This window comes from Megalobrama amblycephala, linkage group LG15, assembly GCF_018812025.1.
Source record: "Megalobrama amblycephala isolate DHTTF-2021 linkage group LG15, ASM1881202v1, whole genome shotgun sequence".
Classification (NCBI taxonomy): domain Eukaryota; kingdom Metazoa; phylum Chordata; class Actinopteri; order Cypriniformes; family Xenocyprididae; genus Megalobrama; species Megalobrama amblycephala.
Genome location: NC_063058.1, coordinates 24,941,416 through 25,081,644, shown reverse-complemented (window position 1 = coordinate 25,081,644; position 140,229 = coordinate 24,941,416). Strand labels below are relative to the sequence as shown.

The 140,229-nt window shown below is 35.9% G+C and overlaps 9 protein-coding genes across 16 annotated transcripts; 5 read left to right on the top strand and 4 right to left on the bottom strand.

The window, feature by feature from the left end:
• The first annotated feature begins 13,145 nt into the window (after window positions 1–13,145).
• On the top strand, window positions 13,146–14,466 carry si:ch211-107e6.5. Its single transcript, XM_048159006.1, has 3 exons — window positions 13,146–13,307; window positions 13,697–13,827; window positions 14,049–14,466. The coding sequence occupies exons 1-3, from the start codon at window positions 13,275–13,277 to the stop codon at window positions 14,413–14,415; spliced, it is 531 nt and encodes a 176-aa protein (XP_048014963.1). The 5' UTR covers window positions 13,146–13,274; the 3' UTR covers window positions 14,416–14,466.
• A 4,103-nt stretch (window positions 14,467–18,569) lies between these two features.
• gal (galanin/GMAP prepropeptide) lies at window positions 18,570–24,343 on the top strand. 2 transcript variants are annotated; one of them, XM_048158030.1, is made up of 7 exons: window positions 18,570–18,778; window positions 18,851–18,931; window positions 20,650–20,704; window positions 20,961–21,032; window positions 22,665–22,751; window positions 22,943–23,014; window positions 24,064–24,343. In XM_048158030.1, the coding sequence occupies exons 2-7, from the start codon at window positions 18,851–18,853 to the stop codon at window positions 24,123–24,125; spliced, it is 429 nt and encodes a 142-aa protein (XP_048013987.1). In that variant the 5' UTR covers window positions 18,570–18,778; the 3' UTR covers window positions 24,126–24,343. The 2 variants fall into 2 exon arrangements, with proteins under 2 accessions (XP_048013987.1, XP_048013988.1); XM_048158031.1 differs by lacking the exon at window positions 20,961–21,032 and having other exon boundaries at window positions 18,581–18,778.
• Window positions 24,330–28,354, bottom strand: zgc:110339 (uncharacterized protein LOC550490 homolog). Its single transcript, XM_048158032.1, has 3 exons — window positions 28,172–28,354; window positions 27,954–28,064; window positions 24,330–24,771 (listed from the first exon to the last, which is right to left on the bottom strand). The coding sequence occupies exons 1-3, from the start codon at window positions 28,280–28,282 to the stop codon at window positions 24,658–24,660; spliced, it is 336 nt and encodes a 111-aa protein (XP_048013989.1). The 5' UTR covers window positions 28,283–28,354; the 3' UTR covers window positions 24,330–24,657.
• Window positions 28,355–31,342: 2,988 nt separating this feature from the next.
• Window positions 31,343–41,989, top strand: tesmin (testis expressed metallothionein like protein). Of its 6 annotated transcripts, none has more exons than XM_048158027.1 (12): window positions 31,343–31,518; window positions 32,939–33,331; window positions 33,480–33,572; window positions 33,669–33,758; window positions 36,132–36,301; window positions 36,737–36,839; window positions 38,163–38,233; window positions 38,343–38,402; window positions 38,598–38,700; window positions 38,804–38,941; window positions 39,038–39,156; window positions 41,019–41,989. In XM_048158027.1, exons 1-12 carry the CDS (start codon window positions 31,393–31,395, stop codon window positions 41,212–41,214), a joined length of 1,662 nt encoding a protein of 553 aa, XP_048013984.1. In that variant the 5' UTR covers window positions 31,343–31,392; the 3' UTR covers window positions 41,215–41,989. The 6 variants fall into 6 exon arrangements, with proteins under 6 accessions (XP_048013984.1, XP_048013981.1, XP_048013982.1 ...); XM_048158024.1 differs by having other exon boundaries at window positions 31,344–31,518; window positions 36,123–36,301; XM_048158025.1 differs by having other exon boundaries at window positions 31,344–31,518; window positions 33,480–33,578.
• Window positions 41,990–42,317: 328 nt separating this feature from the next.
• On the top strand, window positions 42,318–43,204 carry LOC125246910 (spexin prohormone 2-like). The gene is made up of 5 exons (XM_048158033.1): window positions 42,318–42,452; window positions 42,538–42,615; window positions 42,692–42,746; window positions 42,882–42,959; window positions 43,050–43,204. The coding sequence occupies exons 1-5, from the start codon at window positions 42,450–42,452 to the stop codon at window positions 43,124–43,126; spliced, it is 291 nt and encodes a 96-aa protein (XP_048013990.1). The 5' UTR covers window positions 42,318–42,449; the 3' UTR covers window positions 43,127–43,204.
• A 6,936-nt stretch (window positions 43,205–50,140) lies between these two features.
• LOC125246911 (cytochrome c oxidase subunit 8B, mitochondrial) lies at window positions 50,141–51,449 on the top strand. The gene is made up of 2 exons (XM_048158034.1): window positions 50,141–50,420; window positions 51,208–51,449. The coding sequence occupies exons 1-2, from the start codon at window positions 50,310–50,312 to the stop codon at window positions 51,316–51,318; spliced, it is 222 nt and encodes a 73-aa protein (XP_048013991.1). The 5' UTR covers window positions 50,141–50,309; the 3' UTR covers window positions 51,319–51,449.
• Window positions 51,450–52,687: 1,238 nt separating this feature from the next.
• On the bottom strand, window positions 52,688–60,046 carry psmd13 (proteasome 26S subunit, non-ATPase 13). The gene is made up of 13 exons (XM_048158029.1): window positions 59,848–60,046; window positions 59,198–59,276; window positions 59,080–59,114; window positions 58,925–58,980; window positions 58,076–58,119; window positions 57,906–57,992; window positions 56,419–56,590; window positions 56,139–56,218; window positions 55,039–55,164; window positions 54,830–54,892; window positions 54,589–54,669; window positions 54,178–54,294; window positions 52,688–52,907 (listed from the first exon to the last, which is right to left on the bottom strand). The coding sequence occupies exons 1-13, from the start codon at window positions 59,946–59,948 to the stop codon at window positions 52,812–52,814; spliced, it is 1,137 nt and encodes a 378-aa protein (XP_048013986.1). The 5' UTR covers window positions 59,949–60,046; the 3' UTR covers window positions 52,688–52,811.
• A 1,123-nt stretch (window positions 60,047–61,169) lies between these two features.
• Window positions 61,170–77,925, bottom strand: ric8a (RIC8 guanine nucleotide exchange factor A). Of its 2 annotated transcripts, XM_048159013.1 has the most exons (11): window positions 77,656–77,925; window positions 74,042–74,089; window positions 73,754–73,771; window positions 69,761–70,387; window positions 67,872–67,966; window positions 67,243–67,393; window positions 65,139–65,234; window positions 64,910–65,054; window positions 64,467–64,611; window positions 62,858–62,977; window positions 61,170–61,982 (listed from the first exon to the last, which is right to left on the bottom strand). In XM_048159013.1, the coding sequence occupies exons 1-11, from the start codon at window positions 77,743–77,745 to the stop codon at window positions 61,847–61,849; spliced, it is 1,671 nt and encodes a 556-aa protein (XP_048014970.1). In that variant the 5' UTR covers window positions 77,746–77,925; the 3' UTR covers window positions 61,170–61,846. The 2 variants fall into 2 exon arrangements, with proteins under 2 accessions (XP_048014970.1, XP_048014971.1); XM_048159014.1 differs by lacking the exon at window positions 73,754–73,771 and having other exon boundaries at window positions 77,656–77,924.
• Window positions 77,926–89,258: 11,333 nt separating this feature from the next.
• ehf (ets homologous factor) lies at window positions 89,259–97,147 on the bottom strand. The gene is given in 10 exon segments (XM_048159072.1): window positions 89,259–89,916; window positions 90,009–90,178; window positions 90,180–90,205; window positions 90,397–90,426; window positions 92,075–92,143; window positions 92,291–92,350; window positions 92,529–92,585; window positions 93,638–93,895; window positions 95,512–95,620; window positions 97,029–97,147. Coding segments are annotated over 10 exon segments (888 nt in total). The 5' UTR covers window positions 97,038–97,147; the 3' UTR covers window positions 89,259–89,816.
• Between the last annotated feature and the right edge of the window lie 43,082 nt (window positions 97,148–140,229).

The following is a 140,229-nucleotide window of genomic DNA, read 5'->3' as shown; positions in this document are numbered from 1 at the left end:
TCTATCTATCTTCATTTGGTCTATTTATTGTTTGTTATATTGTCGATGCACAAAGTTGACTCTATAGACTATCCAATCAATCAATCAATATCAATCTATCTATCTATCTATCTATCTATCTATCTATCTATCTATCTATCTATCTATCTATCTATCTATCTATCTTCATTTGGTCTATTTATTGTTTGTTATATTGTCGATGCACAAAGTTGACTCTATAGACTATCCAATCAATCAATCAATCAATCAATCAATCATTCTATCTATCATTTGGGCTATTTATTGTTTGTTATATTGTCGATGCACAAAGTTGACTCTATAGACTATCCAATCAATCAATCAATCAATCAATCAATCAATCAATCAATCAACCAACCAACCATCCATCCATCCATCCATCATCTATCTATCTATCTATCTATCTATCTATCTATCTATCTATCTATCTATCTATCTATCTATCTATCTATCTATCTATCTATCTATCTATCTATCTATCATTTGGGCTATTTATTGTTTGTTATATTGTTATATGGCTTTCTTGTATACTTTTTATTATATTATTACCATTTATATTGGCAAATTTACAAATGTACTTTCTTTTTTTTCCAGACCCAAATTTTCAATCCTAAAATATGAAAAACTGCAATTAAAATACTAATTGTTAAATGTACAAAGCAATGTTGTAATTCAAATTAGTAATATATTATGTTGATTTAATTTTTATGATTAATTATTTACATTTACATATATACAGTATACATAAAACTATGATAATCTAATCAAACAATATTTTATTTTAATAATTATTGTGGGAAAATATTTTAATGAATTTATTTTAATTGTGCCACTATTTTTTTTTTTTTTTCCCAAAAATACGTGCGTTTGTTTACCAACAGTGTCAATGAAGAGCAAAGACATAATCTTTATTCCAAAAAAAAAAAAAAAAAAAAAAAAAAAAAACTTTTCCTTAACTATCATTTCTATCAGAGAACAGTCATTTGATGTTCAATGGAAATTATATATATTTTTTGGGACAACAACAAAAATGACTTTTCCTGTAATGCATTTATGCACTCTTAAATATAAAGGTTCTTTCTTGGCATTGATGGTTCCATGAAGAATCTTTAACATCCATGGAACCTTTTCATTCCACAAAAGGTTCTTTATACTGGACAAATGTTCTCTAGATTATTAAAATGTTAATTACACTACATGGAATAATGGATTTTCACTTAAAGGGTTAGTTCACCCAAAAATGAAAATTCTGTCATTAATTACTCACCCTCATGTCATTCCACACCCGTAAGACCTCCGTTCATCTTCAGAACACAAATTAAGATATTTTTGATTAAATCTGAGAGCTATCTGTCTCCTCAATAGACAGCAATATAACCACCAATAATAATTAAAATGACTAATAATCAAAATAATTAATGACTGAATTTCCATTTTTGGGTGAACTAACCCTTTAAAGGTTCTTTAGGGAACCCAAAATAGTTCTTCAATGGCATCACTGCAAAAACCTCTTTTTTTTTTTTTTGAGTGAATGTTGGATACTGTCAGCAGAAAAAAAACGAAATAAAACTAGCGAGAGTGTGAAGAATGTGTTTAATTTAGTTTAATCTCTTTAATTCAAGTTCTTTAAGTCCACAGAGGGAAGAGAAACAGCCACTTACTGTCTGTGAAAGGAAAAAAACATGATTTTTATCAGTGAGTGACATTAAAAAACAAAGCTGTAAAATAAATGGGACATCTTGAAAGCATCGTAGGAACAATGTTATGACATAAATCGTCATGGCATTGCTGCCACAGAAGTTTATGAGGTCGCGCAACATTTTCCCAGCGTATGTTGAACTAGCGCATCACAGTAAGATAAACGCGTTAGCAGAGTGTGTGAGCTATTATGCCCTATCTTTCCAAATAACCCATAATTGCAGTGTGACACTATAATGTTTTGAAATTGCTAATGTTATGCTCTATTATTACTAAGGTAGTAAAGAACTGATGAATTGAGTGTAATTTGCACATGTCAATGGTTTTTGCTAATATACTTCATGCCTTCTATCAGGGTTCTTTGGACAAACAGTTCTCTGAACAAAATTAGGTACACTCATTATTTTGTAAGAAAAAGGTAGAGTGGCTTAAGGTAGTTTTTATAAAATAGCCTATATTTTAATATATATTTTTAACATCTAAAATTTGATTAGTTAAAAAAAATACATAGTTTAAGAATTTTTTCACAGACTTTGTTTTTAGCATTATTATTTATTTGTCCATTTCTGTGGCTCATTTTTGTCCGTTTGGAACTGAAACTTTGACCTTTAACTCAATTCAAAACAGCACAGAAGTTTAAACTACATTTGTAAAGACTGTTATGTCGATAGTACTGACAGGAGGCAGAGACACTTTGGGTATTCGCTCAGAATTACTGTCTGACAAAACACAATAAAGCTTTCATTAAAGTCCAGAACAAGAGGTTAAGGACACAGGCCATGTGTCATCCTGATTTGATGACAATGTCTGAAAGTTCATATAAGCTATTTCCCTAGGCCATATGGTTTATTTCTGACTAATAGCCTATAAGCAGTTTAAGGCCGTTCACATCAAAAACAATAACTATAATGATAGCCTAACTAAAGCGTCCACACAATATCGTTCTGGGGTGTGTTTCCCAAAAGCATCGTTAGCCAACTAACATCGCAAGTTCCGTCATTACTTACATAGTTAAACTATTTGGTGCTTTCCCGAAACCACGGACATTTGCAAACTGCATCGCAAACTTGTGTGGTTGGAACGACAGCTCTTGAAATGTGGTTGTTTTTATGATGTGTGGACGTAATCGTTATTTTGAGCAAAATAAGTAAGCTAACATTAAGTACAATACATATCTTTTATTTCGAATATATACAAATGTCATTTACATATTTTAGTTTGTCAAGGGATTTGGATCACCGTTTTGAAGAGTGCGCATGTGCTGTAGTACATAAGAACGAGCCTATGATTGAATCTGGAAATAAAGCAAAATAACAAGAAAAATGAGAATTAGTCCTCAGATGCCATGTCCAGAAAAGTTATCATTAATTCGATCTCAAACAGATTCATTTAAATAAGTTATAATCATTCAACGTCGTTGAACGACAGGTTTGCGACAATACGGTTTCGGGAAACAGTCGTGACTAGCTAGTTGATTTGTTCAATGATGCATCGCAGTATGGTAGTGAAAAGCGAGTTACGTTATTGTACGAGAAACGCACCCCTGTTTATTCTAAAGCCGGGCACACATTTAACGACTGTGCTCAACATACAAGCGATTGTTTCCTGCGACTGAAGCCGATTTAAAGGTGCCCAAGAATGCTTTTTCAAAAGATGTAATATAAGTCTAAGGTGTCTCCTGAATGTGTCTGTGAAGTTTCAGCTCAAAATACCCCATAGATTTTTTTAAAACTGCCAATTTTGGGGCATCATTAACAATGCACTGATTTACACTCTGCGCCGCCCCCTTAAATCGCGTGCTCCCTGCCACACGAGCTGTCGACTATATTACAGCGCATTTACAAAGTTCACACAGCTAATATAACCCTCAAATGGATCTTTACAAGATGTTCGTCATGCATGCTGTATGCATGCTTCGAATTATGTGAGTAAAGTATTTATTTGGATGTTAAAGTTTTATTCTGAGTGAATTTGAGGCTGTCCTCCGTGGCTAACGGCTAATGCTACATTGTTGGAGAGATTTATAAAGAATGAAGTTGTGTTTATGAATTATACAGACTGAAAGTGTTTAAAAAATGAAAATAGCGACGGCTCTTGTCTCTGTGAATACAGTAAGAAACGATGGTAACTTTAACCACATTTAACAGTACATTAGCAACATGCTAACGAAACATTTAGAAAGACAATTTACAAATATCACTAAAAATATCATGCTATCATGGATCATGTCAGTTATTATTGCTCCATCTGCCATTTTTCGCTGTTGTTTTTGCTTACCTAGTCTGATGATTCAGCTGTGCAGCTCCAGACGTTAACTGGCTACGCTTGTGTAATCCCTTTCATAATGTTGGGAACATGGGCTGGCATATGCAAATATTGGGGGCGTACACCCCGACTGTTACGTAACAGTTGGTGTTATGTTGAGATTCGCCTGTTCTTCGGAGGTCGTTTAAACAAATGAGATTTATATAAGAAGGAGGAAACAATGGAGTTTGACACTCACTGTATGTCATTTCCATGTACTGAACTCTTGTTATTTAACTATGCCAAGGTAAATTCAATTTTTGAATCTAGGGCACCTTTAAATACTTACACATGGAATATGAACACCGACTGTAATCGCAGACTGAACGCAACTGGCTCTGACTGGACGCGTTTGAGCGCGATCAGTTATAAGTATCAATTTACATTCATAATCGGCTTTACAATCGTTATGTGTGTGCGCGGCTTAAGCGAGCGCTGTTTAAAATGTCGTCTGTCACTTTAAATGCTCGAGCTCTTTACAGCGGGATGGATTCTGATTGGTTGTCAATGTTTTTTATCGTTTATCAGCTGGGAAAAATCGTTCTGGGGTGCGTTTCCGTACAACGACGTAACTCGCTGCTTCACTACCGCATCGTTAAACAAATCAACTAACTAGACACGACTGTTTCCGGAAACCGTACTGTCGTTGGTGAATGATGTCACGCAGGTGGTGGAGTGTACTTCTTTAACTTAAATGAATCCGTTTGAGATCGAATTAATGCTAGAGTTTTTGCAATAAATTACAGACATGGCATGAGGACTAATTCTCATTTTCCTCACTTATTTTGCTTTATTTCCAGATTCAATCAGTCGAGCAAATACGCACATGCGCACTCTTCACAAACGATAACTTAATTAAAGGGTTAGTTCACCCAAATCTGAAAAGTTACCACATGATTTACTCACCCTCAAGCCATCCTAGGTGTATATGACTATCTTCTTTCAGACGAACACAATCGGAGATATATTTAAAAATATCCTTAGTCCTCCAAGGTTTATAAGAGTAGTGAATGGTGGGGCCGCATTTTGAACAAAAAAAACATGCATCCATCCATAATCAAAATAATCCATACGGCTCCAGCGGGTTAATAAATGCCTTTTGAAGCGAAGCAATGGGTTTTTGTAATAAAAATATCCATATTTAAAACTTTATAAATTCAAATAACTAGCTTCCGGCGTACAACCGCTGATTCGAAACAAAAGATTCGTAAATTTTCAAAGCTTCATGAAGCAGTGTTTTGAATCGGCCATCACTAGATATTTTTCAATATTTGTTAAGTATTCTCGTCACTTTATAACATTAAGGTTGAACCACTGTAGTCACATGAACTGTTTTAAATACATCTTTAGTAGCTTTCTGGGCATTTGGACTGGAAGTGTTAATTATCTTTCTGGCAATGCTGAATCATCGGATTTTATCACAAATATCTTAATTTGTGTTCCGAAGATGAACGAAGGGCTTACGGATGTGGAACGACATGAGGGTGAGTAATTAATGACATAATTTTCATTTTTGGGTGAACTAACCCTTTAAATCGTTCTTGGTATGAACAGGCCTTTACACTCAAAATTTTCTCGTAGATTTTTTTAAATCTTTATTTTCATCAGACCTGTTTATTTTGTAAGTTATTCTGCTTTTCTAAATTTAGCTTTTGTCTAGAGAGCAGTTGTATTTAAGTTAATGTGCAAAATAAACTAATGATTCAACTATCATTTATTTTACAGTAGTGTTGTAAACTGTTAAAAAGCATGATAAGCATCAAGCTTGATTTCATGCGCCGTTGCGTTCTGAAATGTGTCAGTCCAGTTCATTACACAACACAAGTAGATAGTGTTGGTGACACACAGTAACAGTAAAAACAGACGTCAGACGTTTAGTATTTCTTTCCACTTTCTTTTATATGTATATATATATATATATATATATATATATATATATATATATATATATATATATATATATAGTAGTCAACATTTGAAGTGGATCAAAAAAGTTAATCAAAGTTGTCCTAAGAAGAAGGTTTTAGGACAAGTTTGATGAAAGGTTTTGATCCACTTTAAATGTTGACTGTACATCATGCTGAAAATGGACCCGGATCTTAATGGACAGAAATCAAAACCCTGATCTTTCCTGTGCCTTTTAATTTTAATCTATTTAATCAGAAATATAGTAGGCTACACAACAAGTAAAGACCAAACAGATCAATTTTCAGCTTGCCATGCAAACCTTCAACACTTGGACTGTCTTTTAATAGTTCTATGACGTCTCTTTGTGCTTATTCTTAGGGAAACTTGTAATGTGCAAGAAATATTTTGCATGGAGTTCTCTTCCGGTAGTTTCATTCATCACACCAGAAATCATGACCATCCTCTGAGGTGAAATTCAGTTTTTTAATACATATTTCAAATCCCTAATCCCACTCCATTATTCAAATAGCTTCCATACGAGGATTGTCACCAATCTACCATTGAAATGCTAATTTGGTGTTATGTGGCTTTCGGAAAGATGCACACTTCTGGGAAGCAGAGTGAAATGGAGCTTCGAGTTAATGTCTCCCACCGTGTTCTTAGAGACGTCACCCGTGTCCCTGTGCTGTTTTTCTCCTCTGACAATGGGTTGGTACATTCACCCAGCCCTCCTGATCTTAAGCCTCATCCTGCCTTATAACAGACCTAATCATTTATATTTTGTGATGTGTCCCATTTCCTTTGATGGTAGCGTCAGAGGAGATTGCTCTAAAAGCACTAAAAGTCAGCAGGCTTTAGCTTGTTATTGCAGGAGTGTGTGAGAAGATATCTGACACTGTGTGCTAGTGTGACCTGACATGGTGGAGATTTTCTGCTCATCATGATGTATCTTAACAGAAGAACAGAAGAAATGTACGTCCATGCAAAAAATATGTACGATTTTTCATTTTTGGATAAACATAATTCTTTAAATGATTTTTCCCTGATGAGAGTATATGGGGAAAATGCATCATTATACTACTTTTTGACATAAAAATTAAATTAAAATTAAATATGTGTTTATGTTTTCACAGTTTCTGTAAAAATAATGATATTCAAACAGATATGCTAACATTGGACGGCAGAAAATGTAGCCCCGCCCCAAACGTACACTATTGGTAGCATAATGGTTTATGATCTACAACAAAATAGAGAGAGCTTTGATGATAACTTTAATTTCTCGCTAGAACTGACATCAAAAGTGGAAAACAGTGGTTGAAAATGTACATTTACACACAAACTGACCACCAAACGCAACTTTCAGAAGCCTTCTTTTTTTTTTAGCTCAACTGCCACAGAATGGAAAGCACAGGATTGTGGGATATCAAAGGCAGGGAAAGATACATCTATGCTGCCTTCAAAAATCAGATGAAGGTATCTCAGGAGACAGGAAGCTTTGGATGAACATTGGACGCCTTCATACCTTGGAATCCATACTCCGAAATCAGCTTCCGGATGTAGCCACAATATTTTCAGGGAAGTTAACCATACTTCACTTTCAACCCAGCAAGAAATTTTGAGTTTGTAAGACATCTATTAGCTGTCCAAACACAGCCTTGACATCTAGGCTTATAACAATGCAAAATTTGGGCTGTTTAGACCTCTAATAGACCTCTAACCATAGCTCAAGAATACACTAGTCATCAAAGAAATGAAACCTTGTAATTACTGATGACTTTGTTTACATGATGGAATATCATACATCTCGCAAGTTATTTTGGCAAAAACGGCATGTAACCAAATTCAGGGTTATTGTGGCTAGAAGTGGGTTATTCATAGCCAGACTATATTGGGTCTATAGTTATAGTTATAGTTATAGTTACGTGAAATGATGGCTATTGCATGCTGGGAAATACAAACCCGATTCCAAAAAAGTTAGGACACTGTACAAATTGTGAATAAAAACAGAATGCAATCATGTGGAAGTTTCAAATTTCAATATTTTATTCAGAATACAACATAGATGACATATCAAATGTTTAAACTAATTTTCCTAGGTTTTTCAATTTACAATGTTGGGGAAAGATACTTTTAAACTTTTAAAAATAACAATAACATTCTTGCTACAGCAATAAAAACAACAACAAATGAGACAGAAATGTGATATTTCAAGTAATTTTTGCTTATTCATGTAGTTAATGCGTTTTTAATGTAAATTAAATGTACAGACCTGATTCCAAAAAAGTTGGGACACTGTACAAATTGTGAATAAAAACAGAATGCAATAATGTGGAAGTTTCAAATTTCAATATTTTATTCAGAATACAACATAGATGACATATCAAATGTTTAAACTGAGATAATGTATCATTTTAAGGGAAAAATAAGTTGATTTTAAATTTCATGGCATCAACACATCTCAAAAAAGTTGGGACAAGGCCATGTTTACCACTGTGTGGCATCTCCATCTTCTTTTTATAACAGTCTGCAAACGTCTGGGGACTGAGGAGACAAGTTGCTCAAGTTTAGGAATAGGAATGTTGTCCCATTCTTGTCTAATACAGGCTTCTAGTTGCTCAACTGTCTTAGGTCTTCTTTGTTGCATCTTCCTCTTTATGATACGCCAAATGTTTTCTATGGGTGAAGGATCTGGACTGCAGGCTGGCCATTTCAGTACCCGGATCCTTCTTCTACGCAGCCATGATGTTGTAATTGATGCAGTATGTGGTCTGGCATTGTCATGTTGGAAAATGCAAGGTCTTCCCTGAAAGAGACGACGTCTGGATGGGAGCATATGTTGTTCTAGAACTTGGATATACCTTTCAGCATTGATGGTGCCTTTCCAGATGTGTAAGCTGCCCATGCCACACGCACTCATGCAACCCCATACCATCAGAGATGCAGGCTTCTGAACTGAGCGCTGATAACAACTTGGGTTGTCCTTGTCCTCTTTAGTCCGGAGGACATGGCATCCCAGTTTTCCAAAAAGAACTTCAAATTTTGATTCGTCTGACCACAGAACAGTTTTCCACTTTGCCACAGTCTATTTTAAATTAGTCTTGGCCCAGAGAAAACGCCTGTGCTTCTGGATCATGTTTAGATATGGCTTCTTTTTTGACCTATAGAGTTTTAGCCGGCAGTGCCGAATGGCACGGTGGATTGTGTTCACCGACAATGTTTTCTGGAAGTATTCCTGAGCCCATGTTGTGATTTCCATTACAGTAGCATTCCTGTATGTGATGCAGTGCCGTCTAAGGGCCCAAAGATCACGAATCTCTGAATCTTTGGATGATATTATGGAAATAATATCATCATCTGAAATAATTAAACTTGTCACCATCAAAATGACAAGTTTAATTATTTCAGCTGCTGTGAAAAAAGGCTATAAATGATCTGCTACAAGCAGTGTCCTCACATAGCTACTAGCTGGGACTCCTTCTTTTCTGTTTACAGATGTGACATAATGACACAAAGACGAACGGCTGCATGCTCGAATTTCCTGCGGAAATCCACCAGTATCGCTTATTATAAAACATTATTACAAGCTTACTGTTGTGAATCGGGCTAAGGTAAGAAGATTGAAGAACACTGGCTGGTTATGTACTTGCTCAAAAATTGATTTTGGATCATTTTTAACCAAAAAAAGTTACGGACTGCAGCTTTAAGAATCTTTTTGGCTACTTTGGAGTTTGAATGAGATATTAAAGATATAAGCAAATTTTACTCCCTACTTGACTACATTTTATGTACCAAATATATGTACCTTCTCTTTACTCCAATACATTTGTAATAAATAATGCAATACTCATTGCATTTTGCATGGCACCTAACTTTTTCTGCAGCAGATAAAAAGCAAATATCTCCATCTACAGGGCATTGAAGGTACTGTATCTTGTCAACTTGGCTACTTTACATGAATGGGAGCACATTAGTCCCCTTTGAGCACTTGAGCTTAACCAAGACTTGAGTGTTTGCAGTCATTTAAGAGGCTGTTGTGTCCACCTTGATTTACTGCAATATGGAGATGTTCAGATTTATTTGGATTTTAGAAAACAAACGTGATTGCACTTCTCACAAATCAATTGTTTCTTGTTTTTCACTGGCATGTCTCTTAGGTTTTGAGGACTTTGAGCCTACATTCAGTACGAGTGAGTACTGTTAAAACCACATACTCTAAGACTTTTACCCAAGTTGTATTGGAATTGGTGACTTGTAACTTGTAATGGAGTCATTTTTGCTGTTAGGTATCTTATTATTTATATTACATAAATATGAGTTATCCTGATGCAGTTCTTCTAACTGATCATACCTGAACTGTACTGTGAATCTGAAGTGACTATTTACTCAGAGATCATTCACTTAAACTGCCATATCTCACTGCTAACCAAATTGTACAGTTAATTATGTTACATTTCATACAAGAGTCTTTTTTTGAACCTGTTTACAGTATAACCTAATCACACCAGCCTAATCGAATTTGGAGTCAGACCAGTTTGGTACAAATTAACATCTAAATTATTTGTCTGTATGCTAAAGGGCGAGAGCAGCATAATAACCATCTAAAAGTGCATTTTTTCCCTTAACAAAAGTTATTGTTAATGCAATTAATTGCAGTTCTTTATAGTGGAGAAGGGTTCATTAAAATATTCTTCACACTAAGAAAAAAAGTGTTTCTTTTAAGAATTGTTCATTGAAAGGTTCTTTAGGGAACCAAAAATGGTTCTTATATGGCATCACTGCAAAAAGCCCCTTTTGGGCACCTTTATTTTTAAGTGTATAAAAAGCCTGAATTCTCCCCTGCTGACAACAGAGAGAGAGAAAAAAATACTCTCATTTGAATCATATTGCCTTGTCTTGCACTTCTATTTCATCCAGTCTCTATAGCTAAACACAGTGTGACATCCAAGCAGAGCATATCTTTGATTTCATCGGAAACACAGCAAGCATTTATGTGCAGTAGAGGTGAGAAACAGACAGCTGTGTGGAGCCACAATAGCCATCAAAAGTGACAATAATGTTAAATGGCGCAAAAGGAGGAAATGCTCTGCCAGTTGATAGACTCTAAAATAAACTTATTTTACTAAAATAAAAAGGTTTATGGTACCTGCCAGGTTGGTCTCCCTAGAGACACATCTGAACACACATAAAGAACAAATGTGTGGGCAAGAATAGTGAATTTGTTTGTTTTTGCTCATTTGCTACTAACCATGACTAACTAATGTTCATTGCATTCTGAAACAACTTGAAAAGATATATGAATCACTATACAGGGAGTCTTCTTCAGATAAGAAAAGAAAGTCCACCACAAATGTAGTAAGTATGAGTCAGTTGTGATCATCAGGACATCATGCGTCATAATGAGTCAAATCATGGTTTTCTTTGATGTGATCTCATAATACACCTGAGGGACAAAGAAACTGTAATTAATGGCTGTGAAATGCTAACATATTTAGGAGATAAAAAGCCAGCACTCAGTTCTTGTTGAATAAATGGGAAAATTAGTCTGAAATTGATATGCTGCTCACACAACCAGAGGCTAATCACGTGCTAATCGCTAGCAGCTGATCAGTTAAAGCAGAACTAGGTCACTTTTTTTACCTTCATAAATAGTTTTCTAAGTCCTTAGGATGGTTAATTGACTTGTAGTGGTGTGTTTGAGGCGAGCACTAACCCCCTCTGGCACGTCTACACCAAAAAACAGCACTTGCAAGTTGAGCTGCATCGACCCGACACACGTTCACGCCTCATGTTCACGTTCACGCGAGAGTGACAAAATGCTTTACGGTAATCCAAAAACAATGTATATATTATGACTTTATAAGACAATTTTGGAAATTACCCACCTCCATCGAGATTTCTTGTACTGTATTTGCAAAACTACTGCGCTGGTGAGCGTTGTAGTCATTGTAGTCCAGAGCTGCGCTTTGAGTATTTACGACAGTGTGATTCACTGAAGGAACCTGTAGGGGGAGCTTCGCAAAGATTTTTGCCCATCTTTTGAAAAATGCAGTTTTAAAAGTAAAAAAACTATCATTTTCACAAGTAGATGGCTGCAGAGCTCCACTATTTGCTATGTGCTATTTGAATGACTGAAAGACATCTTTTCACAAGTTTTTTTCAGTTGGATTCATATCTAAATGTTATGACATCACAATTATAACAATAAAAATTACTTTTTGTCAAAGTTTAGCATTTTTTGTACTGAAAAAAATCAGTTTTTCAATAATATCATCAATAATGTAATCTCCAGAGACCCCGCTTAGAAATTGGACAAAATCCACAACACACATATAGACAGAAATGAAGTGGCACACTTCTAAAAATGCAAAAAACATCCTCAATACAAAATGGACATGCTCACACACACACGCGCACACAAAAATAAAAATTATTTATTTTATTATTTTTATTATAAATTATTATTGAAAAACTGATTTTGCCCTGTACAAAAAATGCTAAACTTTTACAAAAAGTCATTTTTATTGTTATAATTGTGATTTCATAACATTTAGATATGAATCCAACTGAAAAAAACTTGTGAAAAGATGTCTTTCAGTCATTCAAATAGCACATAGCAAATAGTGGAGCTTTGCAGCCATCTACTGGTAAAAGTGATATTTTTTTTTACATTTAAAACTGCATTTTTCAAAAGATGGGCAAAAATCTTACACTAAACCATGTCAAATTATCCATGTTTTCCCCATGATTGAAAGTTAGAAATCTGGGCCTTTTATAAAGTGAAAAAGTAAAAATACTTTTTTTATAAAGTAAAAAGCTGTTTATACATAAAAACCTATTTTAAAAAAATATTTTTTAATTTATTTATATAAATTTAAAAGATATCACGAATCCTCCAAAAACTACACAAATGTTGAGTAAAAACATTAACAAACAGAGTAAAATTACAACGAAGACCGCATAAGGGTTAAAAATTTAATCTAAATAAAAATGTATGGAATATATATATTTTTTTGTGAATAAGTAAATAAATATTGTTTAATTGCTAATGTTTAATGAATAAATAAAGCTGTGATGCAATTATGCTATTGACCAATCAGAAACAAGTATTCCAGATAAATTTAGCAGATAAAAATAGCTGTCATTACATTTTAGGAATGAGTTCCTGACAAGGAAAGTGTTATTAAATCTTCTCAAAGGATGGATAACAAATTTATTTATTATGCCAATATGTTCAGTTGACTCAAATCGCGTTTGCCTGTTGTGGTAACCATGGCAACAGTACAGCGCTTTTGAGTTATGTTCCAGGATCAGTGATTTGTTTATTTGTCTCTTGGTTGAACACAGAAATGCAACAGAAGACGGACTTGAGAAAGCAAGAGGCTAGTTACTAAGTTAAACAATAACTAGGGCTAGCCTACATGTTTAGCAGCGTACAAAAACTCCAGTAACTTAGGTTTTAAACGTTTTCAAAGGTTCTGAATAGGTCGATTAAACATGACAATTACTGTAATTATGCACCAGCTTCTTATATTTACGTATCTCAAATATAAAATGTTTTTTAACCTTTTCATTACGCTGTACGTTTAGCTGCGTCAGTACTGACGATGAATTTCGCGAGACGAACCTCCACAGACCGCGCCTTCAGATTACGCGTTTAAAAGTCATTTAAAACAACCGTCGAACCCCCGAAAGTCATTCTATAATTCACAGAATATCTGAAAATATACTGAACGTCAAATGTAGTGATATTAACATGTTTGTCTCATAGGTCATTGAGATATCGTCGGCCATGAACAAAGTCAAGTCCTGCTGTCAGTGCCGTCCTCGAGCAGTTTTCAGATTACTCGTTAATCTGCATGGGACATCAAACCCATATTTAAACCAGGAACAGTTTGCAAGGTAGGCTTCTTTTTTCTGTTTATATGAATTAGATCTGTTTAATGTACATACAACAATATTGCAATGGAATTCATTTTGGGTTCAGCTCAAATGTCTGCAATTCATTCAGGTGTTTTTCTAAATTAAAAAACAAACAAACCATAGGCCTACACAGGTTGCATTAACTGATTTCTGTAGAAAAAAGAAGATGAATTGTGTGCACTGTTTTCTATTTCATCAAGGACCTCATCACCAACTTCCTCCGTCATCCATCCAATTGGCCAGGGACATCATCAGAAGAAATGGCACGCGGACACTCAAGAACGTTGCTCTCAAGAAACCGAGAAGCAGATGGATGAGAACATCACACAGACTCAAACCAAACACGTGGAGAGTCCTTTCCGTCAGAAGGAACAAAGCCTTTTGAAAAGAGCTATCAGAATCCTATTCATCTGGTTCATTATTTTGGGAGTAATTGTTATTTTCATGATTGCCGGGCAGTATGTTTACTTGGAGGCAGGACGTGTCTCAAGGTCATGGGATCTTGACAAATGCATGAATGGCTTTGTAAAACTGCGCTTTGTTGGAATGTACAATCCACCAATATGAACAAATGAACCCATATTGACGTCAGCTCTCAATAAAGCATTTCAAAATGGCCTCTTGTGGTTTGTGTTGAATGGGTGAACATGGAGAGTGACTTGAGCAGATGTGAAGATCCTTGCAATTATCAATACACATTAACCTCTGCACCTCTGCGAGGACAAAATTACTGAGACAAAGGACCTTTTTATAAAAAGGTGCGGTACATGTTACAAATCACGTAGCTAGCATCATGTATTAATTTTAGGCAGAAGCAATGAGAAACAATTACACGTCATGAACATAATGATTTGCAATATAGAAAAGCATATATTTAGCATAGGTGCAGGTTGATTCAGAGTTTGCGTCATCTGAAATCCCTGCAGGATTTGGAGTCGTCTCTTGGTGTTGGTGTCTGAAGTCTTCGTAAGAGGCTGGGTCCAAACTGGAGCTGGTGTAGGATGGGCATGCTGAGATAAAACAGCTGCTGTTCATAACATTTCAAGCAAAGATAATCATGTGCATTTGATCTGATATGAGTAGAAGATTATGAGATGTATGTTAATGCTTTGCTAAAGAGATGTATCTTTAATCTGGGAGAGTGTCTCTGAGTCCCTCCTTTAGTGGACTAAAGGATATCCTACTACCAAAAGTCCAGAGGTTTGTGACCTTAAAGAGCGTGATGGATCGTAGGGTGATAGAGGATCGATTAAACACACAGGAAGTAAACCATTTAGGGCCTTATAGGTCAGTAGCTGATCATATTTTCTTGACCTGGTAAGAACTCTAGCTGCATTTAGTAGTAATTGTAGCTTGTTTATTAATTTAATAATGATGAAGTTGTATAAAGTGCTATGTGTTTCTTTAAAAATAAAAAAAAATGAACACTCTAAAATGCTGGGTTAAAAACAACCCAAGTTGGGTTGAAAATGAACAAACAAACAGCGGTTGGGTGAAATTTTTGCTCAATGTGCTGGGCAGTTTTATTTAACCCAACTATTGTAATAAAAATTACAATAGTTGGGTTAAAAAAAACATAAAAATTACTATATGACTGGCTTAAAATGAAACCAAAATAGGTTGGAAATTAAAAATCAGACACATAATTACTAGAGGCAACAATGATAATCTAAAGGTGAACATTTATTAATAAACATTTTAATGAATGTTTATTGTTTAATTATTATTCATTAAACCTATTAATAAATGTTCATTTATTGATTATATAATTATAAATGTTAAAGGGTTAGTTCACCCAAAAATGAAAATTCTGTCATTAATTACTCACGTTCCACACCCGTAAGACCTTCATTCATCTTCAGAACACAAATTAAGATATTTTTGTTGAAATCCGATGGCTCAGTGAGTCCTCCATAGCGAGCAATTACATTTCCTCTCTCAAGATCCGTTAATGTACTAAAAAGATATTTAAATCAGTTCATGTGAGTACAGCGACGAGAATATTTTTGGTGTGGCAAAAAAAAAAAAAAAATCTTATATAGTGATGGCCGATTTCAAAACACTGCTTCAGGAAGCTTCGGAGCATAATGAATCAGCATGTCGAATCATGATTCGGATCACGTGTGTCAAACCGCCAAACTGCTGAAATCACGTGACTTTGGCTCTCCGAATCATGATTCGACACGCTGATTCATTATGCTCTGAAGCTTCCTGAAGCAGTGTTTTGAAATCGGCCATCACTAAATAAGTCGTTATTTTGTTTTTCTGGCGCACCAAAAATATTCTTGTCGCTTTATAATATTAATATTGAACCACTGTACTCACATGAACTGATTTAAATATGTTTTTAGTACCTTAATGGATCTTGAGAGAGGAAATGTCATTGCTCCCTATGGAGGCCTCACGGAGCCATCGGATTTCAACAAAAATATCTTAATTTGTGTTCCGAAGATTAATGAAGGTCTTACGGGTGTGGAACGGCATGAGGGTGAGTAATAAATGACATTATTTTCATTTTTGGGTGAACTAACCCTTTAATTTCAACATATTTTGGGTTTATTTTAAGCAAGCAATACAGTCATTTTTAAACAATATTGAGTTCAATAAAACTACCCAGTCGGTTGGGCAAACATTTAACCCAACCGCTGGGTTAAAACAACCAAATCGCTGGGTTTGTCCATTTTCAACCCAACTCGGTTGTTTTTAACCCAGCATTTTTTAGAGTGAATGAACTAATATAAAGGGTTAGTTCACACAAAAATGAAAATTACTCACCCTCATGCCGTTCCACACCCTTAAGACTTTCGTTCATCTTCTGAACACAAATGAAGATATTTTTGATGAAATCCGATAGCTGTTTGACTCCTCCATAGACAGCAATTTAGAAAACACAATTAAAATGGTCTGTGACTACAGTACAACCTTAATTTTATGAAGCGATGAGAATACTTTTTGTGCGCAAAAACAATGACTTTATTCAACAATATATCTTCTGTTCTGTGTCATTCTCCTATGCTGCTTAAATTCAGCATCCAGGTTCTTCATCAGAATGTCGGCTCAGTATTGGCCGAAGTTGATCACATGAGCAGCACGACGCATGCGTGTGATGCTGACGCAGGAGCCGGCCAATAATGTGTCGGCAGAACAGAAGATATTGTTGAATAAAATCATTATTTTAGTTTTGTTTTTGCACACAAAAAGTATTCTCGTCGCTTCTTAAAATAAAGGTTGAACCACTGCAGTCACATGGACTCATTTAACCCTTAAATGCATGACTGTTTCGCCAATCATTCTTACATATTGGGGTCTTTATTGACCTCAATCTATATCTAACACGGAAGGATCTCTACCTGTCGCGATAATATAAAACTCCTCTGATATTAGAGTAACAATTACAGAAGAATAAAATAAATCGTATTTTGTTACCTTTTGGAGCTTGAAAGGGTTCAGTTTGAGCAGATGTTTTATGCCATCATCACGGTCCTCATCAGAGCTCATTTCCCAGTAAATTCAGCAAATAATGGGCTAGTTTTATGTTTGAGGTCACGAATATGAGCCTATTCGCGATCTCAAACATATTCTCAGAACTATATAATTTTCAACATCTTCAAAATCAATATTTCGATCGCTAACAGCTTCACCAGATTCATCCAGTAACAGTTACAGTCATATTTGATTGCGTTCAGTACTTGCTCTGCAGTTAATCGCTGAGCCATTTCATGTTTTTCTTATTATTTCATTTTCTGTCTAAAGAGTCGTCACATCAGCATTGTGTATCAGATATTGCCACCTTGTGGAATAAAGGTGAATTGCACTTATTCCGTCATCTAAGATTCAATTATTGTTGTGCAGAAAAAATATACGTACACTCATACACACCTCGGGTCGTTAGCGACCCTATACAATTTTTACAAAAAAATGAATTCAAAAATAGGCATTCTTTTATAATTTTATGATTTTTTTTCATGTTATATTGTTTATAATTAATCGATTGAGGAATACCAAGAAGGTTGAAGTCTAACTTTAAAAAAATGAATGAGGAGGAGGGTAGTGAATGACGTCCCGGGTCACTAAAGACCCGAGGTATGCATTTAAGGGTTAATGATGTGTTTAGTACCTTTCTGGACCTTGAAACTGGTTGTTAAATTGCTGTCTATTGAGGAGTCACACAGCTAACGGATTTTATCAAAAATATCTTAATTTGTGTTCCGAAGATGAACAAAAGTGTTACCGGTGTGGAACGACATGAGGGTGAGTAATTAACGACAGATTTTTCACTTTTGGGTGAACTAGCCCTTTAATTACTGATGATCTTTACAACAGAACTGAATCAACACTGAACAACAGCCGAAATGCGTAATTTTCCTGTTATCACTGTAAAGCTGTACTGTATAAAACGCCATAAAGGTGACGACTTGAATACAAAGGTTGCATTTCTAAAACCTTAACGCTTTAGATTTTAAAAAGACTTCTCTATTTTATCATCTCTGAGATCCTTTTGTTATTGACTCAAATATAAAATTTACTACAAAACAAAAACAAAACATAATGTGGTACATTTCAAGAATATGTGAAGCAAAATAATATTTCTGTTATTGTAAAATGTGTGACTAGCTTTTATGCTGACCTGGGCATGTCAAACTGGATAATTGTAAAATCCATAATATCGTTTCCTTACATGGTGACAAGTGTTCGAAACGTCTAAACCCTCGACTTTTATGATTATACAATTATAAATAAGACGTTAATCAAATGAACTCATGGACATCGATTGGTAACTCGCTCTGTCGTCAGAGATGAAGAGACTGTCTGTCACCTTTTGACGTAAAGAGGTGAGACATTCCCTTTCAATAAAAGGAGGATCAGAGGACCAGAAGCAAGGAAGAAGCAGGAATTTTACTACTCTCCAAAGACTCAACTGATACTCAGGGTAAGTTCTCGGTCTGTTTTCTTTTTGCATGTTTGTGCATGTCCTGTATGTTTTATAATGTTTGTGTTTCAGATGAACAGAAGTGTCGCAGGAGTTTGTGTGTCTCTTATTGTGTGCGCGTTTCTTACGGAAACACTCGGCATGGTGATTGCGGTAAGAGCGACTTTGATTTAAAATCATTTCATTATTTAATATTCAATTTTTTTTTAATGCAAATTAAATTAAAATTCGCGGAAAAGTTAAAAACTGCAGTGATTTCTAAAAGATCTTGGGGCAAATACTGGGCAGACCGGGGCAAGTTGTCACTTTTTTTTCCTCTTCTTTTTTTTTTACTCTAGTGAATTATTCTCAGGGTGTTTTATTCTTCTCAAGTCAGTTCTGTTTAAACACATGCCTTAAAGTATTAAATGTTGTTGCGTATGAAAAAAGAAGCTGTAATAACGGGACATGGCATTATAAATACACATGGTTTTCTGCAAAATTATTAAAGAGCATAAACGTAAAATGGCAAACAATCGTTTTGGAGAAAAAAAAATACATTTTTTTAAATCAGTTAAAAATCAGGTTTTTTTTTTTTCTAGCTAAAATATATGATTTTAGTTTGGATGACAGATTAAAGGGATAGTTCACCCAAAAATGAAAATTCTGTCATCATTTACTCACCCTCAAGTTGTTCCAAACCTATATATTTTTTTGTTCTGCTGTACACAAAGGAAGATATTTGGAAGAATGTTTGTAACCAAGCAGATCTCTGCCCCCATTGACTACCATAGTATTTTTTCCTCGCCTGGGCGGGTGAGATCTGCATAATTTCAAACATTCTTCCAAATATATTCCTTTGTGTTCAGCAAAACAATTTTACAGAAATGTAAACAGGTTTGGAACTTCTTGAGGGGGAATGATGACAGAATGTTATTTTTTGGGTGGACTATCCCTTTAAAAAAAATTATATTAAGATTATTAAAGGATTAGTCCACTTTTAAATACACTTTTCCTGATAAATTTACTCACCCCCATGTCATCCAAGATGTTCATGTCTTTCTTTCGTCAGTCGAAAAGAAATTAAGGTTTTTGATGAAAACATTCCAGGATTTTTCTCCTTATAGTGTATTTCAATGGCTACCAACAGATTGAAGGTCAAAATTACAGTTTCAGTGCCGCTTCAAGGGCTTTAAACGATACCAGATGAGTAATAAGGGTCTTATCTAGCGAATCGATCGGTCATTTTCGAAAAAAATACAACCGTTTATGCTTTATAAACAAAATATCGCCTTGAACGTACTTTCCGCTTCCGCATTCTTCATAACGCTTACGCTGAATGTTCTACGCCTTCCCTATTCTACTTACGGAACGAACGCGGCGCCAGTTTCGTTTTTTTTCCGTAATTTGAATAGGGAAGGCGTAGAACATTCAGCGTAAGCGTTATGAAGAATGCGGAAGCGGAAAGTACGTTCAAGGCGATATTTTGTTTATAATGCATAAACGGTTGTATTTTTTTCGAAAATGACCGATCGATTCGCTAGATAAGACCCTTATTCCTCATCTGGTATCGTTTAAAGCCCTTGAAGCTGCACTGAAACTGTAATTTTGACCTTCAATCTGTTGGTAGCCATTGAAATCCACTGTAAGGAGAAAAATCCTGGAATGTTTTCCTCAGAAACCTTAATTTCTTTTCGACTGACGAAAGAAAGACATGAACATCTTGGATGACATGGGGGTGAGTAAATTTATCAGGAAAAGTGTATTTAAAAGTGGACTAATCCTTTAAGGACTTTGAACCAACAAACTATTGCTAATTATTTGTGTAATTGGAGTTTTATACTTAAATGTATTTATATGGCCTATATATGTTTATATATTCTATAAAACAGGCAAAAGAAAAGAGAGGATGGACCCTCAACAGTGCTGGGTATCTCCTCGGTCCTCGTGAGTTCTCCAATACATCTTGACTGTCTTCTCTCTTTATCTTTCCCCAAACATGATTTATGTAGCTGTACTTTCTTTTTCTTCACTTGTTTTACTTTTCTTTGAGCGTGCAGGTCTAAACCTTGAAAAAAAAAACCCCTGTTTAGATTCACCATGCAAGCCTGTTTGCTGTCTTTGATGAAATGTTTTTGGGGTGCAGTGATGTTGGGCGTATTACACCTGTGTAGGTCAGTTACAGAAGCTCCCTGTGTTTCAGGTCGTATTGATCATCTTATACAGATTAAGGATTCTCCCAGTACAAGGGGGAGAGAAGATCTTCTTGGTCAATGTAAGATGGCTCCTGCAGGTTATTGAAGTCAGATGAGGAATTGCTCTGTGATGTTTTGCTCTTTGTGCTTTTTGCTGGTGGTGATGCTTCCATTCATGAATCAAAAAAAGATCTTTTCACCTAAACTGGAAAGATGGATTCATCGTGCTTGGAAATGATTTCTGTGATGCTGTTTGGTATACATAATTTAGATACATACGCGGGGTATGTGTGCAAATGCATGAAGTATTCTTTTTCATGAACTTTCTAAATACAGTCAAACTGCTAGTCTTATAAGTGAAATGAATTAGTACTAACCCATTTATTTGAATACGTACTTCTCTATTTTTCTTGCATTAAATGGTGAGATTTAGACTATTAAGGGAGATTTCACTCTTGTTACATCGTCTATCTTTTGCTTTACCCTCTGCTTTTCCACTTGCGGTGAGCTTTTGCTGTCATTTTTGCAATCTAAGTGCTCTTTTTTGCATTTGCTGGCATTGTGAAAAAGAAGTACACTTTAGCATACTAATATATACTGAATTGAATGTTTTCAGAAAATTAAATGAAAATTTATAATAGTTTAAATTTATATTAAATGCAAATAGTTGATCTTAAAAAGACTGTCATTATTTACTCACTCTCATGTTGTTCTAAACACAATATTAGATATTTAACCAAACAGTTTATGGCCCCCATTTACTTCCATAGTATAGAAAAAAAATCAATGGAAATCAATGGGGACCATCAACTCATTCTTCAAAATATCATCTTTTGTAAATAATGAAGATAAAGGAGTGGGAGAGTAAATAATGACAGAATTTTCATGAGACTTTAAGAGTGTTTTATACTTCAAAAGAATATACTTAAGTGCAAACTGAATTTAATGTTTTCAGACACTTGATTGCATGTTATTTGCAATTACATGAATATGTATTATAGTTTACATTTTTATTAAATACTTAAGAGCGAACTTAAGAGTGCTTTTAGTGCTTCAGTACATCTTTATATGTATTTAAACTTCTATTGAAAATTGCATATGCATTTAAATATTTTTATAATTACCTTTACTTTTAAAATATATTAACTTTAAACGTTACATTGAACACACCATCAAGTACTTTATACATGTGCTTAGTCAACACATCAAAATAAGTGTACTTCTTTAAAGTACAACAAAAATGATTAAAAAACAATGCATTTAAGTGTACTTTAAGGTTTTATTACAAAGTGCACTTTATAAAAATGAAAATGATCTCTATTTAAGTACACTTAAGAGGCCTTTTATTTAGGTAATATTATATTACATGCAAGTACAGTAAAGTATACGTCTAAGATTTGAAGTACACTACAAGTTTCAACACAGTTAAGTGCACTTCTTTTTCACAAGGGTGTGAGTGTGTGCTTCGCATTGCAACAAAAAGCAATTCCATGACTCAATCCCTGCAGGTTGCACCTCAATCTGTCCCAAAAAACAACAAAAACCAAACAAAAAAGATATTCCTCAGATAATGACTTGTCGCATTAGGAACATATGTGTGCCACAGGCAGGTCTATGAATATCAGCCGGGGAGTCGGGGTCCGGTGGCTCGGGTTCTCAGCGGGTTGCTTAAATGATCAATGTGATTATGTGTGGTTATGCTTTGTGATCAGATGCCATAGACAGCCACAGGAGTCTTAGTGACAAGCACGGGCTGGCAGGGAAGAGAGAAATGCCCATAGAGGAAGATTTCAAGACAGGTAAGAATCACGCACCGCCGGCGTCAAACTGTTAAGATCAGTTTCTATATGGTTTGTTAAAGGCTGGGAAGTGGATTCAGCTATCCATTTGAATGTTCATTAACTTTTAATGTGCTTTCACAGATGTTGTAGGTTTTGTAATTAAAAGAATAAATGATAATGACCTTGTAATTACTGTTTTTGCTCTTCAGGAGCTCTGAGGATATCAGATGAGGATGTTGTCCATACTATCATAGACTTTCTTTCTTATCTTAAATTAAAAGGTAAGTGCAATTGTTATTTTTTTTTTTTAGACATTTACATTTTGGGGGAAAGGGTTTTGCACAATAAACAGCACTGATACACTAAAAAAATCGGTAAAAATAGGGTAAATGTACTATATTTAACAGATTTTCATTTTTTAATATGGTGTTTTACTTTAATTTTGCACTTCATTGTGTTGTTTTACGGATTTATTTTTTACAGTGTAGTATAGATAAATTATTCCAATTTGAATCGATTTACCGATATTTTTTGAAATTCAAATAGCAGGAAGTATAGTTTTAAATCATAAAATATGGTAACAGTTTACAATAAGGTTCATAAGTTAAACATTAGCTAACATGAACTAATACATTTGTTACTGTATTTACTAATCTTCGTTAACGTTAGTTAATGAAAATACAGTTGTTCATTGTTTCTTCATGTTAGTGCATTAACTAATGTTAACAAGATTTTAATAATGTATTAGTAAATATTGATATTAACATTAACAGAGATTAATAAATGCTGTATAAGTGCAGTTCATTATTAGTTCATGTTAACTAATGAACCTTATTGTAAAGTGTTACCTAATATATATATATATATATATATATATACCATTTGAAAGTTTAGGGTTAGTACAATTTTAAAAGAAATTAATACTTTTATTCAGCAAGGATGCATTAAATTGATCAAAAGTGTCAGTAAAGACAAATAAATGCTGTTGTTTTTAACTTTCTATCAAAGAATCCTAAAAAATGTATAACGTTTTCCACCCCAAAAAAGCTTTCAACCTTGATAATAACAACTGAGCACCAAATCAGCATATTAGAATGATTTCTGAAAGATCATGTGACTGATAACTGTAGCTGAAAGCATCAAATTAGCCACAGTATTAATAAACAGACACACAAAGGACAAGAAATGTGTATATCTTTCAAGTTAAGCAGAAATCTGAGCAGTCTGAATAACATCTCTGTCGGTTTAGGCAAATAAGAGTAAAAAAAAAAAACCCTAATACTGTACGTATTGTTCTAATTTTCCCATTTTTCCTTATTTTATCTTGCAGAAATTGGGGCTCTTGACAGTCTGCCTTCCTCTTTCACATCAGAGGAGATAAGCCAACCCTAATTTTGACTGAATTCATCATTTCATCATCACACCCTGACCTCCACCGCGCCTGTCTGAACTCTCTCTCAGAGGCTGTATTAATGTTTGATGTCTTCTCCACCGCACTGTTCTCCACATGCTATTATGTCAATTTTACCATGTTACTGTAATCTGTCAGAAACACTTGACTGCTGATGTGGAGATGGATTGAAAAAATAAAACTTATAAATGGCATTCGATTTATTGTCTGTCTTATATTTTATTTTATATTCATAGAAAAGGCAATAACCATGAAAGACTATTACTGGCAGGTAGCAAAAATTTTCTTTCTATATCAATTTTTTTTTTTCTATTTTAAAAGTATAAACATACCCTTGTAACCTTTTATAACATTTCATTTCTCCTAAGACCTAAGTTTTTTTACTTTGGGACACACAGGTGGTGCATGAACAAGCATGAATAATTGATCCCGCAGGCTGTTTTTGTGGTCTTAGCTCCGCAGTGGTCATCTGGCACTCGGACAATGTGACACACAGTTAACGCAATATGTAGATCACCAGGGTAAGCTTTTTCCATTGTAGTCCACATATCCACCGTGATGTTCCTCCATTAATCCAGAAATGACGGACAGCACGGATGATATGCTCTCCTCTGGACTCAAAGGTGCCTGTAAATGGCAAGTAAATGGAAAGATGGGTTCAAATTAAAGGATTAGTTCACTTCAGAACTCAAATTTCCTGATAATTTACTCACCCCCCATGTCATCCAAGATGTTTATGTATTTCTTTCTTCAGTCGAGAAGAAATTAAAAAATTAAAATTTTTCCATATATTGGACTTCAACAGCTACTCAACGTGTTGAAGGTCCAAACCTCAGCTTTGGCATGATCCCAGCCAAGGAAAAAAATAAAAATTATATACTTTTTAACCACAAATGCTCATCTTGCACTGCTCTGCGATGCACCACGCATTAAGTTGAAAGGTCACGTGTGATGTAGGCAGAAGTACCGCGGTAGGCCGAAAAATCTAATTTTCTCCTCCAACTTTAAAATCATCCGAAATCATTGTTTTACCTTTTTTCGTAAAAAGTGTTTGACTTAATCTTTGCACATTTGCTTTGTAGACTCTTGGATAGGTACTTCCACCTACATCACTCATGACCTTCCCGACATGATTATGTAACGCGTGGCGCATCGCAGAGCTAGTACAAAACAAGCATTTGTCGTTAAAAAGTATATAATTTTATCTTTTTAGAAAATGCCCGATCATTTCGCTAGATAAGACCCTTATTCCTCATCTGGGATCGTTTAAAGCCCTTTGAAGCTGCACTGAAACTGCAATTTGGACCTTCAAACGTTGAAGTCCACTATATGGAGAAAAATCCTGGAATGTTTTCCTCAAAAACCAAGAAAGACATGAACATCTTGGATGACATGGGGGTGAGTAAATTATCAGGAGTGTTCATTTTTCCTATAACTATTAACTATATAACACTGGTTCCCTTGAGATTATATTGGGTTTTTATAATAATGTTTTTCGCTTCATGAGTAAAATAAGGTCACTCACAGCCCAAAGATTCTTATCTAGTTCTTATCTAAGTAATATAAGTCACGTAATCAGATTACTTTTTTCAAGTAACTAGTAAAGTAACTCATTACTTTTAAATTTACAAACCCGATTCCAAAAAAGTTGGGACACTGTACAAATTGTGAATAAAAAAGGAATGCAATAATTTACAAATCTCATAAACTTATATTTTATTCACAATAGAATATAGATAACATATCAAATGTTGAAAGTGACACTTTTTGAAATGTCATGCCAAATATTGGCTCATTCTGGATTTCATGAGAGCTACACGTTCCAAAAAAGTTGGGACAGGTAGCAATAAGAGGCCGGAAAAGTTAAATGTACATATAAGAACAGCTGGAGGACCAATCTGCAACTTATTAGGTCAACTGGCAACATGATTGGGTATAAAAAGAGCCTCTCAGAGTGGCAGTGTCTCTCAGAAGTCAAGATGGGCAGAGGATCACCAATTCCCCCAATGCTGCGGCGAAAAATAGTGGAGCAATATCAGAAAGGAGTTTCTCAGAGAAAAATTGCAAAGAGTTTGAAGTTATCATCATCTACAGTGCATAATATCATCCAAAGATTCAGAGAATCTGGAACAATCTCTGTGCGTAAGGGTCAAGGCCGGGAAAACCATACTGGATGCCTGTGATCTTCGGGCCCTTAGACGGCACTGTAGGGCTGGGCGATATATTGCATGCAATTGTCACGCGCATTTTGTCAGTAAAGCCGGTTCCCTGATTACCGCTAAATCGACATCACCTGCTTTCAAATGGAGCGGCATTTAATAAACAGAGCCGTAGATCACTGATAAGCTACGCAATATCGCGTTCATTATCGCAGATGAATCGCCTCCGATAATGAACGAGATATTGCGTAGCTTATCAGTGATCTACGGCTCTGTTTATTAAATGCCGCTCCATTTGAAAGCAGGTGATGGCGATTTAGCGGTAATCAGGGAACCGGCTTTACTGACGAAACGCGCGTGACAATCGCATGCGATATATCGCCCAGCCCTACGGCACTGCATCAAAGTTTTGCACAAAGTGGAAAACTGTTCTGTGGTCAGACGAATCAAAATTTGAAGTTCTTTTTGGAAAACTGGGACGCCATGTCATCCGGACTAAAGAGGACAAGGACAACCCAAGTTGTTATCAGCGCTCAGTTCAGAAGCCCGCATCTCTGATGGTATGGGGTTGCATGAGTGCGTGTGGCATGGGCAGCTTACACATCTGGAAAGGCACCATCAATGCTGAAAGGTATATCCAAGTTCTTGAACAACATATGCTCCCATCCAGACGTCGTCTCTTTCAGGGAAGACCTTGCATTTTTTTTCCAACGTGACAATGCCAGACCACATACTGCATCAATTACAACATCATGGCTGCGTAGAAGAAGGATCCGGGTCCTGAAATGGCCAGTCTGCAGTCCAGATCTTTCACCCATAGAAAACATTTGGCGCATCATAAAGAGGAAGATGCAACAAAGAAGACCCAAGACAGTTGAGCAACTAGAAGCCTGTATTAGACAAGAATGGGACAACATTCCTATTCCTAAACTTGAGCAGCTTGTCTCCTCAGTCCCCAGACGTTTGCAGACTGTTATAAAAAGAAGAGGGGATGCCACACAGTGGTAAACATGGCCTTGTCCCAACTTTTTTGAGATGTGTTGATGCCACGAAATTTAAAATAAACTTTTTTTCCCTTAAAATGATACATTTTCTCAGTTTAAACATTTGATTTGTCATTATGGTATATTCTGAATAAAATATTGAAATTTGAAACTTCCACATCATTGCATTCTGTTTTTATTCACAATTTGTACAGTGTCCCAACTTTTTTAGAATCGGGTCTGTACATTTAATTTACATTGATCCATGATTCAACTACATGAATAAGCAAAAATTACTTGAAATATCACATTTGTGTCTCATTTTGTTGTTGTTTTTATTGCTGTAGCAAGAATGTTATTGTTATTTTTAAAAGTTTAAAAGTATCTTTCCCCAACATTGTAAATTGAAAAACCTAGGAAAATCTCAAGGGAATTAGTCTTCCAGGATTTGACGTCATCCCTACATGAGAGGGATGCTACAAATAATGTATATTGAAGTTTTGTTCAACCAAGTGAAAACAGGGTAAAAGGTTGATTATTGTGATTTGAGAATCGAGGTCAATCACAATGAGAATTGATTAAAATTGCCAAAATCATATTTTAAATACACAGCCCTAAAAGTTAATTAATTTGAATGTGTATAACTGAAAAACACATTAATACTCACCATTGGCCCACCCATATCAGTGCGCACCCAACCAGGGTGAAGGGCAACGCACAAGATCCCCTCAGCTTCCAGATCGGTAGCCAAACACCTTGTAACCATATTCAAGGCGCTCTTTATTAAAAAAACAAACAAAAACACATTCAAAAAGCACAATTAAGTACTTAATTTGAACTACAACAGAATAATTTTCCCCACAAAGCAACTAGCAGGTGTTTCACCTTAGATGCCCTGTAAGCGTAACTCTTGAAGCTCGCTCCCTCGCCCCAGTTGAGCTGCACAGATCCCAGGACAGACGACACATTGATCACTGCGGCTCTGTGGATTCCCATGTCACTGCCTTCAGCCGCCGCCCTTCTCAACAACGGCAGGAGAGCCTGAAATGGAAATCAATAGAAGAGTTTCTACGAAAAACTTTTATTTAAATTAATAAATACTGAAAATAAAATTCAGTTAAGAACATTTATTAGAGCATTAGATTAAAGGGTTAGTTCACCCAAAAATTAAAATTCTGTCATTAATTACTCACTCTCATGTCGTTACACACCCATAAGACCTTTGTTCATCTTTGGAACACAAATTAAGATATTTTTGATGTAACCTGAGCGCTTTCTAACCTCTGATAGACAACGTAATTACTTTCAAGGCCCAGTAAGGCAGTAAAGACGTTGTTAAAATAGCCCATGGTTTGACTTTAATTTTATGAAGCGATGAGAATTCTTTTTGTGCACAAAAAAACTAAAAATAACGACAACAATTTCTTCTCTTCGTTCTGACGTAGAACCCGGAAGTGCTGCACTGTGTTTATTACATCAACTGCCAAGGAGACTGACAGAAAAAAGAAGCGATTGTTCAATAAAGTGTTTTTGTTTAGTTTTTTTGCATTCAAAAGTTATTCTCGTTGCTTCATAACATTAAGGTTGAACCACTGTAGTCACATGAACCGTTTTAAATATGTCTTTAGTAGCTTTCTGGGCCTTTGAAAGTGGTAGTTGTGATGCAGTCAATGAAGGAGTCAGACAACTTTCGGATTTCATCAAAAATATCTTAATTTGTGTTCTGAAGATGAACGAAGGTCTTTCGGTGTGGAACGACATGAGGGTGAGTAAATGATAAGGAGTCAGACAGCTTTTGGATTTCATCAAAAATATCTTAATTTGTGTTCTGAAGATGAACGAAGGTCTTTCGGGTGTGGAACGACATGAGGGTGAGTAAATGATAAGGAGTCAGACAGCTTTTGGATTTCATCAAAAATATCTTAATTTGTGTTCTGAAGATGAACGAAGGTCTTTCGGTGTGGAACGACATGAGGGTGAGTAAATGATAAGGAGTCAGACAGCTTTTGGATTTCATCAAAAATATCTTAATTTGTGTTCTGAAGATGAACGAAGGTCTTTCGGTGTGGAACAACATGAGGGTGAGTAAATGATAAGGAGTCAGACAGCTTTTGGATTTCATCAAAAATATCTTAATTTGTGTTCTGAAGATGAACGAAGGTCTTTCGGTGTGGAACGACATGAGGGTGAGTAAATGATAAGGAGTCAGACAGCTTTTGGATTTCATCAAAAATATCTTAATTTGTGTTCTGAAGATGAACGAAGGTCTTTCGGGTGTGGAACGACATGAGGGTGAGTAAATGATAAGGAGTCAGACAGCTTTTGGATTTCATCAAAAATATCTTAATTTGTGTTCTGAAGATGAACGAAGGTCTTTCGGGTGTGGAACGACATGAGGGTGAGTAAATGATAAGGAGTCAGACAGCTTTTGGATTTCATCAAAAATATCTTAATTTGTGTTCTGAAGATGAACGAAGGTCTTTCGGTGTGGAACGACATGAGGGTGAGTAAATGATAAGGAGTCAGACAGCTTTTGGATTTCATCAAAAATATCTTAATTTGTGTTCTGAAGATGAACGAAGGTCTTTCGGTGTGGAACGACATGAGGGTAGTAAATGATAAGGAGTCAGACAGCTTGGTCACAAAAATATCTTAATTTGAGGAGCCACTGTGTTACTCTCATAGGTTTTCATCTTTCGGTGTGGAACGACATGGGGTGAGTAAATGATAAGGAGTCATCTCGAGTGACTGTGTTCAGTTCATCAAAAATATCTTAATTTGGTTCGGAGGGGACATTAATCGCCGCATTATTAATTAAGCAGTTCAACCCGTCAGCACCCACAATGGATTCCACTGCCTGCACCGCTGCATCCACACTGCTGTCACTGGTGACATCTGAAATAAAAAACACAGACCGATTTGTGAACTGCTTTGGCTATATAATGTCTTTTTAATGAGTTATATCAATTAAATAGTTTGCAAAATGATGAAAGCACATAAAAAAATGACTAAATCTGAAAATATAAAAATAAAATCCAGTTATAAATATTAATAAATAATATGACAGTAGGTCAATAATAGAAAAATAGCACTGTTTAGGATTGAAAAATGGATTTAAAAAACAACAAACATTTATTTTCAAGATTTCCAGAACTGTATGAATCATGCTAATTAAATGTAATTTGGACTTTATATATAGATTTACAGTGAATATAGAGTTTTATCAGAGAAATTATACAGTATGTTTGTCAATGTCAATCATATAATCACATTTCCTTGTCCTTTGTCTTCACCTACTGGACATACATAGGAATTGCACTCCACAAGTAATATTTTGGGTGAAGTAAAATAATCGGAAGTGAGCAACCCTATGCTCTACTTTTTTTTTTTTTTTTATGTTTTATGTGTGTTTCCTCTTTACTTCTTTGCTCTTAAAGGGATAGTTCACCCAAAAATTAAAATTATTTCATCATTTACTCACCCTCAAGATGTTCCAAACCTGCATACATTTCTTTCTTCTGCTGAACACAAAAGAAGATATTCTGAAAATTTTTGGTAACCAAACAGTTGATGGACCCCATTGAGTTCTGTAGTATTTTTTACTATGGAAGTCAATGTTTGGTCCCCCATATTCTTCAAAATATCTTCTTTTGTGTTCAGCAGAAGAAAGAAATGTATGCAGGTTTGGAACATCTTGGGGGTGAGTAAATTATGAAATAATTTTCATTTTTGGGTGAACTATGACTTTAACTTTGCCGTCTCTTATTTTGACACTGCAGGTAATGTACCTAACATATCTACTACACATTTCTTGCTTATGCAACTTAATATATAATGCATGACGTGCGTAATCAAAAAACAAAACAAAACCACTTGAATTATTATGTTTACATTAACTCCAGCTGTAAAATGCTTAGTCACGTGACAGAGTAACTCACCGAGAGGCACAACATGAACGCCTGGATTAGATTTGGCGAGTTCTTGCAGTTCCTGACAATGACAGCAAAGCTCGTTAAGCAACATGTCCACAGAGTTGTATTGAGCACAGGCGCTGTCGTGCACTGTGATGGCCTACCTCTGCAGCGGCTGGATTCCGAGCGGTGGCAATGATCTTTTGGGGTCTCTCCGGGGTAGCGAGCAGCTGTCTGACCATCTGCAGTCCGAGGCCCCTGCTGGCCCCCGTGATCAGCACCGAGCGACACTTGGCGAAGTTCATCTTCATATTCAAAACGGTGCGAGCACTCATCACGCGCACTCTCTCTCTTAAAGGGTTTCACAATTTAAGTCAGCTGGAGGCGTGGTTAGTTTCATAAGCGTCCAAACTCCAAACTTTACCATATTTAGTGCAATATGCATTAGAAATATTTATAAGAAAGGAAAAAAAAAAAGAAGAAGAAGAAAAAAATATATATAACGCGCTTCACTAATGCTTGTATTATTAATTTATTTAAAAGTTTACTAGAATAAAAATATCATTAAATAAATTACATGAATTGTTTACCAAGCCGATTTACAAAATAAAAAAGATAAATGTGAAATACAGATTCACGCGATTTCTCGCGATTTTTACTGTTAATGCGCGTGAGCTCAATAAGCTAAGTCGAGCGTATCAATAACGTCAAAACATATTCAAAACTTTTATATACTCTTATATAAGTCACTTTTGTTATTTTAAACATAAAAAAAATCCAGTACGTACTTATTTATCTGGTAAGTGTCTCATAATGGTTGTACATTTTATACTTTTATCAATATCTTGAGGTAAATGAAATGATTAGCTAAGTCGCTAGCTTAACGAGTTTACGTTACTTCAAAGTAAATAAACTAAACTTACAAACAAATAATATTAAAAATACGTGGTTATCTGTGTATATTTTATATTCGAGCCGAACATTTTTATGCCTGGTTACACAGATGAAATGTTGCCAATTAAATAGTTTACAGAAGAACTAAAAAAAAAAAATTAAATTTACTTTCCATTATATATTCAGGACCATGTTGTTGTTGACTAAAACTCGTTATCAGTATAATTGAAATAAAAAAATAGTTGAAAAACTTTAAATCTTTTTTTTTTATTAGGAGTGCAAAACACAACATACAGTGAAAACAAAACACAAAACCAACAATAAAATAGCAATGAAAAATAAGCAGATATGACAAACGGGTAATAGTAGAAGTATTTAAGTAGTAATAGCATGTATAATAATAATGATAATAATAATATTTTGTGATGACGGCAACAGTAATATCAATAATAATATTAGTAATAAGAGTAATAATAATAACAATAGTAATACTAAAGATGGTGATGATGATAATAATTTGTTTTGAATGGTAATATCAATAATAATAACAACATTAATAACAATAATAATAATAATAATAATAACAATAGTGTGATACTAATACTAAAGATGGTGATGATAATATTTTGTGATGAAACTTTAAATCTGAAGTAAAATAGAAAAGAAATGTTTTGACAACTAACTGAAATATGTTTGTTGAAATAAAAATAGAAATATTTAAAAATATCAAAAACGAATAAAATGACAAAATTATTAAATAATAATAATAATAATATATATATATATATTTTTTTTTAAATATCTGTAGATTAATATGTTTTTCTCATTTATGGCCGTGTGACTACAGCGCCATCTACAGCAGCATTATAATATCAGGAGAATGAATGAATCGGAGGGGCAAGAGTACAGCTACAGAAGAGAATTATCCGAAGGGTCTCTGGTCCCCTTACAACACAGCCATGAAAGTCCTAGAAATGAAAATCTATTCAGTCATGGGATGCATTCAGGACTGGGATACTCCAGGACGGAAGAAGCCCTGCAGGAGGATGACTACACTTACAGGATTCTTCATCCACTAACATGTGATCCTGTGCCTCAAGTAGCCCACTTTAGCTCAGCGCCCTATTCTGAATACTTGCTGCCACCATCAAGCCATTATCAGCATGCATTAGGCCAACCGTACAGCTCCATTAGAAGCCCATGGCCGTCCCAGGAGGCTTTTCATTACGGCATTTCATCAGTGAGTGTGCACAAATTGAAAGCATTTACTATGGGAAATCTGAAATCTCATTTAATGGTCAGAACTGAATGCCTTAAGCATTTCCAGTAAGTAGGTTACATCTCTTAAAACACATTAAATTAGCAAAATTTCTTTGTTTATCTCACAGGGAGAGATCTGTCGAGCTGTCGCCACTATCAGCTCTGATGGTGCAGATGATTACAGTATGGAGGGTTATTCTGCAAACCAAGGATTCATACATGTAAATGTAATGTGCAGTTTGTTTGTATGTATGTGTATGTGAAGCTTACGCTTGGTTCAAATGGATTTAATGGATTCTTCATATGTACGTTTTCAGAGAAATCAGTCACATACTCTTCTTGTGTCACCACATGACCAGCACAAGCTGGATGAGAAGCTTCCAGCTCAGACGTCCAGTATTTGTCAGGTATCATTCTCTCTCAAATGCCCTGTTTTTAATTGCTGTAATTGGCAGGATTTAGGGGCTTATGAACATTAAGTGTGTGTTTAAAAAAAAATCAAATAATTTCTCAAATCCCAGTTAGCCATTTGTAATTCGAATTCCTAAAGTGTGTAAACACAAGGTTTTCAACCTTAATGTTTCTTAAGCAGCAAATCATCATATTAGAAAGATTTCTAAAGGATCATGTGACACTGAAGACTGGAGTAATGATGCTGAGAATTCAGCTTTGCCATCACAGGAATAAATATAAAAATATGTGTGTGTGTATATATATAAAAAAAAAAAAAAGAAAATATTACTGTTTTTACTGTATTAACCCTTAAATGCATGACTGTTTTGCCAATCATTCTTACATATTCGTGTCTTTATCGACCCAGATCTATATCTAACACGGATGGATCTCTACCTGTCGCGATAATATAAAACTCCTCTGATATTAGGTAACAATTACAGAAGAATAAAATAAATCATATTTTGTTACCTTTTGGAGCTTGAAAGGGTTCCGTTTGAGCAGATGTTTATTGCCATCATCACTGTCCTCATCAGAGCTCATTTCCCAGTAAATTCAGCAAATAATAGGCTAGTTTTATGTTTGAGGTCAGGAATATGAGCCTATTCGCGATCTCAAATGTATTCTCAAAACTATATAATTTTCAAAATCTTCAAAATCAATATTTCGATCGCTAACAGCTTCACCAGATCCATTCAGTAAGAGTTACAGTCATATTTGATTGCGTTCAGTACTTGCTCTGCAGTAAATCGCTGAGCCATTTCATGTTTTTCTTATTATTTCGTTTTCTGTCTGAATGAAACATCACTTCAGCATTGTGTATCAGATATTGCCACCTTGTGGAATAAAGGTGAATTGCACTTTTTCCGTCATCTAAGATTCAATTATTGTTGTGCAGAAAAAATATACGTACACTCATACACACCTCGGGTCGTTAGCGACCCTATACAATTTTTACACAAAATGAACGCAAAAATAGGCATTCTTTTATAATTTTATGATTTTTTTTTCTTGTTATATTCTGTATAATGAATTGATTGAGGAATACCAAGAAGGTTGATGTCTAACTTTAAAAAATGAACGAGGAGGAGGATAGTGAATGACGTCCCGGGTCACTAAAGACCCAAGGTATGCATTTAAGGGTTAAATAAATAAAGCCTTGGTAAGCATAAGAGACTTCTTCCAAAAACATTGAGAAATTAAAAGACAATCACAAACTTTTGAATGCCAGTATATATGTATTTGCTTGGGGGAAATTTTTTTTTATTAAATATATATATATATACACTACCCTCCAAAAGTTTGGAAATGCCCTGGAAGAGTGGGGTTTTGGACAATATTGGCATGAATCCTTTTTAATTTGTGATAATTTTGCACTTATAAGGGACAACACAAACTACGAAAACATATTTTATTATATAAACAGTTTATAAATAGAAAAAAAATTAAATTTTTGATTCATCAAAATATCCACCATTAGCAGCTATCTGACCTAAACTGGGTTCTAATTGGTTCATTGTATCTAAACTTAATTGGCAATCAATTGTTGAAGCTATTAAGGTGTGCTGACCCAAAAATCTTTTACAAACCTGGGCCAAGTTTAAACCAGTAACCAGGTATCACAGCTGGCAAAGGGACATGTCTGACTTTGACATGATTATATTGCCATTATTATGTAATCAAAATGAAAATTATTATTGCTGGTCTTCAATGATAATGTCAAGTTACTTTAATGTATTTGCACCAAAAAAATAATAAGGATTAATGCTGATATTGTCCAAAACCACACTTTGCCAGGGGTGTTTCCAAACGTTTGGAGGAGCAGTGTATATATTAAAGAATAATTTTTAGAGACACAAGACCAGCCCTGCCTGAATTCCAAAGCAGGGGGGTCCAAATTATTTGTTATATAAACATTATAATAATAATGTCACTATAAACACTATTGTTATTCTCTAAAATAGATTTTTACAAAATACATAAAAAGAAGACAAATCAAAGACTGTTCATACATCTACTGTACAAATAATAAAATACTTGCCATTTATGTGTTTTTTTTTTAAATACATAGACTCCAGTTAATAGACAAAGATCACTGAATCCCTGGTTTATCCAAACAGTTAGAGAGCTTAAAAAGAGATTTAGACATCTGTTTGGAAATCATTATTCCTGCAGTTTCATTTGGTGCCACTAGTTGTGCCGAAATTACACACTTCATTTGTTGTTCTGAGTGTCTGATTGTGCCAATAAACTGAAGGTCTTTGATAAATAAAATTGAAGCCATTTCAAAAGTGATGAAACAGGCCGTCTTCTCTGAGATGTTACAGCCCGTGCAGGTTGTGTGTGACGTGAGCGGTGGAGGGCAGGTCATCGTGTTGAACCATTGCGGTCCTGATCAGATTCCCCACTCTGTGATGACTGATCTTGACACACAGTCTCTGCCTAAGCTGTCAGTCCAGAGCTGCTCTACTGAGGACCAGTTACCTCATGGAAAAGGTGAACTTTTAATTGATTTAAAGGAGTCATATCATGCATTTTTTTTATCATTTATTTTTTCCCTTTGAGGTCTGTTTGCAAAAACAGCCATAATTTAGTTTCATGCCCATTTTCCACACTCTCCATGCTCCTTAGAGTCAAACAGGCCTTATTTGTTGCTGTGCCTATCAGTCTTCTATTTAAAGAATCCCTATGCATATAAAATGAATAACAGTATTTATTTTTGTTAAAAATAAATGTCAGCTGTTCCTTTCTAATGCTGACATCCTTCTGACATCGAGCATTGTTAAAGCTAAAGGAAATTTTTATTTCTTATGACCTGACTCCTTTCAGACGTTTATGGGGTTCACAGTTATGGACACACTTTTATTTTAAAATAGACTACAAGTTTAGTAGTTGTATGTACTGATTGAAGTATTTGAATGTCCTGTCCATCATCAGATACCGGACATTCAGAGACATTCACTGGGCAGCCTCAGACCCACAAGACATCTGCAGGTGTGACGTTCAACCTCACGCCCGGACCTTATGCTTCACAGGTAGTGTTGAAGGTTAACATCATTTTCAGTGTCATTTGAAGTAAATGTGTCATATAGCATATAAATATATACAGGCCTATACACACATAATGAGTAAATCGCATAAATAATTGTTTGTCCTTACCTAAAAATTACAAGAAAATATTTTGCCTGAACAAAATTAAAACAATAGTAAAACAATAAATTTTTGCATTTGTTGGGAAAGTTGGGGGAGAGACGCACACTTCGATTAGACTGGATAAACACATGCAGCATCTTAATTGTTAAGAAAATGAAATGAAATAAATGAATAAATCAAGCCTTTATTACATAACACTAAGCTATATCATACAACATTCAGAAAAAGAACAGTTTGCGCTCCTAAGGGCTTTCACACTTTTCTAAATGTGGGCCTTCTCTCAGTGGACCTGCTGATTAATTCTTCAAGCAGGGTCGAAACATAAACATCGCATTCATCAATAATATGCATCTAGACAGCTGAAATGGAAAATGATGGGCCGCCACAAGAACTGCCTGCTCTCGCCGCTGCACCTCTGAGCGCACCACGTCAGGTCCTGAAACATTTGTCTCCTACACAGGCTGGATTAATGGATATTATTGGCCAGGGAGGCTGATGGGGGGCATATGGGAGGGGGGCGGCCACACACCCCCGCACCCCTAGTTCTTACGTCTATGGCCCAATGACGCTACAATGAGCATTTACTACTTTTAAAAAAATGCAGATCAGGAAGCGGGTCGGGTACAATATTTTCCTTTTTTTTTGCGAGTTGCGGGCGGTTTAGTTGAAAACGTCGGTCGGGTGCGGGTTGTTTATACATTGACCCGCGCATCACTGTTCTGCACCGACACACACACACGCACACACACACACACAAAAAGCAGCTTAAATTAAATTTTTTATCACGCTTCCATGATGAATACCTCAACTGCACATTACAATTCACTTAATGTAACTTTATTTGTTTATCTCATTAAATTAATAATTTTTTGGTGTTATAGAAATGGGAATTTGCTGAATTTTCATGAAAATAATGTCTCGATTCAAGAAAATCTTAATGGTCCTAAAAAAATTATTTTGATTTTGGGGTAAAATATGACCAGGACATTTTTTTTTTAGTATTGCATGTATGTATGTGCGTACTGCATGTTTGTATTCATCTAAATACTATACTATACTAAAGTGCTTGAAGGATTGCTTCCATTTTCAAATGTAAATATATATATATATATATATATATATATATATATATATATATATAGTTTGCAACAAAATACATATAGTTAAAATTTGTTTAAAAAAATAATTTTTATCTTTTTTTTTAGCTTCATCAGACACTTTGCCCCACTCAGACTGTAGTACAGGAAGAGGAGGGTCAGACTAAAAGATGTGGACGGTAAATGTCATTACTGTAAAACCTCACATCTCATGCTTATTCCTGACAACTGCCCTATCATTTTTATAAAACAGTTTCAACTATGGCATAACTGTTCTTTTTTTATTAGTGTGAAGTGGGAAAAATCAAAGCGGCCCTGCAACTGCACAAAATCTCAGTGTCTGAAACTGTAAGTATTTTCATGCTTTTTTTTTTTTTTTTTTTTAGCTTTTTATTTGGCCTTGGTTGTATTACCCAACAGCATGTTTATTATTTACACAATGATCTCTTTTATACTTGCTTGGTCATGATGACTAATGCTTCTGTACAAAAATAACCTACTATGTAAAATCAGCTCCAAACTACCAAATCATTTCTCTGACAGTTACTGTGAATGTTTTGCGAACGGAGAGGTCTGCAACAACTGCAAATGCGTAAACTGCTACAATAATACTGAGCATGACTCAGAGAGATCCCAGGCTATAAAGGTGAACCACATAACATCTTAAAACATACCAACTAGTCAATGTGTCTCTTTGACTAAATGCGACTGATAACTTCATAATATTCTGCATTTTTATTACTCCTAAGGCCTGTCTGGAGAGGAATCCAGGGGCTTTTCGGCCTAAGATTGGCAGTAAGAAACAGGGGAATGTGAAGGGACGTCACACAAAAGGCTGCAACTGCAAGCGTTCAGGCTGCCTGAAGAACTACTGCGAGTGTTATGAGGTAAGCTGAGATGTTTTGGCTGACCTTATATGTAGTATACACTCTGTAGTGTGATTTTTTTTTTCTTTTTTTGTCCTACACTGCAATTCATTGCAGGCTAAAATCATGTGCACATCCACCTGTAAGTGTGTGGGCTGCCGAAACTATGAGGAAAGCCCTTCGAAGAAGAGATCAGAGCGGGACAGGCCTGACTCCAGCATCTACTACCCGACCAGGTACATATGAGATCACTATAATACTGTAATCATGAACAGTAAAAAATCATTTTTCTATTTTTAAAAAAATATCTTTTCTCACGGGAGAAGAAAAAAGACAACAACAACTAGGAATTGTAGGCTTGTCTTGTCAAAAATTAAGCAGACACTATATACATATACACCGATCAGGCATAACATTATGACCACCTCCCTAATATTGCGTTGGTCACCCTTTTGCTACCAAAACAGCCCTGACCCGTCGAGGCATGGACTCCTCTAGACCCCTGAAGGTGTGCTGTGGTATCTGGCACCAAGATGTTAGCAGCAGATCCTTTAAGTCCTGTAAGTGTCGAGGTGGATCCTCCATGGATCGGACTTGTTTGTTCAGAACATCCCACAGATGATCGATTGCATTGAGATCTGGAGAATTTGGAGGCCAAGTCAACACCTCAAACTCGTTGTTGTGCTCCTCAAACCATTCCTGAACCATTTTTGCTTTGTGGCAGGTGCATTATCCTGCTGAAAGAGGCCACAGCCCTCAGGGAATAGCGTTTCTATGAAAGAGTGTACATGGTCTGCAACAATGCTTAGGTAGTGGTACGTGTCAAAGTAACATCCACATGGATGGCAGGACCCAAGGTTTCCCAGCAGAACATTGCCCAAAGCATCACACTGCCTCCCTCAGCTTGCCGTCTTCCCATAGTGCATCCTGGTGCCATGTGTTCCCCAGATAAGTGACGCACACACACCCAGCCATCCACATGATGTAAAAGAAAACGTGATTCATCAGACCAGGCCACCTTCTCCCATTGCTCCATGGTCCAGTTCTGATGCTCACGTGCCCACTGTTGCCACTTTCAGTGGTTTTCGGCACCCTGACTGATCTGCTGCTATGCAGCCCCATACGCAACAAACTGCGATGAACTGTGTATTCTGACACCTTTCTATCAGAACCAGCATTAACTTCTTGAGCAATTTGAGCTACAGCAGCTTGTCTGTTGGATTGAACTACATGGGCCAGCCTTCACTCCTCACGTGCATCATTGAGCCTTGGCCACCCATGACCCTGTAATCGTTTCACCGCTGTTCCTTCCTTGGACCACTTTTGATAGATACTGACCACTGCAGACTGTGAACACCCCACAAGAGCTGCAGTTTTGAAGATGTTCTGACCCAGCCATCACAATTTGGCCCATGTCAAACTCGCTCAAATCCTTACGCTTGCCCATTCTTCCCGCTTCTAACACATCAACTTTGAGGACAAAATGTTCACTTGCTGCCTAATATATCCCACCCACTAACAGGTGCCGTGATGAAGAGATAATCAGTGTTATTCACTTCACCTGTCAGTGCTCATAATGTTATGCCTGATTGGTGTGTCTTATATAATATATATATATATATATATATATACATACATATACAAACAATAAATATAAGTTCTTCTGTATTGTCCTCTATGTCGTCTTTTAGTAGGCATTTCTCTCCCACCTCCACTCCATCTGCACTGGCCGTGTGACACCGCAAGCACATTTGCAATTAGAGTCACTCACAACAATGAGTGGACCCATCAGCAATATGCCAACTAATGTCATACCGATTATATTTTACGCTTAAAAATAAGGGCTCAAGTCTTTTGAGCTGGTTGCTGAGTAGATCATGTGAATCAAAAGGCCTTCAATGTCACTTTCAAGAATGATTGGCCATAGATTTCTATGAACTGTTAGCTTACATTTATGGAATCAATGTAAAGTCCATCGAGTTTGAGGTTAAAGGCTGCTGCTTCTGTCGTGCTTTGTTGGTTGTTTTTCAAATGGTAGTAAATGAGAGCAGTAGGATTTTGTTATTCCTTTGGTCACTGAGGGTGTCTCTGTTGATAGGTGTCCTCTGGCGTGCATCACGCCCGATGTAGTGGAAGCCACATGCGGCTGTCTTCTCGCCCAGGCTGAAGAGGCAGAGAAGGAAGGGTACATTTCAGCTCACGCTGAGAGAATGATTTTGGAGGAGTTCGGCCAGTGCCTGACGCAGATCGTCCGATCGATATTCAAATCCACCAACGTGCAATTTAATGTGTAGCTCGGGAACAAATCCTCAGTGTTGTGATTGATCCAGATGGGATGGTTACCAACAAGTGTTTCTGTTTTTGTTTTCTTTAAATGTTTTAAAAATTCACATCCTCATGACTTTAATAGCACATTTTATTTATTTATTTATATTTATTTATTTATTTAAATATAAATGCTGTTATTTAAATATAATACAAAATGTCAATTATTTATATGTATATTTTTTTCTTTTCTTTTTTATTTCCATTCATTCCCACCATATCACATCCACATTTTAATTGAACATTTTATTTATATTTATGTATTTAAATATAATTTTTTTTTACTATTGTTTATATATTTCAGTATATGTGTTTCTATTAATTCCCACCACTTTACATTTTTATTATTTTAATTGATCATTTTATTTATATTTAAATATATTATTTAAACGGGATTTAAATGTTATTAAAAAACCCCACCATTTTTTATTTGTAGTTTGTTGAGAATATCTTAAATCATCTAAAGCCGAAGAATCTGAGACAACCTTGCTTTTAAAGCATTTAACGTTTCCATGTTTTTTTCCATGTTACTTGTTCTGGAATGTTTTTTGCTGTTCTGAAATTTTATCTCAGTTCTCATGTCAGGGAATTTCTGTCAGGTTGTGCAGTCATTTCCATGCGTTACAAATTTAGTGGCATTTTCATTTTGTCATTTGCAGTTGTGTTTATGTAATGGAGCTGTCACCGTGTTTATGCATCAGTAACTTTTTTTCTGTCTGTTACATAAACTGATTGACATCTTGATCTTTTTTTTAAAATCTTGTTTCATTTTCTCATTTTTAATCATAACGTACCCAAATGCACCAGGCTTATACTCACTTTAAATTAATAAAAGGTAAACGTTTACGTCACATTTCACGCAAGCAACTCATTCAAGCCATTTTGGATTCGAGGTTGAAACACTCTTAAGAAAAACATGAGTGTTTTTCTCATGTGTAGAATTTTAGAGACACAGCTGTAGGGAAAACCTCACCGTATTGATTTTCATTATAGCAGATGCTCTTGACGTCAAGCTTTTCTGCAGGTTAATGTAGAGAGCGTTTCCATGATAGGACAAGGTGCAAGCAAGCGATGTCTCTCGCAGGGGGTTGTATCGAACCTTGGGTCCTGTTGTTAAAGAAGGACATAAATAGAGGAGTAGGGAACTGGACCGTTCAGATTTGTTTAGATCTTCTCATCAAAAACAATTCTTGATCCAACAAAAATGGTAAATATGCATTATTATAGCCGTTTTTATGTGCATACATTAGCATTGAATAACAGATAATGTTTCATTTGTTTTCTCTTTGTAGATATCAAGAATGTGGATTTTATGGACATGCACAGTTGTGATATTTTTACTGGTGAGAGAGTGTCATTGCATTCAAAAGGTATGTTTTTTGAGTTTTATTATAATTATTTATGCTGTTTCTTTTACTCATTTACTGTAAATAATGTCTTTTATAGACCACGTTATCTAAGAACTGGGGACCACAGTCAATGCTTTATCTAAAGGGAAAACGTGAGTGTTGTCTGGCCTCTTTAATTCACTTTGAGTAGTCAGATCGATTGGCTGTTATCATGAGTGTTTGTTTTAGCTGATGATGAAGTATGAATAGATGTGGCCAGATTTTGATTTTTCCCTTTTTTCCCCCAGATGGAAGACGGTTTGTCCCTGACATTGATGACATTATTTCAAATTCAGGGTTGAAGAGCTGGTACGCAGTTCTCAAAGGTGTGAATCAATAGTTCCTGATTGTTGCAGATACTACAGTTCTTGAGTTGTTTTATCTTTCATTATCTTGACTGTTGTGTTTTCTTCAAGGGTTTCTGAAACTGAAGTCACTGAATGCAAGAAAACAGTCAGGATTGTTCACAACGCAGAACTTTGTTATCCGTTAATTGGAGTGAAGGGTTTGTGTACAGTGTGCCATATTTTGTAATGTTTAAGATTCAAAATAAATCTATTTATGTCAAATATGTGGGGGAAAAGATTTGTTTTTGGTGTTTTTTTTGGTCTGCTGCATTGTTCTGGCAAACTTTAGATAGGGCTATAGTTGCTTTTTAATGTTCTGAAAATGGTGAGAGTCATGTTTTATAAATAAAAGAAATAAATCATACTTAACATTCACACTAAAGTTGAATTATATCCCTATTTGTGGTCATATGTGGTTATTTTATGCTTCCGCATTTGTTTCAGTTGCTTTACACTTTTAGTTGCACTTTTCTTAATAAACAGGAGTCATTGTATGTACATATAGAGATAAATCCAAGGCAGCTGAGGTACTTCAGATGACCTTAAATACCTCGGACTCGCAGCCAATTCCAGCAGCTGCAAAAGGAGAGATCAGATCATGTGAGCCAGACGTGTCGCCTGCTCAGAGAGCAATGGCTCCTTTCACTGCCCTCACACACTTCAGTCTTTAATGACTATGTTATGAGAGATATTCTCTTACAATATGTGGTCTGTTTAACAGTGTAGAATACATTTCATTATCAGAAGCACTGCAAAGCAAACGAAGTGAATATTTCCAAGTCTTTAGCCAGTTTCACTTTCTCAAGGTCACATAACTTTGTGAATATGCTTTAAGGAAATATTGCATTAAACAGTATAGACTTTTAAATATATGCTCTGGTAAAGTTTAGGCAATTTAACATCAATAATAGCTTGATTATTTACACAGTGGCAGGAAAACTTGCAGGAAGCACATTAACAGCTAAAGTTGCAGTCAAATGCATCAAAACATTACAGAAATTATCAAATGCTTGTGTTTGTGCTATTTTCCCACCAAAAATGATGTCACTTCCTGAAGGATGATGTCATTTAAGAACTGATATTAGGTAAAGGGATATTACAATAAAAATTCACACTTTTGTGCACATTATTTTCATTTAAAACTGATTTTTGTCTTTAAAATTGTGCGTTTAATATTTTATCCACTATATGTGTTCAAGTCATGTCGGAAAGATTGTATTTATGAGTTGAAAGCACAAAAGGAAGTTTGAATCCGCCACTGAATAAAAAATAAAAAAGGTTATTGCGTCTTTTTCTCAGACTTGCATGATATAAACTTGCAGTTGCTAGTTATAAAGTCAGAATTGCGAGATATAAACTCGCAATTCAGAGAAATAGAACTGCAAGATATTTTTTTCTCTCGCAATTCTTGACTTTCAGAACTGTGAGATATAAACTTGCAATTGTAAAAATGGTAAAAATGTCAGTCTTTTTTTCTTTAGACTTTATAACTTACAATTGCAAGTTTATATGTCACAATTCAAGTCAGAATTGCCAGGTATAAACTCAAATTGCGAGAAAATAGAATTGCGAGATATAAATTCACAATTGCGAGGAAAAAAGTCAGAATTGCGAGATTATATCACACAATTCTTTTACATTTTTTATTCCTGAAACAAGCTTACATATGTGAACGCCACAACAAAGTCGTAAATAAAGGGAGGGGGAGCTCGGGATTTTCTTTAAGCCCTGATTGTTACTAGTTGGGGGCGTGTCAGTGAGAAACATGGTGGAATGCCACAATACTTAGCAATGACATTGTCAGGCCTTTTAATTAACAACAAAATAAGCTAATTGCCTGCACAAAACATAATAGCATTATAACTTTATATGTATCGATAAAGATTGTGGCTTTCATAAATTAAAACATAAAAAAAGCAAAACACACCTGATGCATATTCTTTTTTTCTAAATGTGCCATAGAATGTCTTTTCAAAAGATATAATATAAGTTTAAGGTGTCCCCTGAATGTGTCTATGAAGTTTCAGCTCAAAATACCCCATAGATTTTTTTTAATTAAGTTTTTTAACTGCCTATTTTGGGGGCATCATTAACTATGCGCAGATTCAGGCTGCGCGGCCCCTTTAAATCTCTCGTTCCCTGCCCCCCCGAGCTCTTGACTATAAGTGCAGTTATACAATGTATAAACAAAGTTCACACAGCTAATATAACCCTCAAATGGATCTTTACAAGATGTTCGTCATTCATGCTGCATGCATGGATCGGATCATGTGAGTATAGTATTTATTTGGATGTTTACATTTGATTCTGAATGAGTTTGATGGTGCTCCGTGGCTAACGGCTAATGCTACACTGTTGGAGAGATTTATAAAGAATGAAGTTGTGTTTATGAATTATACAGACTGCAAGTGTTTAAAAAATGAAAATAGCGACGGCTCTTGTCTCTGTGAATACAGTAATAAACGATGGTAACTTTAACCACATTTAACAGTACATTAGCAACATGCTAACGAAACATTTAGAAAGACAATTTACAAATATCACTAAAAATATCATGTTATCATGGATCATGTCAGTTATTATTGCTCCATCTGCCATTTTTTGCTATTGTTCTTGCTTGCTTACCTAGTCTGATGATTCAGCTGTGCACAGATCCAGACGATAATACTGGCTGCCCATCTGGCATATGCAAATATTGGGGGCGTACATATTAATGATCCCGACTGTTACGTAACAGTCGGTGTTATGTTGAGATTCACCTGTTTTCCGGAGGTCTTTTAAACAAATGAGATTTATATAAGAAGGAGGAAGCAATGGAGTTTGAAACTCAATGTATGTCTTTTCCATGTACTGAACTCTTGTTATTTAACTATGCCAAAGTAAATTAAATTTTTGATTCTAGGGCACCTTTAATTTTCTATAAGTCGAGTTTAAAAACCTAGCTGTATTTAGTTAGTTAAAGGCACACTATGTAGTTTTCGCCTCTAGAGGTCGCTTGTTCAAAACAAAGGCGTAACTTAATGACGTCTTGATTTTGCGGAATCATGGGAGGTGTTGTCTTCACGTCTACAGCCGGTGGAAAAGAATCAGTCGAGACTTGGACAGAAATCATTTTCATGGATGAGCTAATGTATTAAAGATTTATTAACTGCTGTATGAAGCAGCGTGTGGCTGTAAACCGTTGGAGCGATTGCTAATGAGAGACGAGCGCAACACACGACACGGCTCGAGAGCAGTGGAGCTTTTATTATGCCGCAGTCGCCGCTTACGCTTCTTTGGGTCATGAGTATGTGTTCATCCATGTGTCCTGGTTAAAATTATTTATTTCTCTGGATTTAAACATTCTTGGAAACATCTGGGATAATGTAAGTACACAAGTCAACAAAATATATAACACTGTTCTAGTGGTTTTCAGATATTTTAATCCAAATCTATGGAGTCAAATTAATGCCTTAAAGTTTTGCACAAAAATAAAGTTTTGCAAAACAAAAAAAAGAATTGAGCAATAAAAAAATGTTTTGCAAACAAAAATAAAGAATTGCAAAATAAAATAACGTAGTGCAAAAATAAAAATATAATCAATTACAAAAATCATTGACAGCTGTAATCCTATTTTATCTTTGCCACATATTTTTCATGCTCAAACCTACTAAATCATTTGCAACGCTCATTTTATCCTGCGCTTCAGTCAAGCGTGCGCTCACGATACCGGTTTTCCTTTGCGCTGCACTTTTCTGTGCGGTTCTCTTTATAGCACTTGTTTGACGTGGGGGTGGAGTCAAGAAACGGGGGCACGTCCCCGCGAAACGCGTCATCAGCAGGAGACGCAGATCGGAACAGAACAGATCAAGCAGCGGCTGTGTCCGAAAACAAAGGCTGCGTTCCAGTTCAGTTTTTAAATGCCCTTCCCTCGCTAACTTCACTCGGTCTCGTTGACTCGGATGTACGTCATTGCTTACGTTGCACGAGTGCCCACTTCTGGCGGAACCTTTGTATGGGCTGAACTGGAACGTCCTAAACCCTTGATCACTTGGAATCCGCAATGGAGCTGATTTATTATTTATTTTTTCCCCTTACAAAATTGTTTAATACAGCATTCTATATGTATATATGTGTGTTTTAAATGTTTAAAAAAAATAATTAATATATCATAGAGTTGTTTGTGGTGGGGTAAATTAAACGCGATATGCGGTGACGTCACAATCGTGTTGCATTGTGGGTTATGGAGCTGCCTGAAGTGTACATATGAAGTAGACTCGCTCCCTCGGTCAAAATCGAGGGAGCGAGGGTCTGTCCATATAAACTTCCCTCGTCCACTTCACAAAGTGGAACGCACTTCAAAATGGCGGCAGGGATTCCCCCGAGGGGAAGTGTTTAGGGAAGTTTGCGAGTGCGTGTCTAAAACCGAACTGGAACGCAGCCCTAGGTAGCTGTCTTGTTGCCTCGCTGTCTTATAAGAGAATGACTTGTACAGCAGCGTTTGTGCATGAAGTCACCTCACGAAACTGATTTCGGACAGACTTCTGAGACAGCGTAAGAGTTTAATGATCTACAGCAATATAGCGCGAGCTTTGGTGAATATTTAATTACTACAGTAGTTATTTCTCGATAGAAATGATATCAAAATTGAAATATGTTGATCAAAATCGTACATTTATACACAAAATGAGCAGCAAATGCAATTTTCGGATGCCATCTTTATTTTTCAACTGTCACAGAATGGAAAGCACAGAATTGTGGGATATCAAAGGCAGCTAAGGATACATGTATGCTTCCTTCAAAAATCGATCTGAGGAAGGTATCTCATGAGACAGGAAGTGAAGCTAACATTGGATTCGGACGTGCCTTGATACCTTACTACCTTGAAATGTGTCCTCAGAAGGCAGCATTTTCCAGTTTTCGGACGCAGCCATAGAGACAGAGCGCATTTATTATAATCTGAAAACCACGCCCACCGGGGGAAAAACAATCCAACCGTCTCCAGGCTGCCTTCTTGTCTTTTCTGACTCATTACAAAAAACAGAACAATGCCTAAAAGCTGCTCGGTGACAAGGTGTACAGCTAACAAGCTAAAAAACCCAGAAATAAGTTTTTATAAGCTGTCAACCCCAAAAAACGAATGTTTAAGGACACAAAAGTGGATACAGGCAGTGAGACAGAGCGCAACGGGTCATATTACTATAAGAAATGCATTGGAGGGGGTCGTAATCGGCGACAACATATGCTAAACAAACCAACAAAACAAACCATTCATTATTTTTAACCATGTCAAAGAATTATTTCACCTGTCGCCGATTACGTTCCCTTCCAATGCATTTCGCGGAGGTGTGCCCCCGTTTCTTGACTCCACCCCCACGTCAAACCAGTGCCATAAAGAGATCCGCACAGAAAAGTGCAGCGCAAAGGAAAACCGGTATCGTGAGCGCACGCTTGACTGAAACGCAGAATAAAATGAGCGTTGCAAATGATTTAGTAGGTTTGAGCATGAAAAATATGTGGCAAAGATAAAATAGGATTACAGCTGTCATTGATTTTTGTAATTGATTATATTTTTATTTTTGCACTACTTTATTTTATTTTGCAATTTATTATTTTTGTTTGCAAAACTTATTTTTTTCCGCTCAATACTTTATTTTTCCTTTGCAATTCTTTATTTTTGTTTGCAAAACATATTTTTATTGCTCAATTCTTTTTTGTGTTTTGCAAAACGTTATTTTTGTGCAAAAATTTTAAGGCATTAATTTGACTCCATACAAATCCAATCCATTTTACATATTGTGCCTTTAAGAGAAGTTGTAGGCCTACACTGTCATCTTGCTTTGACGAAAGTGACTTGATTGCACCTGCCCAGCAAACAGTTATGTTCAGAGAATGTTTTCCTAACGTTCTGTTTTGGTTGTGGGAACGTTATTTGAAATGTTCTAAAAACGTGGAAATGTCCAGTTTGCTTAACGTTGCTGGAACGTTATCATAAGGTTAGCATAACATTCCTGCAACGTTCTTTCCACCTAAATTTTACCATAAATACAATGTTCCAAGAACGTTGATTTGTAACGTTCCAAGAACTTTAAAATGTCCAGTTTTTTAAATGTTAGCAAAACGTTATTTTAAGGTTAGCATAGCCTAACGTTCCTTCAACTTTCTTTAAACCTAAATTTTATTAACGTCGTAAACACGACTTTTTTTTTTTTTTATTTAATTAGTCTCTTATGCTCACCAAGGCCAAAGACTACTTTGCCAAAGCTGCATTTAATTGATCAAAAAATGTATTAGCAATATTGTGAAATATTAATTTAATTTCTACCTCAACAGGCCTATTTTAATTTCCTGTAATTCCTGTGATGTCAAAGCTGAATTTTCAGCATCATTACTCCAGACTTCAGCGTCACATGATCCTTCAGAAATCATTCTAGTGCTGATTTGGTGTTTAAGAAACACGTGTCAATGTTGAAATAGCGCTGTGCATCTTATTATTATTATTATTATTATTATTTTTTTTAAATAATATCATTTTTTAAATTATTCTTCGGTGAATAGAAAGTTCAGAAGGACGGCATTTCTTTTAAATAGTTTTAAAGCGTCATTCCTTGCTGAATAAAATCATATAGCTCCATCTTCTGGTGCATTATTGGTGAGGCAGAAAGAGTGGTTAACTGAGGTTAACAGTTCATTGTTGAACATGTTCAAAAGTGCACTTTCACTTTTAACACTGCAAGTGTTTAATAAGTTGAAATTTTCCGTAGCGTACATTTTGAAATGCAGGTTTGAGATGCATCCATTTAATCACCCATTAAATAGTGTTTAATTATTTATTTTTTGCTGTTGTCGCAATACAATAAATACAATTAACACTTAAATGTAAGAAAACAGTATGGGGAAAGAATAAAAGTATGGCTAAAATGGAAAATAATAGAAAACAAGAAGCGTAAAAATACGTACGAAATAGACTGCGTTTTTTGCCTTCTAACTTCTGTAGTCCAGTCTTTCCGTTTTAGAGCACCGTAGAGAAGCCCTTAAATTTTAAGACATCTTGCAGGTTGTATCCATCTGACTGCAGGCACGAAAACACTCTCCATCTTGCTGCGTCTTCACGCAGCCTGCCGCGGGACAGCCAATTAAATATAGCGAGCTTATCACACGCGCAGCGGATTGGCAAACACAGACATTTCTTTTTGTTTTTTCCTTACCCTGACCTCAAATCGGACTTGGCAGGTGGACAATAAATTGCTGCTCTCACTTTCCCTGTAGGGCGTATTACCACTCAAGTCGCGCGCAAGTGGCGCATATACTTCAGCGTTTGGATATATCCAATAATCCAGCAACAGGACAATGTCAGCCTTAAATGGCTCTTTCAACTTGCTGAGGGCTGCGATGAGACATCAAATCATCCCTAAAGCCAACATTTCATCCAAACCAGCCAAACATGTGCTGTCCACTGGGGTGAGTATGAGTTGACTTTTACTGCGCACTTTGAGCAGAATAACTGCGCGCGCGAGAGTGTTAAGTTATGGATTCTATCCATTAACTAATTAAATGCATGAATATGTGAAGCTATAAAACTTTTTAGTTCTGTTATGAATACTTGTAAATAATATTTAAGGCAGTATAATTAAGGGTGAGACGGACAAATGTCGATAACGCCATTGATCGTTTTTGCGCGCTCACGTACAGTGTGGAAATGGCGCGCGGCCAGCTTTCTGTCAGGTATACATTTTCATAGTCATAAAATGAAGAAATTAATTTTTTAAAGTCTGTAATGAAATTATTGTTTTTAAAGTGCTTCGTGCCCTTATACGTTTGTGGAAAACTGCCAATTTTATGACCTCGTCGGACAAATAAAGTCATCCCTGTTGGGAAAGGCAGGTTAATATGGTCGCAAAGTTTTGGAGCAGTTGTTTTTTTGCAGGTCATTCGCTAGTCAGCCAACTAGACTGTTTCAAACACTGGCTTATTGCTGGTCTACTTGCCTAAAAACCATTTTAGACCAGCTATAAACCAGCTACCATGTCCCAAAACACAAATACCTCAGATGTATCTCATTTCCCAGCTTTTGCACTGCCACTTTTTGCCCAAATATAAGTCACATTATAGTCTCTAAGGAAATACAGCAAGCTTGAGTTTATGGGAAAATAGTTTGGTTAGTCTATTAATAAAAAAACAAACAACCAGCCCATTATAGACTAATATAGCTCTGCATCTCACAACTATCACTGCATTCTCAATGCAGGAGCAAGTCTTTGTAATGGCGACCATGTTCGTGACCATCCTGGGCCCGTCTGGATGGATCCTGGCACATTTGGAGGACTACAAGAGCCGTCCTGGTGCAGCCCAAGAATAACTGTCTATCCGTTTTTGAGCATTCCTCCTTACAAAGCCTATTTAACCTTTGAATGTTTTAATAAATGAATGTACTTGAACGCCTCAACTGGTGGCAAACGGTCTGTATTGATTAAAATATATTCAAATGTACATGGCTATTTTGCTTTACTGTTGCTGCTAGACGATCACAAGTCAACTAACAGATGGATAATCAATTCTGAAACTAAGATAACTGGAGATTAAGAAAGCTTCCAATATTATTATACCATAAATCAGTGAATCTCAACCTTTTTGGAGTAATGGACCCCTGTCATATTTGGAACCATCCTCAAGGACCCCAGAATAAAACTGGCTCATTGGTATCATTAATGTCTTTGCGATGACCAAATGCAATCAAGTATAATTTACTACTACGTTAATTGACTTGTCCTATAATTAGTCATATCGTCAGTTATATTATCTTCTTTTATGGGAACATATCAAAATTTACAAAAATTCATATTCAGATATTTTATAAGGACCCCCTGGCATTATGTCAAGGTCCACTAGGGGTCCATGGACCCCTGGTTGAGAAACACTGCCATAAATGACCATTTCAAAGTAAAGCTGACATTTTAAATTTAAGTTTGTTGCAAAACCAAGTTACAAAAAAAAAGCAATTTGAAAGGACACTAATTTCATGCACTTAAGTTGTAGTGTCCATTTTTCGTACCGAGATTAATCATGTAAAGTCTAAGATTTTTGTTTGAATCTATTTACATACACGTCAGAATAAACAAAGTGTATGCATGCATGCTGGGTAAACCAGTTGTATGCATAAGTCATGTTACACTACATGATAAACAAACCTGGGAAGGAACCCTCCAAAAAATAAAAAGATTACCTAAAAGTTATAGAGCGCAGATGAATGATACCGATTCTATATTTGTAACAGATGCATAGAAACCGAAACACAAATGTACCTCACATCTGATAGTGAGAGTGTTGCTTGGATACAAAATGAATTAAAATGTGCATCTCGTCATCTATTCTCAGTAGTGTAAGATGATTTAGACTGCTTTTTTTCCAGCATGGGTCCATTGTTTCAGTGCAGGATGTGGGTGTAACTGCATTTCAAATTAGATTTTAGAGTTCAGCGAGGTCACATTTCCAAAAGCTCTGAAGCAATTTAGGGCTTTAGTTAAACAGTGCTGTTCTAAACAGCCAAAATATCTCTAAAATGAACAGGCCACTTATTGATCATGATGAGTAGAAAAACCTATTCAAGTAGTTTACGCAAAAATTCCAAACTTGTCTGCTGCAGAACATAAAAGATATTTTGAAGATTGTTAGGACAATTTTAAATACTTTAAATTCTGTATTGCATATAAAACTCAAAAGAAGAGTGATTGTGAAAACAAGTTACTTTAATGACAATGAAGATACTGACACGTATCGCACAAAGAACCGAGGCTTGGGGAGAATGCAATGTAAGGGAACATTTGGATGGGCCAGACAGCGTGAAGAACATTTCTAAGTCAGGATGTCCTGAGCCTGGTGTTCCACCAACATAGCCATGTTCTTGACATCCCCACACCATGAGTCCAAACGATCCTTCATGCCCTTAATCTGTGGAGATTGGGAAAAAAACAAAAACTTAGTGTTGGGCATAGACATAAACATACAGACAAAAATAAAACAGAAACATAAAGACGCTATATTTAAATGTGTTTAATGGCATCTTTTCACTAAGTACTATGAAAGCCAGAATCACCGGTCTGATACCAGTACTGGTTTTGATTCTCAATTTTAGCCATTCAACACTGCAGTATAACTAAAAACATAATTTTTACCCTTCAATAGGCTTTTTTTTGTGTGCCAACCCAAAGCTTTACGAATCTTTTGTTTCGAATCAGTGGTTCGGCGCATGTATCAAACTGCCAAAGTTGACTGAAATCACATCACTTTCACGCTCCTTACCACTGATTTGAAACAAAAGATTCGTAAAGCTTCATGAAGCAGTGTTTTGAAATCGCCCATCACTAGATATTGTTGAATAAAGTCATTATTTTGTTTTTTTGGCACACAAAAAGTATTCTTGTTGCTTCATAACATTAAAGTTGAACCACTGTACTCGCATGAAATATGTCTTTAGTAGCTTTCTGGGCATTGAAAGTGTTAATTATCTTGCTGGAAATGCAGGCCTCACTGAGACATCAGATTTTATCAAAAATATCTTAATTTGTGTTCCGAAGATGATTGAAGGTCTTACAGGTGTGGAGCGATATGAGTAATTAATGACAGAATTTTCATTTTTGGGTGAACTAACCCTTTAACATCAGACAGGTTAATTAGGCTGCTGTCACTTTAAGACCAGACGTGGATCTGACACACATCCGATTTTCTCACAACTCTTTGTGTTCACTTAAAACTTTAACTCATTTAAGACTTTGCTCATGAGGATACTTGCCCAAAAAATCTGTTAAAGTGCGAAAGAGAACTCTGCGCGGTACTAGAGCGCTGTCTGAGAAGTTGCTTTTAGTGCGCACTGCCATGCGTGTTGAGTATGTGTTCACAGAGAGCCGCTTCTCAGACAGCACAACAGTACAGATTTTTGCGTCTTATCACAGTCGATTGGTTTAAAAGCAATTGAATGAACAATAGAGTGATCATATACTGAACACTAGTCAAAAGATACCAAGAAAAAAAAAAAGAGGGGGACAGGATCGGGAAAGGACCACATGGCGCTACATGACATAATTTTAAATATTTTTAATGCGTTAAACTGAAAAGCTACTGCATTAATTTTGACAGCACTATATGTGTGTGTGTGTATAAATATTATTATTTATTTCCAAACTTTTACACATTTTGGAGTCTTTAGTTGAGGTGGACATACCTGCTGCAAGTCCAGCACTCTGGGCTGAACCCAGGTCATGTGAACTTTCTTTTCCACCTCATCAATGCTTCCCTTGATCAGTCCGACGGACAGAGCCTTCATCACCAACAGCTCCACCTGTGGGAAAGGATAATGATAAGAATCTCCCAGACACAGATTAAGTCTAGTCCTGGATTAAATACACTTTTATAGTGACTGGCCAATGAAAACAATTCATTAACACTAGCTTTAATCTGTGCCTGATAATCTGGTTGTCTGAGGAATAAACAACTTAGCCAAAAGACAAAGTATTAAAAAGTTTATTAAATATTAATACTAACAATTCAAAATAAATTATATAATTATAAGTACTACATATAAATAATAAATTTGTTCATATTTTATATATAAATACACACAGAAAAGACAAACCTCATTCACTTGGATTTTGGCACTCTGTGCAATTTCCTGGAACGTCAGCTGCCTGTGATTTGCTGGCCGTGTGAAAGTCATCTATAAAGACAATTAACCATTAACTGTTTTAACATCGTGTTGCTCACAGTAATATCTTCCTGTGCGACTTAATAATTAATTAGCAAATAATGATGTACTGTTTAACTAAACCATAATATGATTTGGAGTCATTCACATTTGTAATAAACAGCATTCATACCTCCATGACACAGAGCAGCTGGATCTTCTGCATGAGTTTGACCTCGTGAGCTGCGAGATCAGGCTTTGGAGAGGAAAACAAAAATTCATACAGGTTCACATACTAACAATATAAATGAATTTGTACTGGAAATCCTCTTTAATACATCTTTAGTGAAGGAAGAAAAACTTGATGGCTTTTCATTTGCATTTAATAACTCATCTGCTCACCTGTTGGCCCCAGGCAGTCTTCAGGGCTTGGAATTTCTCCACGTTGCCTGCATTAAACGCGTAGAGCGTGTCTATCAGCCACTGTTTATCCGTGTTCCTCAGAGACTCCAGGACTGGGTGCATCAGCTTTAAACATCAAATTCATGTTGTTAGAACAAACAAATCCATCAAGCAGCTGCCAATGAAGGAGACGTATAACAGTACAAAGCAGTGTTATTTTTACCTCAAAACTAAAGTTTTAAAAATAATTTGTTAATTGAAAAAGCTAAAATAAAATATAAATTTTACATAATTTATTATTATTATTATTATAAGAACAAAAAAAAACAAAAACGTGTTAACTGAAATAGTTAAAATAAAATATAAATTCTACATAATTTATTAATTAACAAAAAGTACAAAAAAAAAAAACATTTGTTAATTGAAATAAAGCTGAAATAAAAATAAATGTTACATAATTTATTATCATTAACAAAAAACATTTAATTGAAATAAAGCTGAAATAAAAATAAAGTTTACATAATTTATCATCATTAACTAAAAGTACAAAAACGTTTAATTTAATTTTAATTTAAATAAATCTGAAATAAAATATAAATGTTACAATTTATTATCATTAACTAAAAGTGCAAAAACTAAAAACATTTCTGTTAATTGAATTAAAGCTGAAATAAAATAAAAAAAACTAACTAAACAAAAATTAAAAGTGTTAACTTGGCAATAAACTGAAGTTTAGGCACTAAAATGATTAACTGGAAATAAATAAACACTAAAACAAACTAAAACAGAGATAAAAAAAAAATATAAAATTAACCTAAATAGCAATATTTGCTATTAAAAAAAATAAAATGACAAAATGTACATAATGAAATTACTAAACATTAAAGTACAAAAAAATAAAAGCTCATTCAAAATATTAATAAAACTAAAAAAAAAAAATTAAAATAAATTAAAGCTAAAAAGAATTGTAAAAAAAAAAAAAAAAAAAAAATCACCAAATCACAATATAAAATAACTAAAAACTAAAATTAATAAATACTATAATATTAAATAAATATAAAAAATACTAAATTAACACTGGTACAATGACAGGCACTAACCAGTTCTCCAAAGTTGTACACCCCCTCTCCGAGGAGGCCGGCCAGACCTAATGTGAAAGCTCTTTCTTGCTGCTCTGCTTCTGTTGAGAGAAAAAGCACAAAGCTGGAGTGAGCATTAAACCACAATCCCAACTGTATTAGCATCTTCTCATATTTTCATCTGTAATTATGCAGACACAATTCTACGTTCTGATGATTTCTGTAGAGCCAACACTAGAGGGCGCTGCTTCTCTGAGCATCTTGTCAAGTGTAAACATCATGCAGCAGTCAGAATATTTACCAGGTAGGTCTTTTGCTTCCACACATCCCAAGTACCGCAGGGCATCCTTGTAGTACAAGGCGTGGTTCCCAATGATGCGGTAATATTTGCTCGACAGATCGTAAAATCGCCCGTGCACTGATGTCACACCCGGGAGATTGTTCAGCATCTCTTCCACTTCCTCTATTAATTTCTGCAAAATTATTAGTCATAAGTAAGACTATATGAATGAATAACAGTGGGGATCTATTAAAGGCGCAGTCACATTAGCAAAATTTTGCGGGTGAAATAGATAGCATGGGGCAATATACTCCATCGTCATATCGTCAGCCTGTGAGATTGCGATACACGTTACTATCGCGTGCGATGGGGGTGCAATAGTTTACTTATTTGATCATTCATTTACTTATTTAATTGTTTACTTTGTTTTATTATCGCAGGAAATGAGAATCTTTTTTGCAAGCAAAGATGAAGTTGGTGATGAAGGAAAAAAAAAAAGTCACGACGCATAGAAATATTACCCAAAAGTCACGGATATCACACATGCAATTTGTAAACTTTGCCAGTGTTGTGTTGGTGAGGAATCTCAAACCACAGTCAATTATTTTCTGAAAGTGAAAACTGTCAGAGTATGGAAGCTTGTTTCCGCCACTAAATAAAAAAAAATTAAAAAGGTAATTGCGACTTTTTATCTCACAATTCTGATTTTTTTATCCTCTCAATTGCGAGTTTGCATCTTGCAATTCTGACTTTTTTCCCCTCAGAATTGTGAGTTTATATCTCGCAATTCTGACTTTATGACATGCAAATGCGTGTTATAAAGAGATATAAACTCACAATTCTGAGAAATGGACATTAAAACATGCTATTGCGAGTTTATATTTCACAATTCTGACTTAATCACGCAATTCTGACTTTATGTCACTCAATTCAGACTCTATAACTCGCAATTGTGAGTTTATACCTTGCAATTGTGAGATAAAAGTCGCAATTACCTTTTTTATTTGTTTTATTTCATGGAGGAAACAAGCTTTCATAGTGAGAGCTTTTGGCATCTGATGGCGCATTATTCCCTCAGACACAACGAGAGACAAATCTACATCAGTGCTGATAACAGTAAATTTACTGGCTTAATATTTACTGGCTTAATATTTTTCTTGTAGACCATACATTAATGAGAAGAATCAATATTCTTGATTCTTTTGTTAAATGGGAAAACCAGCAAATTATCGTCTTGATAAGGCATCGGCGAGATACACGATACTATCGTCAATCGGCACACCCCCAAAAAGGTCCATTGTCAATAGTGTATTAATGTCACTTTTAGACCAAGCAGTTGAATCTGCGTAACCAACTTGAACCCGTTGTGAAATCTGCATGGGGAAATCTTTCACCTCACGCAAAATTCCCGATCACATGTACTCCTATTGAAAAGGCTGGATTCACCCACAAAAAGAACTGCAAACGTGGCTGCACCTTAAGAAAAGAAATATGCTAATATGAATGACCTTTGTCGCTGGGAGATCGCTGATGTCGAGCTTGAGGCTGCCAATTGAGGTTTTGCAGAGGATGACGGCCTCGTCACTGGATTTGACCTGATAGAGTAAAAAGACAATGATTTCAATATGTCACCAATCACCTTGTAAACTCAGAGCTCAAACACAGAACCACTCGCTACCTTCTCCTTTGTTTTCTCAAGGAAGGTGATGGCTGTATTTGGATCTGTTTAAAAAACAACATATGTTATTAATATTACATTTTACAACAAAGTAGCATTTTTGTTCACTCTCTCTAGAGTGCCTCAGGGATGATGTGTTTTTGTAGGCAAAACCCGGAAGCGAGTTAGCATTTTAGGACTTCCCGTTCCATCACACTAAAGTCTATGGGTTTTTGCTAAATCGCCTGAAATAAGGTCTGTGGTTAACAAAGCCTCTAAATACTTTCACGTTTTGATTGATGACATAAAACACACCAGTCATAACCCACTTGTGATATTTTAAACCTTTATTGTGTCTTAAAAACGGCAGTTGCTAACAAGTTGCTAACTTCCTTTGGCAGGGACTTTAGACGTCATCATGACAAACAGGACATTTGGACAGCATTTCTCATGAAAAAGTGGATAAGTATTCATACACAGCGCAGATCATAATCAGCAAGCATGTTTTTTAAATAAAGTTTGAAGAAGCTTGGTGGTGGTGACGTTGATCCGTGACCATGTAGTCCGTTTATCGCCTACTGTTAGCTTTTTATATCTGACGACTTTATTTAGGCTTCAAAATGTATAAATGTTGTGTTAACTTGTAAAGATTATCTTGATAGGCAAAACGTGTAAGTGTCATAACCCTTTGTTAAACACAGAGCTTATTTTCTGCGATTTTCCAACAGTCTATGGGAAAAATGCATAGGCTTTCAACCGAGGGAACCCGTGCGCCGCTAACTTCCGGGTTGGCCTACAGAAACGCGTCATCTCTATAGGCTTTGTGAAGGAAATCACTGAACAACACTAATGGGAAACATAAAGATGTACCTGGCATTTGTTTTGCAACATGAAGGATGATTTCTACTAAGGACAATGGGTTGATTCTGTCAAGAAAAAAAGATGAATTCATTTATCATCAAATCAGTTTTCCAGAAGCAACAAGAGCATCACAATGGGGAAATCTCGCTAGAAATGCTTCTTACCTGTGTTCAAAATCACTAAGGAAGTTTTCATAGAGCTGTGGAAAGCAAATGAGACTTATGAAAGGTTTCACGTCACATTTCTGAAGTGTGCAAATGCAGCTGAATTCTGATCGGATACCTGAATGAGACCGTCCCCTTTGGAGAAACAAGGGTCCTGCACAAAGTCTGTCAGCTTCAGAGTCAACTGATGCCACAATCTGTCAAAAAAAGGCAGAAAACAAATGTAAATTAATCTGCTATGCAAATAAACAGAGCCAAGATGCTCCAAAAACTCTCAACATGTTCTGTAACTGCTCTTATGCATTTCATCCATCCATTAATTGTCTATCTATCCATCCATCAATAAACTGAAGGGCTGCTATTTTAAGAGGCTCACTCAGTTCAGCCACGGATCTGATAAATTTACACCCTTTAAATTAATAAAGCAGTTTTATTAGCAGTGAATTACATTAAGAAACGGTCTACATTATAATTTTGTAAACCCTCAATAATTCTGACCTCAGATAAAACACTTGAAAACAACAACATCATCAGTATATAACAAATATCTCACTTCAGCAATGACTAGCCACTATAAATTAACTCGTTTTACAATAACAGCATCAACAAATATTAAAACATTACGCAAATAAAGAGCCAACACGGTCTTTAAACACAACCCAAACTGGACAAAGTAGATTATATCCATTTGTGTAAGTAATATAAGTTGCCATTAGCTTAGCATGCTAAATGACTCAGCTAGCCCACATTCACACACATAATTCATACTTTCTGTTGTACAGATCCTCCAGCGAGTGCCACTCCGAGGCCATCTCGGGCGTCGGGCTCTTGCTCTGCTGTTGTTTGAGGTATCCGAGGACATCTTTCATTTTGAACGTGGATGTTTGGGTGTTTTAGTGAGAAAAATGAAGCTCTCGCTGCTGTCACGAATCAATCTGCTCTAATAAAATGAATGGACGCTGAGGAGAGCAGAGCGCTACCGCCACCTAGAGCAGAGGAGGATACACAGAAGTACCAAAGACCTCTCTTAAAAGGGTTAGTTCACAACAAAATGAAAATTCTGTCATTATTACTCACCCTCATGCCGTTCCACACCCGTAAGACCTTCCTTCATCTTCGGAACACAAATTAAGATATTTTTGTTGAAATCCGATGGCTCAGTGAGGCCTGCATAGGGAGCAATGACATTTCCTCTCTCAAGATTCATTAATGTACTAAAAACATATTTAAATCAGTTCATGTGAGTACAGTGGTTCAATATTAATATTATAAAGCGACGAGAATATTTTTGGTGCGCCAAAAAACCCAAAATAACGACTTATTTAGTGATGGCCGATTTCAAAACACTGCTTCAGGAAGAATCGAAGCATAATGAATCAGTGTATCGAATCATAATTCGGATCGCGTGTCAAACCGCCAAACTGCTGATATCACGTGACCTTGGCGCTCCGAACCGCTGATTCGATACACTGATTCATTTGTGGTCCGAATCTTCATGTAGCAGTGTTTTGAAATCGGCCATCACTAAATAAGTCATTATTATTTTATTTTTTTTGGCGCTCCAAAAATATTCTCGTCGCTTTATAATATTAATATTGAACCACTGTACTCACATGAACTGATTTAAATATGTTTTTAGTACCTTTATGGATCTTGAGAGAGGAAGTGTCATTGCTCCCTATGCAGGCCTCACTGAGCCATCGGAATTCAACAAAAATATCTTAATTTGTGTTCCGAAGAATAACGAAGGTCTTACGGGTGTGAATGGCATGATGGTGAGTAATAAATGACAGAATTTTCATTTTTGGGTGAACTAACCCTTTAAAATAAATAAATAAATTACTATATGTATTATAATTATATACATATATTTATATAATTATATACATATATGTATATTTATATAGAATATAATAAGCTATTTTTATGCATATTTATAATATATAATTATATTTATTGTATATTAAGGTCAATTTTAATTTATATTTATAAATAATTTCATATAAATAATAATACTAACATTATAAAAATATCAATATAAATTTGAATCATTAATAGTGGGTGTATAAAACATTTCAAATGAGACAATGACAAATTCAGCTCTTTTATTATCATCTCACAATAAATTTCTTTTAACACAACGTGATACAAATCATACAACATTCTCTTCAGTCTTTCATACGTAACTACACAGGCCACCATTAACAATATACAGCAATTCCACCCTTTACCACAAAGAACAAAAGAAAAGTTGATCATGGGAGGCTTTATATGCGCCTGCGTACAACCAAAAACTGTTTTTCCTCATAAAATATCAACTTTAAAAATTTCCCTGCTCAGTTCATCCTAAAACCAAATAAATAAATAAATAAATAAATATCAGTGCTCCCTCACTGTCATCATCCAGTGTAACATTTTTTTTTTGTTCTCAGACCACATAATATCTGTGCTCCCGTGATGTATAATAACTTGGAGTTCCATTAAATTAATTCTGTTATATTAATAAACTAGCGCTGTGCAAACAAACCACGTTTTCACTGTCGTTGTCCGGAAAATATTACCTAAAAACAGGCCAACACAATAAACCTCAAATGAAATGAAATCACCAGATGTTTTCCTTGGGAGTAAAAACCAAGCATTTAAATCCTAATGTGTCAAAAGACTCAATTCTTTAATATAATTCATCATAAACTTTTGTATTAAAATTAAATAAGCAATCCTATCCGTCCTGTTAAAAGACTCGAGACTCATTCTCATTGAATTCGGATTAGTTTGTGTCGCTGTCACTGTCAGAATTATTGGACTCTCCGAACTGTTGGCGGGCTAAATAATGAAGCTCCTGTGGTTCCAATGAAGTCATTTTACCATCAGCTCCAATTTTCATTGGCTGGATCACCTGCTCCCTGAAAGAAAAGCATATTTACAATTACTTACAGTCAGAGCTGGGGAGTAACGGATTACATGTAACCTGGATTACGTAATCAGATTCCAAAAATCAAGTACTTGTAATTAGAGTAAACTACTTTTTAAAATACTCGTAATCAGACTACAGTTACTTTTTTATGGATTACATGATTACATATTATTTACACAATGGCAGTAAGTTATTCACAGTTCATTGATTCTCCTATTTTTCATTTTTTTCATAATAAACCTGCTGCTTATATACGTTCATGATTCTTTGAGTTTTCCTGCAGTGAGGGGGAAATATATATGAACTATAGATGAAATATATATATATATGAAATAACAGTAATATAATAATAATAAAATAAATATTTGATGTAGCAGTGATATTGCTGTGAATTTCATGTTTTTCAATATTTGTTTTTGTAATGTTGCTGTTTTCAAAATTTACTTAATTTTAAGTAGATATGTTTTTAAAATCATAAGATGTGATTTTGTTTTATTCAGTGTTACTATCACAAACACTAACAGGTACATTAGTGTTAGTATTTTGAAGTATTATCTGTCCATACATTGCACTTTAAAAAGGATCTGTTGAGGCACTTGTTGGTGAATAGAATATATATTTTTCTTGTATCTGTCAAAATAGTACAAGATTATTCTACAATATATGTGACATCAAATAAGGGTTAGCGCAAAAGTAATCTAAATGTAATCCAAAAGTAGTCAGATTACATTACCAAAAATGTGTAATCTAAGAGATTATATTACTGTTTACAAATTTTGTTAATCAGTAACTGGTGAAAAATTACAGTTATCATCATTCTATTTTGAAAACAAGTTTTGGGTTTTCTGACATCGCATTTTTTACCTAGAGAGTTTGTCGAACATGTTGACCAGTTTCATGGCTTCATATTCTTTCTGTTCTTCGGTCATTCCCTCCATCGGGTTGGGCTGCTCCTCCTCCACACGGCCAGTCACTGGATTGATACTGTACAACATAAAGAAACACAAATATATATATTTTTTTAACTTACAGGTGGCCATTATGGTATCCGATAGGGGTGTAACGGTACAGGTTAATGTTCGGTAGAGGTTTGGCACAGCAGGGGGGAGAAAACTAAACATAAAATTTTTATTAAACAGTGGTTTATTGAACAAATTGTGTCTCTGACTTTAAATAAATTCAATTATAATTAACATTTTCTATCTCAGCTAATGCTGTAATCTAATTCTAAATTATTTTCAATTATTTTTCTATTCCAGTTCATTTTTTAAATATAATCATTAACACAGTTACTCTCATAACTTGTTTTCATGACAAATTTATTTAAACATATGTTAGAAAATTAAGAAATTACTAATAGGTAAAGTAAATATAATGAATATATAAGCTAATATAGTGCATATATTTAGTGAAATGCTCCCCTCTAGAGTTTATTTCTCTAGTGAACTAACATGCTGTGGACACTGAATGACTTGCCTGAGGTTAATGTAATGCTACATGAGATATTATTCTCAAGCTGTCTTTCCGTGGTTAAAACAGTGGTTGAGAGACATAAACATATCTATACATAGGCTGCGTTCCACTCCAATTTTAGACATGCACTCGCAAACTTTCCTAAGCACTTCCCCTCGGGGGAATCCCTGCGGCCATTTTTAAGTGAGTTCCGCTACGTGAAGTGGACGATGGAAGTTTATATGGATAGACCCTCGTACCCTTCGATTTTGACTGAGAGAGCGAGTCTACTTTGATGTACACTTCAAGCAGCTTTCTATTCCACAATTCAACTTGATTGTGACGTCACAGCAGATCGTGTTAATTATTTTGAGAATTAATCGCATAATAGTCTATAATATATGAATTATGTTGAGATTCAATTGCATAATACTTGTAGCTACCTTATGTTCACAGTCAAAGTTTATACTATTGATATTTTGTTTCATTTGTGCAATTTTATTTTTCTCCAACAGCTCATATACCTATAGGATTTTATATACCTATATATATATACATTTTCTACAACTTATAAGCATATACAATGTTGCATAAAACAAATTCATAAGTACAAAAGGGGTTTAAATAATAAATCAGCTCCATAGTGAATTCCAAGTGATCAAATGCGTTTCATTTAAATCTTATGCACGAGTTCCGGCAATAGAGGGCACTCATGCAACGTAAGCAATGACGCACATCCGAGTCCATGAGACGGAGGGAAGTTAGCGAGTGAAGGGCATAAAAATTTGTAGTGGAACGCAGCCATAGATCATCTGTATTTCTTCTTCTGCACTGGCAGTTAACAAACAGTGTTGCATTACCAAGCGCGCCCCCTTCTGGATTGGAGTGTTGATCGCCTGTGACTGACTGTATTCGTTGTCTGACTGTATACACCGAACCGTGACGTCCTTAGCATAATGGTTCGGGATGAATACATGTACCATTACACCCCTAGTATCCGACAATTGTGTTAATGACATACTGAGGTTTTGCCTCTCTGTACTCCTCAGTATCGCTGTCCTCATCTTCAGAGTAATGTCCAGGGTCTCGGCCGCCTCTCATTAGTCCCCGAGCGGCCAGCAGCCCGGCCGCGTTACCGTAACCCGTGTACTTGATAAACCTGGAAACTGATACACAGTGGATCTAATGACTATTATTTCTCTTCAACTTCTAAATAAATCCACATATTCACTACCATTCAAATGTTTGGTGTCAGAATTTCAGATTTTTAAAGAAATAAATATTTTTATTTACCAAGGATGCATAAAATTGATCAAAATTGACAGTGAAGACATTTATAATATTACAAAACAAAAAAAAAGATCTTCTTTTGAACTTTCTCTTTATCAAAAAATCTTGTAAAAATATGTATCAGGACCAAAAAAAACAAGAGAACCGAACTACAAGTGTGATAATGTAACGTACCACTCTCCTTGCACAGCACAAACAGGAACTCAGCTGCACAGTGCTTCACGTCCGTGTCTATGTGTGTCATTAGACGCACTAGCTTGTTCCGTAAAGCGTTACCGACCTCAGGTCTGTTTTTGACATCTCGTAATGGGGGAAGCACCTGCGTAGACACACAAACACACACCTCCATGACTAAAATGAAAATATCTCAATATTTCACAATCAAGTCTTCATCCAATCTCACCTTCATTCGTAAAAACTTCCTGGTCTCTCTGTGGATGCGAGCGCTCTCTGTTAGTAGATTTAATGAGGGCAGCAAGGTTTCCTTCAGCTTGTTTCCCTGGAAATACAACACCAACAGGTTGAGACGGTGAGGAGTTAAATTGGAGCTCCAGCTGTGTCCTGGTCTAGAAATCCCTCAAAGATTTCCCATCGCACCCAGCACAAAAACAATAACAATAACAAACCAGCCAGCACAAACAGGTGTAGAGCAGCTCTCAGAAAAAAAAAAGAACAAAAATAACTTAATCGCAGGTGTTTCACCTCAACCTAAGCAGGTACGACACAGCAAAACGCTAGTCAAGTCAGGATAAATTTATTTGTAAAGTGCTATTCACAATACACACCGTTTCAAAGCAGCTTTACAGAATATCATGATGTTAATATTTATAATATTTATCAGATTAGAACTGGGTGATAATATAGTTTACATTTTGTGACAATAATCTAATCAATCAAGCAGTTGAGATTTTCCAAATAACACATATTACTTCATGTGCGTATACTGTATGTGTCCAGGTAAAGTTGGATTATGGGTGTGTGATATATGATATGATATGAATAATTTTATTTCACAATAATGATATATATCACAATAATGAATTAAAATGTCATAAATCTCATTACCAATTTCAAAATCACATACAATCTAATACTAGCCTAACATAATAGTAAAAATAAAATAAACTTGAGCTCACTGAAGCCATGTAAACAGCCAAAAGAAAATAATTACAAGCAATAGGACAAAAACTACAATAGAACAAAGACACGAATGACCTACCTGAAAACTTTAAGCACTAGAGATAAAAAACTACAATAGAACAAAGATGAAAATGAAATTGACCTACCTGAAAAACTTCAAGCACTAGATAGGCCTATAGAAATAGGCTACTACATATTGTATAAAGTAATCAAATGCACAAAAAAAAACACTGCATAGTCTTCACTGTGTAAATTAAATATACATTTATACTTATTAAAGTTACAAAAGTGATTCAGTCAAGAGCAGTGAGATTGTTTGATTAACATTAATGGCACAAACGGCAGCAGTTTATTAGGCTGCCGTCACTTTAAGACAGAATGCACTGATCTAATATACTGATACTCATGAGCTTTCTTTCTCAACTGTTTACATTCACTTAAGACATAAATGACTGTGTTTACAAAGATACTCGCAAAGACAGGCATTTTGACCCAATAAGGTGCTAAAAAGAACTCAGTCCAGTACTCATGCGCTGTATGAGCAGCGGTTTCATGTGCACACATTTCAGAAGTGTGCACTCTCTTAGACAGCACTCGCATATACCGAAATGAGTTTTCTTGAGCTGATTATTGCACTTGAACGGTTTAAAATGACTTGCTTTTAAACCGCAAGGCTGAAAAATGCATTCAAACGATAATCTTTTTGAGACGTCATGTGAGCGTAACTGCGATATAGAGACAAAAGTCCAAAATCTCCACCAGCTGACAAATTTCTACTGGTTAATCGTGTCTACTGGTATATCGCCCACCCCTAGGTTATATACTTAGTAGTTATATAGTAGTTGTATAATATGTTATTAATTAAAATTACATTTATTTTATTATTTAATAATCAATTTATTAATATCATTATTTATTTTATAACAAATATTATTATTTCAAAATGTTTTGTTTATGTTGGAAAATACTAACTAACTAAATAAAAATCAGAAACATGAAAGGGAAAAAAGGAAAAAGCAGAGTAAAATAATTAGTTTAATTAATTTGTTTATTCATTAAAATAATATACAAAAATATGTAATTACCATATAACTCCTAAGATTTATATTTATATGTTTATAATTTATATATTTACAAGGACAGCCAGATAAAAACATGATGTTTAATATGTAATTAAGTGGGATTTTGGACCAATGAGATTCCACTGTGGGCGGGGCTACCCACCAAATGACCAAGAAAATATCTTTATGTGAGACAACAAGTGCTCAGATGAACTTATTTTGTCTCATCTGCTGATGAAAGTTAAACTGCTTTTAATGCGTTTTAACCTTTTTAAAGATAAGTAATAAACTTGTTCAGCTGCTCACCCGGTCGAGTCTTTTCTCCATAAACTCCAGCAGCACCTTCACGGCGTCCATGTTGACGCCCATGTACTCGATAGAGCCCTGCTGGACTTTAGGCATCAGTAAGACGTCAAGACACGGAAGCGGCAGGTTCCCCAGCAGGTTCACCGTGTGGCTGTAATACAAATTCACATCAGATTTAGTTTCCTTTTACAAATTGACTAATTAGTTGAAATTGATATCCCCCTGGATCTGCTCTAATTTGTTACCAATCTTTACTAATCAGAGCAAGACACACGGTCGAGAATCTGTGCCAGTGTGTCACTGTGTCAAACAACTTTACTTGATTCAGTTGTATTTTAATGCATTATTCAGAACTTGTATCCGTGCAACCTTTCTGCATTCTGGTAAATCCTATGTTATGCTGATAAAATGTCAATTTTTTTTGGACATTTTTTGGTCACCATGAGGAAAACAGCTTATAAATCATACAGAATTTTTTTTTTTAAATGTAAAAATGCAAAAAGTTTTCTGTGAGGATTGTGTTTAGGCGTAGGGTATAGAATATACAGTTTGTACAGTATAAAAATCATTGTCTATGGAAATTCCCCATAAACCATGGACACTCAACAAGTGTGTGTGTGCAGGCGCACCTGTGCATCTCCTCCGTGCGCTCCTCTCCCTCTGAGGTGCTCATGATGCAGTGTCTCAGTATGGCACCCAGGTGTCTGTAAGTGGCTGCTTCTTCCTGCATCACACACACACACACACACACCAGCACAACACAAGTCCCATGAAACCGCATTAGATCTGCTTCACTAATTAAACACTGTTATTTACACTGAGAGAACAGATCTAATTGCTGCGGGTTTGTAATGCTTATTCAGCAAGATGTGAGAATGAAAATGACATTCCCATGTGAGTTTATAAGAAAATTAGAAAATTAAAAATAACTTATTTTCCTATAACAATATTAAGAGGCAAGCATTATAAAATAGCCTTTAATCTGCAGCAAGGAATGCACAATATTGCCTATTAGTCACATCAGTCTCAATAGGCCAATAATAGAAACGAGTGTTGCCAAGTCCACAGTTATCCTGCAGAATTGGGCTACTTTAACACTGTTGCCGCGGGTTGTTTTTCATGTCCGCGGGTTGAAGCGACCCCAAATAACATCATATTTAGTCCCTGGAATGCAAATTTTTTTTAGGGGAAGCCTGCCAAAAATGCAAATTTTACCAGGGGAGCCCCCTGAAACGTGATTGAGCTAGTTTTGGGCTAGTTTTGAGTAGCAATCGGGTGGGTTTTATTGTGAAAACCTGGCAACCCTGATAGAAACATCGTCTTATTTTTTTCTCAGCTCAATATGATATGCATCTTTGCTAGTCTAAAGATGGTAGTCTAAAATGGCTAGATTTAGACTAGCATCTTTTCTATTACACATTAAAATGTTTTGATGACTGATTTCACTTGAAGCATTTTTTTTTTTTTGCAAATCAGTATAGATTTATAAAATTGGCCATCATATTGGTTATCAGTCAATAACACAAAAATGTATATAAAATATACCGTTAAAAAGTTTGGGTGTTTTTACATTTTTTTTGAAAAAATTGAATATTTCTATTCAGCAAAAACACATTCACAAGTAGAAGACATTTATAATATTACAAAAGATTTATATTTTAAATAAATGCTGTTCTTTTGAACTTTTTATCAAATAATCCTGCAAAAAGTAGCAGTTTCCACAAAAATATTAAGCAGCAAAACTGTTTCTTGAGCAGCAATTCATCATATTAGAATGATTTCTGAAGGATCATGTGACACTGAAGACTGGAGTAATGATGCTGAAAATTCAGCTATGCATCACAGGAATAAATTACATTTCAAAATATATTAAAACAGAAAATAGTTATTTTAAATTTTAATAATATTTCATAATAAGTAATATCGGTAATATAATATAAGTAATATTTTTACTGTCTTTTTGATCAAATAAATGCAACCTTGGTGACAGACTGCAAACTTTTGAATGGCAATGTACATGTTATGTATTTTGAAAAATGTTATAGTATATTTTATAATATAATTTTTTGCCTTGTGTGCCATTGTTTTCATGAGAATATCCTGAATATCCTGATACTGTCTCTTTTGTATTTTAAATAATCCCACTAGTTTAGGGACACCATAATTGGCTACACGTCACACCAGTAGTACTGTAATACATAAGTAATACCAAGCTTTTAATAATAATTTAATAATTTTTTACTGTATTGCCATAAAATGCAAAGTGTTGTCTTTAATGCAACATATATATATATGTGTGTGTAATATATATATATATATATATATATATATATATATATATATATATTCTTTCTTTTGACTTTGGTGTGAAATATGGCTGAACAAGTTCTTTACAGGTTCTTTTCTTTATTGCTGCATATAATCAGGGCACTAAAATTTTGGAAACAGCAGCATCGTCACAGTTTAAATACATAATGTTGCCTGACACGATTAAATGTGACAGCAAACACAGTCTCACCTCGTCCACCTTGCGGCGGTTGGAATCAAAGGTGACATTAAAGAGGATCTTCAGGATCTCCATGGCTCGCTCCGTCTCCTGTCTCCCCAGCGGGGGCAGATCTGAGCAGCCGTCAAAGCCCGCACGGGCCACCTCGTACATGTCAGGCCAGCAGAGGCCGAGCGTGGCGTCCAGAGCCTCCGACAGCAGACTAACACCCCTCAGCTCGCGTGCCAGCTGGGCTCTCACGTCCACTCTCAGGGCGGTGATCAAAAACGTGAGGCGCAGGTCGAAGAATCGCACGTCGTGGTTCCACTGTGGCTCACGGCACTGCTTGAGCCTCTCGGCCAATCCCGTGATCAGCTGGAGCTCCGCCCCCGCCTCCTGAGCCGCCTCGCTGTTGAACACGATGTTGCACAAGCACTTCAGGGCCTCCACGATCACCTCCAGGTCCGGGATCTCAGGCGTGACGCCCTCGCCCTGCCCGAGGCCGGCATGTCGGATCAGGATCTGCATGGCGTGGCGGGTGGCGAAGGGAGCCAGGCTCTTCTTGTCACGGGACAGGATGCGGATGGTTTCCAGGCAGGCCAGCTGACAGGACGGCTGGAGGTCTCTCTCCAGGAAGCCCAACACTAACTCACCCAGACGCTGAGAGACGAGAGAGAGAGATACTGTGAGCGGCGGCAATTATCTACACCATCATCTTATGGGCCAGCGGTTCTCAACTGGTTTTGCTTCAAAACCCAGAATCAAAATTGTTTAACTACATTTTTTTACTACTTAAAAATGACGTTTTAAAAATTAAATATAAAGAATATAACTATATAGTTTGCTCAGTATGCTCACCAATTTTTTTTTCAAATTTAAAATATTTGATTTCTATTTTGATAAATTTTGAAAATGTAATTTATTCTTGAGATGGTAAAGCTGAATTTTCAGTGGAATTTTCAGAATTTTCAGTTTTTTTTGTGTGGAAACTATGATAATTTTTTTTTCAGGATTCTTTGATGAATAGAACGTTCAAAAGAACAGCATTTATTTGAAATAGAAATCTTTTGCAGCATTATAAATGTCTTTACTGTCACTTTTGGTCAACTTAATGCATTTTTGCTGAATAAAAGTATTAATTTATTTTTTAAAAATAATCTTACTGACTCCAAATGTTTGAACGGTAGTGTATATATTTTATATTTAATTTAAATTTTTTATGAAATTATAATTTACAACTTTAAAAGATACAAAATAAAAGATATTAAATATATAAAATATATTACATATAAATAGATTAATTAAAAAATCCATTAAAATTAAATACCTGTACCTTATCAGAACAGACCCATGACCCATTTTTGTGTCACACCCCACCAGTTGAGAAACACTGTCACAGGTCATGTGAGAAAATCTCATGGTTATTTTCATGTGATTCAATGTGGTTAAAAACTTTCAGCTTTGAATTCATGTTTCAAATAAGCAATATAACATCATGTTTTTTTCTACTAGAGTGGTGCAGGGATGCTGTCAAATCTCGGAAGACTAATTTGCCAGTGTTTCCCTCGAGATTTTCCTATGGGGTTTTATAATGAGGTTTTTAAATTTTTGAGTAAAATAAGGTCTGTGGTAAACATAACTTGACAATATTCGGCCGTTTTGCTCTAAAACAAAAATTACACACACCCATAATGAAAATGTTCTCATCTAGTTACTTATTAGACATAATTCTTCAAAATGTGTGTTTTCACAACCTTATTTAGTGCATACATTGAAAAACCCCATTCTAAAAACCCATAGTAAAACCTTGAGGGAACCAGTGGCGAATTAGTCCTCTGGGTTTTGACGTCATCCCTGCACCACTCCATTTAAATCCCTGAGAGGTATCATTCATTATTGTTACAGTGGACAGCTCGCTATATATAAGGGCGGATGATTGACAACTCCTCAAATTCTCCCTGACTGTGCTTCACTGCCAAGACCTCCGACTGTCTCACTGTAGAGTTTCGTTACCAAATTGGAGTCCAACTGTGACACGTCCTTACATAACCCAGTCAAGTAATGGACAAAACCAGATCTGATCATCTGTTTGAAACCCGTCTGTGACACCACCACACACAGTGATAACCAAATATAGAAGCATTATGGTGTTAGAGTTTATAATACGGGTTTTTAAACTGGGGTCCACAGAAAATTTCAGAGAAAAAAACCCTTTTAGAAACACATTTTAGATATAAAATGCTAAAATGCGATGAAATGCTAATTATTTAATTTTTTTATTAATTTTTACAAGGGGATCATCTTTCGAGGTGCTTGGCATCATATGGTTTGAAAACCACTGGTTTATACATCTCAAATGCAAATGTAATTTTTTGCAGTTGTGCTTTTTGTAAAGCATTACATTGCACCAGATGGGACTGCTGTAAAGCAATGATTAAAATGACAGGAGTCAGCCTTTATGTCAGAGACCAGAGTCAAAAACAGCAATGAAGGGTACTGCATGTCAGTTCATATTTGAGACAAAAGCAAAAACGAGGCCAGCAAAAGTGCAGTTTGGGAACAGGATGACTAGAGTGACCACAGAACTGAACACTAAAAATAATGGTAACACTTCCTTTTTTAACATTAGTTAACAAACTAACAATAAAAAATACGTATTTTTTGCTACTGGACTTACTGTTTTGCGTGATTCCGTGATATTGCCAATGCAACATTTAAAGGATTAGTCCACTTTTAAATAAACTTTTCCTGATAATTTACGCACCCCCCATGTCATCCAAGATGTTCATGTCTTTCTTTCTTCAGTCGAAAAGAAATTAAAGTTTTTGATGAAAACATTCCAGGATTTTTCTCCTTATAGTGGACTTCAATGGGCACCAAACAGTTGAAGGTCAAAATTACAGTTTCAGTGCAGCTTCAAATTGTTCAACATGATCCCAGATGAGAAAAAAGGGTCTTATCTAGTGAAACCATCGTTCATTTTCTGAAAAAAATTGAAAATTATAGTTTTAACCAGAAATGCTCATCTTGAACTAGCTCTCTTCTTCTTCTTCTCTATTAGAATTCCAGCAGTGTAGACACTGCTAAGTGTATTACTGCCCTCCACAGGTCAAAGTTTGAACTAATTGTTATATACTATTGAACTAGCATATTGAATAAGACCCTTATTCCTCATCTGGGATCGTGTTGAACAATTTGAAGCTGCAGTGAAACTAATTTTGACCTTCAACTGTTTGGTGCTCATTGAAGTCCACTATAAGGAGAATAATTTTTCATCAAAAACTTTAATTTCTTTTCGACTGAAGAAAGACATGAACATCTTGGATGACATGGGGGTAAGTAAATTATCAGGAAAAGTGTTATTTAAAAGTGGACTAATTCTTTAAAGTTTTTAAATTAATTTTTTTATTTTAGCCTTATTTCAATTAACATGTTTTTTTTATTTTATTTATAATTTTAGTTAATGATAATAACCTTGCTTTAACACTAAAAATTAATAATAATAAAAAGTAGTAATAGTCAAATTTGCACCAAAAATCTATTTTTAAAAGCTATCATATTTTTGCATGAATATATGACTAACATTTTATTGTGCATCAAGCATTGATTTTATTCTGAACAGACCTGTGAGCGATATCCCGTCAGTTGAGAACCACTGGTCCTGATATTAACATTGGCCATTAAAAGACCCATATCGATCGACAATGTGCAGAAATGGGAAAATATTACTGGTGTAGACAATAAAAAAAGAAATAGGACAGTACAGATTTAATTTCTGAACCACATTGATTCCCATGAAACATTCTCCAACCATCTCAACACAATGTCATGTTACAAAATCCCAAAGTGTATTTCTTTATATTTTTGGAATGTTCACATCTTGTGAAATTATAAAACCTTCTTTGTTATACAGCAAATTCAAACCACCAAATTCATATAGCATTAGCCAATCAGGAATGAGAAATAGGCTTTGGGTTCTATGCTAATTCTATATACTACGTCCAAAACAATGAGCTACCCATATACCTCTTTCAAATGTCCATCCTATCACAAAAGGCAAGCATAAAAAGTGCACATAAAGTCAAAGCAAGGACACGTCACAACATCCGTGCTTTAAGATATGATTCATTTGATATCATCTGATATAAGCACAAAAGCTTCTTATATTTATTGCAAATTAATGAAGACATTTAGCAATGCAATATTAATGAACACGTTTTAATGTATCTAAAATGTCTAGACAAAGCATTAAAATGCTTGTTCTTCAGGGTTGAATTGCTGACCGTTTGCATAATGATGTCGGGTAAGGCTTACCTCTCTGTCTTCCTCTTCCCCAGGGGTAAACAAAAAGCACTGTGATTTCTAAAAGAGAAAAAAAAAATCATTCAGAAAACTGTGAAATACAAATACACACATTTATGCATGAATACAAAGTTGCACCTAATAAACGTTTGCCAACAAATTAAAGGGGCTATTATATAAGAATTTTAATGTATTAATCACTTTTTTATTGCCAATGGGTGAACAGCTTGTAACGAAACTTAAAAACAAGACCTTCCCTGACTTCCTAGGTTGCCTATGAAAGGCTGTAGACTGATTTGTATGTTAAAGCTGAAGTCTGTAACTTTTGGTGTTCTAGCGGTTAATAAACAGAACTTTCTTGCGGAAGAACATTGTAACCGGAGCTACTTCTCTCTGTTTATGTCTATGACGAGTGACACGGGTACTGTGCTAATTTTAATTACCTCATCTGTCGACATGATGCTGGTGAGCTCATGAAAACATATCAGATGCTTCTTTAAACTGCTGCTTTCTCACCACTGTCATTTTTGTTGTGTGTTTATTTTGTTATTGAGAGGAAAGCACGCAGCACAAATTGACATATCTAAAGCTTGGATGCAAAACTATTTCCAAATTCTTTTTATCCCGCAAAGAACGAAAAAGAAATTCGCCAGCACGAGCAGTAAGACTGCAGTTCACTAAATGGCCACAGGTGTCACTAATAACAAGGGTTTCTGAATTGGCAGTGGCTATTTGCACTAAGTTAGATGTTATTTACACTAAGTGAAAATAGCAGCATTTTCTTAGCGATAGATGCTATTTACACTTGGTAAAAAATCGTGATAGATTCTATTTACACCATGTAAAAGTATCAGTTCTTTCTATGCAATAAGAGTATTAGATGCTATATATTGGCAGATACTATTTGCGCCTCAGTATTTTGCACATTAACAGGATGCAATAATATAGTGTAAATGATTATATTTATTAAAATTATTAAATGGATGTTGCCTTATTGGGAGAATAAAAACCCTCCCTACACCTTCCCCTAACCCTACCCAATAAACACTTTGAATATTATTAAACACTTGTTCGCAATTTATTTCCACTTTTAGCAGTTTATTTTTTCACTTTTATTGAAACTAAATGCGAGCCTGGCAAAAGGCAGAATCGAACGCGTGTTGATCGCGTTAAAAGCCTCACTATTGCTGCGCCACTGAAGACGCTGAATTCTAGGTGTCCTTTTTAAAACTTGAGTGTCCCAACAAGACATTGGTGGGCGGAGCTAGTGTAAATAGTGTAAATAGACACTCTGTTCTGAATTCCACATATAGCCCCTTTAAAAAAACGAAATATCCAACCAAGTAGCATTTATTTATTTTTTTGCAATACAATATTTTTTATTAAAACTAGGGCTGTCAAACGATTAATCGTGATTAATCGCATACAAAATAAAAGTTTGAGTTTGCATAATATATGTGTGAGTAATGTGTGTAAATAATATGTATATATAAATACACACAAATTAATGTATATATTTAAAAGAAATATGTTATTTATGTACAAAAAATGTATTTATGTATAATATAAATTATATAAAAATATAAATAAATACATATACTTGTAAATATTTCTCAAATATGTACATGAATGTGTTTGTATTTATATATACATAATAATTACACACAGTACACCCACATATATTAGGCAAACTCAAACTTTTATTTTGTATGTGATTAATCGTGATTAATCATTTGACAGCCCTAATTAAAACATTATTCTGCTAGAACACCTCTATGTAGGAATGACACCCAGTGGTCAAAATAGGTACTGCAGTCCAAATTCAAAATATTGTTTGCCCCGCCCCCTCGTTCAAATACGCGGGTGGCCAGCTTGAGGACACGCAACAAAAGGGAGCGCAATTGACAATGAAAGCTGAGGAGACTTACACACTGTAAGCTGATAAGTTGATTTATCTGAGTTTTAATATGCTGTCGTTCATAGAGATTTTTAGATGGATGCAAAGTTCGGGTAGAATCTGTGATTCTCTGACCCAGTTTGTTTGCTGGTTTCCATGGCTGCAATACGTGGTGTATACCGCCAACTGGCAACCTGTGATGTCGAAATACTATTGGATAAATTGGCAACATGCGGCTTCGCACAGAACAAAACAAAGACAAACATTCCGACACGGAACGCACATTCCAAAGTAGAATATCTGACTGTATCATTTTTTTTTCTGAGAAACAAGTAGGTTAACTTAGCATGTTTCCTAAATATCTGCAAACATATTGGGGTATTTTTATGCTTTATTAAAGTGAAAATCTTACATATAGCACCTTTAAAAAACTAAAAATCAACCAAGTGGCATTTATATATTTATTTATTTGTACAATATTATTATTATTAATATAATTTATTATTAATACAATTTTTTTTTATTAAAACATTCTGTTAGAACACCTCTGTGAACTTGTTTAACATACATCAACAAAAATTCTTTTAGGCCTACTTGGTTAAAATTAACTGCAAGTTTGATACTTTTAATGCAATGAAACTAAATCTGACTTAATGTTTTTGGGTTCACTACTGTATATGTCATTCAGTGAAAAAAATGAAGAAAATAGATCTAAATGCAGAGGCAATAACAAATTAAATAATAATAATATTAACTCATAACCTCTTAATATGTATCACTGTCACATCAATTCTGTCCTAAAGCATGATTAGAGCGCTTAACGGCATGAACCTCTGTGATACCGGCTCACGAAGCATCAGGATCAGCCTAAGAAATCTATTTGTGTTGCTCGAGTGCTAATCCAGCCGACGTCATGCAAAGTTCTTCAACTCATATGACTTTTTAGATAGGGACTGACATTTACCTACAAACCCATTTCCTATGTGAATCATTTAAGAATTCAAAGGCCTCTTATGTGTCTTTTTGTTATGATTCTAGGTATAAGATCCAAAAAGAAAGTACCAAATTGACAGATTTAGTTAATATTTGGGAATCAAATTGGTTAATACTTATAATAATTATGAGAATGTATTGCAAGAAAGGAATGTTTTTAAAAGGGGTTGAGGGAAGGTCCACATCCATGTTGAGAGTATGAGTCTGACCATAACATCAGAGACCATCAGCTTCATTTCAAGCTGTTGTAAGGAATTATATAATTGCTTTCTGAATGCCTGTCAGGACAAAAACATAACTGACAACATGAACAAATCCATTTATTGACTCCATATGGTACTTATATGAATATTATATTCCTCTCTTTTATTTTAATATTCTATTCTCCAGATAAACATCTATAAAAATAAATGACACTCATTTTATTTCAGATACTAGTACAATTATCATGCATTTGCATTTATAACATCCCCATTCCCCACAAAACCTAATGCATGATCTGACCATGGAAGCTCCTTGTTGATCATGCAATATTTACACAACTGAGCATCTATTATTGTATCATCTAAATGTCACAGCGCAGCAAACTCTCTCTCCTTTCTCTTTCTTTCTATATATATTATATTATTATTAGTATAAACACTTTCCCTAGGCACAAAACAGACACTTTATTCTCGAACATAGACATGCATCATCTTATAACAGTCCTGATTTACATGTATCCTATCTGATGTACCTCTTTATTATAGGTCTGTAAAGCTGTCAGTGCGGCGTCCTGGTCGCCCGTTTCCATCTTCTCTATGATGGCATTTAAGTCCATTTTCATCGCTGTTCCGCCCTTCAGCCTTCAGGAAGAGGCAAAAATCATGTAAACACAATCAGCTTCAATCCTTCAGCTTTATCCGAGCGATCCAGAATCTCCTGGATGATGCGATTAAAGGAAGATTGCGAAAATCACTGCAGGGAATCATGGGGTTTGTAGTGAAGACTTCCATACGGACAAGACCCGTTTTGTTTGTTGTGGTTGGCGGGCTGTATGAACGACGTCTTAGCGGTCCAATCACATACTGCGTGGAAGCGCTCAACCAGCCAATCATGTCGCAGGAGGCGGGACTTGTTGCGGAGGGTGATAGGGATATGTAGTCCAGAAAGACTACAATTGTAAATTGGTCAAAAACTGGTAAAAAATTGGTAATTGGTAAAAACTATCGGAATAAATACTTAATTTACATCGAGACTTAAAGACAACAGCGGCTAAACATAGATTGCTTTAAATGCACTGTAAGAAATGTTTGAAATATGTGATTTCTTATGTGTTATGACAACTTATGCAATACAGATGCTGAAACCAAAAGTGTTAGGACACTTTCGTTTTCTTTGAATGCCATTTGCATGTTTACATTTATTTTTAAGGCACTTAGCCTATGACTTCTTATCTAGAGTGTTTTACCAAAGGGAAGTGTTTTGTTGAAACTATTGCTGATAAATCACGACAGCTAATCTATTGTCTTTGTTTTCTTGAATAGTTTGAGTAAACTATCTGAACAAGATAAATTTAGCACCTTAAAAAGGACAAACTTGGTAGGACACATTAACATATTTAACACAAAAGAAAAATAAATGTGGATAATGGTTACTTGTAAATTAAATGAAAAACAACATAGCAAACAAATACAAATAGATGTACATTTTGATCATAAAAGTGTGATTTCTGTTTTTTATTTTTAATTTACATTAACTGCTAAAAAAAGAGAAACTTCACAATCTGAGTTTTCTAGTTGATTACAGTGTGTTTCTACACTGACCTCTAGTGGATGCAAGAGGAACATCAGCGTAGCTCTCTTCATCTGACCGTCACTGATAAGATTTCTGAAATAATTCATGACTCTAAAATTATTTTTTTGTAACATTGCCAGTAAGTTAAGGAAACTAATTCAAGGGGATCAAGACCATGTTTCCCATTTACATACCCAAACTAATCTGGTTAACTTTAACAAACCACTTCCCCATTCCACAGTAAAGTTTTGTTTACACTAAGATGAACATGTTGAGTGACTAAACGATTCATTCATATTTTGTTATTTGAGGAAGTTAGCTCTAGTTCTCATGGGTGTTTTTACATGTATGACATTGTTAATTGTGTTTCTGGGAGTACTGCCTTTGATGTAACACCAACAGTGGTTCACTGTGACTATAGTGGTTCAACCTTAATGTTGTGAAGCGACAAGAATACTTTTTGTGTGCCAAAAAAACAAAATAACGACTTTATTCAACAATATCTAGTGATGGGCGATTTCAAAACACTGCTTCATCAAAGCTTTACGAATCTTTTGTTTCGAATCAGTGGTTCGGAGCGTGAATCAAACTGCCAAAGTCACGCCCCCCAGTGGTGAAACATTGAAATTTCGAAACGTTTCAAAACACTTATGATGTAACGAAGCCTCATTTACTGAAATCACATGACTTTCACGCTCCGAACCATTGATTTGAAACAAAAGATTCGTAAAGCTTCGAAGCTTCATGAAGCAGTGTTTTGAAATCGCCCATCACTAGAAATTGTTGAATAAAGTCATTATTTTGTTTTTTTTGGCACACAAAAAGTATTCTTGTCGCTTCACAACATTAAGGTTGAACCACTGTAGTCACATGAACTGTTTTAAATACGTCTTTAGTAGCTTTCTGGGCATCTGAAAGTGTTAATTATCTTGCTGTCAATGCAGGCCTCACTGAGCCATCAGAATGTATAAAAAATATCTTCATTTGTGTTCTGAAGATGAACAAAGGTCTTACAGGTGTGGAACGACGTGAGTAATACCAAAGTCCCTTTAAGACAAGTCATTTCACTCGGCGACCATCTTTGAAACGCCTCTCGGGCATCCTGGGCATCATGCAGCTCCAAAGCTGTTTGCCAAGCTTTCAATTAAATTTCATATTTGAAATCACCAATGAAATCTGACAACAACTGTCTCATTATTTTTTTTCCCAAACGCTCGAATCGTGACAAAAAACCCCCGGTATTTTTATGCTGGATCAAGCTAATGCGCATGCGCAGACCTAAATGCGCGTCTCTTGTGCCTCATTTCGGAAGCGCGCGTCTGACTGTTTCTATAGAAACCGGTGCTTCTAACGGCCGCTGCAGTGACGCGATGACTTTACCAGTCGGCGATTGGCTCTTATTTAGAAGGCGGGACTTATTCTGCCATATTGCGCGTTAAACTTTCTCCCATTCAAAACAGTACGAGTGACGCGTCTAGTTTATTCAATAGTCTCTGGTAATACATGACAGAATTTTCATTTTTGGGTGAACAAACCATTTAAGGCATGTGCTTTCACTTGCCTTTATTAATAAAAAAAAATACCACTAAAGTGACAAATTGAGTAGAAAAAATGCAATATTTTATAAAATATAGTATCTCAGAAAAGCCTGGCACTCTGGGACTCCAGTTTTTTGGCATTTGTTAGTATTTTTGTGTGAAATAAAAACATATTTGAGTCATCCTGACACCACAAACACAATAAACTGTCCCTTTATATAACGTAACTATTAAGTTAAATAACAGCCCTTGTCATCTCAAATCTGTTGTGGACAGAAATAGAGAAAAAATATTTCACACTTTGTCTTACATTTTCTTTTCATTTTAAACAAATCTGTAATCTCTCATACTATTTACTGATGTCAAATTGCTGGATTAAGTTTGTCTTTTCTATAGTATAAAGTTCAGCAGAAAGTCAACCTTTGTGTGATTGTCACAAACTCTTTTGTGACTCACACTTAATATAGTTGTTTCTAGTGTATTATGGTTACAGTCAACTCTGTTTGGGTGTCTAGCTCAATAACAACAATACAAAAGAGAAACATTTGATCCACTCAGTCTCAAAAGTCTTTTGGTTCTACTCAAAGTTACAGTTTCAGTCACATTATTGCTTAGTAAAACTTCACGTTACACTATTATCAGCCCTTTAGGAAGGAAGACAATAAGGAAGACATACATGTGGTCAATTTAGTACTGTCACTTATATTTCTGCTAATGTTTAATTATCATTTTTCGATTTTCCCAAAGATGGTCCAGGAAATAAATTAATGAAGATATTTGCATTGTGGTTTAGCAGGGGAAACCCCTCTCGTTGGTATGTGACATATTGCTTTAAAGGAAACTACAGCTTCTCTGCACAGGTTTCACCTGTTTGGTGTGTAATCATTGGTCATGAGGAATTAATTTATACAAACATTAGTTTCTACGTGAATGGGATGTGCTGTTAAAATAAAATCTGCAACAGATGAATAAACTACATGGTGTTGTGCTACTCTATTGCATTGTTTAATGATATATGTATATAAAAAGCTTTCTGAAATAAAAAATATAATTCAAAAAGATTAATTAAAGAAGTGATACCGGAGCAGGAAGTAATTAAGTCTATATTTCACTGTACATTAGATTGGTGAAAAGCATATTTGATAAGTAAATATTAGCTACATCAATTCATGGAACAATGACGCTTATCACATTTGCAGTACGTTATATCTGCGTCACTCATCCAGGTCTTAAATCTTTCTGTGCCGTTTTCTAAGTTTCTATCAAAACAAAATATTTGTAACTCAAACGCTTTCCTTCGAGAGTAGGAATTTGAAAAATGAAGCAGTGAAGAGTGAAAGCGTGCAGTTGTTACTGTAAAGGGGCAGTTCACTCAAATAATTTCCTCACCTTCATGTTATTAGAAACATACGAATGTTCTTTCGGAGCACTAAAAGAGAAATTATGAAAATAAATGTACTTTCTTTCATGCAGTTAAATCGAATGAAAAGCCTTAAAAGTAATAGTCCGATTTACGAGCTGTATTCATAAATAGTCATACTATACGACAGATTTATGTGAGAAACAGACCCTTCAAAGGTTAGTTCTCCCAAAAATTAAAATAATGTCATTTATTACTCACCCTCGTCGTTCCAAACCCCTGGACTTTCATTCATCTTCGGAACGCAAATTGAGATAGCCTATTTCTGTTGAAATCCGATGGCTCAGTGAGGCCTGCATAGGGAGCAATGACATTTCCTCTCTCAAGATCCATAAAGGTACTAAAAACATATTTAAATCGGTTCATGTGAGTACAGTGGTTTAATATTAATATTATAAAGCGACGAGAATATTCTTGTCGCTTTATAATATTAATATTGAACCACTGTACTCACATGAACCGATTTAAATATGTTTTTAGTACATTAATGGATCTTGTGAGAGGAAATGTCCATAGCTCCCTATGGAGGCCTCACGGAGCCATCGGATTTCAACTAAAATATCTTAATTTGTGTTCCGAAGATTAACAAAGGTCTTACGGGTGTGGAACGGCATGAGGGTGAGTAATAAATGACAGAATTTTCATTTTTGGGTGAACTAACCCTTTAAGATATTTTTGATAAAATCCGATGGCTCAGTGAGGCCTCTATTGCCAGCAATGCCACCAAACTTTTGTTTCGAATCAGTGGTTCGGATCGTGTAAACAAAGCATCGTTTACTGAAATCATGTGACTTTGGCGCTCCGAACCACTGATTCAAAACAAAAGATTCGTAAACCTTTGAAGCTTCATGAAGCAGTGTTTTGAAATCGCCCGTCGTTATTTTGTTGTTTTTTTTGGCACACAAAAAGTATTGTCATTACTTTATAATATTTAGGTTGAACCACTGTACTCACATGAACTGTTTTAAATATGTCTTTAGTACCTTTCTGGATCTTGAGAGGTTCAGTGACATTGCTGGCAATGCAGGCCTCACTGAGCCATTGGATTTTTATCAAAAATATTTTAATTTGTGTTCCGAAGATGAACAAAGGTCTTACTGGTGTAGAACAACATGAGGGTGAGTAATTAATGACAGAATTAAAAATTTTGGGTGAACTAACCCTTTCAGTAACTACGTTTAACTTGAGACGAGAATCGGATCAGTCCAATACATTAATGAATCAGAGCAGTTTTGTGAAAAGGAACCAGATCAGTAAAGATCTGATTCACGATTCGATAACGAATCCATCTGCTACCAAGAACAGATGACAACATTTTAATGATTCATTAATTTTAATAAAAAATAACACTTTATTTTCCAGCGACATAAGGATAAATAAAAAAAAAAAACAGATGTTTGATTTTTATGAACTAATATAATTGAGGTTGATTAGTCATACTGAATCATATTTTGATTTGAATTAAGGCCTGTTCACACCAAGGATGATAACTGTAACTAAAGTTTTAATAATCATAATAAACATAACAAATGAACGATATAGTTTCGGAATCCCTTTTTCCCATCTGATGAATGATAAAAACTGACAGCCAATCAGAATCCATCCTGCTTTAAAGAGCTAGAGCATTTAAAGCGACGGACAACAAAACTGCAGCGTGCACTTATAGTAAACAGAATGTTATCATCCGTTGGTGTGAATGCAAATATAGTTCTTGTTGTGAACAGGCCATTAAACTAGTAAACTAAACAGGCAAAACTTACATTGTACAACATGGCTGACACACAAATTTGAGCCCTGCCATCAGCCGAACTAATGCACCTCATTTGAGACCTCAAAGGTGTTTTTGAATGAGAAGCAAAGAGATTAGATGGATCCAGACTACACAGAACAAACACAAAGCCTCCTCTGATCTGATATCAGCTGATAGAGTCCTGTCTGTTGCCACTGTCTTTATACCTGTCGTTATCTGCCATCATTTCCCTGTTCTGGATCCTGCATGATCAGCCTGCTTTAAATAATGAACAGAGTAAAACACATGGCACATTCAAATAGGTTCATAATCAGTGTAGTGTATAGTTCAAGCATGTAAAACAGAAAGTTAATACTGTCTTTTGCTAAGGATAAAGGTGTGTTTGGGGTGAAATTTGATGAGATCTGCAAGTTGCAAGTGTGTTAGCTGCAAAAGTAATTTTTAACCAGAATTTTGTCTTGCTTTCCAGTAACAATATCCTTTAATGCAAGATATTTGTGCTTATTTATATAATAATATACATTTTCAAGTAGGTATAAATGCATTAAATTAGATTTAAAGTGAGTCTTTATTTGTATTTAAATCACACACTCTTGCATTGTCATACGCAATGACTTTTTTGGCCAAAAATATGAATCTGTCGGGTATGTGGTGCGACCCTCGGCTCAGCTCTGAATTTATTAGCATGTCGGCCTGTGATTTGGCCGAGCAGCATGTTGCGACATGCACCGAACAGCTGGCTGTCTTTCATTTTTACATTTTTCCTGCTCATTCCAACACCAGAGTGTGAATGATGAAACACTGTCAGACATACCATTCATTTTCTCTACCTCAGCCTCTATTCTCTCCATGCCACAGCCTTTGAGCATGGTATCCATTGATTTCATGTGAAAAAGTTGTGTTTTATGTGCAGTACCTGGTCTCTGTGTAATGCATTCATGCATTAAATTAGGGTTTCTCATGTCTTGTTTAAACCAAACGCTCCTTTCAGAACCCGTTTACCAACACCACTATGAGAAAATATACTAGAGAGGAAATAACAATATCAGCAACAATAGATCAAATAAAAAGCAGTTCAAGATCTGCTAGCTGCTGCTGCAGAGCAAGTACAGGAACTTGCTACCAATACATATGCCGATACGCTGCTGTGAGTAAGACATAGTGCTGCTGCACAATATATCAATAACCCATAGTAGATCTATACAGGTGGAGCTGGGGAAGGTGGAGGGTTTTAGAGGAACTCTGAAGCACGCTGCAAACTGCTATAGTGAATGTAACAGCCATTTAAATGTGTGAGCAACAAGCTCATTGGCTGCAGAAGTGACATGAACCAATCAGTTATGCCAAGTAGTTAATGCTGTAATTATCATCAGCTTGCGTTAAGGACCCATCAGACTGCGCCATCTAGAGTTTCATGACTGAACTATATATTAAAATGATTGAGTAAAGGCTCAAATGAAGTTTTTTCGTTCTTCATTTAAGGGTAAAACGAAGTTCGAAATACGTGATCAGCGATATACTGTAATCTAATCATCTGACGCCGCCCACACTGCTGAGAGCAACGGTTAGATGAATATGTAAAAATGTTGCGTGCTTTCCTCTCAGTAACAAAATAAACACAACAAAACTGAGAAACTTGCAAGGATTTTTTTAATAAAGCATAAGAAAAGCATCTGATCATGGCAACATGGATATGTTTATTTGCACGAGCTCTGTAATTCGGCACTCCAGTAAAGTCACGTCGCATTTATATTATAACACTTTATGTAATAGATTGCTTAAAATCAATAATTGATAATTGATAAATTGATAAAAACTGTAATTGATAAAAAACCCCAAATTAAACTATAATACACTGTAAAACTCAATAAGTTCAGAATACTTAAAACATTTGAAACCTATAACTTCAAAACATTTAAATAAACTGTAAATTAATAGAACATTTTGTGACAAATGGGGCGGGGCCGAGAGCTGTGGAAGCGGAGCAAGGCCATTGTGGTGCACAGGTGTCTCTCATTAACAATCACGTCACCTGCATCCCTTCGCTCCCACAGTTCTCAGCCTCGCCCCACTCCTCATCATAATGTTAATTACATACAGTTCATTTACATAGACATCACATTCAGATCTTGATTAAATGTTAGACAGCAAATAACACATGCTATTCTAACTATCAAAGAGACTATCAAGTTGTAACATAACAGAACCCCCTGTAAATCCCAACATAACACAACATTAAACTCTAACTTATGTCTCCCTATGTTAATCTTGTGCAAAAACACACAAAATAACACTTAATTTCAACATTTTTTTTCTTATACAGTTTGATTCAAAGCATGCTGGGAATTAGAAATCTGCTGCAACTCAATCATTTTAAATTCAGCTTACTACAATCAAATTTTGAGTTCATGCAACTTTTTTCTATTAAGTACAATGAACTTTCATTATGATTTGAGTGAAACGAACTCATTTAATTTAATTAATTTCACTGTTCGGTTTTACAGTGTATATCTTAATGATTCAAATGAAAATATTTGAAGAAAATTTTGTCTTTTTGCTGAGGCCATGCAATTCCTTCTCAGACCCCCAGGGGTCCCCAGTTTGAACGCACTGGTACTAAAGCATTAGTCACAAAATGCTTCAACCAAAGGTTTAGGATTCACGGTTACAGTGTCTTAAGAGGATTATCTTGACATAATGAACTTGTTGACAAGCATTGTTCACTCGAGCAGCAACGCTTCAGTTATTCCCATTTGCAGCTCCGGTGTTTTGTTTTACAGGTCCCCTTCCATGATAGGAGCCCGTTTTCTTTAGTTGGAGATAGGGGCTGGAGAGATAACGCAGCCATTGCAGTAGCAAATTTTGTGGGTGTGGATAAAGATAAGGATTAAATAAATCAAAATAAATCCCTGTGAAATCACGTTTATGAAGAGAACCATAATACTCCAGAAAGTGATGGCACAGAGTTGGAAGGTGAGAGAGGGATTTGCCTATGACAAATCAGACAGGAAGACAAAGAGTGAGGCCAGAGAGTGTCAGCAGCTCTTATCTCATGGAGCAGCAGGGAGCCGTTTATCTATTGTCCGGAGGTGGCAGCACTGTGGCCGTGACACGCACGGTGGAACAATTAACTCACTGGCATTTCGTCTTATCTAACATAACTCAGCACTGACAACATCTTTGGCCACAGCTGCTGCAAATCATTAGCTATCACTGCCATCCGAGCAACAAAAAGGAAAATAAAAGACTTGCTTGACATCCAACATTGTCCCAGTGCATGAAGGGATGAGCCGCTCCCAAACAACACTCTAGGACATTATTGGCCACTGGTTCAATCAGGTTGACAATTCATCTTCTATGCAAGTTTAAGTTAAAGGATAAGACCACTTTTAAATACACTTTTCCTGATAAATTTACTCACCCCCATGTCATCCAAGATGTTCATGTCTTTCTTTCGTCAGTCGAAAAGAAATGAAGGTTTTTGATGAAAACATTCCAGGATTATTCTCCTTATAGTGTATTTCAATGGCTACCAACAGATTGAAGGTCAAAATTACAGTTTCAGTGCAGCTTCAAGGGCTTTAAACGATACCAGAATGAGAAATAAGGGTCTTATCTAGCAAAACGATCGGTCATTTTCGAAAAAAATACAACCGTTTATGCTTTATAAACAAAATATCGCTTTGAACGTACTTTCCGCTTCCGCATTCAACTTACGGAAAAAAACGAAACTGGCGCTGAATGTTCTACGCCTTCCCTATTCTACTTACGGAACGAACGCGGCGCCAGTTTCGTTTTTTTCCGTAAGTTGAATGCGGAAGCGGAAAGTACGTTCAAGGCGATATTTTGTTTATGAAGCATAAACGGTTGTATTTTTTTCGAAAATGACCGATCGTTTCGCTAGATAAGACCCTTATTTCTCATCTGGTATCGTTTAAAGCCCTTGAAACTGTAATATGGACCTTCAACCTGTTGGTAGCCATTGAAATACACTAAGGAGAATAATCCTGGAATGTTTTCATCAAAACCCTTCTGGTTTGAACGAAAGACTGACGAAAGAAAGACATGAACATCTTGGATAACATGGGGGTGAGTAAATTTATCAGGAAAAGTGTATTTAAAAGTGGACTACTCCTTTAAGTTTTAGAAATAAGAAAGTTCAAATTCTCATTAACTAGTTGTTTATTATCATCCATATCACTTGGAAATTGGCTGTTTATTAGTACACATATTAATACCTTATTCTATATCCCTTAATCCTACCCAATACCTAATCTTAAAGGGATAGTTCACCCAAAAATTATCCCATCAAGCCATCCTAGGTGTATATGACTATCTTCTTTCAGACGAACACAATCAGAGAAATATTTAAAAATATCCTGGCTCTTACAAGCTTTATAATGGTGTGGGGATGGGTGTTTTGAAGCCCGAAAAAAATGCATCCATAGATGCATTAAAAAATAATCCATACGGCTCCAGGGGTTAATAAAGGACTTTTGAAACAAAGTGATGGGTTTTTGTAAGAAAAATATCCATATTTAAAACTTTATAGTGTGAAAATAACTAGTTTCCAGGCAGACGGCCATACGCATCAATTTGCAGCAGAAGAGTAACCTCTGACCTGACTCATGACGAAAGCGCAGAGGACAGAGCAACACAGGTCACGAATTAGAAGTCTAAAATGAAAAATTTTAAGAGAAATTTTGGAGGATTTCGATATAAGACAAGAGAGCTTGAGCTTATGCTACTCTTACATCCTGCGTCATACATTGCGCCAGAGGTTACTCATTTGGCGCATATTGCGCAGTATTCGTACGGTCGTCTGTCGGAAGCTAGTTAGTTTTACTTTATGAAAGTTTTAAATATGGATATTTTTCTTACAAAAATCGCTTCTCTTCAGAAGGCCTTTATTAACCCCCTGGAGCCGTATGGATTATATTTATGATGGATGGATGCATTTATTTTTGATTTCAAAACACGCCCCCCCGTTCATTACCGTTATAAAGCTTGGAAGAGCCAGGATATTTTTAAATATATCTCAGATTGTGTTCGTCTGAAAGAAGACAGTCATATACACCTAGAATGGCTTGAGGGAGAGTAAATCATGGGATCATTTTCATTTCATTTTTGAACTATCCCTTTAACAGCTACATTAATAACTATTAATAAGCAGTAATAAGGAGTTTGAGGCACAAGTCATATAGTTAATAGTTAGTTAATAGTGAGAATTGGACCCTAAACTAAAGTGTGTCCCGTACTCTATTCAGTTTTACCGAACTCTCTAGGATTCATACACTCTAAAAAATGTTGGGTTAAATATGGACAAACCCAGTGCTTGGGTTAAATGTTTGACACAACCTCCAGGGTAGTTTTATTTAACTCAACTATTGTTTAAAAATTACCGTATTGCTCACCTTGAACCCAAAACAGGTTGAAAATGAAACATTTATTAATGTTTAATAAATGAACATTTAATAAATAATAAGTAAATAATAAATCTTTATTAAATTGCTTATTAACACCTATGTTCACCTTTTGAATATAACTGTTGCTTCTAGTAATTATGTGTCTGATTTTTAATTTCCAACCTATTTTAGGGTTCATTTTAAGCCAGCCATATAGTCATTTTTAATCAATAGTTGAGTTAAATAAAACTACCTAGCAGGTTGGTCAAATATTTAACCCAACTGCTGGGTTAAAACAACCCAATCACTAGGTTTGTCCATATTGTGATGTTAATGAATGTTTCCCCCACAAATAAATAAAAAATTACTCAAAGGTCCTGTGTTCACCCCAAGAGAGAGAGAGAGAGAGAGAGAGAGAGAGAGAGAGAGAGAGAGAGAAAAGAAGCTTCATTCAGTGTTTAAAAAATATTTTTATTAGCATTTTTATAACTTTAATTGTAAAATACACAGTCTATATACAAGCATTAATAAAAACTTGACGTTGTCTTTTTGTGGTTCATGATGTATAATTGACAACCATATCAGTAAAGACCACAAACTGCGATTGCTAGTGCTTTTTTACATTTTAGTCCTTCATTTCACCTCCTTTGCTGTTTTACCAGGGTAAAAGTCTACTCTTAAGAGTTAATTCTACTTGCATCAAGACAAATGAAGCCATTTAAAAGCCAAACTGCAGTCGTCTTTGGGAGATTTCTCATTTTCAAAAGCCAGTTAAATAACTTTTCACAGTATATATATATACAAAAAATGTTATGCTTTAAATTCAAATTCATACAAAAAATTGGTACAGTTTTTAATGTAAACAAAGTTTTAAAGAGCATCTAAAAATAAAACAACAAAGTGACAGACAAGTACACAACTATTATAAAACACAAAAGCATAGTCCCATCACTTATAATGTCATAAATAAAAGTTTCACTTGGAAGCTACATGTGAAGACAAAGTCCTTCACTTGTCAGACTCTCTCCAGCCTCGAGCGTTTCGGCCAAACTTATAGACAAGTCTACGTCCATCCACCCGCTCCAGGATCTCTCGTTTATAATAATATCTTTGGAGGTGAAAACAGAGGAACATGTGAGAAGCTCAGGAATACTGATCAGAATCCTTTAAAAAGTTGCAGAACTCCAGGGAAGATGTTACCTCATTGCTCGACTGAGTTTCTCGTAGGTCATACTGCTGTTATTTTTCTTCTTGCCCCAAAGCTGAGCCACAGCTTCCGACTTAAGGAAGCGAAAAACCCCCTCGGAGCGATCCTCCCATTTGATTAGGCCAGGGTTACGCTCGGGGTTCAGGAGAATGTCTCGGATGAAACTCCCACAGGTGCGTCCCACGAGGGTCTGTTGAAATATGAGATTGTGTGAACGTAGTGAGATGAGAAACCAAAGGAATCTAAAGCAGTTTCAAGACTTTTGGCATGTGCTGCTGTCAGGTTCTTCAAAGACAACTGCCGGGTGAAGCTCAGGACAAATTAACAGAAAAAAAAAAAACCCTTTAGGGCAAGTAAGATATTAAAAACCTGTCAACTTACTATGTCTTTTGACTTGTGACCGTTTGGTATCTGAAATGAGAAAATTGAAATGAAACCATATTTATTAAAGGGACAGCTCACATTTATTTTTGGATCATGGAATATTTTGTGAATAATAACTTCAGTTTTGGCTTTCGAAGACTATATATCATATATGATCTGTGCCTGAAAGCTTGATGATTACAAGGTAGGAAGGCATCAAGGCATGTAGCTTCACTTCCTGTCAACTGAAATACCTTCATCTGATCGATTTTCGAAAGCAGCGTAGATGTATCCTTTGCTACCTTTGATATCACCACAATCATGTGCTTTCCAATTTGGTTGCGGTTGGTGTTCAGTTTGTGTGTAAATGTACATATTTGACCAATTTTTTCCACTTATGTTATCATTTCTAGTTGAGAAATTAGTACTGTAGTACTTAAATATTTGCTTAGTTATCACTAAAAGTCTCTCTATTTTGTTGTAGATCATTAAACCGTTACGGTGCCTTAGAAGTCTGTCCGAAATTAGTTTTGTGAGGTACCTTCAGGGGAAAACGCTGCCTGCAAAGTTGCAAAGCGAGGCAACAAGTCAGCTGCCTAAGCTTTCAGACGCCATTGACGGAATTTTCCGGCTTTCCTTTTTTCAATGTACAGAGTACAGAATCTCCAGATCAAAACACATGCAAAGGAGAAGCAGAAACAAAAACATTGCTTATGGACGTTGCAGTGTTTAAAAAAAAAAAAAAAAAAAACCCTGTGATTTTCATTTTCATTTTTGTTTAAAATGTAGCTATTTTATGAAACTTAACTACATTCAAGAAGCTTCATGAAGCGTTGAAGCGTTATGAATCTTTTGTTTCAAATCAGTGGTTCGAAGTGTGTATCAAACTGCCAAAGTCATGTGAACTATTGAAATTTCGAAACACTTATGACGTAACGAAGCCTCGTTCGTTTACTGAAATCACATGACTTTGGTGCTCCGAACCACTGATTCGAAATAAAAGATTAGTAAACCTTTGAAGCTTCATGAAGCAGTGTTTTGAAATCGCCCATCACTAGATATTGTTGAATAAAGTCGTTATTTTGTTTTTTTGGCGCACAAAAAATATCCTTGTTGCTTTATTACATTAAGGTTGAACCACTGTAGTCACATGAGCTGTTTTAAATATGTCTTTAGTAGCTTTCTGGGCATCTGAAAGTGTTAATTATCTTGCTGTCAATGCAGGCCTCACTGAGCCATTGGATTTTTATCAAAAATATCTTCATTTGTGTTTCGAAGATGAATGAAGGTCTTACAGGTGTGGAACGATATGAGTAATTAATGACAGAATTTTTATTTTGGGGTGAACTAACCCTATAAGGGTGCTTTGATGACCTGTCCAGTTATTATTCATTTTAATGTCATTCTAACTATGAATAACTATGAATATTTGTCAATAAAAATATTTATTTGTAAGCGAGTTAAAATTTGGCAGACGCTTCTATAAAAAGCAACTTCTAAAAATAAAAAAATGATCTGATAATGCATTAACTGGGAATTGAACACATAACCTTGTTGATACACTAAATACATTTTATTGCAGCAGGATTATTTAACAACAAATAAGCATTAACATTATACCACGATACCAGGATAGAGAGGAAGCAATACTGTTTTTAGGATTAGCTTTAGTACAATTCAAATTAAGATCATTCACCTGGACTTGAGGGAGCCGGTGAGGCCAGTATGGTGTTGGGCTGGAATGAGCTTTTGATATCAAACAGTTCTGAGGAAAGAGGAAATATGACACAATAATGTCAAACCTTCAGGTTAATATGTGCATAGGTAAATAAATAAAAACACATACATGATCTTGTTTTCAAAGGAAAAACGTAAATCACAAAAAAATATGTTAAATCAATTTCACAGGTACCTGAAGTGCTGTAAAAGCTTGGTTCTTCCTTGAAGGCTAGGCCTGAACATGGGAAATCTGCTGAGGAAATGAATGTACATGGTTACAAAATGGTGACATACGAAAAGTCTATAATTCTTTGAAGAGAATCTGTAAACTTCTCTGTTTTCAGCAAAAGATATGGCACAGTGTCAAGTCACTGGAATCATGTGAACTTTAAGCTAAAAGGATTAAAAAAGCTTTATGTGTGGTTACTCACCATCTATTTCTGTTTTAATGTCTGCTGGGATAAACATATCTGTTTGACCATACTGACCTGTGAGACATTAAGAAAAAAGAAAATGAGTGTCTAAAAATGTCTCAAAAACAGACTGCATGTTTTGAAATGACTATCATCAAATTTCCAAGTCATTCCCGCATCATGTTGTCTTAAACCAGTTTAACTTGCTGGTATTGTTCTCACATGTCACCTCTGCACATTTTTCTGGATTTTATTAGGTTCAGTAATACACTGTTATGGAAACCGTATAAAAATGATAGCACTGACTGTTTATGCACCTCTGGGTCTTGTTAGCAGCACCCCTCTAGAGTCATTATAGCATAGTACATAGAAATGTACAATCCATTTCACATATTTGTTTCTCTAAAAACATGGGAATATCTAAGTGTGAATTTTCTCATGAAAATGACTGCACAATTCCCATGTACTATAGCATAATGAATCCAAGAGGGACAAATGCTCAATGACTGGACTTTCCAAGCTCATGCTTGTGAGAGTTCACTATAACAAACAATCATTTTTCCACAAAAGAATGCTTCAAGTGATTAAAACTGGTATCTCCAAATGGCAAGTTCTGACAAGGACTTCATTTGACTTCAATCACTTCATTTGAAAAGTATAAAACACACCGTCATACTACTTTTGTAGAAGCAACTCGATGGACATGTTCCTGTACTACCATTCTTTTTAAAATTACTTTTCGGCCTTTCTGCCTTTATTTTAATAGGGAAACAACTGGATAGGAGAGAGGAGAATGGGATCAGAAATGGACCACAAGTTGGGACTCAGGTCATCCGAAGCACTGTTGCACCCACAAGGCTATGGATCATACCTGGATTATCAACCTTTATCTATCTTGAAACAACATTCCTATAGCAAACAGTCGGAAGCTAAACCCCAAGACTCCTAACCATAACATACTCTCGTGTCAGAGGGAATCAAAGAGAAACTACTGACTGACAAGATGTCCTAACCCAAAGTCAACCCTTAAACCCAACTGTAACAATCTTGATATCTGTTTGATAACACTGTTGGTCCAGGACCAACAACATTGTTGATCCAGGAACATGTTCTACATGACATCTTACCGTTCCACTTGAGGTCAGTCAGGCTCTGGAAAAGTATAGAACCTACGGATCCGGCCGCCCGGGTGAAGTCTTGGAAGCTCATGTTGCACAGTTGCCTCCCGTCAAGGTCAAAGTTTTGGAAAGGAATGCTGGTGGCATCAATTTGGTGCATGTCCAGCGTCTGTTGGAGCCATTCCCACACCTGGTACTTGGTCCAGTTCTGTGGGTGAAGATCCTGAGACCAGAGCCGGCTTGTGTAACTGGATGTTACCATTGAAACTGGGGATGCAAGTTGAAGTAGAACACATCTTAAAACCAGGTGGAAACAAGCTTTCTTTTTCTCTCGCTTGCTCAATTTCTGGGATACTGTACAATTTGTGAGCATCAGGGAGCCGCTATCATAATGCGGGAGACTTCTGAGAGGTGGGATGTCTGCTTTCTGGTTTATCTAGAGGGCACCAGATAAGACTAATAACTCGACCAGAATGAAGTGAAACGGTTCTATGCTGGTTAGGACCTGTTCAAGCTGGAGGACCAGCACAATCATGGTGTTTCCAGCTGAGTTTGATGGTGAAGCTGGTTGACCAGCATGGTCTTTGTTGAAGAAGGTTGACTAAGGAAGTCTTGCTGGTTTAGCTAGAGCAGAGGTCTTCAAAGGTCTTCGTGATCCCATGTTTCAAACTTTAGTTAGTGTGTAATGTTGTTGTTAGAGTATAAATAAAATCTGTAAAATTTTAAAGCTCAAAGTTCAATGCCAAGCGAGATATTTTATTTAACAGAAGTCGCCTACATCGAACGGCCAGTTTGGACTACATCCCTCTACTTCCTTCTTTAATGACGTCACTAAAACAGTTTTTTGACTAACCTCCGCCCACAGGAATACACAAGAGGTGCGTTTGTAGAGTGTGTTTGTCGCCATGTCGTCGAAACGCTGTTATTTTCATCCCCCAGTCCAATCACCGGGTCTGATTCCGGCTCAAATTGATAGGGTAAAATTAAAGACATGTTTACAATAACACTGAGCGCGTGCATCTCCACGTTATGGTAAGAGGCGTGACTTTTCCGGGCACGGTGCGCTCAGAGCTGTTGAATCACAACACAGGAACCGCTGGCACAATCAGAACTCGTTACGTATTTCTGAAGGAGGGACTTCATAGAACAAGGAAGTCATCAGCCCGTTTTTATGACAGTGGAAACAGCGGTATACAGATAAGTAAATTATGTGAAAAATACTGTGTTTTTTTACACGCGAAACATGAACACATGTTATATTGCACACTATAAACACAATCAAAGCTTCAAAAAAACACGAAAAACGGGACCTTTCAACACTTCTCCTGGAGACCCACTGTCCTTCAATGTTTATTTCCAACCTGCTTCCACACACCTACCTATGATTTTCAAGCAATCCTGAAGACATTGATTAACTGGTTCAGGTCTGTTTGATTAGGGTTGGAGCCAAACTCTGCAGGATAGTAGGTCTTCAGAAGTTGGGTTGAAGATTTCAGCATCACATGTGAGGGCACCAGATCCAAAACACAATATGCTATTGAACAGCTAAACTAGTCTTTTCAGCAGTGGTGAAAATTTTATGTATTGAAGAAGATTCAGTTCCACATTGTAAAATGCGTACATAAAAGTACTACACATGGTTTCTAGATAAGTATGAATCACTTTCGCTATCTGTATCATGGTCCCCTGTGCATGCACCTGATAACCTAGTAACTCCAGCAGTGACTGCTAGAGTAAATGATTAACCTGCCAGAAATTATTAACGATAAACGAAACCAACAACCTAAGATATCAACTGGAATTACACTGGATGGCAGAATAATCATAAGTGCATCTTCGTAGACTCCTTAGTTAATGGTGTTTCAGATGAGAAAGAAATTTACCATCAGCACAGTTGTAGTGGGCCGTCCAGGAAGCAGGTAGCTGGTTGTCGACACTCACAGTAGCTGGGATACTCATTACACCGCTGGCCTGAAGGACCATGATCCAGTGCTGTTGAATACAGGATATGGAAAAGAAACATTATTTGTTGCCACACAACCAGAGATGTTCTGCAGCTTTCATCCAATGTAACTTTGGAAGGACCAACATGGACTAGAAGAGTCTATCTTAGCATCAGACATAAAGTTGATGCCTTATAGCTTGTTCCTCATGGTAGTCAACCAAACAACTGATTTTAGCCCAAAGCCTTAAAACTGCCAGCATTAAAACTCCCTACAGCACATTTTTGTAATAGTAAACATACACAGTTCATCAAAATGGACATGTAATTGAAGTATAGACGTTATACCAGTTTCCAGGTGTGATCAGTAAAGGAAAACAAAGGTCTTGTATGTTCAGAGGGGTAAAGGGAGGGGGAGAAAGTTGCGTAGGTGTCCTTCGTGCCACATTCAACCACACATGCAGATACATTTGCACAGGAATGTGTTATAGTGTCTAACTGCTTTGCATACATAAAGGTCCACCTGTCCTTCAGTTAAACAGTTAGATCAATAGCGCAGTCATACCTTGTATAATATGAACTTGTGTCAGCGCTATACAAAGCACTTTTTAAAATGTGAATGCATTTGTGTTGTAAGTTACAGGTTAAGCTGAAAACTACTGCACAAGTATCATTTCGTTTGATTTTGAAGTTTTTGTACATTGGAGCTCAATGAAAAACACGAGCATGATCTTATCCCGATCAATAATCCTGAAATGTTGATTGCCATTGAGAATGGGCACCAAATTCCGATCTAAATTATCCAGATAGAAATGTATTACCCCTTCTCAATGGAAAAGTGCCCAAGCAATATCCCTCGGCAACATTGCTCAAAATGTTGCGCCATGTATCGTCAAAAAAGTTAGGCAACTTAATTATGCAGCTTCCTATGATACCTCATAAGTTCAGTAAAAAAAAAAAAAATCAAGGATGGGAAATGTTGATTATAAATACACTTTTAAAATACAAATACAATAGTATTTTACGAAATATGTTATGTTTTTTAATGCTTTTATAGTTTATTGCACTGTTAGCTTAGCAATATGCTAATCTAAAACTCAAAAGAAAACAACTTTAAGTCCCTTAAGAAGTGATATTTTTGTAGTGCACTGACTTTCCATTTATGTAGCTGCTACAAATCATTCCTTATGAGGTTCAATGGCGTTGCTTCATGACCCGTTGGATTTTCTAACTTTATTTGTGGCCTCAAATGAGAAAAATAAGATTTTCACTACAAGTGTTCTTCCTGCAAAAAATTAAATTTAATGAATTAACATAACCTACACTCAACTATAGTATCTCACATGACATGTATCACGTGAGCTCCACTGATGGTAAACCCATTAGTAGACGAATCAGGACACTACTCGTTTGCATAAAGAGAAACCTTTCTCAGCTTTGTTGCATTGCTTGACATGCCTGAATCATATCATCAAAGTCAACTTCCGCTCAAGTTGTTACATCCGGTCGTTTTGACGCTTTGAGTCGCTTTTAGTGTGAACGTCCCCTTGGAAAGCCACCTAGAGGTTTTAGAACAGATAATGGTCATATCATACAGATACACATGTTAAAAAAACTCTTTTTGTGACTGTCAAAAATATAAAAAAATCTGATTCAGCAGGGCAACAGTGGCAATAACTGTAACCGAGACAACATTATGTACATGGAGCTTATTGACATTCCTGGGAAGGCTTGTAAACCAGTTTAGTTTGATATCTTAGTCAACTGTAGAAAATTCTCGTCTACATTAGTGTATGATGATGTACGTGAACAACCTAACCCGTGTTATCTGCTCTGCTAACAGACTATTGAAATCTGACCTATATTTGTCTTTTTATAGATCCTAGATCATCATATAAAAGTGGGGGGAGCTATGCTAACAATAGATAATGTTCACACCTAGAGCAAATAAAGGATATTGGAAACTTGGCATTTGTAAAAACTTTTAAATTTTCCTCCCAGATTAAATTTAAATTAAATGATTGTATTTTTTACAGTAAGTTGCTTATACTTAAATTTAACAAGTAATTACTATGTATGAATTAATTTGTGACACACAGAACTTTAACAGATCCCAGTTTCTAAAATATAGACATTCTGCATAATTGCAATTGTCATTAGTCTAACATAGCGATATGAATCTACTTTTTTTTGTTCAAAACAAAGGATCATTCATAAATCAAATTACTAATGAATTGCTCTTTGTCTCTTTTAACTGGAAAATCAGGTTGCCAGATTCTTTCCACTATTATGAAACTAATCTGATGTATTCCATCCTAAACCGGTGTGTTACTATGGTGATGTCTACAGTAATGTATGAGGAAAAGAAATCTATAAACGCATCGAATGTTTATGACATTCCATTCAGTAACTGACCCTATGAGCTGGGCTACAGCCAGTAAATATTTCCTTCCCCTATCATTCATAGAGCAATACGGGCCATTTACACTCAATTTGGATGTTTAGCAAACAGCATGCGAGGGGTATCCAAGTTTGTTTGGACACTTTCACACTTAAAAATGTATGAATGTCAATGCATTACATAAAAACAATCAAACCGAATGGCATCTTCAACAAATTATGATTTTCATTAAAGTTATTTCACCTTTTAAAGCAATTTTAGCAAACTTTTCTTCAACTGTTCCCAATTTAGTGGATGCATAAAGTCAGTTCCACTACATTAGTTTTGACCTCAAAGTGTCAACAGCATATCATTATTATTATTTTTTTGGTATCATTTAAAACCTAAATAATACTTTTCATTAAAAAGATAGTTTACCAAAAAATAGATAGATAGTTTGAAGAATGTGGTCCCCATTGACTTCCATAGTATTTTTTATATACTACGGAAGTCAGTGGAGCCCATCAACTGTTTGGTTACCCATATTCTTCAAAATATTTTTCTTTTGTGTTCCGCAGAAGAAAGAAATTCATACAAGTTTGGAACAACTTGAGGGCGAGTAAATGACAGAATTTTCATTTTCATGGATGAACTACCTCTTTAAATGTTTGACTTGAAAAGGTCACTTTTGCTTCCTTTTTTAAAAACAATTACTTGACTTCTAATCGTTTGGGTTAATCCCATTATTCCTATCAAACAGTTCTTGATTTTGAACCTGTTTAACGTGCATTTTGAAATTTGAGAATGCTGCATGTATGCGAGTTAATGTATAACATGTTTAAGCAAATGCAGCTTTATTGCTGCCCAGAGTAAAAGCAAGACAAAAGGGCACAAAATTATTTTTTAAAATTGAATGAATGTCACTTGTCAAACTTAACTGTTTTGCATCATCACTGAAGTGCATCAGTAAATGAAACCTGTCCTGCAGAGAATCAAAGAGAATTAAAGTGTGAAATATTGCTCACCAGAGATGTTGAATGTGATCCAGATGGACTGCTGCTGGTTGAAAGTTAAATATTTCTTTCTTTTCTCTCTAAAGTTTTCAGCGTCTGTATTGGAGAGAAGATTTCAGTTTAATGGAGTGACTGCGTTGTGTACCTGTGACACGGTTTAGGCCTGCCAAACTTCTGTGACAGAGTGTGACCTCGTTCACCAATGAGGATTTTTATTCCGTCTGCTTCCTGCTGCTTTGATTGGCTTTCATGGCAGGTATTACTGGGTATTTGCATACCGTAAAAAGGTACTGTTGTAAGTCACTTTCACTATGAACACACTATCAGTCTCTCTCTTTCTCTCTCTCTCGCCCACACACCCACCCACATGCTTCAGCAATCCTGCCAGTAATTAATCTATTGATGTTTAACAAGAACTGAACTATCCAGTTTTTACATTATTTTCTTGTTTTGAGTCGTAGGCTATAAGACTAAAATTATATTTTGGCATTATTTTCATGGCAGTTAAGCATATTATCATGCCAAAGATTTCTTTAGAATCATCATACTATAAATTAAATTCACTAAAACTTAATTGTTTTTGGCATTACTGTAATGAGAATGATTTTTTTTTTACACAGTACAGTAAAAAAAGCAAGAAAAAAAAAAGCAGTGGTCTTAAAAAAAGTTTCATTTTCTTTATCTTTATGTTATGAAACATGATCCACATTTAGCTACAGACAGCTTCAATCACATATACATACACACATATATATATATATATATATATATAAAAGTTTGGGATCGGTAAGATTTTTATGTTTTTAAAAGAAGTTTCGTCTGCTCACCAAGGCTTAATTTATTTAATTAAAAATACAGTAAAAACAGTAATATTGTGAAAAATTATTACAATTTAAAATAACTGTTTTCTATTTGAATATATTTTACAAAGTAATTTATTCTCGTGTTGGCAATGCTGAATTTTCAGCATCATTAATTCAGTCTTCAGTGTCACATGATCCTTCAGAAATCATTCTAATATGATGATTAGTTCCTCAAGAAATATTTGTTATTATTTCCAATGTTGAAAACAGTTTTTTTCAGGATTCCTTGATGAATAGAAAGTTCAAAAGAACAGCATTTATCTGAAATACAAAGATTTTGTAACATTTTACACTACCGTTCAAAAGTTTGGGGTCAGTAAGAATTTTTATTTTTATTTTTTTGAAAAGAAATTAAAGAAATGAATACTTTTATTCAGCAAGGATGCATTAAATCAATCAAAAGTGGCAGTAAAGACATTTATGATGTTACAAAAATATTGTACACAAATATTTTGTACAATTGTAAACAATAAATGTTTCTTGAGCAGCAAATTGACATATTAGAATGATTTCTGAAGGATCATGTGACACTGAAGACTGGAGTAATGATGCTGAAAATTCAGCTTTGCCATCACAAGAATAAATTACATTTTAAAATATTTTCAAATAGAAAACAGTTATTTTAAATTGTAATAATATTTCACAATATTACTGTTTTTACTGTATATTTAATTAAGTAAATGTACCCTTGCTGAGCAGACAAAACTTCTTTTAAAAACATTAAAAATCTTACCGATCCCAAACTTTTGAGCGGTAGTGTGTGTGTGTGTATATATATATATATATATATATATATATATATATATATATATATATATATATATATACACCTGTTCAACTACTCATTAACATAAATATCTAATCAGCCAATCACATGACAGCAAATCAATGCATTCAAGCCTTGTTCAGATTGTCAGTCCAAATCCGATTTTTCATATTTAGCAAGTGTGAACAGCAATAATAATTAGAGCAACATTCATATGTGGATTGACACATGTCAGACATTGGTATAGGAAACATGCTGAAAGTTGCTGCAGAAACAAGGCTGTGCCTCCTCCTGCTTCCAAAGATGTAGTAGTCCAGTGAGGTGGCTACATATTTTTATATTTCAAATAAGACAACATCTGTATTGCAAACCCCTCCACATTGCTGCTGTTGTTCTTGTTTTTGGCGTATGTCTAACAACGCAACGTCATTGCCATAGAAACCAATGCAAATATTCTGGAAAACGAAAGAGTGCCACAGGTCACACAAATCGGATCTGAACAGTTGCGATACACAATGTGGACAGCCAATAATTTAGATCAGATTCCAAATTGGATACACAAATAATCAGATCTGGGCTGACAGTGTGAACATAGCTCGGGCTGGTCTGAATCTTTCAGAAACTGCTGATCTACTGCTATATATATATATATATTTCTTTTATTAAAAACATATTTTAAAAAACTAGCAACTATTTAGTCACATGCATAAATTACAATTAATTTTAAAGTTAAACACAGGGGAAAGAAGGACAACATCAATGTAGCAATAATTAATCTCAAAATAGTAAAAAATCTAAATACTATTGAGAATCTTCTATAAGACCCATCATTAACTTCTTACACCTAGACAACCTGTTAGTATAAGACAAAACAACCTCCTCACATTGCAAACACCATTGTCTAACAAAACATGATCAAAAACAAGCCGCATGCTTCCTGATCTCAGTTCCATATGATCGAGTTGAACATGCTGATTCCTTGATCTGAGGTCTGAACGTTCACTGACATACACAGAAACAGCAGGCCGTGAATGCTCAGGTTAGCGGGTAGCTTTATGCCTTTGATTAAAGAGTCTCTGAAGCTTTAAGACATATAATGGGTAAATCACAGAGGAACTCTTCTTCACTCTGACTCAACCATATGTGCTGGATATTATGTACATCTGTGGCCTCACACACTTCAGCAAATGCAACATCTGCACACCAGCTCTGCCAAAGCAAAGCACGAGAAGCTGTGCGGTCACAGTTTGAGACATATAGCTAACAAACATGTTTGCATTGTTTTTAGTAATTTTGTCGTGCTTATCTTGTTATTTTAACATAAGTTGTTATTTCAACATAATAAGTTATTTCAACATAAGTCGTTATTTCGACATAATATCTCGTTATTTCGACATCATAAGCCGTTATTTCAACATAATATCTTGTTATTTCAACATAAATTGTTATTTCAACATAAGTCGTTATTTCGACATAATATCTTGTTATTTCGACATAATAAGCCGTTATTTCAACATAAGTCGTTATTTCGACATAATATCTTGTTATTTCGACATAATAAGCCGTTATTTCAACATATCTCGTTATTTCAACATAATATCTCGTTATTTCGACATAAGTCGTTATTACGACATAAGCCGTTATTTCAACATAAGTTGTTATTTCGACATAAGCCATTATTTCAACATAATATCTCATTATATCAACATAATGGGCCCTATTTTAACGATCTAAACGCAAAGTGTAAAGCGCACGGAGCAGGTGCACTCAGGGCGTGTCCAAATCCACTTTTGCTATTTTAACAACAGAAAAACGGTCCGTGCGCCGGGGCGCATTTTTGAAATGGGTTGTCCCTATTCTCTTAATGAGTAATGGGCGTAACGTTCAATAAACCAATCAGAGAGTCATCTCCCATTCCCTTTAAGAGCGAGATGATAATATCTTGTTATTTCGACATAATAAGCCGTTATTTCAACATATCTCGTTATTTCAACATAATATCTCGTTATTTCGACATAAGCCGTTATTACGACATAAGCCGTTATTTCGACATAAGCCATTATTTCAACATAATATCTCATTATTTCAACATAATATCTCGTTATTTCAACATAAATTGTTATTTCAACATAAGTCGTTATTTCGACATAATATCTTATTTCGACATAATAAGCCGTTATTTCAACATAAGTCGTTATTTCGACATAATATCTTGTTATTTCGACATAATAAGCCGTTATTTCAACATATCTCGTTATTTCAACATAAATTGTTATTTCAACATAAGTCGTTATTTCGACATAATATCTTGTTATTTCGACATAATAAGCCGTTATTTCAACATAAGTCGTTATTTCGACATAATATCTTGTTATTTCGACATAATAAGCCGTTATTTCAACATATCTCGTTATTTCAACATAATATCTCGTTATTTCGACACAAGTCGTTATTACGACATAAGCCGTTATTTCGGCATAAGTTGTTATTTCGACATAAGCCATTATTTCAACATAATATCTCATTATATCAACATAATATCTTGTTATTTCGGCATAAGTTGTTATTTCGACATAAGCCATTATTTCAACATAATATCTCATTATATCAACATAATATCTTGTTATTTCGACATAAGTTGTTATTTCGACATAAGATCTCGTTATTTCGCTATTTTGACATAATTTCTCATTATTTCATCATAAGTCATTATTTAAAGATAATAAGTCATTATTTCAACAACTCGTTATTATATATAAAGTTTAATAAATTTACTTAATAAAGTAAATTTAATATTTTAATATAAAACTTAATATCTTGAAATAAAGAAATATATTATGTTGAAATGATGAGTTATGTCGAAATAAGGACTTAATATGTAGAAATAACGATATTATCTCGAAATAACAACTTAAGTCGTTATTTCGACACATCTCATTATTTCAACATTATTTCGACATAACTCATTTCAACATAATATATTTTGTTATTTCAAGATATTAAGTTTTATATTAAGATATTAAATTTACTTTATTGAGTAAATTTATTAAACTTGATATATAATGAGTCAGTTTTTGTTGAAATAATGACTTAATATCTCGAAATAACAAGATATTATGTTGAAATAAATTATTTTGTCAAAATAATGAGATATGTCAAAATAACGACTTAATATCTCAAAATAACGACTTAATATGTCGAAATAACTAGATAAGTTTTCCTTTTTTCCCTCCCCACCAGAAGTTTTCTTTCTTCCGCCCACCATGTGGTTCAGGGCTTCAGTACTTGTTTAAAATTTGTTTAATTTATAATTTTTTTATTTATTTTTTATATTTTATTTCAGTTAGTTGCCAAACAAAGCAACAGGTTTTTTTCCTCTAATATTTATATTTCATTTTATTTCAGCTTTACTTTAAATAAGGATTTTTTTGTAAACAGATTTTAGTTTGGTTAACAATAACACCACTGGATATGAAATATGAAAAGTGGAATTTTAGAAATAAAATGTCTTTTTTATTGTACTTTATTTCTGTAAGATATGAATAAAGCAAAAGCAAGTGAAAAGAAAAATTCATCTCACAATAGTAAAAACAAATCATATCTGTGAATACGTTGTGCCATCTTATTACCTTTAACTGCCTATTTTGATTTACTGGATTGTCTACATTTCACCTGATACATTTGCAAGACTCTGAGCTGAAAGTCTTCTCAAAGTGAATTGTTTTCGTTTTATTTCATTGTACTGTTTCAAACTCTGTCAAGATTAAATTAAGATCTAATCTAATGTAGCAAGGTTTAGATTTAAGATCAGTATTTAAGCTGAGTCATGAGGAGCCGTTGCCAGAAAACCCGTTTTGAAAGCGAAACGTCTGTGAAGAAGGGCTACAGCTCACGCACTCATTAAAGACGAGAAATCCTTCTTTCCTTCCTTCCCTTCATTTTCCCCGATCCCTTCATTAGGCTCTCATCAGCACGTTCAAAGCTGTCATCTTTAATATTTCACACGAGGTGGAGAAAGAGACAGAGAAAAGAAAGAGAGTGGATGATTTTATTAGGGTCAATTACAGCTACAAATGACAATTTCTCGGGCTAAATTGCAATTTTACGTCCTTTTTGTGAGAGAACAATGACTATGTAATTAGAGTAATGAGCACCGCATCAGCCGAATGATTTGTGCTGAATGAAGGGATTCTTGTGTGTGTGTGTGTGTGAGAATAAGCACATGTGTTTTCCACACTTGTCTATTTGTTGAACATTGCACGTGATGGGTCGAGTAATTACACGTAATGTCTAATTACACCAGTTGAACTGGAGAGTCCTATGTTGCAGTGAGTTATGACCATATGCATCTGAATTCCCTCCTCCTGAGCAACTGCATTTTGGGAGGAGTGGGCCAATGAGCATGCAGTTCTTCTCCAGGCCACTTGATGGCACTGTGCGCTCACTAAAGTGACGCCACATGGCTGGAACAGCACAAGTGCTTGTTTAAAATATGAAAGCTGTCTTTAAACCACTACTTGGCATGTAGTTTTTCATTTGAGATATATATTTTTAATTTCACTTGTTTTTACTTTGCAAGTTTTACAATACAAAGACTTGCCATTCTGTGAACTGACCTGTGAGAATGGTAAATGGTAGAAAATGATTTTCTCATGTAAGTGAAATTGCACATATTTTAGAATCAAAACAGAGAATAACCCCAAAAAAGAAGAACATTTGTTATGTGCAAAACTTAACCACAATGATTCAGTGGTGTGTGGGTGGTTTCCAGCGTGGTTTTGTGTGGTTGCTTATAGAGGCCCAAATCACAGAGAGCCCAATGCCAACTTTCTATACTATTGTTCCCTATATGAGTCTATCTGGGTTTTTTCAGGGATGCATGATATTTCAATACCATATCTGCCGAGTTAATAAATAATTGAAAGTACGTTAAATTGTATTAAACTTGTAAACAGTAGTACTAAATTATTTAAAAATCAATTATTAAATGAATATATTAAAACACACACACACACACACACACACACACACACAAAAATAAAATAAAAATATAAAATAAATATTTTAAAATGGTAAATAGTACAAAACTTAAAAAAATCAACAAAATATGAAATAAATATAAATTATAAATATAAGATATAAATATTTAAAATGTGTAATGCTAAATTAAAAATATAAAAATACAAATCTAGAGATATAAATTATAAATGTAAAATAAATACATGAATATAAATAACTCATAATGTTTTATTATTATTACTTATTATTATTAATTCTCAAGAAATCTGGAATAAAATAATTTTTATTTAGACAATAAAATATAATTTTACTGTTCACCACAAATAATTATTGCTTTATTTTATCAATAGACTGATCCATGCCACATGGTGCATTCCTTAAGTTTCTTTGCCCGTTTAATCATCGTCAAGGTCAAAATCTTAAGTCTAATCACTTAGAAACATAATAGCACATCTTTTCTCAACAATCTGCATGATTTGAAGTATGTAGTGTGCTAGTTATGTATTACATTTTTAAAACTTAAAGGGATAGTTCACACAAAAATGAAAAATCTGTTATGGTTTACTCACTCTCAAGTTGTTCCAATCTGTATACATTTCTTTGTTCTGTTGAACACAAAGGAAGATATTTTGAAGAATGTTTGTAACCAAACAGTTGATGGACCCCATTGACTTCCATAGTACTTTTTTTCTCTCCGTATTATTGAAGTCATTGGTGCCCCACAACTGTTGGTCACACACATTTTTCAAAACATTTTCCTTTGTGCTCAACTTAACAAAGAAATGTATACAGGTTTGGAACAACTTAAAGGATTAGTTCACTTCAGAATTCAAATTTCCTGATAATTTACTCACCCCCATCATGTCATCCAAGATGTTTATGTCTTTCTCTCTTCAGTCGAAAAGAAATTAAGGTTTTTGAGGAAAACATTCCAGGATTTTTCTCCATATAGTGGACTTCACTGGGGTACAACAGGTTGAAGGTCCAAATTGCAGTTTCAGTGCAGCTTCAAAGGGTTCTACACGATCCCAGCTGAGGAATAAGTGTCTAACAAAATGTATTTATATACTTTTTAATCACAAATGCACGTCTTGCACTGCACCACACCACACATTACGTAATCACGTTGGAAAGGTCATGCGTGACGTAGGCGGAAGTACCGATCCAGTGTCTACAAAGCGAACATGCAAAGACTAAATCAAACGGTCTTTACAAAAAAAGGTAAAACAACAATGTTGGATGATTTTAACCTTTAAATGCACGACTGTTTCGCCAATCATTCTTACATATTCGGGTCTTTATCGACCCGGATCTATATCTAACACGGAAGGATCTCTACCTGTCGCGATAATATAAAACTCCTCTGATATTAGAGTAACAATTACAGAAGAATAAAATAAAGCATATTTTGTTACCTTTTGGAGCTTGAAAGGGTTCAGTTTGAGCAGATGTTTTATGCCATCATCACTGTCCTCGTTAGAGCTCATTTCCCAGTAAATTCAGCAAATAATAGGCTAGTTTTATGTTTGAGGTCACGAATATGAGCCCATTCGCGATCTCAAACGTATTCTCAAAACTATATAATTTTCAACATCTTCAAAATCAATATTTCGATCGCTAACAGCTTCACCAGATTCATCCAGTAACAGTTACAGTCATATTTGATTGCGTTCAGTACTTGCTCTGCAGTAAATCGCTGAGCCATTTCATGTTTTTCTTATTATTTCATTTTCTGTCTGAATGAGTCGTCACTTCAGCATTGTTTATCAGACATTGCCACCTTGTGGAATAAAGGTGAATTGCACTTATTCTGTCATCTAAGATTCAATTATTGTTGTGCAGAAAACATATACGTACTCATACACACCTCGGGTCATTAGCGACCCTATACAATTTTTACAAAAAAATGAATACAAAAATAGGCATTCTTTTATAATTTTATGATTTTTTTAATTGTTATATTCTTTATAATGAATTGATTGAGGAATACCAAGAAGGTTGATATCTAACTTTAAAAAATGAACGAGGAAGAAGGTAGTGACTGACCCGAGGTATGCATTTAAGGGTTAAAGTTGGAGGAACAAAATGAGATGGAGTTTCCAATGCGATTACGTAATGTGTGACGCATCGCAGAGCTAGTGCAAGATGAGCATTTATGGTTAAAAAGGGACTACAGGGGCTGGTAGAGACTACAACGAGCTTCTTCCTGGATTAGTGACATCACTAACCCTAAAATTTACATAAACCCTGCCTCCGGGAACACCCAACAAAGGGGGCGAGGCCATGTTGGGCTGCTTTAGAGAAGAGGAAGAGTTGTTGTTACCATGCCGTCATTTAACACAAGACTGCTTCACCAATGAGGGTCAATTCAATGCTGGATTTGCACAAAAGATTAACATGACCGCACATGCTAGTCGATGAGTTGAATCAACTCCACAGCAACTACATAAATTTATCCACTAACCATTTAGAAATGTCCAGTTTGAACACCGTTACTGACAATCGTGATTTTAGCTGCGTGAGATTGTCCAGCTTTGTTGTTGTTGAGCAACCGAATCGTGAGCTGTTAAAGCTCCACCCTCTTCTGAAAAGCAGGCCGGGAGCAGCAGCTCATTTGCATTTAAAGGGACACACACAAAAACGGCGTGTTTTTCTTCACACCCATATAGCGGCAAATTTGACAAGCTATAATAAATGATCTGTGGGGTATTTTGAGCTGAAACTTTACAGACACATTCTGGAGACACCAGAGACTTATATTACACCTAGTAAAAGGGGCATTATAGGTCCCCTTTAAAGTTCCCGAATCACAAAAGTATAAGTGCTAAATATAGAAAAGCTTTGGTTTAAGTACCTCGTGATCTCTGTTCTGTATGAACAGCCTTTTTTTGCAGCCCACCTGCGAGTGTGTGTTGTTGAATTAGCAATGCTCTATAGAACCATAAGCCCCTGTTATCTGTTACATGCCTGGCAGCCTGCAGGCTAAGGCCCAGGCAAGCCTCCTGTGACCGGCATCTGCTGTCCAGCGCTGCCCTCTAAAATCAGCACCGCTATGGATTTCTCTGGCTCTGCTTGGACAGAGGGGCTCGGGGAAACCAAGCTTCTGATTGGCTGGACATCGGTAGAGAGGCTTAAATTGGACAACAGAGGCCGAAGCTCTTTTGGAATGATAGCTGCACTAAAAGCCACAGGGTGTGCTAAAGTTGTAAATACACAGACAGAGTCACAGATGGGTAAATCACACAAACACACACACACTCTCAACGTTTCAAATCGTTTTGGTGCACTGCCCACATTCAGTTCGGGAAGTCACGAGTTTTCACGCAAGATCGTCGACAGGCTTTTGCAACAATTATAGTGCTCTTTTGTGTCTGCGGAGGGGTTTTGGGGAACAAATTAATTCTGAAAGACTCATTCAGACAGAACAGAACGCCGCTCCAGAGCTCAGCAGAGGGGAAGTGAGCTGTTGGCGCCGACATCCTCTGGCAAACCGTGGGAATAATGATAAAAAACACGAGCGCGCAAACAAACAAGCTAAATCGCGTGATTACACCAACAAAGCAGCGCTTTTAGGTCGAAGGTATCCTTATTGAGGAACATGACGGGGATTATGACTCACTAAAACACACTCTTCTAACAGGTTCCTTTTTTTCCCAAAATAAGGTTTAGTCACAGCCAGGGTCACAATGTGCCTTTAATTTCAGTGCTTTACTATTTTAGCATTCGTATACAACACCGGTGACTCATCGCTTTGAGGTGACATGGTTAAATTGAGCAGTAAGTCTATTCCAGTGGCAGGTGTGGGAGCCAGATGCAGCCTTCTCCATATCCTTTGTAGTAGATCTGATTTGAAGTCTATTAGCATCCTTTAACTCTAATCTTAACCTGAGAGACCTTGTTGGGTGCTCAAGCAATACCTATGTTTGTATGCGTTTTTGCATGAGTGTGCCTGTGTTTACGGCCTTTGATGAGTAGTCATTTAGCTCACGCTTTTATCCGAAGAGATTCACCACCAATTACAGCGACAAGACACCTGGAGCAACCTGAAGTTAAAGGAATAGTTCACACAAATATTTGTAGGCATAGTTTATGCGAAACCATTTGCATTTCTTTCTTCTGGGAAATGCAAAAATAGGTATTTTGGGGAATGTTCACACTGTTCTTTTACAATACAAAAGAGAACAGTGACTAGAGGCTTTCAAGTGCCAATAAAGACAAAAAGCACTGTAAAAATTGTTATTATGGTAAATAATAATTTAAATTTGAGTCTGTTCCTTATATAAAGCTACAGTCAAACCAAAATGTATTCAGACACTTTGAACATTTCATTCATTCATACTTCATACAGTTTATTCACTATAGTATAAAAAAATGGTAATAAAATATGACAAGATCTCAGAGTTAAACTGTGTCAGAAAAAATTAATCTTAATTATGTCAGATAACACTAAAGCAAAACATGGTCAGGTCAAAGTGTCTGAATAATTTTTGTATGACGAATTTTTGGGTATAATATGTCACAGTTTACTTTATTTTGCTATCCTCACTTAAATGAACTATAATGTCCTGCACCACTAGTAAAAATATATCCAAAATATCAAAAATGTCTGAATAATTTTTGGTTTGACTGTATCATATGGATTGAAAAAAAACAATTAAAAATTAAATTAAAATAGAACAAAAAAAGTGACAAAAACATAAATAGAATGAAATAAAAATAATACAATTTAATTTATTTTAATTAAAAATAAATAAGAATGAACTAAAATAAATGGAACAAAATAATTAATTTAACAAATTAAAAATAATAACATAAATAGAAATTAAAATAAAAATAAAAGAATAGCATGACAAATAAAAATAATACAATAAAAATAAAATAAAATAATTTTAAAAATGTCAGTTTTGGAGACGTCACTTTTTATCTGACATTATAGTGTGATTTCTAGGTTAGTGCACTTATAATGGAGGCTGTAACATAAATGAAATAAAAAACAAGAATAACAAAATTCAAATTAAAAAAATAAAACTAAATAATTAAATAAACAAAAATCAAAGAATTAAATAAAATAAAAAATAAAATAAGTTCAAGGTTTGGAGGCGTCACTGTTTATATTATACATCATGGTGTGATTTCTAGATTAGTGCACTTATGATCTTATGATGGTGTCTATAAAAAACTGTGAAGAATGGATAGAGCAGAGAGGACAGAAAAGAGGACTAGAGTGACAGTGACGGAGAGAGAGGGAGAGAGAACGGGGATACAATTAGCATTTCTATGGTCGTTTGTTTGACTAATTACATGTGAGTGATGTGACATGTGGCTGCTGGGGTTATTAATGGGATTCCTGCTGTTTAATGAACATGTCACACTCCTTTTGTACAAGCAGGAGGAAAGAGACTCCGCTGATGACCAGCAGCTATCAGGCTAGCAGGGGTGTGTTTGTGATCACAGACTACTGCATTAGACTGCATTGATATACAATGAAACACTACCAAATGTTAGCTTTTAGGGTTTACATGTTTTCACTTGCCAGATTAAATGCTGCCTGTATATTGCAGAAATATTAAGAGCAGTATGCTATTCTAAACATAGCTAGAGGATTAAGTGAATGAAATGAAATATAATAGTGTATTAAGATGTAATATAAGTCTCTGGTGTTCCCAGAATGTGTCTGTGAAGTTTCAGCTCAAAATACACACAGATCATTTATTATAGCTTGTCAAATTGGGTGTGAGCAAAAACACAACGCTTTTGTGTGTGTCCCTTTAAAGGTGCCCTAGAATTAAAAATTGAATTTATCTTGGCATAGTTGAATAACAAGAGTTCAGTACATGGAAAAGACATACAGTGAGTCTCAAACACCATTGTTTCCTCCCTTTTATATAATTCTCATTTGTTTAAAAGACCTCTGTAGAACAGGCGAATCTCAACATGTTACGTAACAGTCGGGGTGTACGCCCCCAATATTTGCATATGCCAGCTCATGTTCAAGCATTAGACAAGGGCAGGATGTCTGGATGTGCACAGCTGAATCATCAGACTAGGTAAGCAAGCAAGGACAACAGCGAAAAATGGCAGATGGAGCAATAATAACTGACATGATCCATGATATCATGCTATTTTTAGTGATATTTGTAAATTGTCTTTCTAAATGTTTCGTTAGCATGTTGCTAATGTACTGTTAAATGTGGTTAAAGTTACCATCGTTTCTTACTGTATTCACGGAGACAAGACTGTCGTTATTTTCATTTTTTAAACACTTGCAGTCTGTATAATGCATAAACACAACTTCATTCTTTATAAATCTCTCCAACAGTGTGTAATGTTAGCTTTAGCCACTTAGCACTATCAAACTCATTCAGAATCAAATGTAAACATCCAAATAAATAACATACTTACGCGATTAGACATGCTGCATGACGAACACTTTGTAAAGAACAATTTTGAGGGTTATATTAGCTGTGTGAACTTTTGTTTATGCTGTTAAAGGCAAGCGTGAGCTCCGTGGGCGGGGAGCACGAGAATTTAAAGGGGCCGCAGCCTAAATCAGCTCATATTTAATGATGCCCCAAAATAGGCAGTTAAAAAAATTAATTAAAAAAAATCTAGGGGGTATTTTGAGCTGAAACTTCACAGATACATTCAGGGCACACCTAAGACTTATATTACATCTTTTAAAAAGACATTCTACGACACCTTTAAAATGCAAATGAGCTGCTTTCCAGAAGAGGTGCTTTGGTTGCTCAACAACAACAAAGGTGGAGAATCTCACGCAGCCAAAATGAGGATTGTCAGTAACGGTATTCAGCCTTACACTGTTCAAATCAGAGAAAGAAAGTAGTTACAACTTTTAGAAAGCATCTGGACATTTCTGAATGGTTAGTGGATAAATTTATGCAGTTGCTGTGGAGTTGATTCAACTCATCGACTAGCATGTGCCATCTGTTTTTTGCAAATGCCCTTTTCATATTGAACTTTTAGTGTCGTAACTTTGCAGATGTTGTTTATGCTCAAACAGCAACATTACACACTAACTAAAGTTAAAAAAGTTAAATCATAATCAACCACCCCTTTAGCTCTATTCAGCTACAGTCCCTCATGAAGCTGAATAGACCATCCAGAATTGTGTCAAAATGGAAATAATAATGATCTGTGGGTGTTTTTATTTCATTTTAGTAGTTAAAAGTCAAGCCTTTCACACACATTTGTTCTTTCCACACACACATGCACAACACAATGGATTTGCGGTCCTCTGTTGAACACAAATAAATTCTTCCCATTGGCTTTTATATGGCATATAATTGAAACCACTAGAGTTTGATTTTGCCCTCTGAGAGTCATTGTATATTTTCAAGTGAGATGGTCCATATTTATGCGTTCATAAATCTAAACGGCCGCACACGCAGAAAACAAGATCATCACGGCGCACAATGAGAGCGCCAATGGCTTTCCGTGAACGTGTCCCATCATGTGTCCTTGTAGATGATCTGCATCTGTAGGCTAATCTTATGGAATAATGATGCTGTCATACAGCACTACAATGACGATAATGCCGATCGCGATAACGATTATGACCAAAATTGCCACGAATGGTGGTTGTCTAAATAAAAAATTATACTGCAATCATGACATTTTGTTTGATGTTGTTTTTACTTTGCAGCCTGCAGTTATGGTGTTTTAAGTTTGATTTATTGATCTCAGCGGTATGCTGATTAGGTTTAGCTTCAGTTCATACATGTAAATCCCCCATGAATTGACTTTTATGAACCCTAACACACATACTCTTACCCAGAATTCCTTGCAACAGCAGGAGGCAGTTATGGGGTGATGTACTTTTTTTGACAAGGGCACTCACAGTTTGCCACTTCTCTTTCAGGTTCAGGAACACAGGAGAAGCCAGACTTCTAGGAGCTATGAGAGGTGTAGAAAAAAAAGAGATGTTATTACAAAAAACAGACTTCAAGCTTCTAACAGCATTATTCAATGTGTTGATGTAATTTCAACTGAAACAGGAAGACAGGGTGATATATGTACAGCCCCGCCCCACCCCTTTTTTAAAATAGCCAATAGTGTTTCATTTATTATGTTACAACTTGGCCAGACCGGTTAGATTCTGTAAAACCTCCGTTTCCTTCTAATCTCTAACAGTTTCTCCTCCTAATGTCCTTTATTTTGCTTTAAACAGCTTTCTGTGCAGAATTCAAATGGGTCCGATACCTTTTGTGGTCTGAGCCGACTCCGCTCTGTGCTCTCGAGTCTCTGGACGGAGACGTGATGCGAAAACGGACTTAGAAACTAGTAAATGTGTGAGCAAATGACCGATTTCAGCCGCAGTTTCGTGTATAGTATAGGAGGAGGTGGGACTTCAGATTCTAGAGCATTTGATTGGACAGAAGATTTGATGAGAAGCTGAAGTGCGATGTGATGTCATGAAAATCCGTTATCCATTTTAGCGGAAGTTTGAGATTAAGTTTTGAATGCTTGTATCTCCTATATGCGAATTTTGTCATTGTTTTGGAACACACCAGCTTATTTATAACCTTAAAGGCAGGGTAGGCAAAAAAATGTATAAAAAACTTTTTTTCAAAATTTGTTTAAACTTTATTTATATATCAATACATAATTAAAATGTAAGTACTCTGAAAAAGAAAGTATAAAAATCGAGTGTCTGTAGACCTCTCACGACTGTTTTAAAGACAGCTCATTATTTCCATTCACTCCACCCCCTCCCTTCTGGGCTCCTTCCAAAGCCACGCCCCCAAAACGCATGAACGTGTGACTCCGACCACTGAGCTGGAAGACGCATTATTTACCTGAGACGAGCGGAGAGGAAGGAGCACGGCATGTAGTGACATCATGTCAGAATCACATGTAATAAAAATAACTTTATAATTATGAAGATAAACAAACAAGATGTATTTTAGTACTCACTATCAAGCTAGCATATTGATATTGGTAAAGTTTAAAATATATATTTTTTGATTCGCTAACGAGCTATCTATAAGGCAAAGCTAAAAACAGGTTGCATGATACACGTTTTTCCATTACCATCATTTACACTGTGATGAAGATGAATTTCGTGTAAGATTCATAACATATACGTTGTTCTACAGATCAACAGAGTAACATACACTCAAATATCAACTCACAACTGCATTGCAGACACAAAATAATAACACACACATACAACAAAGTGTGTACGACACACACAGATACAAGATAAAGACATCAGTAAACAAAGGTAGAGAATATAAAAACAAAACAAAGGCGAAAAAAAAACGTGCAGGTAAACTTACAGGTGAACATGGTAAAAGAGTTAGACAGAGGGTAAAATTATGCACAATTCAACACTATAGCTATCATTATTTATCGTCTCTACTACGGCTCGCTAAGTAATGTTATGTTAGCTATATTACGCAGCTACGTGTGCTAATGACACATGCTTCATGAAAAAATAAACAAAAAAATATGTATGATCAAAATACAAAAAGAAAGATTTACCTGTCCAGCAGAAATAAAGCCATCAAGGAGTCACTTTTCAGCCCCTTGAGTTCCCTCAGTTCTCGCCATCGCTGGAAAGCCACGCCGATATTAACTCGCGTTTTATTTCTTTGTTTATCCAAAGACTTTTTGTTCATTGCCTTTTCTTGTACTGTTACTGTCTTCCTTTTTTTGCCTGGTTTGCCTTCACTAACTGCATAGGCCGATACTGTGAATTTAGCTTGCTGTTTCTCTGCCATTGTTTTGGTATTCCTAGGATCCATGCCTCTTGGATTCCCCAAATCAAACGTGCGCGCGCAAGTGGGCAGGTCATGTGTGGCAAAAGGGTGGTTGCCATGGTTGCGAGAGAGTGACAGCCGCCTAAGCCAATCCTATGTTTCGTCCCGGATGGAAATAATGAGCTGTGTTTAATACAGATTAAACGGTCTAGAGTCACTCGATTTTTATACTCTTTTTATCAGAGTTCTTACATTTTAATTATGCATGTATATATATAGAAAGTTTAAACAAATTTGGAACAAAATTTCTTACCTACCCTGCCTTTAAGGCTAATATATTCATACTAAAAGCTAAAAAACTTTGATTTCAGGGGGACTTTAACATGAAAAATCACAAACACTTCATAATGAGAGGACATCATAGATATACCACTTGAGTACAAAAATCCTTTTTTGGAGTATTTCCAACTTAAAGGTGAAGCATGAAATTCTGTGCCACTGTAAACAATAAAAGAGTTTTCTCAAATACCCCCCTATTTTTGTTATACTTTTTAAAGAAATTTATGATTAAAGGCCGTTCACACCAAGGACGATGTCTATAAACTTCTAAAAGTTGTTCTAAATATAAAAGAATATCAGAGTCCACACCACAAACGATACACATATAGAGGAATATCGTTCACGTTCAGAACTATTTTTTTCCACTGACAGCCAATCAGAATCCAGTCAAATTTAAAATGGCGGATGACATCGTCCAGGTCCAGAAAAATCCAAGTCAAACCCCCTTTAGTAGATACTTTAAAATGTATATGCAAAACAATCCTCAATATGCAGAATCATATCCTCGGAATAAATGGTGAGAAGTATTAACGGAGATGAGGTAATTATGCCAGGCTAGCAAACATTACATTATGTTACCTCAGGTATCCAGCGCTAGTTTCTTGCTTCCTTTGAAGTTGCAGTGAAAAAAGGTGTTGTTTTTATTCCACTATATTGACACGTCGGCTAAATTCTCTGTTACACCGTGTCCTAACCAGATGCAATGCGTTAAGATTAGATTAGAATGATTAAACTAGCTAGATTCACTGGAAACATAGCGTGCTGAGGACATCTGCTGGTCAAAACCGTGTAAATGCAACACGAACAGCAAAAACATGTTCAATGCCTATGGTTCAATGACATCTACTTTGAAACTGCAGCGCGTGAGCTTAACAGACCTTTATCTTTCATTGATGCGGACGCAAATATAGTTATCGTTATAGTTTAGTTATCGTTCTTGGTGTGAACGAGCCTTTTAATTCATCTAATATTTTATTTATGATTAAACTGCTCAAAATGTAACCAAACTGTGATGGCGTCATGATAAATTTGATCTGTGTATTAATGGTGTCCCCCTAAAATGGTGTCGGAGCTAAAAAAGTGACTGACTGAATTCAGAATAGCATGTTTTTACTATTTCTGCAATATAAATATATGAGAGAAACAATAAAACTAATATTGTAGTATTCTACTTCAAATTCAGCAAATGAGTCAGAAACAATTTGTTCAAAACATGGATTCATTCCGGAAAAAATGTGCCTGTGAATGAGTCAGTGAATCATTCTATTAATCGATTCATTAAAAAAAAAAAAGGAATGCAACAAGTGACTAGCTGAAGATATTAGCATATAAGTATAGTATGATTGAATGTTATTCAGACTATGGCTGCGTCTGAAAACCTAGGTAGCTGTCTTGCTGCCTCGCTGTCTTATAAGAGAATGACTTGTACGGCAGTGTTTGTGCATGAAGGCACCTCACGAAACTGATTTCGGACAGACTTCTGAGGCAGTGTAACAGTTTAATGATCTACAGCAATATAGCGCGAGCTTTGGTGAGAACTAAACAAATATTTAATTATTACAGTAGTAATTTCTCGATAGAAATGATATCAAAATTGAAACATGTTGGTCAAATTCGTACATTTATACACAAACTGAGCAGCAAATGCAATTTTCAAACGCCATCTTTATTTTTCTAGCTCAACTGTCACAGAATGGAAAGCACAGGATTGTGGGATATCAAAGGCAGCTAAGGATACATCCATGCTTCCTTCAAAAATCGATCTGAGGAAGGTATCTCATGAGACAGGAAGTGAAGCTAACATTGGATTCGGACGTGCCTTGATGCCTTACTTCCTTGAAATGTGTCCTCAGAAGGCAGCATTTTCCAGTTTTCGGATGCAGCCACTGTCTTTATGAGTGAGTCATTGAATAATTCAGTCAGATTAATTCAAAAACCTCAATTCATTTAGGAGTCGAAACATTCTTTTGTAACTATTTTCATTGTCAGAACAAAAATATACAAAAACTCATAAAATTGTGTTTGAAATGTAAGTAAATTTTTGAATACTGTTTGTAGTTTTGAAACTATTGTTGTACATTTAACCAATATCATACTTGCAAATATGTTGATTTACTAAATATTAACCAAAAGGCAGCCATGCTGATATTTAGACCAACAGCACTCTTTCTCATGTGATAATAATGGTTACGTACAGCTACCATTTTGCCACATTTAATTTACACAGAGCCAAAACCTGAGCTTACCTAAAATCTTAACACTATTCTTTTGCGAGCACTGGTATTTCCTTCAGGAAATGCAAATCTAGTTTAGACTCATCCCTCAGTTTGTAAAAAATGAAAAAGAAGCGCATTTACAGTAATCCACTTACAATGTAAGCAAAGCAGGCAAACATGGGAAATAAATCTTTAAAATATGCAACTTTCACACTATTGTAGCACACAGACATTAGGTTGAACCCTTTTAATGAGTGTTGTGTCTGTTCCAGGAAGTGCTTATGGGGATATTTCATGCCTTAAGCAAATGTCAAATAACACTTTGCCTTGTCATCCTCAATTAGGGCTCAAAAAGGTTGTGGCAAACCACAGTGCACTTAAACGTGAGTGTGTTTCTTTCCCAGCTGGTGGTCAATGATTCCTTTAACAGATCGCTGAGGGGAAAAGCGACTCACCAAAACAAGCTGCTCCGTCTCTTTTTACAGCTCTTCCTTCGTCCCCTACACCAAACACACACATATCTATTTTACTCTTCATTAGGGGTGAAGAGTAAACTTCATTTCTGCAGCTAATCAAGGAGAAATGAGGAGAGGCGCTGAGGTGAGACAGCAGATATTACCACCGCTGGTTTCCCAGCACTCCCCTCTCGCTCCCTCCACAGGGCTGTTTTACATTCACACCACATCACCTATAGCAGAAGAAGCACTAGTCATGTTATGAGTAAGACGAACCTCTTTTTCTCTCACACACACACACAGAATATGAAGGAAATTGGCAATAAAATGCATGAGTGTGTACACACTTAGGTTAAGCAGAGAAACCTCTTCATATCGAGAAACATTTTTTTGCTGTATAAGGTACGGTTCTTTAAAGGCAGGAACACACCAAGCCGACGCCAATGAACTAGTGGCGACGAAAGCAGACTGCAGGGTTGGCTCACGTCGGCAGCGTCTGTGTCCAAAGTTGCCCTGACACACCAAACTAACGGTCGACAGCCGAAGGCCAAGTAGCACGTCCGTTATGCGCCTGCGTAAGATGAAATGCCTTTCCGAACCAGCAGGCGGCAGTAGCTGAACAGCCAATCAGAATGATCAGATGGCCCGACGGACCGACGCTGATTCAACATGTCGAATTGGCTGAAAAAAGCAGACGAGGACCAACTTTAGCCGACGGTGCGGAACACACTGAGAAAACTTAGTTGGCTGATGAAGAAAAACTGCCCGACGGCCGACCCCCCGTTCCTGCCTTTAAAAATGAAAAGAAAAGGAGGTCTTGATGTTACAGGTTCTTCACATCAGCATATTGATTCTAGGTATCAATATGTTAACAGAGGAAAAGTAAAGCCCTCCTGGGTTCTTTGAAGCACCAAAACATATTTGGCTTTCTAAAGTTCTTAAGGTTATAAAAGGTTCAGCATTGAAGGAAGTTTCTTGTATAGCATCATAGGAACTTAGAAAAACCTTTTCCATGTGTCCACCAATTTCTATGATGCCTTAGAAGAAACTTTATATGACTTCATTGCAGGGCCGTAACCACCACAGACATTGAGGGGGACAAGTCTCCCCAATAATTAAAAATGGCCATATTGTCCCCCAAATTTTTGAAGTTATTGGACTGCTCTGTTGCACCCTATTACACAGCGCACTGTATGTTGTAAGGATGACAAAACGGTTTAAAGGTTACATTTTTAATGCGGTCTGCCTCAGTGGTAACCACGCTTGTCAATGTGAAAAAAAAATGATTGAGATGGCCAATCAAATCAAAGTAGGCAGGGTTAACTGTTCACAGAAGTAGAGCGTGAATTCCAGCGTGAAGTGTAAGTTTAACGCTGAAATAGAGTGAGGTAAAATTTAAATAGTGGAACACTTAACACGTCAACTGTTTTGCAATAGAAAAGTTTAACGACCGACAGTAACATCCAGTGACGCAAACTACTAAATTTTAATGCAAATAGTTAAAAATACTTACCAACTAGAATTAGACCTAGAATTTCATTCGCTGTTCTGTTTCTTTATGCTTTATAAAAGCATGGTTCAAGACATGGTTACGGCCTTGCTTCATTGGAACTTATAAAGATTCTATGGCAACATTGGAGCTTAGAACCCTTATAAATTTCCATAAGGCCATAGAAGAACCATTATAAGTTCCAGTGGAGAACCTTTTTAAATTCCTGGGGTGCTATAGAATATTTATGTTCCCATAGAGGAATCATTATATGACATCATATAGAAACTCATAAAAGTTCTTCTATATAGCTTTGTGGGAAATTATTAAGGTTCTGTGGCTTCATTGGAGCTTAGAACCTTTAGAGGAACCTTTTTAAGTTCCTCTGGTTAAGTGGTTCTCAAAATTTGGTAAGGCCCCTTTAACCCTTAAATGCATGACTGTTTCGCCAATCATTCTTACATATTCGGGTCTTTATCGACCTGGATCAATATCTAACATGGAAGGATCTCTAACTGTTGCTATAATATAAAACTCCTCTGATATTAGAGTAGCATATTTTGTTACCTTTTAGAGCTCGAAAGGGCTCAGTTTGAGCAGATGTTTTATGCCATCATCATTGTCCTCGTCAGAGCTCATTTCCCAGTAAATTCAGCAAATAATAGGCTATTTTTATGTTTGAGGTCATGAATATGAGCCCATTCGCGATCTCAAACGTATTCTCAAAACTATATAATTTTCAACATCTTCAAAATCAGTATTTCGATCGCTAACAGCTTCACCAGATCAATCCAGTAACAGTTACAGTCATATTTGATTGCATTCAGTACTTGTTCTGCAATAAATCGCTGAGCCTGTTTGTTTTATTATTTAATTTTCTGTCTGAATGAGTCGTCACTTCAGCATTGTGTATCAGATATTGCCACCTTGTGGAATAAAGGTGAATTGCACTTTTTCCGTCATCTAAGATTCAATTATTGATGTGCAGAAAAAATATATACGTACACTCATACACACCTCGGGTCGTTAGCGACCCCATACAATTTTTACACAAAATGAACGCAAAAATAGGCATTCTTTTATATTTTTATGATTTTTTTCTTTTTATATTGTTTATAATAAATTTATTGAGGAATACCAAGAAGGTTGATGTCTCATTTTAAAAATGAATGAGGAGGAGGGTAGTGAATGATGTCCCGGGTCACTAAAGACCCGAGGTATGCATTTAAGGGTTAAACCTTTTAAATATCCCCCCCCCCACCCCCACCTTTGACAACCAAATAATTTCACTAAAAATTATAAAAATGTAAAGATTTTTTCTTAATTGGAAAAGCGTGCAATAAAAAACACCTCCAATAGTTTCACCTTGTAATGTCATTGAATAATTCATATACTGAATACATTAACTTATGAAGGTTCTATGGCTTCACTGTAACTTAGAAACATAATATAATATGTTCCAAAGAAGCAATGAAATACATTTTTAAGTTCTTGTGGTGCCACAGAACCTCAATATGTTCCCATAATGCCATATTAACACACATTATGTAACATCATAGGAACTTATGGAGGTTCACATGGCAGAGATCTCCAAACTTAGTCCTGGAGGGCCGCTGTCCTGCAGAATTGACCTCCAACCCCAAATAAACACACCTGAACCAGCTAATCAAGGTCTAACTAGGCATTCCTGAAACTTCCAGGCAGGAGTGTTGAAGCAAGTTGTAGCTAAACTCTGCAGGACAGTGGCCCTCTAGGACCGAGTTTGGAGACCCCTGCTCTATGGCATCAAACATGGTTCTTTATTCTATGGGCTTAGAACCTTTATAAGTTCCAATGAAGCCATAGAAGAACCTTTTAAAGTTCCAACAATAGAATAATTATTATAGGGGCTTTTTAAAAGTTCCTCTATGGTACCAGAGGAACTTATAAAAGGTTATTCTATATGGCTCATAGGAATGGGAAATTTGAAAGGTTCTCTTGCATTAAAGCAACTTTTGAAAGTTCTTCTATAACATCAAACTATAAATCTCTTTTCAAGACCTTTATTTTTATATGTCTAATAAAGTTTCTGTGAGTGCAGCAAACTAAAACTTGCATCTTCTCTTTCAAATGCACCAAATAAATTACCATGATGTTTTCAAATAGTTCATTTTCAGATGCAAGAACACTCAGTTGCTTTTCATCATCAAAACCTCTGAGCTTGAGGGAGGCGAGCAGGGCTCTCGAGCTTTGTTTATACTGCAGTATACTTTGATCACGCGGCTTTGTTTGGGTTGATTGCGCTGGTGAGGGCAGATCCCACAGAGATGTATCTGCTCCATGGGGCTAAAGGAGAAAAGACACAGAGCTGGACTGACCGGATAACAGAAACACATTAATTGTCCGGGTTCTGCTGGCTGTGGGGGTTTATGGATCTGAGCTTAAGAGAAAAAGTAATTTCAGTACTGAGGTGAGCCACACGCCATGTGGTGCTGTGAAAACATGTTCATACCCTGTTTCTTACCCTTGTTATGTGGTATTCTCTCTTTGTTCCCACTCTTTCGCCATCTCTATCCATCATACATTCATTGCTGCCTTTCTCTCATCCTTTGTGACTTTTTTCCCTGGCAGCAATTCCAATGATGCAACTAAAAACGCAGATTGGCATGGCATAACATTAGATAATGATTTGAAAACTTTGAAAGGGAGAAACAGAGAGGTGGACATTTTAGCAAGACAAAATTGAAAGACTTTTGAAGTTAGATTAATGAGAACCCCTCAGAGGCCCTGATTACACTTGGTATTAAGATGCATTTTGGTTGATCGGATCACATGCAGACAACGCTAAATACTACGTTTTGAGCTTGTCCACTTTCGACTTCCAGAGAGAGTCGAAAACAAATTGCTTTCATAGTGTAGATGGTCATGTGGTCAAATGAGTTCAAACAGCCACAAAAGACTACTGACTTAATGTGAAAGCATTATGGCAGGGGTCATCAACTATATTTGTCCAAGGGCCAGAATTTTTCACTGCAGACACTGTAAGGGCCAGATACTCGTAATATAAAATAAAATTCGAATTGTATCCTAATACTGTATGTTATTATTTGATATACTAATTCTAATTCCAAATTTATGTTATTTTTTACATATTACCTGTACTGCAGCAAGCCACCAGGGGGCGATAGCGATATTTTAGGCTTCATATTTGTGAGGCTTTCAAGCTGTCCATCACTGTCACGCAATTGTGCGCAAATCCCAGGCAAGGAAAATTTTGACATTTGTGAAAAAATGAGCACGTGAAACAATAAAAGATGTTCAATGAGAGAACGCGTTTATCGTCATTCTTGACTGAAGGCAGGCTATGGCACAAGCTACTTTTCAGAAGGCTTTTTGTTTCGTTAGATTAAAAATAAAAAACGGTTCTCATTCCCCCTTGAATAAGGCCGGCGACACACTGGCTGCGTGAGCGACTCAGCTGCGTGGCGTGTCCGTTTTTATTTCGGCTCCCATATTTAACAGGTTGGAGTTTGCACACTGAGACACGCGTCTCAGGCGCGCTCGAGCCACGCAGAAAACGCGTGCATGCTAGAAATAGAACCGACGCGTGTTCCAGCAACGGGAGTGTTCTCTGGCTAGAGCGCAGAACAGCGGAGTTTGTGCATGTCTGAGCTTGTGTTTTGTTGCTTTGACATTGTGGAAAATAGAATAATAGACAAAATGTATTAGCATTTTTACCCGTTATTATCAATCTAAATTAATCTCGTTTTTAATTTAACTTAATTTCGTTTTTCTTTGTTTAAATTTCTGTGTCAATTTGTTAGTCAGACAATTATTAGACTACCTTAAAAGTATTGCTTAATTTAACAGACCTGTGTGTGTGCGTTTTATATCACTAGTGCAGTGTCCGTTCTCGGAGCATAAGCCCTGCCCGCGTGAGGTGCGCCGCTTCTCGCTCGCGCTGCTCTAACTGTAGTTTACTAAAAGTTTATTAATTCTGAATGTGTCGCGTCTCGCGTGTCCATCTATATTGCACCAAATGCGACACTGCACTCCCCTGTGAAGTCGATTGGATGAACGGTTCTCGAAATAATAAAAATGCAAACGGATATACAGACACAGATTCCTGCCTTTATTAGAGAGAAAAATATGTTCAGCCCCTCTCTCCGAAGCTTCGAATAGTCGATGTTCATCAAAAAATGGTATTCGGACCAGCCCTAAACTTTTTCCTCTTACAAGGCTATTCCTGAATTCAGTATTATTCTGGGGGCCGGATGGAAATCTCTGGCGGGCCGGATGTGGCCCGCGGGCCGCCAGTTGACGTTGCATGCATTATGGGAAGCGTTCTAGCCAGACGGTGTCGGCTGAAGACACAGGTTTGGTTTGAAGACAAAAAACTTACAAAACACCGAGTTCTCTCACAATTCCTGATCCAGAAACAAAAGCTGCTGCTCTATATGTTTTTCTGTCGTCTCCATATGCGTTCATATGTAAATTGCAGCTTATTTCGGTCATTAGATTGAAAGATCTGAAAAAATCCATACATTTACCCGCCCACAGACCCTCCCCTTGAAGAAATCAGGACTTAAGTGGTCGAAAGTAGACATAACATACGGATTAAAACACCAGGTGTAAACGGGTATGTGTCTGCCCCGTCTACTTGTGATCCGATCAACCAAAACGCATCTTAATACCAGTGTAAACAGGACCAAAGATGCTTTGGTGTTCACACCAGATAACATTCACCCTAAGATAACCCAGCTAGATTTGGTTTCCAGAAAGTTCTGGGAACCGACATCCTAACACTTTCTGTTGTTTAGCCAAGAAAAGTTTTGATATTTTGGTAACACTTTACAATAAAGTTCATTTTTTTTTATTTTTTTTTTTACATTAATTACATTGGTTAACATGAACTAACACTTAAAAATATATCTAAAGCATTAATAAATCTTAGTTAAAGGATTAGTTCACTTACAAATGAAAAGATTTACTCACCCTCAAGCTATCCTATATGACTTTCTTCTTTCTGATGAACACAATCTGAGTTATATTAATAAGTATCCTGAAGCTTTATAATGGCAGTGAACGGGACCAACGAGTTTGAAGCACAAGAAAGTGCATTCATCCATTGTAAATGTACTCCACACGGCTCTGGGGGGTTAATAAAGGCCTTCTGAAGTGAAACAATGTGTTTGTGTAAGAAAAATATCCATATTTATCAAATTATGAAGTAAAATATCGAGCTTCCGCCAGACTGCCTAACATATTCAACTTAGGAAGAAAGTGTAACTACCGTTGCATTAGTTTTTTTTGTAAGTTGAATATGGAAGGTGTAGGACGTTGTGTAAGTGTTTTGAACTGTGAGAGGCATTACAGTTTCTTCGTAAGTTGAATACGGAAGGCAGTCTGGCGGAAGCTAGATATTTTACTTTATTATACTTGTTAAATATGGATATTTTTCTTACACAAATGCATCGCTTTGTTTTATATATATATATATATATATTTCTCCACTAATACCGATAGCCGATTATTCAGAGTGATATCTGCAGATACCGATAATGATACCGATAGTTTTGGGGGTTCTGCCTTTTATACCTTATATAATTAATAATTAATCATTATATTTTGAAAGAAATGCAAATTATAACTTAATTTTATCAGCTTGTTTCAGAGTAACTGGTGTCAGTTATAAACAAACACATTACTCAAATTAATATTAACACAACTAAATTCTGAAGATTTTCTGCATGTTATTAATTCATATTATTACTATTAATATTAATATTGAACATCAAACTGCTGCATTTTCTTTACACAATTCCCAAATGCAGAGCATTTTTCTGCCCTCTTTTGATTGACAGGATATATCGGCCCTGACTATCAGCCGATAGTGTGAAAATTTGCTTTTATCAGCTAATACTGATTATTGGCCGATATATCGGTGCATCTGTAATATATATAGTTAAAGGTGCCATCGAACATTTTTTTTACAAGATGTAATATAAGTCTAAGGTGTCCCCTGAATGTGTCTGTGAAGTTTCAGCTCAAAATTTTTTTTTAATTCATTTTTTTAACTGCCTATTTTGGGGCATAATTAAATATGAGCCGATTTATGCTGCGGCCCCTTTAAATTCTCGTGCTCTCCGCCCACGGAGCTCGCGCTTGCCTTAAACAGCATAAACAAAGTTTACACAGCTAATATAACCCTCAAAATGGATCTTTACAAAGTGTTCGTCATGCATACTGCATGCATGCGTCGGATTATGTGAGTATAGTATTTATTTGGATGTTTACATTTGATTCTGAATGAGTTTGAGGCTGTGATCCGTGGCTAATGGCTAATGCTACACTGTTGGAGAGATTTATAAAGAATGAAGTTGTGTTTGTGCATTATACAGACTGCAAGTGTTTAATAATGAAAATAACGACGGTTCTCTGTGAATACAATAAGAAACAATAGTGAAATCAACTTTAAGTCTTTTTTTTTTTACACGTTCTATTATATTTGTGTAGACATTTTAAAAAATTCACAAACCTGTCCACATACATACCGTGACACACAAACATTACCACCTCCTTCACAGCTGCAGGCCTTGAGGCTGATCAACTGTTCTGACCCAACAATGACAGCCTCCTCCCTCCCTCCCTCTTTTAGCAGATCGCTTCTCGCCTTGTCTCTCCATATCAAATCTCTCTTGTGTGGCCACAGGCTGAAAGAGGTTCAGATGGTTTAAATGCTTCATTATCTTTTATTTTAACTGAGATTAGAGCGAGCCTGCGGTGGAAAGCGCTGCCTGTCGGGTCCGTTCTGCACAGCTTCGTTAAACGTCAGCAGCTCTCCCCTATAAATATACAACATGCCTGCAGAGGACCAACCAGCAGAGATCGGCCTCTCCTGAGTCGTGATGTCACAATAAAGTTGTAATGGAGGATGATTGATTGTGATCTCTGCATGGATTAAAGTCCCATGAAACTTTAAGACAGGTTAAATTTGTCTGAGAGATAGATTTTCAGTGAATAACAAATTAAATGTATTATTTTTTGGGGTGAACTATCACTTTAAGTATGAGGTTTTATATGTATGTTGCTCACCTGCAAATCTCAGATCTTTTGCTCATTTCCTCTAAAAGGAGCACTTAGGCTTAAGTCCTGGAAAATCCAAGGAAAGGCGGCAAATCTTTTGGGAGGAACGGAAAATGGATGAGATTAAGTATTTTTTTCAATCAATCATTGCAGAGACATCATCAAAACATACAGCACTTAAAATCACCCTAAACAACAAGTGCCGTCTGATTGGGTCCTTGTTAATGCTCGAGCTCTCCTGGGATTTCACCGTAGCACTTCCCCACCTGTTTTCCTGAAATAATGGGTCTTGAAATCAATGGGAAACCAACTGTGAGATGTTGTACACCTGTGGAACAAATTCACATCCTATTGCTTTCACCGCACTGCACAGATACAGTATCTCTAATTTACAAAACAAACTAATCATTCAACAAACATACAATCTATTGTCAGTTGCAACTACAAGAACAAGGTGTCTAGATGTGTCCCGTTTCATATGAAAGTCAATTTCAGGGCATTTTCTATTTGATTCTATTTCTATTTTTTCTATTTAACATTCTATTTGATGTTACAACTATTCAGCATGTCAGCATGATGCTTTAGACAAATATATATATATATTTATTTCTATCTATCTATCTATCTATCTATCTATCTATCTATCTATCTATCTATCTATCTATCTATCTATCTATCTATCTATCTATCTATCGCTTGTTTTTCAGCCAGGACTGCCACTGGTGCCACCTCTAAAATAAAATAATCTAAAATAAAATAAAATAAAATAAAATAAAATAAAATAAATAAAAAAAAATAATAAAAAAAAAAAATAATAATAATAATAAAATAAAATAAAATAAAATAAAAAATGTATTTTTAAAATTTTTAAAATAATCTATCCATCAATCCATCTATCTCTCTATATATAGCTTGTTTTTAAGCCACGGAAGAGAATTAGGGCCAAGCAGTAATAAAAAAATAAAACCATCTCGAGATTAAAGTTGTTAAATTTCAAGAAAAAACTCGTTAAATTTTGAGAAAAAAGTCGAGATAAAATGTTAAATTAAATTAAATTATAAAATTCGTTAAATTACGAATTTGTTCTCATAATTTAAAAACTTTTTTCTTGTAATTTAATGACTTTATTCTCATAATTTAATAAGTTTATTTTCAACATTTTATCTCGACTTTTTTCTCGAAATTTAACAAAATTATTCTCAGAATTTAACGAATTTGTTCTCGTAATTTAGCGACTTTTTTCTCGTAATTTTACGAGTTTATTCTCAACTTTTTATCTCGACTTTTTTCTTGAAATTTAACAACTTTAATCTCAAGATGGTTTTATTGTTTTATTATTGCTTGGCCCTAATCCTCTTCCGTAAAAATCAAATCCATCCATCGCTTGTTTTTAAGCCAGGACTGCCACTGGTGCCACCTTTAAAATAAATAAAATAAAATACAATTTAAAATAAAAGTTGCAAAATTATTGTTGGTAAAAAGTGTTTATCTAAAACATAAAATGAAATACAAGTAAATGAATTTAAATAAGCAAGGATGGTCACTGGTGCCACCTATAAATAAATAAATTTAAAAAGTGAGAAGATTGCCTGAAACAATCAAATATTATCCACACAAAAATGATGCTTGATATACAATGCTTTCCAGATACACAATAATTCAGTCAAAAACAAATATATACTGTTTTGAAATTTCAAAGAAAAATGTCATAAAGCATCTGGAATAAAGAACAAGCCCTAGGAAGTCTTTCAGAATTAGGGTACAAGCTGTACCGTTTGGAATTTGTTGGAGGGAGGCTGAGAAAAATGAAGTTTTCTCCCAGTGTGCATGCTGGGATATCCAGCTGTCTGTCAATGCCACATCCTCCCTGTGATTAATGTCCGCGTGCTGTGGGGAAAACCGGGGCGGAAGGCAGAAAGGAGCGGCACTATGTCTTTGTCTCCGAAGCCGCAAGACTGCACATCACCAGGGCTGTTTGTACACTCTGTATCCTGCACAGATTTCCATACAAAGAACATTGAATGATGATTTTTGAAGGAGCTTTCTGAACTAGATCCTTTCATGGAAGGAAATTACTCTTTGTGGGAGACAGGGCTGGGATCATGGCATAATTATGACCCACGGAGAAGCTCGTAATTCATTAAAATCTGAAAGCTGGAACAAGACATGTAATCTTGCCACATCTCGTAAGGGAAAGATTCAAAGATCTTCACTTTGTGATGTTTATTTTTGTTTTCTGAAGTGTCAGCACACAAACAAACAGGAACGTATGAGCGGTGCATTTTCTTAGCCTTGCTAATCTTTTCCCTAGAAAGGCAGATACGAGCCTATTCAGTGGCACGGATAAAAGCCGTGCTTTTGTGTAGCAAGATAACGTGGAGACTGAGCTGACGCGTTATCAGCCTCCTCTGTGGCTATAGCCTTCATTCCTGGGTTCTTACACTTAAGCCGTAGATTATTTAGGTGTCGTTCAATGTGTTCATTCACATCTCTTCTCTCCCACCATCATCTCCAATGCAGAGCGGGAAAATAAAGCTCAGTGTTAAAAATGAAAGCCCCTTAGAAAACGTCTCACCAGCCAATTGTGAGCGCAGAACGGCGCAAATGAAAACAGACTTGTGACAACACATCACATTTTAAATGCCGAGTGCAACTAAATAATAGTGAAAAAAAACAACCTAAGGTTTATTTTATTATAGTTTTGTGATCCAGTTTCATTCACCTTCACAGCTTGTACTGGGATTAATTATGGATTCATTGTTTTGTTTTGTTTTTTACATTGTTGTTGTTGATTTGATCATAATTTTAGAAGATTATTGTTTGTCCTGCTCAAAGTCAACCATTGTTTGGCCTGGCCAAACTGGTGTTTAGCTTTTTTAGCTTGGGCAACCAGCTGCTTTTCCAGCCTGACTAGCTGAAAAATGTCCAAAACCTTGTTAAAACCAGTCAACCGAACACCTAAGACTAGAAAACAAACTTAAGTGCCCAAAACCCGTCTAAAACCAACCAATGGACCACCTAGAATACCAGTTAGCAATAGGACAGGCCAGCCCTGTATTTGTGTTTACAGGTGCTGGTCATATAATTAGAATATCATCAAAAAGTTGATTTATTGCACTAATTCCATTCAAAAAGTGAAACTTGTATATTATATTCATTCATTACACACATACTGATATATTTCAAATGTTTATTTCTTTTAATTTTGATGATTATAACTGACAACTAAGGAAAATAGACCACTTAAGACCACTACAAAGAAAGGATTTTTAGAAATCTTGGCCAACTGAAAAGTATGAACATGAAAAGTATGAGCATATACAGCACTCAATGCTTAGTTGGGGCTCCTTTTGCCTGAATTACTGCAGCAATGCGGCGTGGCATGGGGTCGATCAGTCTGTGGCACTGCTCAGGTGTTATGAGAGCCCAGGTTGCTCTGATAGTGGCCTTCAGCTCTTCTGCATTGTTGGGTCTGGCATATCGCATCTTCCTCTTCATAATGGTTAAGGTCAGGCGAGTTTGCTGGCCAATTAAGAACAGGGATACCATGGTCCTTAAACCAGGTAGCTTTGGCACTGTGTGCAGGTGCCAAGTCCTGTTGGAAAATGAAATCTGCATCTCCATAAAGTTGGTCAGCAGCAGGAAGCATGAAGTGCTCTAAAACTTCCTGGTATACGTCTACATTGACCTTGGACCTCAGAAAAACACAGTGGACCAACACCAGCAGATGACATGGCACCCCAAACCATCACTGACTGTGGAAACTTTACACTGGACCTCAAGCAACGTGGATTGTGTGCCTCTCCTCTCTTCCTCCAGACTCTGGGACCCTGATTTCCAAAGGAAATGCAAAATTTACTTTCATCAGAGAACATAACTTTGGACCACTCAGCAGCAGTCCAGTCCTTTTTGTCTTTGGACGCTTCTGACGCTGTCTGTTGTTCAAGAGTGGCTTGACACAAGGAATGCGACAGCTGAAACCCATGCCTTGCGTACGTCTGTGCGTAGTGGTTCTTGAAGCACTGACTCCAGCTGCAGTCCACTCTTTGTGAATCTCCCCCACATTTTTGAATGGGTTTTGTTTCACAATCCTCTCCAGGGTGCGGTTATCCCTATTGCTTGTACACTTTTTTCTACCACATCTTTTCCTTCCCTTCGCCTCTCTATTAATGTGCTTGGACACAGAGCTATGTGAACAGCCAGCCTCTTTTGCAATGACCTTTTGTGTCTTGCCCTCCTTGTGCAAGGTGTCAATGGTCATCTTTTGGACAACTGTCAAGTCAGCAGTCTTCCCCATGATTGTGCAGCCTACAGAACTAGACGGAGAGACCATTTAAAGGCCTTTGCAGGTGTTTTGAGTTAATTAGCTGATTAGAGTGTGACACCAGGTGTCTTCAATATTGAACCTTTTCACAATATTCTAATTTTCTGAGTTACTGAATTTGGGATTTTCCTTAGTTGTCAGTTATAATCATCAAAATGAAAAGAAATAAACATTTGAAATATATCAGTCTATGTGTAATGAATTAATATAATATACAAGTTTCACTTTTTAAAAGGAATTAGTGAAATAAATCAACTTTTTGATGATATTCTAATTATATGACCAGCACCTGTATGTGCATCTGTCTCAAACAGAAGCATTTCTCACACTCTTAGTCTTCAAAATGGCTTATTTAAGAGTCCCTCTGCTAAAAAAAACTAGTTTAAATCAGCCTAAGTTGGTTTGCTGTTCTAAGATTGTGACCCTAGCCTGGCCAAACTGTTGTTTAGCTGATTTAGCTTGGGCAACCAGCTGATTTTCCAGTCTGACTAGCTGAAAAATGACTAGCTGAAAAAAACAGCCAACCAACCATCTAAATCTAGAAAACAAGCCTAAGCTGATTTGCTAGTCTAAGATGATGTCCCAGCATGGCCAAACTGATGTTTAGCTGGTTTAGCTTGGGCGGCCTGCTGCTTCCCCTGCCTGAACACCTGAAAAGTGCTCAAAACCTCTCTAAAACATGCCAGCCAACCAGCTGGAAGACAACTAAGACTAGAAAACCAGCTTAGGCTGGTTTAAGATGCCTATAAAGGACAGGCCAGTCATATACTTGTGCTTGTCTCGAACAGAAGCATTTCTCACATTCTTGGTCTTAAAGCTAACTCATTTAAGATGGTAGTTCATTCTGAGAGATGTTTTGAGAGGACAAGATGTGCTTTATTACACCCATTATTAAGAGTCTCTCTGCTGGAAAAAACAAAACAACAACAACAAAAGACTGGTCTAAGATGGTTTCCCACCCTGGCCAAACTGGTGTCTAGCTGGTTTAGCTTGGGCAGCCAGCTGATTTCCCAGCCTGACCAACTAAAGGTGCCCAAAACCCTTCTAAAACCAGCCAACAGAATACTAGTTAGCTATAGGACAGATCAACCCTGTATTTGTGTTTATGTACATCTGTCTCAAAACAGAAGCATTTCTCACACTCTTGGTCTGGCTAGCTCATATAAAGGAGTTCTGGAGCTCAGGCTCTCCCTGTGGCCTCTCTCTAGGCCCAAAAGGAGGATATGTAATATTATTAGTGGACATCTGGAAAGGTTACCTCATTAGAGAGATGGAGAGAAATTTAATTCAGGAAAGCTGTGTTATTAGCACAAAAGCCAGCCACTAAAGGGCATACCAGAGTCCCTTTGGGGCCAATAGAAAGTACCTTATGACTTTTATAGGGTTCAGATGATCAGAGTGTTCCAAAATCGTATGTATGGCTCTGTGTTTAGCAAGCGCATGTGGCTAACGTGTTAGCATAATAAAACTGGGGCCCTTTGCATAAACTTAAAAGTTAAGGCACTAATGTTTTTCTTGAAGAGTGGTCCTAATTTTTTAAAGTCTGTTACATAAAAAGGTAGATTGGTGTAATTTGAATTGGAAAAATAACACTGATTACCTCTTGGTTAACTGCAGGTTGGTCTTAATAAGTTTATGCAACTGGCCCCTGGAAAGAACTGTGCAAGTTTCCTTTTATTTGAGGCAATTTCTGATAGTTAGCATCTAATATTAGTAATTCGGGTAACAAAAAGAACAATAAACTTTCAAATTTGTTACAACAGTTGTTCCAGCAGTAGGGAAGACCGGGGCAAGTTGTCACACTGTTTAGTGTTTACTCTAGTAAATATTTCTCAGGAGAAGTTTGTTTCAAAGAAAACAAAAGTATAACATTTGTAGTGTTCACCACTGTTCAAATGTTTGGGGTCAGTAAGATTTTAAAATGTTGTAAAATACAGTAAATGTAGTCAAATACAGTAAAAAACAGTAATATTGTGAAGTATTACTACAATTTAAAAGAACCATTTTCTATTGTAAACTATTTTAAAATATAATGTATTCCTGTGATAGCAAAGCTGAATTTTCAGAATTTTCACAATCAATTAATAAATAACAAAAATGATCTAAATATGAACTTGCTATGAACTTACTGAGTCATTTTATGTTATATCAAGAAAGTGAGCAATTGTACTGTAGATGTCCTAATGTTCCTGCAAATTGACCCAGGATCATGACTGGAATAAAAGACTCCTTTTCCCGTCATCTCTCTGTGGCGGAAAGCATTTGCATATGCAAACAGCTCTGATATCAGCTGTGTAATCTAACAGCGCACACTGAGCCAGAATTCAGCGTTTGATTACATGTTTTAGTGTTATGCTTTACCACAGACGATTTAATGGTACCTACAGCCTTTTTTACTGACACCTACCAACCACTCCGATACTTGATCGGGTTGCTGTGGAGATGGTTCTATCATCATAGAGATGATGTTATCACCGTGGCAATGGTGCTATCTGTGGCGCCCATCTCTCTCGGTGGCTCCTGGTAATCAAATGAAAAATATGTGCTCGATGGAGCTTTGTGAGATTAAGCTTTAAATGTAAGAAGAGTTTTAGAGTAGGGTGGAGAGAGAGCTTGGGGGACGGCGTATAGATTACGAAACCTCTGATCAGGTATAAAGAGATGTGCATTCATGTAAACACACACGTAATTCCCCAATGAAAATCTAAGATTCAGAATCAGATTTAAAATACATAGTTTTAGGATTCTGAACATTTTAAAATAAAGAAAAATTTTGGTTACATTTTACATAAAGCCTTTATGTATAATGCATTATAAAAGTATTTTTTAATATTAATTATGCCTTGTAATGCACCTTATAATGCATTGTATGCCCTCATGAATTGTTATAATATAGTTATGATATTTATTTATTTAACACACCTTCAGGGAAAGTATAATGCATTAAAACACATCAAACAAGTTTGTGCCGATAGCCTAGTGGTCAGCGCACTGACATATGGTGCAAATGCGTTCATGGTGACCCGAGTTCGATTCCCGATCCTGCCCCCCTCTCTCTGCCCAGTGCTTTCGTGTCTGCTCTCTACTGTCCTTTCCGAATAAAGGGACAAAAAGCCCATACATTTAACTTAAAAATAACAACAAAAAAACATGTCAAACAACTCATTTCAGATGTAAGAAGGAATCTACAAATATAATGCGTTTTAACTTTGGTTTCAATTCTTTATGATAAGATATAACATTATAATGTACATTATGAATACCTTTATAATGCATTATACAGAATTTTTATATATATATATATATATATATATATATATATATATATAAAATAAGTATGAAATATTTAGGTCACTTATCAAATAAATAAATAATGTTTATTTATAAAGCGTCTTTCCAAGTTCAAGTTTGCTGTACAGAGGTTTAATATTATCAATTTTTTTTTTTTTTTTTTTTCTGAAAATACAATGGTATACAGTGGCTACCATAGTTACAAGTGGGGCATGGGCTTAATTTGAGAACAGGTATTTCATAAATGCTTTATATTGTCGTAATCATTCAGCAATTGCTCTGCTATGCTAATGTTATCAAAACATTGTGTTACCAATTAGCATTTCCTGAATTAGCTAATTATAGCTAGCAAAATTTCCACTACTAAAAATATAAATTGAGATTTTTAAGTTTAATATATGAATTAGTTAAGAGCAATTAAAATGTATGTGTGCAAATTTGAAATCTGCCAGTTCTGCTGACTTAAACTTTGAATTTCTTAACTTAAAAAATTGATGTAACTGAAATTTTTGAGTTTTGCCAATTTATTCGGGTTTACAGTGTGTATAGACACTCATTGCTTCATGCAACACACACACACACACACGCACACGCACACACACACACACACACACACACACATCATTCAATTACTGGAATCTCAATCTATACCACCTGAACGCAACTGCAAACACACTCACTCTCGCACACTCCTGCACAAGCAAGCCATCAATAAAATTAGCACGGAGGGCTGCAACATTGTTTACGACCTTCAAAATGACATTGCAGGCCTCGTCTGACTGCATTCCTCGTGCACAACACCGTAAATCTGAGCCCATTTTTGCTATTATAAACCAAGCCTAGTTGCGTTCATGATAACCGTAAAGTGTGGAGCACTGCTATATACCTGCACTTCATATTCATTTCAATTACATTAACTGCTCGGCTTTCATTTAAAACACACCCCCACCTCCTTATCACTCCTATAACAAACACAGATGGACGGCTAAATAAATGATCATTGTACGAGCACAAAAGGATGAGCGTTACTGTAAACATTATGATTGATGCAAGCTGGGTGTTATGTATCTAATATGAGAGAGTCTGTAATTAGGAATCAGGACATGTTTGGTATTATGTCAGTGTGTGTTTTATCTTCCTGTATCTGTTCCTGCATTGTTAAATTCTACTGGGACTTATTGACATTACAGTGTAACATCCATTAATCAAATAGTGCCTATTTGCACTGCATCTGAATGAAAAACAAGCACAAAACAACCATTATCTTTAAGTGGGTGTCAGTGGCTGTCTTATAGTTTTACGCAAGTATAAAATGTGTTAGCTTAGTGGTACAGTTTTTGTTTACCAGGCAAGGACACTTGGGTTCAAAACCCAGCCTGATATATAAATTATTTTAAACCAAGTTACTAAATATACTGAATGAACCTTATGCTCTAAAGATGGCATGAATTTGGTGTCCATCTACACAAAAACATATAATGAAGAGAAGATAAAGGAGCAAATTTTGTCTTGTATATAGACCTCTCATGAATACTTTAGATCAGTGGTTCAGAACCAGGGGGCTGGGATCCACTAGGGGGCATCAGCACTCTTTCAAGTGGACCATAATATGGCTTAAAGGGATAGTTCACCCAAAAATGAAAATCAAGCCTCAAGCCATCCTAGGTGTATATAACTATCTTCGTTCAGACGAACGCAAACTGAGATATATTTAAAAATATCCTTGCTCTCCAAAGATTTATAATGGTAGTGAATGGGGGGCCTGGTTTGAAATCAAAAATAAAGGCATCCATGCAATATAAACATAATTCATATGGCTGCAGGGGGTTAATAAAGGCCTTCTGAAGCAAAGCAATGGGTTTTTTGTAAGAAAAAAAATCCATATTTAAAACATTATAATCTAAAATAACATGCCCCCCGTTCACTACCATTATAAATCTTTGGAGAGCAAGTATATTTTTAAATATATCTCCGATTGTGGTCTACTAAAAGAAGATAGTAATATACACCTAGGATGGTTTGAGGGTGAGTAAATATGGGATAATTTTCATTTTTGGGTGAACTATCCCTTTAAAATAAGAAGAAACACCTTTAAATAAGCTAAAACAGCTAAAAATCAAGATTCAAAGTGACTTTGTATTTTTTATTCCAATTAGTTCCCTTGACAACTGTGATTTTTATTTAAAGTCACCGTGAACCAGAAGTTGCCACCGACTTTACTTCAGTATTGTGACGTATTTTCCCGAGTGAAGCAGGAATATTGAATGAGAAAAATAGAGGGTGTGGCTTGTTTTTTCCTCTGCTGGGAATTGATTGGATCTAGAAAAGTGGGCGTTCCCGAACAGACAGAGCGCGTTTTTTGCAGTGAGAGGCGCCTTTTTTAAATTGTTTTCTATTGGTAATGAGCCCCGGGTGCCTCATGTTTCAGCCGTCTGCTGTGCCTCACATTTTTGTAGGAGCGCTCTGAGCGCCTTAAGTTGAAAAAAAAAAAAAAAAAAAATCAACTCTTGAGCAGAAAAGCACCCGACGTCATTCACATTTTTTTCCATTGTCCAATGAAACAAATGGAGAGGCGGGACTTCCAAAGTGGTGACGGTAGTTTACAGTTGCTTGAAACGTCCGGAGACTGCAATGACGGAGGAGAAACTTGTGGTGGCTTTCACGGGTTATCTGGAGCTGTATGACTTTACGAACTGCAACTACCGCAATGTTAACAAAAAGCAGCAGGCCTGGAGGCAAGTTAGTGCAGCAATAAAGATGTCGGTTAAGTTAGCACTATAGAATCGGGCTATAGAATAACAAAAAACGTGTCACTTGTATTGTTTTGAATGGGAGAACGTGCAACATGCAATATGGCGGAATAAGTTCCGCTTTCTAAATAAGAGCCACTCGCCGATTGGTAAAGTCACTGAAGCTCCGGTTCAAATAGAAACAGTCAGACGTGACATTTCTATAGAGATGCGCACTTAGGACTGCACATGTGCATTAGCTTGATCCAGCTTGAAAAATACAATTTTTTTTGTCATGATTTGAGGGTTTAGAAACAAAATTTATGAGACAGTTGTTCTCAGATTTCATTGGTGATATCAAATGTGAAATTTAATCGAAAGCTTGGCAAACAGCTTTGGAGAATTTGATGTTTCCCCATTCAGAGAGATAGGAGCTGCACTTGAATGCCCGAGAAGCGTTTCAAAGATAGCCGCTGAGTTGTCTTAAAGGGACTTTGGCTATAATCCTTGATTAGACTGACAGGACAGCTGATTCAGTGGTTGCCTAGCAACATAAACAATAACGCAGCGCACTGCTCTATTCTAAATGAAAAAAATTCTGATCGGGGCCTGACAGTTGGAGGGGGACGTCAAACTAATGTCATCAGAAAAAGAAAGCCATTCTAGAGAGGAAGTCAATTTTTTGGATTTTGATCAAAGATGACAAAGACAGAAACAGATGAATTGTTCACCACAAGACACCACAAACAAAGTAAATAGGGTCAATTTTGATTTTATGCTGACTTTAAGAACAAGCGTTTACAAGAATTTTATGACTTCTAGACAGGGAAATAATAAAAAAAAAATCTTAAAAATCCATCGAATTTAAAAAAATATAACATGATAGATAACATGTCATCAGCGTCACTGTCCGGAGCAGAAGGGGGCGGTAATGCACCAATAAGCTGGATGCCAACCGCCGTAAAACAGGAAAGAAGAAGAAGAACCCGGATATACAACAGACCCGGAAGAGAAGACAATGCTGATTTTGTTAGTTTTGGACCAAAATGTATTTTAGATGCTTCAAAAACTTCTAACTAACCCACTGATGTCACATGGACTACTTTGATGATGTTTTTATTACCTTTCTGGACATGGACAGTGCACCGTACATACATTTTCAATGGAGGGACAGAAAGCTCTCGGACTAAATCTAAAATATCTTAAACTGTGTTCCGAAGATGAACGGAGGTCTTACGGGTTTGGAACGACATGAGGGTGAGTCATTAATGACATAATTTTCATTTTTGGGTGAACTAACCCTTTAATTACAAAGCATTTCTATTTTTAATTCTGTGTCCTTGGGAGAATCCTTCCAATGTGTTTACTTGAGCCACACACATTCACACTCTGGATGCGTTCACCTCTCACCAAGAGCCTCCTCTGTGGTTGACAGTGTATCCTCGAGTGGTTACTTCCTCTTGTTATTTAAAGAAAACTCACAGCACACACTGAGCCACTGACAACTGCAAGAAAAGGCCATTTGATCTCAATTCCTTGGAGAAAACACATACACAATCATGTTCACACATACTCACCATAACAAGAAGGTGACCACAGACTTCATTTGTATCTGAGAGTGCGGATACGGGGGTCTGTCTTGTTGGTCGAGGTGTGTGGCGTCTCCTGTCCGCTGTCACTGGGGGTCAGCAGAAGTTTCTAATTAGGTCCATGGTGGCAGTGACCGTATGATTCTGTTGCTGTGGTCACCTTCAAGTCGCAACTGTCATCAAGTAGTCCCACGACATCCTATTAGAAGACACATCCAGAGACAAGTGGTTGAAACCGTCTGTCACCTATCTGTCGTCATCTCTGTTCCTCTGCTATCAACCGCTTCAGACGCATTAAAGTCAACATTATTTTAAAGTAAACAGACCTCAGTTACATCTGGTATTATTGTGTGTGATTCATCTGTGAATGGTTTTTCAAATTAAAATATAAAAATAACCCATTTCAGTGCAATTCATGCTTTAAAAAAAAAAAAAAAGGATAATGAGCTTAGAAAAGAGGGTTATTAACAAAAAGGGTAGGTTTATCACTGAAAATTGTATCGTACTTTAACAGCATCACTGTAAAAATGAAACACTATGGCAACAGCTTTCTTATCTGTACAAGACGGGGTTTTGCTTTGGGTGGAACTGACAGAAGGGTGGTTTCTTTCAGTTTCCCCCCTCAGTTTGGCCTAAAACACTGTGTTCGTGGTCATCCAGTCTGAAATGTTGACTCCAAACAGAGGTTTTTCAGATATTCCATTGCGGCGTTTTCTCCATATTCACGATTCTTTGCAATCTTTAGCCACTGTCTACAATGCGCTGGATCCTTCAGTGGAAACCGAAAGTAACTCACTCCTGCTAAATGTTTGCTTTTGAATACAAGTCGACACCATCATGACTAACAGTTTGCTAAGAAGTATTTCCTACTAAAGCAAGGCGGTATTTGACTCTCGTCAAGTGTATCCATAGCTGACTGGTGGAAGTGGCTTTGGATGGCAACATGCCCAGTGCATTATGGTAAGTTTTCCTACCTATTTGGCAAAAGGGAGGACAATATCCATTTTTCTATGTTTTCTCTGATCAAGGAGCAAAAAAAAAAAAAAGACATTATTTTGAACTGAAAGGGTTCACCCAAAATTGAAATTTCTGTCATTAAGTACTCACCCTCATGTCGTCCCAAACCCATAAGACCTTCATTCATCCTCTGAATGCAAATTAAGATATTTTTGATGAAATCCAACGGTTTCTGAATTACACTTTGGCACTGGTAGCAACGTCATTGCACCTTTTGAGGTCCAGAATAGTTGTTAAAACAAAAGTCCATTTGACTATAGTGGTTCAACCTTAATGTTTTTTGTTTTTGAACCTTAATGTTATGAAGCGATGAGAATACTTTCTGTGTGCAAAAACAAAACAAAAATAACGACTTAATGACAGAAATTTCATTTATGGGTGA

Coding starts and splice junctions, on each gene's coding strand:
- si:ch211-107e6.5 (XM_048159006.1), top strand. CDS start 13,275: ATGCAACAGAAGACGGACTTGAGAAAGCAAGAG. Junction 13,308..13,696: donor CGGACTTGAGAAAGCAAGAG/GCTAGTTACTAA, acceptor TTTGTCTCATAG/GTCATTGAGATATCGTCGGC. Junction 13,828..14,048: donor AACCAGGAACAGTTTGCAAG/GTAGGCTTCTTT, acceptor TATTTCATCAAG/GACCTCATCACCAACTTCCT.
- gal (XM_048158030.1), top strand. CDS start 18,851: ATGAACAGAAGTGTCGCAGGAGTTTGTGTGTCTCTTATTGTGTGCGCG. Junction 22,752..22,942: donor AGAGGAAGATTTCAAGACAG/GTAAGAATCACG, acceptor TTTGCTCTTCAG/GAGCTCTGAGGATATCAGAT. Junction 23,015..24,063: donor TTCTTATCTTAAATTAAAAG/GTAAGTGCAATT, acceptor TTTATCTTGCAG/AAATTGGGGCTCTTGACAGT.
- zgc:110339 (XM_048158032.1), bottom strand. CDS start 28,282: ATGGGAATCCACAGAGCCGCAGTGATCAATGTGTCGTCTGTCCTGGGA. Junction 28,065..28,171: donor ACGCTTACAGGGCATCTAAG/GTGAAACACCTG, acceptor TTTTTAATAAAG/AGCGCCTTGAATATGGTTAC. Junction 24,772..27,953: donor CTGATATGGGTGGGCCAATG/GTGAGTATTAAT, acceptor TGCCATTTACAG/GCACCTTTGAGTCCAGAGGA.
- tesmin (XM_048158022.1), top strand. CDS start 31,393: ATGATCTTTTGGGGTCTCTCCGGGGTAGCGAGCAGCTGTCTGACCATC. Junction 38,942..39,037: donor ACTACTGCGAGTGTTATGAG/GTAAGCTGAGAT, acceptor AATTCATTGCAG/GCTAAAATCATGTGCACATC. Junction 39,157..41,018: donor AGCATCTACTACCCGACCAG/GTACATATGAGA, acceptor CTCTGTTGATAG/GTGTCCTCTGGCGTGCATCA.
- LOC125246910 (XM_048158033.1), top strand. Junction 42,616..42,691: donor AGTGTCATTGCATTCAAAAG/GTATGTTTTTTG, acceptor TGTCTTTTATAG/ACCACGTTATCTAAGAACTG. Junction 42,747..42,881: donor GCTTTATCTAAAGGGAAAAC/GTGAGTGTTGTC, acceptor TTTTTCCCCCAG/ATGGAAGACGGTTTGTCCCT.
- LOC125246911 (XM_048158034.1), top strand. CDS start 50,310: ATGTCAGCCTTAAATGGCTCTTTCAACTTGCTGAGGGCTGCGATGAGA. Junction 50,421..51,207: donor AACATGTGCTGTCCACTGGG/GTGAGTATGAGT, acceptor TTCTCAATGCAG/GAGCAAGTCTTTGTAATGGC.
- psmd13 (XM_048158029.1), bottom strand. CDS start 59,948: ATGAAAGATGTCCTCGGATACCTCAAACAACAGCAGAGCAAGAGCCCG. Junction 59,115..59,197: donor AAGGGGACGGTCTCATTCAG/GTATCCGATCAG, acceptor TGCTTTCCACAG/CTCTATGAAAACTTCCTTAG. Junction 58,981..59,079: donor CTTAGTGATTTTGAACACAG/GTAAGAAGCATT, acceptor TTTTCTTGACAG/AATCAACCCATTGTCCTTAG.
- ric8a (XM_048159013.1), bottom strand. CDS start 77,745: ATGAAAATGGACTTAAATGCCATCATAGAGAAGATGGAAACGGGCGAC. Junction 64,612..64,909: donor TGTGCTGTGCAAGGAGAGTG/GTACGTTACATT, acceptor ACTGTGTATCAG/TTTCCAGGTTTATCAAGTAC. Junction 62,978..64,466: donor TACAGAGAGGCAAAACCTCA/GTATGTCATTAA, acceptor TATGTTGTACAG/TATCAATCCAGTGACTGGCC.